The sequence below is a fragment of the Amphiura filiformis genome, chromosome 15 (genome assembly GCF_039555335.1).
Source record: "Amphiura filiformis chromosome 15, Afil_fr2py, whole genome shotgun sequence".
Lineage (NCBI taxonomy): Eukaryota > Metazoa > Echinodermata > Ophiuroidea > Amphilepidida > Amphiuridae > Amphiura > Amphiura filiformis.
The window spans coordinates 10138116-10282294 of NC_092642.1; the positions used below are offsets into that span (position 1 = coordinate 10138116).

The following is a 144179-nucleotide window of genomic DNA, read 5'->3' on the forward strand; positions in this document are numbered from 1 at the left end:
GAAATTACATGACTAAGAAGACGAAAAACCCCTGTTCTACGGGCGAACGGACCTTTCAAGTAGGGTCGGTCGGAAGTGACCCCTTAATGACCTTTAACCCAAATAAAAAAATACCACATATGCATTGGATAGCCACAATTCATTCACTCTCCTATGTTTTTCTTAGCTATAAAAATTCGTGAAGGTATTTGATTTTACACCGGAAGTAATCCCTTAATGACCTTTGACCCCATATCTGTGTATGATTTACAGACACATGGTAATAACAACGCATGACTGTGTGCAAGTGGTGTTACTGCCCTACGAAATTTGTGGGAGAAGTAGCATTTTGAGTTGAAATGACGTTTTTGACCCCTATGTCCCCTACGTAACCTTTGACCACACGAGTTTCATGTGACATTTGTGGGCATGGCCATTGATGGTTGTGACCAAGTTAGGTCAAAATCGATGTAAGCATGTGAGGGCTACAGCAAATGTAAAGGTCGACAGAAGTAAATAAATCCTCCAAAACGCAAATCATTCTGGGGCGCCGGTCCCCGCGGTAGGGCTTGTAGAACAGGGGTTTTCGTCGCCTATAATGGTGAAGTTATGACTTTGTGATTTAATCAGTCATTTACATGCATTACTAATTGATTACAATTGAATGACTAATTATTAATCGAAAATCAAGATTGCTTGTTTTGGAAAATGTGGTTATCTCATTTTTATATCGTTGTGATCCAATTACAGGACGTCCCAAAAGTCTCGATACCGTTTTGAACAGTCATATCTTTCATAAGGATTAGCTGAGGGGAAATCAAAATACATATGTGGAAAGGATAAATTCATACAATTATTTCGATACCAAACATAATGTTTTCCTTCCCTATTGCAACCTACAAAGTCAATCAAAAGTACAACTCAAGTGCAACATCAATACTATATTATGTCCAAAATATGTCGTAAAAAGATGATGCTAGGATCACTAAATAATCATTTAATTGACATTAGTAAATAAATAATGATATTTATTTCAAAATCATAAATTAACCTACCACTTGAATGCCCAATTGTTTTAAAATTTATACCCATCTTAAGAGCACCGACCATGGTTCATGATTCAACTCAATTCTGTCACTTTTGCTACACACAGACTCGAAAGTGGCCCAAGCTCTTCAGGACTACTTTACACCGTCAATTGGCCATATCTTCGCTTGTAGACCACCTATTTTTATTGAAACAAAGCTTATGTAGTAGCTCAAGAAATTACTTCGACGACCAAAACAATCAGCAAGTTATGTCTTTGCCTAATATTATTTTCTAAGTAATTGTATAATTTTTTTTGTTACAACCTGTACACTCTCATTTTGCTATGCATTGAACGGGTTATATAGGGACTGTTTATAGATAAATTAATCGTTACCTGGAAATCATTGTGACTTGACTTCAAGAAATGATGGCCGGCTCTTTGACGGGTCCGATCATATTATGTAAATTGAGTAAAAACCCTAGAAAAGTTCAGGGTTTATGGTAAACCTTTATATTTGATGCGCTGTGGAAAATACATGTCACATGAATATTCAATATTCCATTACACAACAAGAAAATTAAGTCTTTTGTATTTTTATTATTTTTCACTGTGTATATGTATTATGTACAATTGGTTAGAATATGTACAATTATAGCTACATTCTACAGATATCGACTCTTGAGTATACTTTATTTTCCCAAAATGATATTGTAAGCTGTATGTATAGCTAACTATAGAATTACGCGGTTCGTAATTAAGGTGGCCCCACCACACACAGAAATGTAAATAATGAAGGTTTGTTAATATAAATGATATGCAAGATGCAAATAAGCTCATTAATAATTCATTAATATGCAAATACCATGACACAAAACTATACAGCACATCAGGCCATCACAATACCAACTGTGAAGTTGATTGGTTATTGTGTTTAAGCTGCAGAGTATATTAATGAAAATGTAAGCAAAATATGTATATAAGCTCATTAAGCTCATTAACATTCATAATTATGCAAATAACATGACCCAAAAACTATACAGCACATCAGGCCACCATATACTATCACCATACCAAATTTGATATAATATTGGATGGCTGAGCATGATACCATAACATATCGGATGAGTCATAAAAATATCGGACGAGCCAACGGCGAGTTCGATATTTGTATGACGAATCCGATATGTTATGGTATCATGCGAAATAAGCCATCCAATATTATCATTATTAGGTTTTCTTAACTCCTAATAACCCTGAAAACATAATAATGAAGTTGATCGGTTATTTGCTTCTGCCTGGACAAACCGGACAGCCAAACAACCAGACAGCTAAACAACCAACCAAACTAAGAACCATCTGGGTGATATAACATAAGCCCCACACATGTGTGGGGGCCAAAATGCCTGCATACTGCATGAGCCAACTTGCTACCCTGGCCCTATTGTTTTTATTCTCCAGGAAGCAACTGTGTTCCATATCTATGGAATAATCTGTGTTCCAATTCTATTTGCTTGTTTTACGTGTCTTGTCACTCTTGTCTTGTAAAATGAAAAAGGTGTGTACGGAATAGTACAATACAAATCATTAGTACACCTTACAAAAGACTTCAGAGTGTTAGTTTTCACACAATTTCCTCATGTGCATGCTAGACACATGTCTCAATTCTCTTAAAGCCACACTATTTTAGCGAAATACACATTGAAAATCTTATTTGTAGTTCTTGTACCGTCAGCAGGGCTGGATTTATAATTACCATTGGGCCAGATGGGCCTAGGCCCAGGGCCTCCAAAATTGCTGTGTGGATCTTACTTTTTACCCTGAAAAACACCATGTTTTGGGCAATTATAAAATTGGGTAATATTGCAAAAAGTGATCCATCACTCTTTCAGAAGCAACAACAAACGAATGTAAATTAATCTTAATTGCAAGCTCCTATCTTAGTATTCAGCACTGCCCTCTCCCTGATTAACTTGTGAAAAGAATTCGGTCATGCTTGGGTCATACAATGCTACACAGCTCGTTCAGTGAATGAGGTGCCAATGTGATGATGATGTGGTGCAATTAGCCAATCAAAATCCCACTTATTACAGCACCTAATCTTCAGACTCCTAAAGGACCTTGCTGAATACTAAAGCAAATTAAATTGTTAAGTTAATCACTAATTATTATTGGACATTGACTTTGTTAATCCTCATTCAGTGCTGTGAATAAATTTGGAAAACCCCCGTAACTAATTGTACCATATTTTCAAAAATATACATGGTATGATCACTGTGATGGTACCAAAAGAAATTTAGTGTCAGTTTTAAAGCTTATTTTGTACACAGCTATATCAAAATGGGCCATTCCAGTTGATATCCATACACCCCCTATGGAAGACATGATGTCAAATGGAGTCGCTAATTCAAGTAACCACAATTGAAAATCACACTCACTCCTGTATTGTATTAAGGTCATGTCCTCCATAAGGGGTGTATGGATTTCAACTGGAATAGCCCAATGCATGCTTCATGAATTTACATGTCACAAACTTGCTAAATTGGTGACACCTGGTACCACCAGTGTTCCAAAAAAGCCAAAACCTTCAAAAGCAATGGGTTTGATATCTACAGGCCCTTGTCAATCTCACATGACCCAAACTCAAATTATACCCTTCTAATGTTACATTGGTCCACAATTTGTGACATTAATACACTTCAGACTCGCAAATCAACAATCATTCTCGCTGACTTTGATGACGAAATTCCACGAGCTCACAGGATAGCGTATGTTTTGAGGTATTTTCACACCGTTTTTCATGATTTTCTATTACTATCAGAATATTTCACAAGCTCTGAATCACACCCCTGGACTATAATGAATGCATTAAATTACAGCAATGGGCAAATGTTGCTGATAGCAGCAGTAAACATGACAATTTGACTATAATTATATAATGTGATAATTATATTACACGTTACCTTTTCATGAGATACAAGCCAACATGTTTAATCAAGTTGCTACTACATGATGCAAATATATATTCCTATTTCAATTTCAGTTTTTAGATACCACAGCATAAGTAATACAGTTCTGGCTTTGCCAAAGACATTTAATTTATGAGTATTTACATATATACACATTTACAAAGCTGCTCTTTGGGTTGTTATTCATATCGTGTTCCTGTACGCCTTTAGCTACATCTCTATAGAGATGATAAATCTTCCTGTACGACTTTAGCTACATCTCTATAGAGATGATAAATCTGTTCAATTAGAACAATGAAAGCATACTCTCAGGACTGCTGAGAAATATATACCTGTGCACACTGCATTGGTCTTTAGATTATTAGCTGCTCTGCCATAACTCACATGATATCTATTTGAACTCTTTGTTCACTAGGAAGCACTTAAAGCCATATAACATTTCCATAAGAAAAGGAATTGTAATTTGTTTGGTATAAAATGTTAGTTTTCAGGTATGTTAGTTTACTAAAGTACATAACAATCATGTAAAAAACAGAATTTTGGAAAATATTGCGGTGTCATCCTCAGCAAATGTTATAATATGGCTTTAACTACCTCACTTTTGGTTTACTGTATATATAGGAATATTTTAGCAGTATTAATTATTTTGCAATTTTAACTTGCAGATCAGCTGTTACTTTTATTTGCAGTTTCAAACAGCCACACATTAAAGCCTATGGGTTAGAAATATTTCCATCGACTTTAATAAAATACCTCGCAAACATTCCCTGCTACACAGTCATTTATTTTTGAAAAGCGATGCTATTGTTATCACATAAGACAACAAATTGTCCTTGATATCAGAACTGGGTTTATTTCTGGTTAATAACCTGAAGCAAAACTACTATATCGATTCAATTTTCAACTCATAACTTGTCTTGAATTACTCCTCTTGTCAAACAAAATAGGAAAATAATTTGTTTGAGAAATGAATAACCTCAGAATGGATGAAATCATGGGTCAAAGGTTATTCATGTACATATTTCTATGAACTTTGGCAGCATTAACTCTGAAGGGGGACATGACAATTATTGCACCAAAATTGTGAAATTAAGTATGTTTGAGATTTCTTATGGTAAAGATCAATTTCGATAAAATCTGACCATTTTAATAATTTGACCTGTGTGCGAAATATTTAACATATGACTTTTTCGAAGTTAGATCCCTTTAACCAAGCACCGTAGAACAATATGACAAATGACCTACTAGTATTTTATTCCTAGCAATGAGAAACAATTTGCGACACATTACAACATGATAGGACCATTTTTGAGATTTAGCGTCCATTATGACCTTCAACCCCTTGTAGAAATCATAGGGGGCATATAGAAAAATTCAACTAATTCTAGTTTTATTATTTAAGGAAAAAGCAAAAAGATTATCTTCATTACTGTAGAAAAATAATATCCCAAACACAGTGTATCATATAGTGAATACTGAATAATTTAATATAAAAAATCTCTACCTTTTAAACGAGTCAACAAAGTGTGCCTCTTTTTTCACCCCTTTTATACAATTTAGAGCTGAACAAACTTATTTATCCACAAAAAGCATCTGATTGATGATGTGCTCTAATATCAGCAACACCCCCATCACAGGAGGTAATCTAGTATTTGCAACATAACCCATACCCCTTCAACTCGGCCACCGAGGGATACATCTCACCACAAAGAAGAACCTGCCCTCGTACCCTTAGCACAAACTATGTGAATATCACTGTGTACAATAAAAACAATATATCACAGCAACAGATTATTTAAAATACACTATGTACATGTCTATTTTCACAATTGAAATTAAAGGTCCATCAAGATGCAAGCCACAAAAAAAGAATTGTTTGTAACAGCACACTAAATGTTGGGGTTTTCTCCTTCTTAACTGCCTAGTTCCAAAAAGCACTAATCAGTGAAACAGTTGTACTGGACATTTCTCTGAAGAAAATGACCAGAATTATACAAAATATGAATAATAATAATTGAAATTTACCAAAGATTGACAAATTAGAATCAGTAATTTTAGGTCAACAGATTTTTAGGGTCGGTTGAGTTACAGTAGACAAACACATTTTGTTGAACCTAGGCGTACACATTAAATTATAAACAAAATGTTCTCTTGAGTTGTATGGCTTATTTACATCTTTATGCTCTTTCATTAAATGTATTTCTGTGTGAGCTAATTAGCTTGTTAATGTACACATAATACAACTTGGAACATGCTTTTAAGACCATCACCAACCAAATTAACCATTCCTTCCGAGTGAGAAAAAAAACGCACTAGTTTCCAAATCCCTTAACGCCTGCCCTGTAGTATATCACTAGCTATATTTGAATAACACTAGTCAGTGGCACAGCCAGCTTTCTTGATGGGGGCCCAAAATAAAACAATCAGGGCCAAAGATACAAACAAATTTGCCAGTTGCATCATATTGAACCTTGATTGGGGTGAATTTTGGTGGAAAACAGGCTCCTTGTCCCACTTCTATTCATTTGCCTTCCCTATTTTCCCTTTTTTTTTGTCAGGGGCACTTTAATCTTTCATTTTTTGTCAGAGGGCACTCTGCGCCCACCCCACCTTTTTTTTTTTTTTTTTGCTGGCTATGCTACTGTAGTACTGACGACAGTGTACATCTGCAACAGTGTGATCAATTCTCACACAGCTAATTTTCATATTCATATAGCCTTCTACAATATTCAATCATGGTCCTGACAAGGCACTCATCTTAGAAGCTTTACCTAGCTGTAATCCAGAAACTGGCTACTGGGGCTCAGATGCACCCAGGGGCTAAGTGGCTGAAATTCTAAAAATAAGCTGATTTTGCATGATGGCCTATGTGCCACTGGTAGTCTTAATTTCCCTGGTAGATCTTCAATCAATCTCTACCAATCTGTTAGTTAGACCCATATCTTGCATGGACTCTTCTAATGTTCCAAAAGCTGAATCCCATCTTGTGTCTTGCTTACCTGCTGAGAAAGAAAACAAGAAAATTTGAGTTTTTAGTTGGCCATGACTTAAAGGAGAATCATGTGATCCCAGCATCCTCTTTTTATGACATTTGTCAGTGGACATCCAAGAAAAAAATTGTTCTCAAAATTTCAGTTGATCTCAAAGTATACATATTTAGAATGGTAAAGACTTAACAAATCCATCTGCATGGTCAATTTGGGCAAAAATGCCATTTTTTTTTTTTTTTAATTTTGTTGAAATCTGTTTTGATCAAATTTATGGGTCTTTTGGAGCTGCACAGTCCTAAAACAGGGTTCTTTTGCCGTTGTGGAAACATACCTGTATGGTAATTTGTGTTAAAGCCATATTATAACATTTCTGTAAAAATAGGTTAGTATTTATTTTCCATAAAATACTAATAGCTTTTACTGTTAGATATGTCCCCTTTTAATTTTGAGCCGAACAAGTGAGGTAAAGCAAATAAAATTGGAATTTACTACTAGCACCAATGCATGTTACTCCAGCAGTTGTAATACGGATACGACCCTCTGATATGTGTGCACATACGCCCTATACGTACTGTGTTATGCGTGTTATGAACATCGCATACGTGTGCGACTAATATTTCCATCCTAATAATAAAACAACGGTTCCTGCATTTTATTCAAAAATATTTCAAAACTACAGCACCTAAAGTCTTCATTTTTGCAGATCATCTTTGTTTACTAAAGTACATTACAATCGTGTAAAAACCAGAATTCAAAAAATTTGAGGGCATTCTCCTCAGCAAATGTTATAATATGGCTTTTAAGTGGCCCCAGGTCTGCATGGTGGTGTACCAACCCAATAGTGTGTATTGCATTTATATTCCAAGAGCATATTGCTTCTAATATTAAAATCATGGAAGATATATTCATGTTCATTTACCATAAATTTGATACCAAAAATTTGACTTCTAGTCAAATCTGGTATCCTGGGGATGAGGTTATTAGCAATCGGACCATGGACTTCAAAGCAAATGCATTACCTTCAACTGGTGCAATATGAACTGTTACCAAATAATAAATAATGAAAAGCGACCTTGTCCTTTTTTCTAGGTGTCCAATTGGAAATTAATAATCTAATTCCATTAGTTATAATTACTGTTAATTAATGCAGTGATGCCAATGCAAATGGGCTATTCCAGCTGAAATCCATACACCCCCTAATAAAGACATGACCTTATTTTTCCACACAAAGAGTGTGCATTTCAAATGAGGTTACCTTACCTAAATGAGTGACTCCATTTGAAATCTACACCACCTGTGTGGAAGATTAAGGTTGTGTATTTCTTTGCTTTCATTGAGTTAAGACACAGCTTATTTTGCTCTGTTGTCTTGTTTGCTACTATTTTACTATTTTAACTTGCCTTCAGTTTTTGACTTGAATTTATTTTGAAACTACAGCATGATTGTTTTTATATTTTGTTGTGTCCCTGAAGAAGAGCAGTATCACAGTAATTTTCATCACTTCCAGTACTGTTTTCCTGACACTTCTGCGGGCTTGGCAATTTTTGGCCATCAAACTGTGCCTGTTTTTGTGCCTACATTGGTTGTTTGGTTTATCATGTCTGTTTATATGCAGTGATTTTCATCACTTGTTCTAGTGTACTTTTATATCCCTATTGATCCATGTTGTTTTTGCAGGTTTACACTTCTGTTGGGCCCCAGAACTGGGATTTTTTGGCTATCAAACTTTACCTACTTCTAATGCCTACATTTGCTGTTTTTGCCCCCCTCCCTGCATACTGTCTAGTCTGTATTTTACTTGTTTTCCCACATCAAGTTGGTGTACCTTGCCCTTTTTCTTTCCCCTTGTGTCTTTCATTGTATAGATTTCAACTGGAATAGCACAAAGACAATTATTGCTCCTAATGAAGCCCAAAGACAATAATTGCTCCTAACAGTAACACTGATTTACTCAAATTGGGGCTATTATTATTAATAGCTTTAAAAAATGTGTATGTGACCCATCACATCGAAACACGGCAGTTGTCGGAAACCCACATTTAAAAGATACTGAAGAAAATGTATCCCCAAAAATGAAGAAAATAATAAGGATTTTGAATTCTATTTGTCAGATAAAATCACCATTCTACATACGACATCAATGGAAGATGTGTCATTTTAAAGCTTAAAGGCAGTCCTTTAGTCTGGTAAAGAAACCTACAAGTTAATTTTTGACGACAACTGCCATGCTTCTGTAAGATGGGTCACATATTCCGCATAATGTAATTACTAATGAAGTAATTTCCAAAACTAATTAGTCCACATGCTGACAGCTTTTGGGCTATTTCATTAAAGCTATTCATCACAATTTAATAAGGCAGTACTGAATGACAACCGGCACGAAAATATCACTAATATGATGATTATCATGTAATTTGCCAGTAATAAATACAGGGGGCCGGCCAAGATTGACTGAATTTTGACGTCGTCATTGGTTTTACACGTTAACACAAAAATGTCTCAAAAGTGTATGCATGATATCAAGCACTATATTTTATCAGTCTAAATCCGTTGAGGTTCGACAGTGAACCTCATTGTAAGAACTTTATTTTTGAATTTTTTGCATGAATAACGCACGATATGTTATGATATATACTGAAAATTTTCCCCCACGTGTACCAATGTATACGTGGTGTAACGGTTAGTAACTGAATTCGCCTGCCACGCAAAGGGTCCCGAGTTCAATTCCCACTCCCGACTATAATAATTTTTTTCTTCATTCATTTTGATTCCAAAATTATTTATTTTCAATCATGTGAAAATGTATACATTGCACTGGGAAATATATTTTGTGCATTTTTTTTTTTCTGTAACGGGCCAATAGTGCTAAAAACGCACCTCGGCACGGGGCGTCCAACGTCCAGGCAGTGTTGCCGTCATATTGTCTGTTTTGTTTACGCTATTGGCTGTTGCCGCATTAAATGACTGTCGGCCACCATCGTCTGAATAAATATGAATTAAACTGTCATAATGATACTTCCCATAGGCAGCATCAATCAGTGCCAGTCTGCGTTAATTTCATGTTAGTCATGCCTAAACAATGGATGTTTAATTACAATTACAGGGTTGGTCTATTACACATGCCCACACGCCAATGACATGTACTTTTGCTGTTGGGCTTGTAACTTTTTTTTGCCATGGGCGGGTTAACTCTGAATTGACACTTAATTTAGGTGTACTTTGTCTTGGGTCCAATCTCTACCATGAAAAGTTTGCTATATCTTTATAAATATAATGATTATTTGTTCTAGATTTGGGTATTAGCATTTCATATTTGAAAGAACTAATGTTTAAAAACATTAGTTCTTTCAAATATGAAATGCTAATACCCAAATCTAAAATTGCAATATTTCGAAACCAAACCCAAACTGGGTGCTATGATTGGGCTACGAGTATATGGTCGAATCCAACGAAAAGTGTACACGGCATGTTCAGGGCCATAACTTAAAAGTATTAATCAATTGGCATTCATTTTTGTATTGTGTTTATTCGCCTTGATCATACGCTTCATCCATATATAATAAGACCCCTTCTGTGAAAAACTTAGACACAGAGACCCCAAAACATGCTATTTTTACCCATTTTTCAAAATATTTCTTAAAGTATTTTTAAAAAACGTCTAAATCAGTTATGAAAAGAAGTCATTGGATTGAATCTAAATTGATTTCCTGAAAGGCGTGTATTCAAAGATTGCCTGTTCAATTTTTCACATATTTGTACATAATTATGAATTTTTTGTGATCATTTTTTGAGTGGTATTTTTTACATTACCTACTGAATACAATTTTTCATAGCACTAGATATATCTTTAAAAATGGAAATCACTAATAAATGCATAATTGATACAAGCTTTGATATGTCCAATACTGAAATGCATTGCATTCAGGCATCTTTATTATTGTGTTTAGCTGCCAGAAATTCTAAATGGCACAAAGGTAGGTTTGGTAAAAAATATGCATTACCTCAGAATACATGTTAAAAGCTGTGTCATTTCCACAAAGTGAGAGAATAATAGTAAACAATAGTTAAGCAATAGGTGCAGGGTAATACACTCTTTATTTCTACCAAGTTTCAATAGCCTGCGTTTAAATATTTCTGAGATGTCAACAATAAAAGCAAGTATTCAGAGGTAAATTTCGGTAACCGAATGTTACCTCTGAATACAATTTGACATCATGACAGTATTGTGAAACACCGCCATTCATGCCAATGCCCATATTGGTACATAACGAAGGCCTGTATGTTTGCTTTCAAATCATATGTCAATGAAAGTTGCGAATTCACATACATGCCCACCATGCAAAATTGAATACGGCTTAATTGTTGAAAAATATGTACTGAAACAGACGACGGTCTGCTCATTTGAAAGAAAAATCAGATTCAAAGAAGATTAGAAGGGATAAATACTTGGATTTGTCAACTGTCATGTGTGCTTCATTTTAAATGTTTACCGACCTTCTGGTGTCGAGTAATTTGTGTCTAAATTGATTTATTCGAAGGTAACTTTTGACGTTTTCGCTAAGGTTACCTACGAATACCATGGAAAAAACTACTGTTCTCATTGTCTCATGATCTAGACAACATAATGATGGACCCTGGTATAAAGCTAATTGTAGTTGCCCTCAAACGAAAGGCCACAAGACGTAACTGACTCCAAGATGGACTTCACAAGTCTGCAATAACGGTTTTAAGCGAGTTGTGTGCAATTAAGCAAATTAAAGTCACTTTAGTGCCTTTGTTTCTTACTTCAATACTCTTTCAACCGCTGTGAACCGACATTATTAATACATGATAGGGTCTAAAGTATCAATAAACGCACATAAAGAAAAAATGATACATTCAAAGTGCTTTATAAAATGAAGTTTTGATTGGGATATCCAACAAAAGTCTAATTCTTACCTACAAATACTGAAATGTTACTTACGAATACAGCATAATACATGACATGTGTAATGAAGTGTCGCTACCAATGGAAATTAAATGTCAAAAACTTTAAGCGGTACCCCAGGACACTATTATTACCCATATACGGATTCATTCAACAATTATTTATTATGTAAAATTGCTGATTAACTACTTGTATATTAAAATGAAGTGGTCAAAATCTTGCTAAAAGCATCAAAAAAGTTTTGATCTAAGGTAATAGCATTTATTCATTTGGACGTACCAGCTGAAATAGATCTAAAAACTACCAATGTATTAATTCATTACCATAATAGCAAACTTTAAACCTCTAAACTCAATATAGATATTGTTAAATCGCTCGTGTTACCTACTTAATACCGGGTTTGTTCACCTTTTCATTGTATAAAGCGTTAGGTGTATGCTTATAATTCCTAATATTCTTGAAAACATATATCCTACTCGTTTTATACAATGTGTAAATTGATTCATACTCATTTGATAAATAAAATACAGAAACTGACCTAAACTTCATTTTCAAAAATAAACTAGCATAAATTGACTAAGATCATATTGATCGCGTTATAAAAATAAAAACAAATATTTTCTGGTTGAGCTAGCATTTTCCTGACACCCTGTGGTCTACATTACACGAAAAAAAGCGTTAATGGGAATATTCCATTTGTTTTAGGTTGATTAGTATTGCGATAGTGAAAGCATCCTAGTGGTATTCGTAGGTAACATTGGGTTTTAATATCACATTTACTATCACACGTCCTGGATTTATTTTTCAAGATTAGTAATGGCACTTTTGGTTCCTATAAGGCCAATATGTCATCAATCAATGGGAAAAAGGAAAAAATTGTGGAGACATTTTTATTTCGGACTTTTATTTTTGGCCCGTGGACACTTTTGGTTGGATTCGACCATATGCATGTAACAGTGCAGAATGTTGATGCGGGAGTCTTACTTTTTTGTAAGACATTCTTGTTGGGAAATTCACGATTTAGGATTCCGATTCCTTTCACACACGGCTATTGCCGAATCATTCCAATCGATTATGATCGACAAAGGATATTTGTTTATGAATAGGGGAATCAGTAATATAAGCTGTAGCGTGCTGGGCCTCGTTAGATGCATTTTATGAAACATGAACTTCATCCATGGCATTGTCCTTTTTAAAGACATTTATTGTTAGAAGTACACGCACAACTGGTGTGTGGCATTATGACGCTCACAGGACACTCTATTTGGCAGTTTCAGCCTCAAAAATACCAATTTTTAACCTCTTCGCATGAATTTGTTCTACTTTTGCACCACAGGGCGGATTAGGTCCCCTTCTTAATTTTAGCTTCAATATGGCAAAAATGTTTGTGATCTTTGTGCGGATTTGTAACTTATTCTGTCGGCAAAAGGTGCTGGATTCACTATACTTCAAAATTGTTTCCAACCCCACCCCCATGGCAATGTCATAAAGAATCTATGACACTGTTAATAAAAAGAAGTCACAAGCAGGGCTCACACTTGTATAATTATAGACTATATCGTCTATCATCTTCTTTTTCGCATTTATTGTATCATTATTTTCGGGGAAAAATTTGGGCTTGTTAAATTTCTGTCTGGCGTCTTAGTGCCAAATAAAGGTAAGATCTTTGCCAAAGTTAAGCTTATTATTTAGATATTCACAGTCAGAAGCATATCTAGTGTTATAATTATGATTTTTTGCATTATTTGTAAACATTATTAAATGCTGATAGCAACAAGTTATTGCAATATTTATACACAAGTGTCTCAGTATTTAGTTTACATAAAGTCAAGAACATTGAGTTGATTATATTTGATAAACAGTGGATTTGAATGACTTCTGTACTCACTATTACTGACTGCCAAATAGCATGCTTTTGTAATATGTGAGGCTTATTTTTACTGGCTATGTGCAGAGCCATAGCCAGGGACGGACCCCCATGCCAATCCCAATAAAAAGATCCGCTTTTTTAGGTAAAAATTGAAATCAGCCCTGAAAATAAATAAAAAAAGGTCCACTTTTACATCCTGGTAATTAGTTTGATCATGTGCATAACATCAATTAATTAAACATCCATTCATAACTTGGGGTTGTATATTTATTTTGTTTGTCCTTAGGTTAACACAACCTAATACAGCTTTTTCAAATTTAGTTAGCTTTTAGAATTAAGAAGTAAGTTGTACAAAATGATAATACTTTAAAAGCCTGGGGTTTCTTCAAAACTTTTTGTATGGTGATGTCCATGCAGACTTTCAGATGCTGACTTTCTCTATATACATACTTTTTGTTGTTTTTGCCCCCCACACCAATTTTTCACAAAAAAACACCCAAAAACCACCCAAATTAGGCGCTTTTGGTCAAAAGCAATGCTCCCAATTGCATCCACTGGTCTCCATTGAAAACCCACCCATCAATATTCTGAAATCGCTGAAAAGGTACGCCAAAACTGTAGCACATCCCCGTATACCTTCAACCATGAAGAACCCCACCCCACTGCTTTAAATCACATGATATGATGTTTATTATACAAAAATACAATATACTCAAAGTATTTGCTAGAGTGCTATGCAAGGAGCAACAAATTTGTAAAAGGGCACCGCCTCTTTGAAAAGAAGAGAGAGCGAGAGAGAATGAAACAGAAAATATATACAACAACAAACTTGATGTAAAAGAAAAGGTGAGAAGTATAGCTTTTCATAGTCTGAAATTTCCTGTAAATATACCAAAATCACTTAATTTTTCGTGAAAATTGGAAGAAAAAAATTTAATTAATTATACAAAGTATTGCTAGTGCTATTATATGTATGGGGTTCACAAATTATTTCTAAACAGGCAGAGAGAAACAAAATTGACAAAGACACAGGAAATATATACAATAACCAACTTGATATTGATGAATGTTCTAAAAAAAGGTGAGAAGTAGTTTTTCATTTTCTGACAGATTTCCTGTAAACATGTCAAAATCACTCAATTTTTCATAGAAATTGAAAGAATAACACAGGATGTACGTACATTGACATGTGATATTTGATGCTCACATCGCCCGCAAGATGGATACAATTTCTGTACATAAATCTTTAAAAATGGATAGTACTCGAAGAAACAGGCATGTTTCAGGTACAATACAATTAAAGTTCTGTGCGTCATTATAGTGATATATTTCTCAGAACAACTTAAATTGAGTAAGGCATTAAAATATCAACAACTAATGCACACTTCATAGTTTTATACATAGTGGAACCTTGTTAACGCAAAATTTTCAGGGCCTCCGTTTTTAGTTTTTGTTAACAGGATGTTATCATGCCTTAATAATTTATATAATATTTGTTTGGGGCTTTAAATTTTATCAGGTCTACATGTAGGAGGGAGAGATGGCTGAGCAGTTAAAGCACTGCCCTAATCAGCCTGGAGAATACAATCAGTGAGGGTTCAAGCCTGGCTGCATATAGGTGAGAATTCTCTTCCTCTCCCAAAATATTCCTATAAGGTCGGAATCCTACAACTGTGTTCAGTTACTTTACAGAATAAAATGGCAGAACTTCTTCTCACCCCCATACACTGCTTAGCACATGCAGATATTTTATAGGTGGTGTGTGGGGGTGTACGACATCTTGTGGTTTGGAAGTTGCAAGTTTGGAAGAGTCAAACCCTGTGCAGGTTACTTGTCACAGCTATTTGAAAAGAGGGGGGCCATTCCCGCTTCTGATATCTGCAATCAATCCTAGGTTCCAGGATCATGCACATATAAACTGTGCATGTAAATTAAAGCCTGTGCGTTGATACTGATACTCAAACAGTTGAGGTAAGCACGTATATAGGAAGGAAGGAAGGAAGCTTAGGTCTTTATAATGTGCTTGGGACTTGAAAATCACTTTGAATTATCAGGTCTTTAACATGTAATGTATACAGCATGCACTTTGAAAAGCATTTTGTGTGCTCAGATATATATGTGCTTGGGATTTGAAAAGTGTTTTATGTTATCAGGTCTTTAGCATGTATAAAATATATGCAAGGGACCTGAAAAGCATTTTGTGTTATCAGGTCTTTATAATGTGTGAAATATATGTTTGGGACTTGTATAGCATTTTAGAATTTTGAATGTATAACACATATGTTTGGGAATTTTTTGTTATCAGGTCTTTAGAATGTATAGATTACATGTTAACAAATTTACGTTTTGCATTTCTTTGTTATTCCTTCTACCTAATTTTAACTGTTACAATATTGTGAGTGCACACCTGTAAAAAGGAATCTCCTGATACCTTCCAGGCAAAAAAATCAGGGTCATAGGAAATTAGGCCCTGATAAGGCTTGGCTAGTTTATTTGGTATAAAAATACAAGCAGGATCTGACTTTTATGAAGATAGCTGTTGACCCGCCCTTTACTAATCATTTTGGGTCACTGTATAAAAGCATGATATTTATGGTGGCAAGAACCCAATGTCTTCTCATCTTATGTCCACCCGGTTACACCTCTGGACTTACCAGATTTGACTGGTGGTGCACAATAGTGTAAGAGCTGCACGGCATCTTGACGTTTTAATTCCTTCAAAACTGACAGTAATTCTTCCACTGTACCATCCATTTCCTGCAAATTGAATATATGATGATCAATCATTAGTATAGCACGACAAATACCCTTAAATATTCATTAGGTAAAAAAAAAGTGTTTTGTTTGCCCATAAGAAACAACTTTTTTCCCATGGGCATTTCCACCTATTTGCACATAATATGGAAAGTGAAACCACATAACTATTGAGCACCTGATGTGGTGTTTTGATTGTATTTTTATTTGATTGTACACTCAAAATAAAGATTACAATGACCCAAACCTAAAGTCACTTTTCAGGGTGTATCAGAAGATATAACAGGATGTAACAATGAACTTTTTAATAAACATGTGGTATAGTTTTAGTAGGGTCAATCATTTCTAAACAGACCTCCAGTTGTACTTTGAAATGTAACCATCATCCTTCCCTAAACAGCAATTTTTGATGGATTCCATTAAAGGTACTTTGTCATCAACAAATCCAAGATGGCCGCCTTTCAAAGGGCTGTATTTAAACAAATAAAATGTATTACTTAATTCATATGTCCCTCACCAAAGTGTGGGCATTAAAATCAAAATGGCTGGGAACTTTTTGAAAAAATAACAAAATCCGTCTTTTTGGTATGGCAATTGTACAAAAGTTCAAAATATTTTTGAAAATTTTTGAGAAAAAAAAGAGTTCAATTAAGAATAAATCTGTAGCCCATTATGAAGATTTGAAGTCATTAAAGTGTGTTTTTTACACTTTTTAAATGGTAATTTAATCCATTAAAGCTTGCATTCCAGGTTTTACAAAAATGCTCAGATTCCATATTTCAACTACGGAAATCCAATCAGTGCCTGAAGTTTTGATTTATATTTCATCCACTTAGGTTATACAGTACTTAACCCACTAAAAGGTAAAACTTTAAGGCTGATCATTTTAATTATAAATGTAGTGTGTGTAAAAGTATATTTCTCAAAAGGAGGAGAATAAAAATAATCTATTTTTAGTATCAAAATTCACTGAAAACGTTAATGCATACATTAAAAAATAAAAAAACACACTTTTGGCCAGAATCTTCATAAAATAACTAAAAAAATCAAGATTTTTCTGACTTAAGTGTGCATTTATTAGAAATTCTAGTATTCATTTGGTAAAAACTAATTTTGGGACAATTGTCATCATGCTCAAAGGATACAAAATTGTTTACAATTTCAAAAGTTTCAAAATTGCTCACTTCGGCAGCTACATTTTTTGGATGACCTTAACATGGTAGCAGACGTCTTATTTGTGGATAAATATTGCAAGAATTGAATAGCTTTTGAATTAATAGTGAAAACAGTGAATAACATGGTTTTATCGGTTTCATTTAAATAAATGCATACTGCAAAATTCAGTGGATTTCTAGTAGTGCAGCCGATGGCGGCCATCTTAGATTTAATGATGAAGATGGCCAGAAAACCTAACAATAGTACCTGGAATGGATTTTTTATCACTAAATTAGTCAGAAACAACCCCTTATGGTTCAAAAAATCGGCTAATGACTTTTAAAATATAAAAAATATACATTTTCTAAATTTTACGAGGTATAGCAGACAATCTCATTAATTAATTTTACAGCGCTGACTATTTGAATTTTGGTTGCTATGGTCACCTTTATTCCACATACCATTTTGAATATTTTGGATATGTTTGGCCTTCTTTGATCAAATTGTTATCTTCATTCCATCAATGTGCTTTCATGTATTAGGAAAGACACATTTGATACTCAACCAGGTCAAAAAGTACATGATTTATAGTAATTTTACTGTGTTACTATGTGAATTTGGTTGCTATGGCCGCCTTTAGTCAGCCATTTTGGATATTTTATCAGTAGTTTGACCACCTTTGACCAAATTGTTATCTTCATTCCATCAATAGGATATGATTTACTTAAAAAAAGACACATTGAATACTCAACCTGGTCAAAAAGTGCATGATTTATAGACATTTTATTGCTAATTGTTAGGTAAAATGTGGTTGCTATGGTCTCCTTTGGTCGGCCATTTTGAACATTTTGGACTTGTTTCCTTTGATCAAACTGGTATCTTCATTTAATTAATAGGCCTCGATTTGCTAGGATAAGACTAATTACATACACATTAAGGTCAAAAATCACTTATTTTATAGTAGTTTTACTGCATTACTGTGATGTTTTTCATCCAAAATGGTTGCTAAGGGCAGCCATTTTGAACTTTTTGTTTACCTCTACCCACTATGACCACTCTTTCACTTTCTTACAATCAGTCAACCTTGATATACTAAGAATAGGTATAATAATTCCACATACATGTCAAAAAACATTGATTTTTTTGTTATTTTAATGCGTTGCTTATGAGGATTTTGGTTGCTATGGGCGCCATTTTGGATTGTTTTCAGTAGCAGACGATCTCATTTGTGAATAAATGTTACAAACATTGAATCGGTGTTCAATTTATAATACAAACGATGAATTAAGTGCACTTGTAATACATTTATGAGTTGTTTCTCAATGTACTGTATAATTTAATGTATTTCTAGTACAGCTTTAAGGCGGCCATCTTGGATTTGATGACAAAGATGGCCAAAAATGGGTAAAATAATGCCTTTAATGGATTTCTCACCACAAAATTAGTCAAAATGACACCTTAATGACTTCAAACGTTACCAAAGCGTTCAGAAGATACCGAAAATTCACTTTTTCAAAATGGATTTACAAGCGGCCATTTTGGATTTTGGCTTCTCCCAGCTAATGCCCACACTTTGGTGAGGGACATAGGAGCTTATTTTGTTTAAAATACCCCAAAGTACAAGAATCCATCAAAAAATTGCTGTTTAGAAATGATGGTCACTGGAGGTCCAAAATTGACCCTACTATTTGGGAGTGCCTATTTCTTTTCAGGAGTATTTTTTCGTAGGATTGATTCATTTTTCGGGCGGGTTGATGCATTTATATTTGCTTCTATTTTCCAACATTTTTAGTGATAATACGTTATAAAAACAGAAAAAATAATGTTTGTTTTTCTTCTACTCGTGTATGAAATAGGTTAATAAACGGGTATTACTTGTTGGGAGAGAATTAGACAAAATAATGCACTTGCGCTGATGTTGATGCGTCTAATGCACTCCCCCCTTTGGGGCTCATGCATTAGACGCATCAACATCAGCGCGCGTGCATTATTTTGTCTAATTTCTCTTCCAACAAGTAATACGCGTTCATTAACCTATAAATATGATGTTTCCATGATGCTTTACAAAGTGATGCAATTCAACAATCAATCAATGATTACTGAACACAAACCTGGTAACATTTGGCCATAAGTTATAGCTGCTTACATTATGTCGATATGAAAGAAGATTTGTTTCAAAGTTATAGCAGACAAAATTATTGACTGCTCAGTTCCAGAAGTGGGGAAGTGCAATAGCTGCCCTGAGAACTTTTGGCAATTTACACACAGTATATTGTACTCATCTACACATGGCAGCTATTGCACTTACCCACTTCTGGCAATGAGCAGTCGAAATACAAAATAACAAAACTGATTACAAGCCAAGCCATTGACTTACCTCGTAGTATTTGAGCAATTCTAACGTTGGATTGCTCATCAGTCGTAGGTTGTTGACCATGTTACCAAGTCCAACCTTCTCAGCTACCCCTGTCCAGTCTAGTCCATATGGTGAGTAGCCATCCAGGAGACCAGCAAGCTTCTGTCTGGTAACAACATCGACTCTGTGAAGGTCACCTGCAAATGGCAAAATTACAATAATTTGTGACCCATCCTATCAAAACTTGGCAGGTGATGGAAACTCACATTTTAAAGCATTTCATTTCAATCAGCACTAGGTCATGTATAAGATTTGTAACCAGATTAACTAACCATAGAAGGAGTAAGTGAATCCTTTGATATACTTCAGCACTAGGTGTGTGAGACTTGTAGCAAGACTAACTTACAATAGAAGGAGTAAGGCCAAAAAAAATAAAGCAATTTGAAAAAAAAAGAAAAAAAAATTCCGTAAAAATTGCATTTCACACTTGTTTTCAAACCCCTTGTGACTCCTTTGATAGACTGTGTGTAGCCTTCTTCAGCACTAGGTGTGTGAGGCTTGTAACCACAATAACTTACCATAGAAGGGGTGACTCCTTTGATAGACTGTGTGTAGCCTTCTTCAGCACTTGGTGTGTGAGATTTGTAGCCAGACTAACTTACCATTGAAAGAGTAAATGACTCCTTTGACTGTGTGTAGCCTTCTTCAGCATTATGTGTGTGAGACTTGTAGCAAGACTAACTTACCATAGAAGGAGTAAGTGACTCCTTTGATAGACTGTGTGTAGCCTTCTTCAGCACTAGGTGTGTGAGACTTGTAACCAGACTCCAAGAATTCCAAGTTCCTCTTGCCTTTCAATGGTTCTACCTCTACACCCATTCCTTCAGCAGGACTGTATGGAGTACCTTCCAGGACACTTTTCATCTGTGTGAGAAAATGTGTTGTGTAATTTCAATTAAATACCATCAAAAAAACTACACACCTAAAACCAATGATACTGATCTTTGCCAGCACCTATAGCAGGCAGCCCCAGACCACTTCCTGTGCTTTTCATTACATTGGGCTAGTCCAATTTTAGATGATTTTAAGGATTTTCACTTCTGCGTGCATTTGGGTGTTGTTAAGTAGCTTTCTCCAACCGAACATTGCTTGGTATTTTTAGAGCTATAGTCTCTCCCCGGGGGCCACTCAAATATCACAGTGTATGCATGCGTGACCAAATTTTTTTTCCAAAAATGCAACAAATGTACCCTTTTTGGACTCTTAATTTACCAAAAATTTGAAAAGGTACCCTAAACAAGCTGTTCAGATTCAGAAAACTACCCTTATTCTTGAAAATCAGTGTTTTTTAGACCCTAAATGCGTCACAAACGTAACTTGCCTTGCCTAAGAAAAACACCCCTTTTTACTTGGTCACACATGCATACAGACCATTTATATGAGTGGCCCCCTGGGAGTATCTCTTTTACTTTTTATACCCGCATGCGAAGCATGAACGGGTATATTGTTATCCTTATATATGCCTGTGCAACAGGGCATATATATTCTCCTTATGCTCTTTATATATGCCTGTGTAACAGGGCATATATATTCTCCTTATGCTCTTTATCTATGCCTGTGCAACAGGGCATAGATATTCTGCTTATGCTCTTTAGTCTTCTCCTTTTTATCTATGCCTGTGCAACAGGGCATAGATATTCTGCTTATGCTCTTTAGTCTTCTCCTTTTCCTTCTTCTTCTTCTTCTCCTTCTCCTTCTTACGCTTCATATTAACAGGGCTATCTCCAAAACTACAAGGGCCCCAGGGCTCATATTTGGCACACTTAATGGCCCTACCCCATAGATGTGCCTTTTGCCCATTTTGGGCCCATAGGTCAAAGGTCACGGGCCCCAGGGGCCCAAATGTAAAAATACAAAGCATGCCGTTTCTCATCAAATAAAGCAGCCTCGGTGCCCTGAGTTGGTGCACTGATAGCCCCAGGGGTACTCTATATTTACAGATATACATGAGCCCCGTATGTCATATATTATGGGCCCCAGGGCCCCAAATGTTAAAAGAAGGGGCAACAGATTGACGAGGTTAGCTGTGAAACTACAAGGGCACTAGGGTTCATACGTGGCACACGTATGGGCCTGAACTTGTAGATATGCATTTTACCAATTATGGCCCCAGATTTTTAAGGCTAGGGGCCCAGAGGCCCAAATGTTAAAACAAAGGGCCGGCCGTTTCTCAGCAAATAAAGTAGCTACAGGGCTCAGATTTGGTACACAGATATGTTTTCAGTATAGGGTGATGGAACAGCCATTAAAGGGACACTCCGTTTTGGGATTAAAGGGATATTCAGATTTTTGGATTTTTTTTTTGGATTTTTTTTTGTATGGAACATGTTTGTTGCATTATTTAAGGAGGAGCACCCTCAAGCGTTTACACAGCAAATGCAATTAAAGGGGTATTATTTGATTTTTAATTAATTAATTTAATTTAATTTTTTTCGTTGGTATACTGATAGCCCTTTTAGAATATGGGGTGTCATGATAGATTAAGAGTGTCATGGTGGGTTAAGGGGGTTAGGGTGGGAAACACAGGCATAGATATTCGTGTTTGGTCAAACACAACTGTGCCATCTAGTCCTTCTCCTCCTTCTTCTCACGCTTCATATTAACAGGACTATCTCCAAAACTACAAGGGCCCCATGGCTCATATTTGGCACACTTAATGGCCCTACCCCATAGATGTGCCTTTTGCCCATTTTGGCCCCATAGGTCAAAGGTCACAGGCCCCAGGGGCCCAAATGTAAAAATACAAAGCATGCCGTTTCTCATCAAATAAAGCAGCCTCAGGGCCCTGAGTTGGTGCACTGATAGCCCCAGGAGTACTCTATATTTACATGTATACATGAGCCCCATATGTCATATATTATGGGCCCCAGGGCCCCAAATGTTAAAAAAAGGGGCAACAGTTTGACAAGGTTAGCTGTGAAACTACAAGGGCACTAGGGCTCATATGTGGCACACGTATGGGCCCGAACTTGTAGATATGCATTTTACCAATTATGGCCCCAGATTTTTAAGGCTAGGGGCCCAGAGGCCCAAATGTTAAAACAAAGGGCCGGCCGTTTCTCAGCAAATAAAGTAGCTACAGGGCTCAGATTTGGTACACAGATAGGTTTTCAGTGTAGGGTGATGGAACAGCCATTAAAGGGACACTCCGTTTTGGGATTAAAGGGTATTCAGATTTTTGATTTTTTTTTTTTTTGATTTTTTTTGTATGGAACATGTTTGTTGCATTATTTAAGGAGGAGCGCCCTCAAGCGTTTACACAGCAAATGCAATTAAAGGGCTATTATTTGATTTTTAATTAATTAATTAATTTTTATTTTTATTTTTGGTATACTGATAGCCCTTTTAGAATATGGGGTGTCAGTGGGTGTTAGGGTGATGGAACAGCCATTAAAGGGACACTCCGTTTTGGGATTAAAGGGGTATTCAGATTTTTTTGATATTTTTTTTTTGATTTTTTTTTTTGTATGGAACATGTTTGTTGCATTATTTAAGGAGGAGCGCCTTCAAGCGTTTACACAGCAAATGCAATTAAAGGGGTATTATTTGATTTTTAATTTATTAATTTATTTCAATTTTTTTCGTTGGTATACTGATAGCCCTTTTAGAACATGGGGTGTCATGATGGATTAAGAGTGTCATGGTGGGTTAAGGGGGTTAGGGTGGGAAACACAGGCATAGATATTTGTGTTTGGTCAAACACAACTGTGCCATCTAGTTATCTATGCCTGGGCACACTTAATGGCCCTACCCCATAGATGTGCCTTTTGCCCATTTTGGCCCCATAGGTCAAAGGTCACGGGCCCCAGGGGCCCAAATGTAAAAATACAAAGCATGCCGTTTCTCATCAAATAAAGCAGCCTCAGGGCCCTGAGTTGGTGCACTGATAGCCCCAGGAGTACTCTATATTTACATGTATACATGAGCCCCATATGTCATATATTATGGGCCCCAGGGCCCCAAATGTTAAAAAAAAAGGGGCAACAGTTTGACAAGGTTAGCTGTGAAACTACAAGGGCACTAGGGCTCATATGTGGCACACGTATGGGCCCGAACTTGTAGATATGCATTTTACCAATTATGGCCCCAGATTTTTTAAGGCTAGGGGCCCAGAGGCCCAAATGTTAAAACAAAGGGCCGGCCGTTTCTCAACAAATAAAAGTAGCTACAGGGCTCAGATTTGGTACACAGATAGGTTTTCAGTGTAGGGTGATGGAACAGCCATTAAAGGACACTCCGTTTTGGGATTAAAGGGTATTCAGATTTTTTGATTTTTTTTTTTTTGATTTTTTTTTTGTATGGAACATGTTTGTTGCATTATTTAAGGAGGAGCGCCCTCAAGCGTTTACACAGCAAATGCAATTAAAGGGCTATTATTTGATTTTTAATTAATTAATTAATTTTTATTTTTATTTTGGTATACTGATAGCCCTTTTAGAATATGGGGTGTCAGTGGGTGTTAGGGTGATGGAACAGCCATTAAAGGACACTCCGTTTTGGGATTAAAGGGGTATTCAGATTTTTTTTTTTTTTTTGATTTTTTTTTGTATGGAACATGTTTGTTGCATTATTTAAGGAGGAGCGCCCACAAGCGTTTACACAGCAAATGCAATTAAAGGGGTATTATTTGATTTTTAATTTATTAATTTATTTCAATTTTTTTTGGTGGTATACTGATAGCCCTTTTAGAACATGGGGTGTCATGATGGATTAAGAGTGTCATGGTGGGTTAAGGGGGTTAGGGTGGGAAACACAGGCATAGATATTTGTGTTTGGTCAAACACAACTGTGCCATCTAGTTATCTATGCCTGTGCAACAGGGCATAGATATTCTGCTTATGCTCTTTAGTCTTCTCCTTTTCCTTATCTATGCCTGTGCAACAGGGCATAGATATTCTGCTTATGCTCTTTAGTCTTCTCCTTTTCCTTCTTCTTCTTCTTCTCCTTCTCCTTCTTACGCTTCATATTAACAGGGCTATCTCCAAAACTACAAGGGCCCCAGGGCTCATATTTGGCACATTAATGGCCCTACCCATAGATGTGCCTTTTGCCCATTTTGGGCCCATAGGTAACAGGTCACGGGCCCCAGGGGCCCAAATGTAAAAATACAAAGCATGCCGTTTCTCATCAAATAAAGCAGCCTCGGTGCCCTGAGTTGGTGCACTGATAGCCCCAGGGGTACTCTATATTTACAGATATACATGAGCCCAGTATGTCATATATTATGGGCCCCAGGGCCCCAATGTTAAAAGAAGGGGCAAAAGATTGACAAGGTTAGCTGTGAAACTACAAGGGCACTAGGGCTCATACGTGGCACACGTATGGGCCTGAACTTGTAGATATGCATTTTACCAATTATGGCCCCAGATTTTTTTTAAGGCTAGGGGCCCAGAGGCCCAAATGTTAAAACAAAGGGCCGGCCGTTTCTCAGCAAATAAAGTAGCTACAGGGCTCAGATTTGGTACACAGATAGGTTTTCAGTATAGGGTGATGGAACAGCCATTAAAGGGACACTCCGTTTTGGGATTAAAGGGATATTCAGATTTTTGGATTTTTTTTTGGATTTTTTTTGTATGGAACATGTTTGTTGCATTATTTAAGGAGGAGCGCCCTCAAGCGTTTACACAGCAAATGCAATTAAAGGGGTATTATTTGATTTTAATTAATTAATTTAATTTAATTTTTTTTCGTTGGTATACTGATAGCCCTTTTAGAATATGGGGTGTCATGATGGATTAAGAGTGTCATGGTGGGTTAAGGGGATTAGGGTGGGAAACACAGGCATAGATATTCGTGTTTGGTCAAACACAACTGTGCCATCTAGTTCTCCTTCTCCTTCTTCTCACGCTTCATATTAACAGGACTATCTCCAAAACTACAAGGGCCCCATGGCTCATATTTGGCACACTTTAATGGCCCTACCCATAGATGTGCCTTTTGCCCATTTTGGCCCCATAGGTCAAAGGTCACAGGCCCCAGGGGCCCAAATGTAAAAATACAAAGCATGCCGTTTCTCATCAAATAAAGCAGCCTCAGGGCCCTGAGTTGGTGCACTGGTAGCCCCAGGAGTACTCTATATTTACATGTATACATGAGCCCCATATGTCATATATTATGGGCCCCAGGGCCCCAAATGTTTAAAAAAGGGGCAACAGTTTGACAAGGTTAGCTGTGAAACTACAAGGGCACTAGGGCTCATATGCGTATGGGCCCAAACTTGTAGATATGCATTTTACCAATTATGGCCCCAGATTTTTAAGGCTAGGGGCCCAGAGGCCCAAATGTTAAAACAAAGGGCCGGCCGTTTCTCAGCAAATAAAGTAGCTACAGGGCTCAGATTTGGTACACAGATAGGTTTTCAGTATAGGGTGATGGAACAGCCATTAAAGGACACTCCGTTTTGGGATTAAAGGGGTATTCAGATTTTTTGATTTTTTTTTTTTTTTTTTGATTTTTTTGTATGGAACATGTTTGTTGCATTATTTAAGGAGGAGCGCCCTCAAGCGTTTACACCACAAATGCAATTAAAGGGCTATTATTTGATTTTTAATTAATTAATTAATTTTAATTTTTTTTGTTGGTATACTGATAGCCCTTTTAGAATATGGGGTGTCAGTGGGTGTTAGGGTGATGGAACAGCCATTAAAGGGACACTCCGTTTTGGGATTAAAGGGGTATTCAGATTTTTTGATTTTTTTTTTTTTTTTTTTTTTTTTTTTTTAAATTTTTTTTGTATGGAGCGTGTTTGTTGCATTATTTAAGGAGGCGCCCTCAAGCGTTTACACAGCAAATGCAATTAAAGGGCTATTATTTGATTTTTAATTAATTAATTAATTTTTATTTTTTTTGTTGGTATACTGATAGCCCTTTTAGAATATGGGGTGTCAGTGGGTGTTAGGGTGATGGAACAGCCATTAAAGGGACACTCCGTTTTGGGATTAAAGGGGTATTCAGATTTTTTGATTTTTTTTTTTTTTTTTTTTTTTGTATGGTACATGTTTGTTGCATTATTTTTGTATGTTCTCTCTGAAGCGTTTACACAAAATTCAATTAAAGGGCTATTATTTGATTTTAATTAATTAATTAATTTTTATTTTTTTTGTTGGTATACTGATAGCCCTTTTAGAATATGGGGTGTCAGTGGGTGTTAGGGTGATGGAACAGCCATTAAAGGGACACTCCGTTTTGGGATTAAAGGGGTATTCAGATTTTTTATTTTTTTATTTTTTTTTTTTTTTGTATGGAACATGTTTGTTGCATTATTTAAGGAGGAGCGCCCTCAAGCGTTTACACAGCAAATGCAATTAAAGGGCTATTATTTGATTTTTAATTAATTAATTAATTTTTTTTTTTTTTTGTTGGTATACTGATAGCCCTTTTAGAATATGGGGTGTCAGTGGGTGTTAGGGTGATGGAACAGCCATTAAAGGACACTCCGTTTTGGGATTAAAGGGTATTCAGATTTTTTATTTTTTTATTTTTATTTTTTTTATATGGAACATGTTTGTTGCATTATTTAAGGAGGAGCGCCCTCAAGCGTTTACACAGCAAATGCAATTAAAGGGGTATTATTTGATTTTTAATTTATTTATTTCAATTTTCGTTGGTATACTGATAGCCCTTTTAGAATATGCAGTGTCATGATGGATTAAGAGTGTCATGGTGGGTTTAGGGGGTTAGGGTGGGAAACACAGGCATAGATATTCGTGTTTGGTCAAACACAACTGTGCCATCTAGTTCTGCTTATGCTCTTTATCTATGCCTGTGGAACAGGGCATAGATATTCTCCTTATGCTCTTTAGTCTTCTCCTTCTTCTCCTTCTCCTTCTTCTTCTCCTTCTCCTGACCCTTCATATTGACAGGGCTATCTCCAAAATTACAAGGCTCCTAGGGCTCATATTTGGCGCATGTAACGGCCATACCCTGTAGACTTGCCTTTTGCCCATCTTGGCCCCAGAGGTCAAAGGTCACGGGCCCCAGGGGCTCAAATGTAAAAATACTAATCATGTTGTTTCTCATCAAATAAAACAGCCTCAGGGCCCTGAGTTTGCACACTGATAGCCCAAGGGGTACTCTATATTTGCAGGTATAAATGAGCCCCATGTATCTTATATTATGAGCCCCAGGGCCCCAAATGTTAAAATAAAGGCCAATGAGATTGGTATGGCTAGCTCAAAAATTACAGAGGCACTAGGGCTCATATGTAGAACACGTATGGGCCTTAACTTGCAGTGACTTTTTTGCCCATTTTAGCTCCAGATGATCAAGGCTAGGGGCCCCAGAGGCCCGACTGTTAAAACAAAGGGCCGGCTGTTTCTCAGCAAATACAGTACCGGTAGCTTATAAAAGGTTCAGATTTGAAACAGTAATAGGTCGTTAGCATTATATTGTTATATGCATAGGCCTATAAGAGCCCCATATGTCACATTTTTTGGGGGGGGCAAGTGATTTTTGGCGGGCCGTTCGAAATTTTACCCCTCGGGGGCTCATAGTGTTGCACAGCTCCTTAGCCCCCTAGTTGGTGGGGGGTAGGCGGATTATCTCCAAAAGGGGGACAAATTTTTGGCGGGCCGAGAGGGGGGGCAAGCGATTTTTGGCGGGCCGTTCGAAATTTTAACCCCCTGGGGGGTTCATAATTATTGCCTTAGCATCTGATTTTCTTTACATGAGGTACATGAGCACTAGGCCCATGTATCTTATATTATGAGCCCCAGGGCCCCAAATGTTAAAATAAAGGCCAATGAGATTGGTATGGCTAGCTCAAAAATTACAGAGGCACTAGGGCTCATATGTAGAACACGTATGGGCCTTAACTTGCAGTGACTTTTTTGCCCATTTTAGCTCCAGATGATCAAGGCTAGGGGCCCCAGAGGCCCGACTGTTAAAACAAAGGGCCGGCTGTTTCTCAGCAAATACAGTACCGGTAGCTTATAAAAGGTTCAGATTTGAAACAGTAATAGGTCGTTAGCATTATATTGTTATATGCATAGGCCTATAAGAGCCCCATATGTCACATTTTTTGCGGGGGGCAAGTGATTTTGGCGGGCCGTTCGAAATTTTACCCCCTCGGGGCTCATAGTGTTGCACAGCTCCTTAGCCCCCTAGTTGGTGGGGGGGGTAGGCGGATTATCTCCAAAAGGGGGGACAAATTTTTTTGGCGGGCGAGAGGGGGCAAGCGATTTTTGGCGGGCCGTTCGAAATTTTAACCCCTGGGGGGTTCATAATTATTGCCTTAGCATCTGATTTTCTTTACATGAGGTACATGAGCACTAGGCCCTATAATTGTGGGCTCCATGAAACAAAGGGCCGGCCGTTTTTCAGTAGGCCTAAATAAAACCAGTATGCCTACTGGTGGTGGGGGGTCTTGAAACAGTTTTGTACGTGGATGTGCCACACAGACTTTCGGATGCTGACTTCTCTAGCTTTTTCTGTAGGCTACGGTATTCTGTTGATTTTGCTACCCGGCCATCTATAGGCCCTACCAATTTTCAACACAAAAAGAGCTAAAATAAACACCCAAAAATCACCCAACCTTGGGTTTGCCTATAAAAGCAAATTGCATTCGCGTTGATACTTGAGGGAGTCGACCATTGCATTAATAACATCAAATTCAGTATCGTAAAAATGTACATGTGTATACATGCATTTCGTACCGTGGGAAATTCATCGTTGTGTTGCATCCTAAGGAACAAACCACAAGTCCGATGGCGTCCCCGGTGACGTACTAAACGATAGTGCTTTTCGCAGTAGGGGGCTGAACACAGTGGCGGCACTACGGTCAGGGGGCGTTCCCCCAAATATTTTTCTTCCCCCTCCTCCCACTTTCAAGGTAAACCCCAAAAATTACAAAAATTTCCACTTTTTGGGGCAATTTTGGCCAACATTAGTTGACCCCCCGTCCCCTCAAATGCACTTTGAATTCCTGGTAGCAGCAGAGCTCAGCAGGTAGGGCCTATCGCAACTGGTTGAGCCGGCTGACCACAGTCACCACACCCTTTCTTTCCCTGAAACAGGTGTGAAATGTTGAAACTTGATCCCGATCCGAATATCAACTTGAAACATATTGCGGCTCTTGCATCGCACTGGGACATCATCCCCGATCGAAAAGTAACCCGGCCCGTAGGGCCTAACCCGGTAAACCCAGCTCAGATCCAGCTCAAAGAAGGTGTTTCGTGGGACGGCACGTCATCAATCTTTTGGTTTGTACCCTAAAAGGGCGTTACTAATAATAATTATGCATATGACCGCAAATTCTTCAACCCATATTTGGAATACTAAATATTCATAGTACTACGAAATCAGCTCGCTTCTGACTGACGCGACCTTTATTTGGGCATCACTAATTATGCAGATCCATATTTGGAACAGAAATCCACATATTTGGCACCATGCGAGCCGGGGTGATATGATCATACGAGCTGTATATGCAGCTACATTGAATTCATCTGTCGCCATAGCAGGTAAGTTATTTTTTCGTTGGCTTTTAATATTTGCAATGTCACTAGAAATCCTCGTAGATGCATTTTTTAAACAATATTACTCGGGGATAAGTTGTAGCATATGTTAGGGTAATTGTGAGCACTCGCACTTTGATATTTTATTTAATATGGTGAGAGAGAAGAGTCAAAATTTAAGACGATTATGTATTCCAAGTGCTGAGGGCTGCAATTGCCATTGTCTGGTAGCCTCACGTATACGTGGTATCTATAGCAGGGATATGCGAGAGTAAATCTTCCATGAATCTTTTTTTTATATATTATTTTTATGATTTCTGTGATTTTAGTTTTAGCATCAAATTGGGTTGAGTTGATCCGTGTATTCCCGGATTTTAGAGGCTGTGCAATAATTATTGGGGGGTGATCCGTGTATTCCCAGAATCAGATTTTAGGGCTGTGCAATAATTATTGGGGTGTTGATCCATGTATTCCCGGAGTTTAGGGGCTGTGCAATAATTATGAGGCGGGGGGTGTTGATCCGTGTATTCCCGGATTTTAGGGGCTGTGCAATAATTATTGGGGGTGTTGACTTGATCCGTGTATTTCCAGATTTTAGGGGCTGTGCAATAATTATTGGGGTGTTGATTCATGTATTTCCGGATTTTAGGGCTGTGCAATAATTATTGGGGGTGACTGTTGATCTGTGTATTCCCGGATTTTAGGGGCTGTGCAATAATTATTGGGGGTGTTGATCCGTGTATTCCCAGATTTTAGGGGCTGTGCAATAATTATTGGGGTGTTGATCCGTGTGTTCCCGGATTTTAGGGGCTGTGCAATAATTATTGGGGGTGGGTGTTGATCCGTGTATTCTTGGATTAGGGGCTGTGCAATAATTATGAGGCACGCGAAGGGGGTGTTGATCCGTGTATTCACTATTCCCGGATAAGGGGCTGTGCAATAATTATGAGGCATGGGGGGAATACAAGGAACTTATATGTTGTCCTCATAAATCTGGTAGTATCTGTCCAACGTAATTTTGAGCCATGTTTACATGGGTGAGCTATGCCAGCAGGGGGAGGGTTGCCTGGGGGGGGGGGGTACTCAGTACAAATGACCATACGGGGACGTGCCGCAAACATGGGTAGCATTTTCGGCCTTCTGGTATATCAATGACCCCTTTTTAAAGCCTATTTTGGTATATGAATGGGTCCTTTTTTCAAAATTTTCTCTATTTTTTCGGAAAACAGCCCAATTTGTCCTTAATGTACCGTAGCCAAAATTTTGGGAAAATTTGTAAAAACTAAGACAATTTTGGTTAAATTCGGCCGAAAATATTGACTTTTGGTATATCAATGGGTACAAATAAATTTCTTGAAAACTTGGTATATTTATGGGTCCACTTCCAAAATCTCAGTGGCACGTCCCTACCAAAACCAAATTTCAGTACCCCCCCCCCCCCCCGGAGGGTTGCCGAGAGGATTGTACAAATAATTTTGGCAGGCCAAGGGCCGGGCCAGGGGGAGCAATTTTGACATGCCAAGAGGAAGGGGGAAAGAAATTTTTAGCACACATTTACAGGGCATCTTTTGCATATCACGCTCTAAAAAGGCTTTAGAAAAACACTCAAAATATTCAAAGCAAAATTTTGTGCTCACTACGCTCGCATGTACCATGTATTATAGGGCTTAGAGGCCCAAAATTGGGAACAAAACATTGTTGGCATGTTCAAAGGGGAGGTACTAAGATTTTTTGGCAGCCTGAGGTGGGGGAGGGCAAGTGGTTTATGGCAGGCCGGGGGGCGGGGGGGAGCAATTTTTGGCATGCCATATGAAAATTTTAACCCCCAGGGGGGCTCATAATTATTGCACAGCCCTTTCATGCATTGTAATCAAATACTAATCATGCATGCCTGACCACTTTGTAGTTAACATGGTTAACATGTAATACTACACAACGCGGCAAACGCTGGATCGGGTGATGAGAAGGAGGTCATGGTTAGGATTAGAGGAGGTCATGGTTAGGGTTTTATTATTGCACTAGGCGGTCACCCGTATTTGGCTGTTCTCAACGGTCGCAATTACCTGGCTGATGGTGACTATCCCCACCAAGTTTCATGCCCATACAACAGTTTTTACTAATTGACCGTCCCGAAATTTTGAACAGCCCAATTTTTCCTTAATGTACCGTAGCCAAAATTTTGGGAAAATTTGTAAAAACTAAGACAATTTTGGTTAAATTCGGCCGAAAATATTGACTTTTGGTATATCAATGGGTACAAATAAATTTCTTGAAAACTTGGTATATTTATGGGTCCACTTCCAAAATCTCAGTGGCACGTCCCTACCAAAACCAAATTTCAGTACCCCCCCCCCCCCCCCCGGAGGGTTGCCGAGAGGATTGTACAAATAATTTTGGCAGGCCAAGGGCCGGGCCAGGGGGGAGCAATTTTGACATGCCAAGAGGAAGGGGGAAAGACATTTTTAGCACACATTTACAGGGCATCTTTTGCATATCACGCTCTAAAAAGGCTTTAGAAAAACACTCAAAATATTCAAAGCAAAATTTTGTGCTCACTACACTCGCATGTACCATGTATTATAGGGCTTAGAGGCCCAAAATTGGGAACAAAACATTGTTGGCATGTTCAAAGGGGAGGTACTAAGATTTTTTGGCAGCCTGAGGTGGGGAGGGCAAGTGGTTTATGGCAGGGCGGGGGGGGGGGGAGCAATTTTTGGCATGCCATATGAAAATTTTAACCCCAGAGGGGGCTCATAATTATTGCACAGCCCTTTCATGCATTGTAATCAAATACTAATCATGCATGCCTGACCACTTTGTAGTTAACATGTAATACTACACAACGCGGCAAACGCTGGATCGGGTGATGAAAAGGAGGTCATGGTTAGGATTAGAGGAGGTCATGGTTAGGGTTTTATTATTGCACTAGGCGGTCACCCGTATTTGGCTGTTCTCAACGGTCGCAATTACCTGGCTGATGGTGACTATCCCCACCAAGTTTCATTCCCATACAACAGTTTTTACTAATTGACCGTCCCGAAATTTTGGCTCTAAATGGTGACTGCATCCACCAAGTTTCATGCCCATCCAACAGTTTTTACTAATTTGACCTCAGATGACCCCTGGTGACCCCAAAATGACCTTTCAAAAATTTGGCTTTAAATGTTGACTGTACAAAATGTAGCCACCAAGTTTCATGCCCAAACGACAGTTTTAACTAATTTGACCTCGGATGACACCGAAATGACCTTCCAAAAATTAGGCTCTAAATGTTGACTGTACCCACCAAGTTTCATGCTTGTACGACAGTTTTTACTAATTTGACCTCAGATGACCCCTGCGTGACCTGGACCCACTAACCAATACAACCTCGTTCTGTCTCGGGTCAAGATGCACCCACCCACCCACCAATTTTGAGGAATGTGCGACCCCAAATCTCTGAAAAAATAGGCGGACAGACACACAGACAGATATATAGACACATAGACAATGCCTATTATTAATCAGGGTCATCCAGGGGTCTTCTGAGGTCAAATTACTAAAAACTGTTGTATGGGCATGAAACTTGGTGGGTATGTACATTCAACATTTAGAGCCAAATTTTTGGAAGGTCATTTCAGGGTCATTCAGGGGTCATCAGATCAAATTGGTAAAAAGTGTTGTATAAGCATGAAACTTGGTCAGTAGGCCTACAGTCAACATGTAGAGACAAATTTTTGGAAGATCATTTCGGGGTCATCCAGGGGTCATCTGAGGATAAATTAGTAAAAATGCACCCGAGGTCATCTGAGCAAAAACTGTCGTATGGGCAATGGGCATGAAACTTGGTGGGTAGGCCTACAGTCAACATTTAGATCCAAATTTTTTGAAGGTCATCAAGGGGTCATCTGAGGTCAAATGAGTAAAAACTGTTTTATGGGCATGAAACTTGGTGGGTACAGTCAACATTTAGAGCCACATATTTGGAAGGTCATTTCGGGGTCATCCGAGGTCAAATAAGTAAAAACTGTCTTATGGGCATGAAACTTGGTGGGTACAGTCAACATTTAGAGCCAAATTTTTGGAAGGTCATTTCGGGGTCATCCGAGGTCAAATTAGTAAAAACTCTTATGAAACTTGGTGGGTAGTCATTATTTCGAGTCAAATTTTTGGAAGGTCATTTTGGGGTCACCAGGGTCATCCGAGGTCAAATTAGTCAAAACTGTCTGATGGGCATGAAACTTGGTGGGTACAGTCACCATCAGCCAGGTAATCGCGCTCAGCCGAGAACCGCCAAATACAGTAACCGCCTTGTATACATAATTAGTATAATCTGGACTAGTAAAAAATAATATTGGTATGTGTTCATATCATTATTTTGTGCTAAAAATGAATTACAAGTGTGTAATTTCCAATCATTTGTAGAGCCAAGATCACTTGTACTCTAGGTATTGAAACTCTACTCTCTGAGACCAAGGAAGGTCAGTGACCAGGCACGCCAGTCGCACAGGATCTCCCTAGTCTCGAGAGTAACACCCTGACTCACTGTCAATGCGGGAGACATCCCCGAACCACTGAATAACTTTACGAAGGGTCCTTGTTCAGTAGTGTAGGCAGACCTATCAATTGTAAATCATTTCACTTTATTAAATGTATGTGACAATGCATTGAAAGTTACGATGGATTTCTTAGACTTAGGAAGTTACGAAGAGCTACGAAACGTAAATGTTGGGAATGGTGAATGAACCCATTGAGTAGATGTAAATGACATTCTAGTAGACAAGTTTGATAAATGTGACGGAAATTTCTGTAATTCTGGAAATGGGGCACAATTTCACACAATAAAATCCAGAAACGTAGGCCTATTTTTATTTTTTTTTCACTGGGGCACAATTTCACAAAATAAAATCCGGAAACGTAGGCCTATTTTTTTAATTTTTTTTTTCTCTATTTTTTTTTCACTGGCTGTACGGTACTTGATTTTGACTCAAACAAAGAAAATTAAAAAATTGATGTAAGATTCTGAAAACAATGATAAAATTTGATGTTTTTTTTTCACCCACTATTACAAATTTATTGGCCTCGCTATGAGTTTAAAAATATTGAACTCTACTACGGCTCGTCAATATTTTAAAACTCTTAGCTCGACCAGTACATTTGACGTGCACGGTAGTGGGTTCAAACCATCCAATTTTATATCATACTTGAGTCATAGTGCAGGGTCACATAGTGAGGTCAATGGTCATTTGAGGTCAACTTGTAAAATTTAAAAAATGGTTACACTTGGAATCACAACCAAACTTTAAAAAACTAGAGCAATTACCGCACCATAGCTGAACCATGGGGCTTCTGCAGTATATTGTGGTATACCATTGTCACCCAGTGGTTCAAAGTACTTCAAACCTTCTTGGCATATATGACCAGGACCCAAAATAGGAACATTGACCCAAGTCTTATAAGGAGTGTCACCCCCTGTGGGGATTTTCTATATTTTTGAGTCCAGTTGCCAGGTAATTTTCTCATTATATGCATGAATTATGCAAAGTAAAGTTTTCAGATAAAATTAAAAGCTATGGTACTGAGGCATGGTACATGGATAGTACACACAAGGTGCAACAAAATTGCGGTTGCATTTGGCAAAATTTCAAGTTGCATAATTAATTAGGCCACTAATTAGAAAAGTTGATTAGGGCCCTAATTAATTATGGAAATTTGCCAAACGCATCCGTAGGTTTGATGCATTTCATGTGTACTACCCATGTACCAAGTTTCAGTACTGGTACCATACCTCTTCTAATTTTATCTGAAAACTAATTACTTTCTGTTATTTATACTGTATCAATAATTTCTGAAGTTTTCAGTATGCCTTCAAAAGATAGAAAGAGAAGAGAGGAAAGAAGAAGGAAGAGAGAAGCCAAGAAACGTGAGGTTAGTATATGTAACTGTTTTACTCTTGTAATCTATTTTTTTTTTTTTTTTTTGGTTTTTGCATTGCTTGATTGAAGTTGAACTACAGTGTATGTTCAGAGGGAGACTTACAGGTCACTATGTGACTCGGCTGTTTGCATGTCCATTGGTGTGGACGTGTATGTTATAAGTCCGGGTTAAAAGCTTATTATTATGAGCAAGTTATGTTGAGAACCGATGCTGACGGAACTTGGTTGGGAGAGCATGACCAGAGGGTATCATCTTAAATATTATTTTCAGTTCATATTATGGAAATCAAGTAGCTAATTTTAAAAGTCATCTACATGCAGTGTAGGGGGCACTTTTAAGTTGTAGAATAAGGTTGTGTTCTCACTACAAACATATGGTCTCGTACCTAGGTCCGAGTCCACATACAAGTGGACTCAGTCCACATTGATTTCGCGTTCTCACTAACACCAAAATGCTGATGTAGGATCAACTCCACTTACCCGGATGTTATAATATCAATTGATGCATGACGTCACGAATTCTGTTGCCATGCATGTTTTGAACAGAACTCACAGCACAAATCAACCTTGACTTGACTATCAATTTTGAAAGATCATTTTTTATTTCCAGGCCCCCTGATATATTTCTGCAATCTATGGATATGTTATTTTATGATAATTATTATGTATAATTTGGACAGATCTGAAATAAAACGCTCTAAAAACTATTCTGAAACTGGATAAAATCTGTATCTTGCCGCGATGCCGTTGTTTTCACACTGCACGAAAACCATGCTGCCCATCAAACTACTGCAAGCATCTCAAACGAAAATTTCCGTGTATAGCCACTTTCCCGAGCTTTTTCCACATAAAAAATAAATGTTGTAAATTACTACATGAAATAAAGCCTGTAGAAATTTGTTCTATAATACCAGCTATGAATTTTTTAAGAAAATGCATATGTTTAAATTTTATAATGGAAATTATATAATGTAGACTGTATATTGTATAGGCCTGCCTATAGTACAATGACGACCATCAAGGTCGTGCATAGAGCATTTCCGGTATAAGTGGATCTGTAAACGCGTTCTCACTATACTGTTTGATACCACGTCCTAGGTACGAGACTACCTCAATGAGGTGGTCTCGATGCTACATCCTCGATGTAGGATCGAGACCACTTATTTCGCGTTCTCACTATGCAGATGCTTGGAAGTGGACTCGATGTAGGATCGAGTCCACGTCCTGGTATCAAACAGGCATAGTGAGAACGCGCCCTAAGTTTCCATGGGTGCTTTTCTCAAACCCCTGCATACGGCAAGGCTCTGCCCAATTCCCCTCCCCCATTTGTTTTTTGAATCTCACACCATTATGCTTTCACATGCCACAACTCTTGTGATGATTGACTTAATGGAAACAGAGTTAACAGAGGAAACCTGGAGCCTGCTTAAAATATTTCCACAACCTTCTGTGCATGGTCACATTTCCTACCAAAAACTATGTTCTTTTATACTCTTGCCTATTTTCTGATCATGTAATTTGTTACATATTTAACGCACAGGATAATGTACTAATCTACTTGTTTATTTTGGTGGTTTTTTTTCATGTCAATTTGATGTTTTATATGCGACCAACCCTGGTTTCTGGTTATCATTCTTCATCACTACCTTACCTACCAAATAATATCTGACGTATCCGTAATTGTTGATGAAATTGGGACATTATGCATTATACAAATGCACTATGGTTTTTGTAAACCAATAAATGGTATGTATACCTACAAAATCAACCCATCCAACACTATCTTACCACCTTATTCCATTTTACCCCCTGGTTAACCTTCTTACTCCCTCTATCCCTTACACCACTTGTAATCCGTTAAATTCATTCGTCTATCCACATGTGCTCAAACATTTGTCAATGTCAATTAAACATTTCACACTGCCTTGATGATGCACCTGGTAACTAACCAATCCGTAACTCATTTCACATCCAACCACCCATGTACTTGATTTTGTTCTCATTGTCCTATCTGGGGTTGAATCCCATTTATGACTCACTCGCTTATTTGTCATATTAATAACCTACCATCCCTGACTTCAATGCCCTTCCTCCCCATACATAATTCATTAATTGATCCACTATTAAAATAACTATCTATTGTCTGTGTTTCCTACAATATATCTGTCTACTCACCAACTGGCAACTACACTATGAACTATTTATATACCTATCTGGTGTTCTTTCACAACTGTCTAATTTTCTTAACCTACATGGTGTTATTTCACCACTTTATTTTAACTTGCCTGGTTGTCTTTCATCACTTTATTTCCATAATTTTCCTGGTGTTGTTTCACCACTCTTTTCATAACTTACCTAATGTTCTTTCACCACTTTCTTTTCCTAACTTATCTGGTGTTATTTCACCACTTTCTATTCCTATCTTGCCTGGTTTTCTTTTACCACTTTCTATTCATAACTTACCTGGTGTTCTTTCACCACATTTCTTTTCCAACTTGCTTGGTGTTCTTCACCACTTTCCTCTATAACCTCCTGTAACCTCGGTTCAGGAGGATGATACAGAATTGCATACAGAATCTCAAGCAAAGAATGAATATGAAGTGATACCTCCGGTACCTTCGGGTCATGTGCATGGTTCAGAAATTCCTAGAGAATGTCTTACAGAATGTCAAGCAAAGAATGAATGTGAAGTGATTCTTCCTGTCACCTTGGGTCAGGAGAGTGATACAGAATGTCAATCAAATAATGAATGCAATGAATCTGCAAATCAAACATCAATGAATGTTCTTTCTGTAATTGAATCGACAGATCTGCCATCTACACCTGCTATCAGAGATGCAAACAGAGATGAGACAACCTCATTACATGCTATATCAATTGGTTCAGTTGAAAGGTCAGTACCAAGTGTAATTTCTAATATATGCCTTCATTTGACTCAAAATGCTACAGATCCTTCATGTTCAGATTCAAACCCATGTACAGATCATAACCCATGTACAGATCATGACAATTCTGGTCAAAGTGTAGAAATTACGAGTTCTACTGCAGGTCTGCAATGCAAGTCCACAAATGAGTTAAATAATTCCAGTGATAATGATCAGCCAGGTTGTTCTTTTTGGACAGAAAATGATACTAAGAAAGCAAAACGTCAAGCCAAGAGTAAAAGTTACTATGCCAAACACAGAGAGAGAATACTAGAAAAGAAAAGAGCACACTACATGGCAAACAGATCATCCATATTGAAGAATTCAAAAGACAGCTATAAAACAAACAAGTCATTGATACTGAACAGCAAGAAAGACTACTACAAATCCAACAAACCATCTGTACTGAAAAATAGAAAAGACAGCTACAAATCAAACAGACCATCTGTACTGAAAAATAGAAAAGACCGCTACAGCTCAAACAGACCATCTGTACTAAAAAATAGGAAAGACAGCTACAAAACGAAAAAGTCATTGATACTGAACAGCAAGAAAGACTACTACAAATCAAACAGAAGATCTGTATTGAAAAATAGAAAAGACCACTACAGCTTAAACAGACCATCTGTACTAAAAAATAAAAAAGACCACTACAGCTCAAACAGACCGTCATTACTGAAAAATAGAAAAGACCACTACAAATCAAACAGGTCATCCATACTGAAAATCAGAAAAGAGAACTATACAAAAAACAATGATACAATACTGCAAAAGAAAAGGATTAATTACATCAGAAACAAAGCTTTGATGTTGATTAAAAGGAGCATATACTACTTGAGAAATAGAGATGCAATTTTGAACCTAAAGAGAGAAGCCTATCAAGATCCTGAAAGAAGAGCTAAACAGATCCAACAGACTAAAACCTCTCATGAATCTTCTAGAAGTGACATTGCAAAAGTTGTTATGAAATTTAAGACAGAAATCCAGAGAGAGAAGCCAATCTTTACCTGCCTTGTTTGCAATCGCTCATTATTCAGAAATCAAGTTGTACCATTCAACAAAGTGAAGTACAGTAAATCTAGCTTGTTATCAGCAATGCCAACCAATATCAATTATGAAACACTCCCAACTGATGCATGGATTTGTAAAACATGTCACAATAACATCAAACAGAATATAGTGCCACGATTGTCACAAGCCAATAGCCTAGAACTGTGTCCGCAGCCTGCAGAACTGTCAGAACTTAACATCCTTGAAAGGCACTTGATTGCACCAGTAATTCCTTTTATGAAATTAGTTCCTCTATACAAAGGTTGTCAGAAAGGTATTCATGGTCAAGTTGTTTGTGTGAAATCTGATGTAGATAGTACAGCAAAAGCATTGCCACGTCTTCCCAATGATGACAGTATTGTTCGAGTCAAACTGAAACGTAAATTGCAATACAAAGGCCATGTTATGTACAAGCAAGTTTCTCCCAGTAAGATCAGAACAGCTCTCAATGTACTGAAGCAAATAAATCCAGTGTTTGAAGACATTGATATAGATGCTAATCAATTGGATTCAATTGACGATGATCCAATCATAGCTACTGAAAACTTGGAATCAGAAAATGACAATATTATTAACTTGGAACCAGATCAGATTGCAGACCTAACAAATCAGCAAGAACCGTCAGAAATAGCAATAGAAAACATCCATGATGAGATCAATGATACTATTAGTACGACTGCATCAACCATAACAAATGAACTTGAAGAACCTGTTGATATGGAAATCAGTGACTCAGAAATTGAAGAACCTTTTGATATGGATATAAGTGACTCTGAACTTGAAGATGACATTGCTGAATCAGTGCATAATAGAAATGATGATAACAAAGATGAAGATTCACCAGAAACTGCATCCACAGAAACGCATGAACCAGAGATTGATAATACAAGATATCAAAATCAGCCTGAAAATGCAAATGAGGAAGTCTGTGGAACTAATCAGAATAACAGTGAAAATGATCATGAAGATGTCGATGAGGAAAAGTGCTAAACAAATCATGCCAGTGATAATGATAATGTTAATGGAGAAATCTCTGAAACAAATGAGAATGACAGTGAAAATGATCACAATGAAGATGTCAATAAGAAAAACTGTGAAACAAATCATAATGATAGTGAAAATGATGATCACAATGATGACGATGTCCATGAGGAAAACTGTGAAACAGATCATAATGACAGTGAAAATGATGATGCCAATGTCAATAGGGAAAACAGTGAAACAAATCAGAATGACGGTGACAATGATGATGATATCACTCACACATCGGTTCCACTCATATCATGTTTGCAGCCAGTTGACTTTACACAATATGTTGCAGATCACCTTGATGATTCCATACTTAGTCTTGCACCTGCAGAAGGCAACAGACCTATCAGTGTTCTCAATGTAGAAGCAGAAGCATTCCCAGTTCAATTTCCTGATGGCAAGAATACGTACAAAGAACAAAGAAATCCAAAGGTTTCTCCAAGCAGATATTTCAATGCACATCTATTTTCGTCAGATACTCGCTTTGCTAGTGATCCACAGTATATTTTCTTTGCTCAATATGCCACTGAATTGAACATGATAACATCTCAGATTTCAATTGCTATGAGACAAGGCCATACCAAAACTCCTGATGGAAAAGCGATCACACCTGACATGCTTGCAGACAAAGATCAAGTCAAACAAATGATTGAAAGAGACTCAGCATTTCGATATTTGAGACAAATAAGAGGAACACCATCTTATTGGGACGCAACTCTCAAAGATTTATTTGCAATGATTCGTCAAATTGGCATTCCCACATGGTTTCTAACCTTTAGTGCTGCTGACCGTAGATGGATTGAAATTGACAATGCAATTCTTGAACAGCAAGGCAAAGAACCTCTTACACCAGAAGAGCACAAAGATATGGATTGGAACACACATTGTGAACACATATATTCAAACACAGTAACCCCAGCTAGAATGTTTGAGCACAGAGTGAAGAAGTACATCAAAGATATTCTTAAATCGCCTGCTGAACCTATTGGCAAAGTTGTTGACTATTTTTATCGTACAGAATTTCAGCAGAGAGGTTGGCCACACATTCATATGCTAGTTTGGGTAGAAGATGCTCCTGATGTATATGATGTATCAGATTGTGACATTGTTGAATTTGTTGATAAATATGTATCATGTGAACTACCATCTGAAGATGCTGATCCAGAACTCCATGAAATTGTGAAATCATGCCAAATGCATAGCAAGAATCATACCAAGTCTTGTCGCAAAACAGGTAAAACATGTCGCTTCAACTTTCCAAAACCACCTTCAGAACAAACTTTCATTGCAAGAAACCTAGATACATATGATGATGATTCAGATGATGATGAAGATGAAATTCATGATGACATTCCTGATGAATTACATGTACATGTACTTGATGATCAAGGAGAGGCTGATGCACAAATTGAAGCTAAAGAATTGATCCAGAAAATACATGATACTCTGACTGACCCAGAAACAGAAATCACAGAAAAGACACGTGTTACAGAAATCTTTGATGCTGCAAATGTTTCTCAAGCAGAACTTGAAATGGCACTTGAAACACTCGCATCACGATCTACCATCTATCTGAAAAGAAAACCTGCAGAAGTTTTGATCAATAACTACAATCCTCACCTGATACGTGCTTGGAATGGCAATATGGACATTCAACTTGTACTTGATGCTTACAGTTGTATCAAATATATTATGTCGTATTTAACCAAATCTGAACGTCAAGTAGGTGATCTGTTGAAAAATGCACAGAAAGAAGCCAGACAAGACAATAGTGATGCTATTACTGAGCTGAGAAAAATTGGAAATGTATATCTACACAGTCGAGAGTTAAGTGTTATGGAAAGTATATACAGAGTATGTAGCATGCACTTGAAAGATTGTACTAGAGAAGTCATTTTTGTACAGACAGATCCAGATGGTCAAAGAATATCACTGCCACTATCTCTGATGCAAAATAAAGACCCCACAGAACCAGTATGGATGACAAATTTGCTTGAAAAGTATTACGGCAGACCTGACATGCCCAATTTCAATGACATGTGCTTGGCAACATTTGCATCCAAGTTTCGCTTTGCATCATCAAAAACTGGAAACAGAGCTAGTAATGATGAATCAGATGAAGAGGAAGATAGTTCAAGAAATACAAGCAGAAAGTATGATCTTGAGTATTTAGGCAGAGATCTTGGACTTGCAATAGAACGTGTAGGCAAACCTGCAATTGTACGCTATCCAAAGATAAAGCTTGAAAAAGATCCTGAAAAGTACTATATGAACATCATACGCATGTACTTGCCACATCGTAACATTGAGCTCAAGCCAGAAGATTTTGAAAGCTTTGCATTGTACTATCATACTGGTTGTGTCAGAACACCTGAAGGTGTGAAATCTGTGAAAGAAGTAATCAAAGACAACATGAAGAAGTATGAACCTATCAATGACAAAATAGATACTGCATGGAATGAATTGCAAAATGCAAATGCAAATCTTGAAGATGCATGGGCTGCATTAGCACCACAAGCTGAACAGCAACGTCTTGATGATCTTGAAGACAAAATCATGTTAAACAATGAATCTGATGATGATTTCAATGACATTGAAATTCCTGAATTGCAAGCAAATCCATCCAACAAATGCAATGATAACCTATATCGATCACCAGTTGAAACAATAAGATCAGTTCCTCAGATGACCAAGTTGCATCAATGATCAGAGCTCTCAATGATAAACAGTTACAGCTTTTCAAGTATATCCACCAATGGTGTATGAAAAAATGAATGGTGAAAACCCAGAACCTTTCAGAATATTTCTCACTGGTGGAGCTGGCACAGGCAAATCTCATGTAACAAGATGTATCAGATATCATGCAGAGAAAATCTTTGACACCTTACGTGAAACACAACAAGAAAAGACAGTACTGGTTGTTGCACACCTTGGCACAGCTGCTTTCAATGTTGAAGGAGAAACAATTTGTTCTGCTCTGAATATCAGTATACATGCGACTAAAGATTACAAACCACTTAGAGAAGAGTCACTCAATACTATGCGTACAAAGTTGCAACATTTACAGTTACTGATCATAGATGAGATCTCAATGGTTAGCAAGAAACAGTTACAATACATTCACGGTAGACTACAGCAAATTAAGCGAGCTTCAGATCGTGCATTCTTTGGCAATATTCCAGTACTAGCTGTTGGAGATTTCTATCAAATACCACCCATCAATTCTACTTCATTATGTGTACCTGATGATAATCCATTGAATGACATGTGGACTGACAATTTCCAAGTCTGTGAACTCACACAAATCATGCGTCAACAAGATGATCTTGAATTTGCACAACTACTTAATCGCTTACGTGTAAGAAAAAAAAGGTGATCCTATAAATCCAGATGATCATAGAAAGCTTCTGTCACGAACACTTGGATCTGAAACAAATTTGACTCCACCAAAGGAAGCACTTCATATCTATGCATACAATAAAGATGTTGACAAACATAACCAAACAATGCTAGAATCTCTTCCAAGTCAAAAAACCACCATCCTTGCTCTTGATATCAAAGAACGTGCAGGACAAAGTCAAACCAGAAAAGTACCATACAAGTCTGAAGAAATTGGCAAAACAGTGCTACAATCTCAACTATGCTTAGCAGTGGAAGCTAGAGTAATGCTTACAACAAATCTAGATGTACCTGACGGTCTTTGCAATGGAGTCACTGGCACAGTCAAATCTATCCTACCTGATGATACAAACAATCAACCAAGTGCTGTCTATGTACAATTTGATAATGCAAAGTGTGGTGCAAATGCAAGGCAAAAAAGCCCTCTACCGAATGAATATGCCAGCTGTGTTGTCATAAAACCGCATAAAGAAAGCATTGAAATACATGATGAATATGGCCATCAAACTAGAATACGTAAACAATATCCACTGAAACTAGCCTGGGCAATCACTATGCACAAGGTACAAGGACAGTCAACTGATCAAGCAGTTATCTCGTTGAAAGGAATAAGAGCATGCATGGCCTATGTAGCAATTAGTCGTGTCACACGCCTCACTGGTCTCTATCTCTCAGACTATGATCCAAAGAGAATTTTCTGTAATGAAACACTTCAGCAGCACTTATCAAATATGTTACCATGTGACCTTTCAGTTGCTAACCCGATTCTGCACACTAATCACAGAGAACATTTTATAATAGTTCATCACAATGTACAAAGTCTTCCCAAACACATTGATGATATCAAATGTGACTTTGAAATCAGGAAAGCTCATGTCATAGCCCTATCAGAAACATGGTTGAGTACTGATCATAACATAAGTAACTATGAAATACCTGGATATCAACTTGTTGCCATGAGAAAACAACCTGAACAAGCAAGAGGCAGAGGTACTGCAATGTATATTCATGAGAGTGTTCCATTTACTGCATTATCACTTGAAGTAGATGAATGTGATATTCTTGCTATAAGAACCAATGCCAAACCATCTATTGTTATCATGACAGTCTACAAGCCAGTCAGTACCAGCATTACAATTCTTTCCGATGTGCTAAACAACTTGTGCACCCAGATAGAGATGTTAGATGTTGATAATGTTGTTATTTTGGGCGATTTCAATCATGATCTACTGAAGAAACCACCAATTAATGCATTACAGACATATCACCAACTGATAACCTCTCCTACCACTGCTAAAGGAACTCTGCTGGATCATGTGTACATTAAGCCAATGCCTATAGAATATAACGCATCAGTATTAGCATCACATTTCAGCTACCATGAACCAGTTGCTCTTTGTATGAAATCATAGAAACCACTTCCACAATCAGTGTAACAAACAAGTGTTCATAGCAAACATACCTAACACACAGTCTTCTGAGTTGTATGTCATCTTCAGTTCTGACCAGAAATTACAAGCTGATTTTAATTACAGTTAGTAACATCATGGTAAATCACATGCCCAATCACTTTCATATAGAAAGACGATGTGTTTAAGAGAATGTCTAGCACAATACCAAGCCCAGTTTCATGCAGAATGTTGATATGCGAAAAGGGTATTAACAGAATCTCAATTTTTGTACACAGAATGTCAGGATTTTTCTATGCAAAATGTGACCACAATGTTGACAAAATACCAGACCTATTTCTATGTTTATTTTCTTTAGAATGTTAACGGAAAACAGAATGTGAACACAAGTTTTTTTTAAATGTCAAGCCTATTTGTATGTATGACTATAATGGCTATTTATGTACAGAATGTGAACAGAATATGAGCATACTCTAATCTCAAACTTATTTTGTAAATTGTAAACAAAATGCCAAGCAGTTTACTATGCAGAATACAAACATAATATCTAACATACATGTTATTTATATAATTATTATAATTATACAGAATGCCAACTCTGTTTCTATGATGTCAACAGAATGTTAAGCCTAATTTTCTGTAAAATGTTAACAGAATGTAAACCCCATTTATATGCCGATTGTTAAACATATTTCTAGAATGTTAACAGAATGTCAAACATATTTCTATGCATAATCTCGGAATGCCAATTCTTATTCTGTGCATGTCAAACCTATCTGTACAGAATGTGGACGATTATTACATTACAGAATGTCAAGCATTTTTTATCCAAACTATTAACATATTGTAATTGCCTTTATATCTACAGAATGTCAAACCTGTTGATGCATAATGTGAATAGAATTTTAACAGAATGTCAAGCTTATTTACAGAACATCAACACAATGATAGCAGAATGTTGAGCATATTTCTCCATATAATGTCGAATGTTGACAAGATCAAACTTCATTTCTTTACAGAATGTGAACAGATGACAGAATGTGAACAGATGACAGAATGTGAACAGATGACAGAATGTGAACAGATGACAGAATGTGAACAGATGACAGAATGTGAACAGATGACAGAATGTGAACAGATGACAGAATGTGAACAGATGACAGAATGTGAACAGATGACAGAATGTGAACAGAATGTGAACAGATGACAGAATGTGAACAGATGACAGAATGTGAACAGATGACAGAATGTGAACAGAATGTGAACAGATGACAGAATGTGAACAGAATGTGAACAGATGACAGAATGTGAACAGATGACAGAATGTGAACAGATGACAGAATGTGAACAGATGACAGAATGCAAACAGATGACAGAATGTGAACAGATGACAGAATGAACAGATGACAGAATGTGAACAGATGACAGAATGCAAACAGATGACAGAATGCAAACAGATGACAGAATGTGAACAGATGACAGAATGTGAACAGATGACAGAATGCAAACAGATGACAGAATGTGAACAGATGACAGAATGTGAACAGATGACCGAATGTGAACAGATGACAGAATGTGAACAGAATGTGAACAGATGACCGAATGTGAACAGATGACAGAATGTGAACAGATGACAGAATGTTAACAGATGACTGAATGTGAACAGATGACAGAATGCAAACAGATGACAGAATGTGAACAGCTGACAGAATGTGAACAGATGACAGAATCTGAACAGATGGCAGAATCTGAACATGTGAATGTCTTTTTTAAACAAAATCCCGACTAATGTTGCACAACACAACGTCACCATGAGCAGTCAAAAGATCCAAATTCAATGCACAATGTCACAGCATTGATTCCAAGTTGTCAATGTCACTATACATTAAGATGAACTACAGCATTGCAGGTGCACTGCATGTTCTTGCAATACCAACTTCATGCCAACCCAGTTACATCTGACCAGTATCAACTACATCTCTACAAATCTGACTGACCAAATTCAACTTTGGAGTACCAACTTCACAACTTTTCAACCAGTTTCAAATCTATTGATCTTGTTCACAAGGTAAGTAAGCATCTGGTTACCATATTTATATGCCTTTCGTTTCAGCTTAAGGCATGTTGACACACAGGAATGATATTAGTTCTATAAAAGAAATCCCAAGGCTTAATATGCTTGCCCCATGTACATGATTTTTGTTAATAATTAGAGCTGGACTCTATGCCAAGTTGTATGCTGATAGCGGGCCTCAATTTTGTATCCATTGAAAAAGAAAGGTAATTATAGTATTGTCTTTTCAAAACGTTTTTAACTTCATGTATACCATTTGTATTTTACATGTATATCCCCCCATTGGATGTTGTTTCACATTTTTACTTTGTCCATTGCTAATGTGACAGAGTTGTATCCTCTTGGGTTCATCCTCATAAAGGACTTTTCCCTGTTTTTATATTTATAATGGTGAGACAAAATTACATTGGATTTGCTCGCCAAGACTATTTCAGTCCCGTTTTATGTAGGACTAAATTTCTAATGTCTCCATTTTCCTATTTCCATATTTTTTACAGGTACAATGTAGTCTTGCAAGGGAAATCATCTTCAGTTTTCACTACAAACTTAAAAGCTAACTCTATTATTGAATACAATTTATGAAGTATCACCTTAAGCAATCAAAAATTTCCAAACTCAATTCATGACATCACAGCTGTCATTAGTATGCTAAAGAAAGCATCAATCCCAACTCATCAATGTCAGTATATATACCGAGGTGGACAAGAGCATTGCAGATGCACTACTTGCACCATGCCTACCCAATTACATCTGTAGCCAGTATCAACTACATCTCTACCAACCTAAGACAGACAAAGAGTACCAGCAATACCAACTTCATGCCAACCCAATTACATCTGACCAGTATCACCTATACATCTCTACAAATCACAGACTGACCAAATTCAACTTTGGAGCACCAACTTCACAACTTTTTCACCAGTTTTAAACCTACTATTCGTCTTCACAAGGTTAGTAAATATCTGGTTACAATATTTGTATCCCTTTCACTTCAGCCTTAAGGCCCATACATATTTACTAGTGCACAGCCTTCTTCAGCCTAGCTGCAGCTTCCTGCAGCCAAAATTAATTGAATGAGGGATTTCCCAGCAAAGCTGGGGAAAGCTGCCCACTGGTAATTGTGACTGGACCCCCCCCCCCCCCACAAAACGCTAGTAAAGTCGGTCCCCAGTCAATTTTGTTTCATTTTGTGTTATGAAAATATATATATATCATAAGCTATAAAAAATAATATTATATCATTTCACTTCAAACGGTATTTAGAAGTGGAGTTATTTTTTGTTTAACTTTGCTCCTTCAGCAAAAGGGTACCATATGTTGGTACTGCATGTCTCTTTTTACAAATTGCTGGTGATAAAGATCCAACGGTCATAATTGGTAATCACTTCAAATCATCCTCAAGTCAACGAGGTTCAGGAATGTCCTCTCATTATTAATTGTTGGTTAACTCACCACTTGCCAAAGCAAACGAAGACTAGAACTATTTAAGAATTCTATAGACATAGGAGCTTGTTATCCTCTTAAACAATAGGATTAATCATTGGTTTAAAAGGTGTTTTTGAATACAACCTTTATGCAAATCTTGCACTGTAACTCCGAATACAATTTGCCAACCTCACAAGCAATTTCTGGTGGATAGTCACATTATTAGGTATGTACCCTGCTCGCCAACATTAACGGTTATTATGTAAACCATAGTCATTCAGTATACTTATCCTATATCTGTGTGTAGTGTACCTAAGTATGTTGTAGCATGTTGTTCGTATATTTTCACGACTCTGCAAACTAAACGACACATTCAACTGGCACATGATTTTCACTTCGTCTTCAGTCTCAATCCGAAAATCACAGCAAGCAGTATACTTCCTTAAAAATGTTTAGGATGTTATTATTGCTCCTGATAATATTGCATAATTAATCGTTTTATTCCAATTTCCAGGTGTAACAGTACTACAGAGGATACTGGCTTTATGGATGATGATTTGGAAGTCAACAGCTGGCATCTGTTATCTGTCGCATGCAACAATTTTGAAGAAAAATCTTTATGTGGACAATGAACATTTTATGACAACTAGTAATTTATGTGGTGCATAAACTAACCAACTGCATGGATGATAAACTAGTAAATGTTTGCGCCAATTATAAATACAATAAGGACCTCAACAAGTGACACTAACATTTGATGCCTACAAGTGCAATGCATTATACCTTGCAGACTATAAAAGTAGAATTATTGGAAATGTTCAATGTGCAAGCACTATTCTGTGGTTCACATCAAGTTAGGTAGTGATGTCAATGTCTTTTGGTGATTGTGCCACGCTAACTACTACTTCACGCACACGACTCAATACTGCGCCCACCAAAGTACGCACTACATCACTACCAAACTGACCAATCAATGTATAGTCAAGGTTACTAATCCAACATATAGGTTGCAGGTCCGCAAAAATAATAAAATGGTTCATTAGTCGAAAAACAAATTAGGTTCACCAGACCTTAGGTATGGAAAGCCTTATTCCAGTTTCAGACTAGTTAGTGAACCCTATTTTTTATTCGGACTACCAACCCTTGGGACTAACGGCCCATACTAGTTTTTCCTCAGACTAGTGATACTTATGACTACCACATCCACACCTTAGGATTAGCAGCTGCACGATGTCGAGTAATTGTAGACCAAATTGTTTACCGGCTGATCCATAGTGTCAGGGGCACAAAGAGAGTCGATGTGTAAGGTGACTACCTGCATGCCAATAATTAAAAAGCGCACACCGTAAAATGATGAGTTTTCACTTCAAGGGGTTTAGAACCAGAATGCAATAACTGCCCCAAAGACATCTTGATAATTTCGGCATTATCTAGTGCACATATGTGATGCGATCAAGCAAAATCAGTCGGAACTCGGACAAATTTAATTTTCAGTTTTTTATAGGATAGAAAAAAGCATTCACAAAGCTGCTTTTTGCAGAAAGCCCCATTGAAATTGAACAACCAGGACCAAAGATATGAGCAATTAAAGAGTTTCCAAAACAACAAGAAACAAAAGGAAATATTTCCTTTGTTTGGCTATATCTCAAAATCAATATTTGCGAGTTCCGACTGATTTTGCTTGATCGCATCACATATCTTATATATGACCCCTGGCAACTATTGCAGATAGGGCTTTCTGGTCCTAAATCCTCGACTTGCAAATGCAGAAGTGTTTGGTTAATATTGGCAGCAGACAACACTTTCTTTTATGAAGGCTGTGGCTGTGCATCATGCATTCATGGCCAAAGCCTTTAGGAAAAACTAGCATTGGCAGGTGTAAGGCAATGCTAGTCTTTTGTCAAGGCACCATATTACCACACAACACAAAGTCTTCCCAAAAGACAGGTGACTGCTAATAAACTGTTAATAACTAGTCTTTGTGCACTCATGCTTCATTGCTAACTGTATTTTCTCTGGTACATATTACAAAGACAAGCGTTTATGACATAAATAAACATGGTGAATATGGCATGACTTTCATCATTGTTTTATTTTCAGCTCTGTAAGGAAGTGTCAAAATAAAACAAATATAAACATGAAGAAGGAAGTCCAATTTTGCTTGTGTTTCACATAAAGAAACAAACCAAAACAGTTGAACACACCAGATCCCCAAGTCGGTATACTGATAGCTCTTTTAGCATTAAACATATTACGGGGTGGCAGGATGGGTTTAGGGTGTCGGGGTGGGTGGACGGTTAGGGTTGCAATCACAGGCATAGATATTCGTGTTTGATCAAACACAACCGTGCCATCTAGTACTCCTTATGCTCTTTAGTCTTCTCCTTTTCCTTCTTCTTATACCCGCATGCGAAGCATGGACGGGTATATTGCCATTCTATGGTTTCTTCTCCTCCTCCTCCTCCTCCTTCTCCCATCAAACACAACATTCTGTCAAGGCTAGCGCTAAAACTACAAGGGCCTCAGGTCCCATATGTGGTACACTAATGGGCCCTACCCGTAGAAGTGCCTTTTGCCCATCTTGGCCCCAGAGGTCAAAGGTCACGGGCCCCAGGGGCCCAAATGTGAAAATACAAAGCACGCCATTTCTCATCAAATGAAGCAGCCTCAGGGCCCTGAGTTGGTACACTGATAGCCCTAGGGATACTCTATATTTACAAATATACAACAGCCCCATATGTTATATATTATGGGCCCCAGGGGCCCAAATGTTAAAATATGGTGCAACAGATTGACAAGCCTAGCTCTATAAGTATAAGATGACTAGGGCTCATATGTGGCATATGTATGGGCCCTAAGTTGTAGATGTGCCTTTTGCCCATTTTGGCCCCATATGTACAAGGCCAGGGGCCCCAGGGGCCTAAATGTTAAAACAAAGGGCTGGCCGTTTCTCAGCAAATAAAGTAGCTACAGGGTTCAGATTTGGCACACAGATAGGTCTTTAGTATTATATTGTCATATGTATATATAACCCCCATATGTCACATAATATGGGCCCCAGGGCCCCAAAACCTAAAACATAGGGCCGGCCGTTACTCAGTAAATAAAGCAGCTACAATGCCCAGCTTGAGTTTTCTGATAGTACTTGAGAAGTATACTTCAACATATATACATGAGCCCCATAAGTCAAATATTATGGGCCCCAGGGCCCCAAATGTTAAAACAAAGGGCCGGCCGTTTCTCATCAAATAAAGCAGCTTCAGGGCTCAGAGTTTGTACACAGATTGCAACTGAGAATTATATAGTTATATGTACATATGAGCCCCATATGTCACATAATATGGGCCCAGGGCCCCAAACGCTAAAACATAGGGCCGGCCGTTACTCAGTAAATAAAGCAGCTACAGTGCCCATCTTGAGTCTACTGACAGCACTTGAGAATTATACTTCAATATAATTATGTACATGGGCCTCATAAGTCAAATATTATGGCCCCAGGGCCCCAAATGTTAAAACAAAGGGCGTGCCGTTTCTCATCAAAGAAAGCAGCTTCCGGGCTCAGAATTTGTACACAGATAGCACCTGAGAATTATATTGTTACTAACACCCACACACCCATCCACCCCACACACATAGGACTAAACAGACAGATCGTATTATATCATAATTGGAAATAACAGCGTGAAGCGTTAAGGCTGTTCCAGTTAAATTACATACCCATTGGCTGTTCCATTTAATTTACATACTCCCTCTGAAATATCCCACAAAAGGCTGTTCCGTTTAATTTACATACTCCCTCTGAAATGGCTGTTCCATTTAATTTACATACTCCCTCTGGAATAGTTTCCCCTGAATCAAATTGCATAGCCTCACTGTGAGTAAGAGAGACTGACAACAGCAACCTATGGAGAGTACGAGAGCGACTCCCCTGGGAGGGACTTTTTACAATTTCTTTATTTTAAGTGCTACGACAGTGCAACCTACATTCAATTAAAGCTTGTGACTTGGACTTTCACTTTTTACACATACAATTTCTTTGTTTTAAGTTCTCAGCAAATAAGGACTGTAAGTTTGGGTACACCGATAACATGCGGGTATAGCCGTATTTGTGTACAAATATATAGCCTTCTAGTTATCTATGCCTGTGGAACAGGGCATAGATATTCTGCTTATGCTCTTTAGTCTTCTCCTTTTCCTTCTTCTCCTTCTCCTTCTCCTCCTTCTCACCCTTCATATTAACAGGGCTATCTCCAAAACTACAAGGGCCCCAGGGCTCATATTTGGCACACTTAATGGCCCTACCCGTAGATGTGCCTTTTGCCCATTTCATTTATAGGTCAAAGGTCACAGGCCCCAGGGGCCCAAATGTAAAAATACAAAGCATGCCGTTTCTCATCAAATAAAGCAGTCTCAGGGCCCTGAGTTGGTGCACTGATAGCCCCAGGAGTACTCTATATTTACATGTATACATGAGCCCCATATGTCATATATTATGGGCCCCAGGGCCCCAAATGTTAAAAAAAGGGGCAACAGTTTGACAAGGTTAACTGTGAAACTACAAGGGCACTAGGGCTCATATGTGGCACACGTATGGGCCCGAACTTGTAGATATGCATTTTACCAATTATGGCCCCAGATTTTTAAGGCTAGGGGCCCAGAGGCCCAAATGTTAAAACAAAGGGCCGGCCGTTTCTCAGCAAATAAAGTAGCTACAGGGCTCAGACTTGGTACACAGATAGGTTTTCAGTATAGGGTGATGGAACAGCCATTAAAGGGACACTCCGTTTTGGGATTAAAGGGGTATTCAGATTTTTTTTTTTTTTTTTTTGTATGGAACGTGTTTGTTGCATTATTTAAGGAGGAGCGCCCTCAAGCGTTTACACAGCAAATGCAATTTAAGGGCTATTATTTGATTTTTAATTAATTAATTTTTTTTTTTTTTTTTTTTGGTATACTGATAGCCCTTTTAGAATATGGGGTGTCAGTGGGTGTTAGGGTGATGGAACAGCCATTAAAGGGACACTCCGTTTTGGGATTAAAGGGGTATTCAGATTTTTTTTTTTTTTTTTTTTTGATTTTTTTTTGTATGGGACATGTTTGTTGCATTATTTAAAGAGGAGCGCCCTCAAGCGTTTACACAGCAAATGCAATTAAAGGGGTATTATTTGATTTTTAATTAATTTATTTATTTCAATTTTTTTCGTTGGTATACTGATAGCCCTTTTAGAACATGGGGTGTCATAATGGATTAAGAGTGTCATGGTGGGTTAAGGGGGTTAGGGTGGGAAACACAGGCATAGACTATTCGTGTTTGGTCAAACACAACTGTGCCATCTAGTTCTTCTCCTTCTCCTTCTGACCCTTCACATTAACAGGGCTATCTCCAAAACTACAAGGACCCCAGGGCTCATATTTGGCACACATAGTGGCCCTACCCGTAGATGTGCCTTTTGCCCATTTCGCCCCATAGGTCAAAGGTCACGGGCCCCAGGGGCCCAAATGTAAAAATACAAAGCATGCCGTTTCTCATCAAATGAAGCAGCCTCAGGGCCCTGAGTTGGTGCACTGATAGCCCCAGGAGTACTCTATATTTACATGTATACATGAGCCCCATATGTCATATATTATGGGCCCCAGGGCCCCAAATGTTAAAAAAAGGGGCAACAGTTTGACAAGGTTAGCTGTGAAACAAGGGCACTAGGGCTCATATGTGGCTGCGTATGGGCCCGAACTTGTAGATATGCATTTTACCAATTATGGCCCCAGATTTTTAAGGCTAGGGGCCCAGAGGCCCAAATGTTAAAACAAAGGGCCGGCCGTTTCTCAGCAAATAAAGTAGCTACAGGGCTCAGATTTGGTACACAGATAGGTTTTCAGTATAGGGTGATGGAACAGCCATTAAAGGGACACTCCGTTTTGGGATTAAAGGAGTATTCAGATTTTTTGATTTTTTTTTGATTTTTTTTGTATGGAACATGTTTGTTGCATTATTTAAGGAGGAGCGCCCTCAAGCGTTTACACAGCAAATGCAATTAAAGGAGTATTATTTGATTTTTAATTAATTAATTAATTTTAATTTTTTTTTTGTTGGTATACTGATAGCCCTTTTAGAATATGGGGTGTCAGTGGGTGTTAGGGTGATGGAACAGCCATTAAAGGGACACTCCATTTTGGGATTAAAGGGGTATTCAAATTTTTGATTTTTTTTTTTTTTTTTTTTTTTTTGATTTTTTTGTATGGAACATGTTTGTTGCATTATTTAAGGAGGAGCGCCCTCAAGCGTTTACACAGCAAATGCAATTAAAGGGCTATTATTTGATTTTTAATTAATTAATTTTAATTTTTTTCGTTGGTATACTGATAGCCCTTTTAGAATATGGGGTGTCAGGGGGTGTTAGGTGACGGAACAGCCATTAAAGGGACACTCCGTTTTGGGATTAAAGGGATATTCAGATTTTTGGATTTTTTTTTTGGATTTTTTTTTGTATGGAACATGTTTGTTGCATTATTTAAGGAGGAGCGCCCTCAAGCGTTTACACAGCAAATGCAATTAAAGGGGTATTATTTGATTTTTAATTAATTAATTTAATTTTTTTCGTTGGTATACTGATAGCCCTTTTAGAATATGGGGTGTCATGATGGATTAAGAGTGTCATGGTGGGTTAAGGGGGTTAGGGTGGGAAACACAGGCATAGATATTCGTGTTTGGTCAAACACAACTGTGCCATCTAGTTAGTCATCTCCTTCTTCTCCTTTTCCAGACCCTTTATATTGACAAGCATATCTGAAAAACTACAAGGGCCCAAGGGCTTATATTTGGTACACTTAATGGCCCCACCTCGTAGATGTGCCTTTTGCCCATCTTGACCCCAGAGGTCAAAGGGCACGGGCCCCAGGGGCCCAAATGTAAAAATACCAATCATGCCGTTTCTCATCAAATAAAGCAGCCTCTTGGCACTGAGTTGGTAGACTGATAGCCCTAGGGGTACTCTAAATTTACAAGTGTTCATGGTCCCATATGTCTTATATTACGGGCCCCAGGGCCCCAAATGTTAAAATAAGGGGCAACAGATTGACAAGGCTAGCTCTAAAACTACAAGGGCACTAGGACTCATATGTGGCACAAGTGTGGGCCCTAATTTGTAGATTGGCCTTTGCTTATTTTGGCCCCAGATATTTAAGGCTAGGGGCCCCAGAGGCCCAAATGTTAAAACAAAGGGCCGGTCGTTTCTTAGCAAATAAAGTAGCTACAAGGCTCAGATTTGAAACGCTAATAGGTCTTTAGCATTATATTATTATATGAATATAAAAGCCCCATATATCATATAATATGGGCCCCAGGGCCCCAGGGCCCCAAACGGTAAAACAAAGGGCCGGTCGTTACTCGGTAAATAAAGCAGCTACAATGCCCTGCGTTGGTATACTGATAGGTCTTTTAGTATTAAACATATTACGGGGTGTCAGGATGGGTAAAGGGTGCCATGATGTGTTAAGGGGGGGGGGGGGTAGGGGAAATCACAGACATAGATATTCGTGTTTGCTCAAACACAACAGTGTCATCTAGTTAGTCTTCTCCTTCTTCTTCTCCTTCTTCTTCTTCTCCTTCTCACACTTCATAATGACAGGGCTATCTCCAAAACTATAAGGGCCCTGGGGTTCATACTTGGCACACTTAATGGCCCCACCCCAAAGATGTGCCTTTTAGGGGTCAAGGTCATGTCAAGGTCATCTAAGTATATATTGTTGGATTGTCATCATATTTGGTGGATGTGATCACAATCGAATGCCGAAAAGGGTCAAGGTCATGTCAAGGTCATCCGAGTATAGTTTATTGGATTATCATCAAACTTGGTGGATGAGATCACCATCGAGTGCCAATTATGTTCAAGGTCATGTCAAGGTCATCAGGGCAAAAATTGTTGGATTGTCATCAAACTTGGTTGATGAGATCACCATCGAGTGCGAAAATGGTCAAGGTCATATCAAGGTCATCCGAGTATAGATTATTGGATTGCCACCAAACTTGGTGCATGGGATCACCATTGAATGCCAAAAATGGTCAAGGTCATATCAAGGTCATCAGAGTAAAGATTATTGGATTGCCACCAAACTTGGTACATGGGATCATAATCGAATCTGAAAAATGGTCAAGGTCATGTCAAGGTCATCAAAGTAAAGATTGTTAGATTGTATCCAAACCTGGTGAAGGTGATCACAATCGAGTGCCGATAATGGTCAAGGTCGTGTCAAGGTCATCTGAGCATAGATTGTTGAATTGCCACCAAACTTGGTGGATGATATCACCATCGAGTGCCAATAATGGTCAAGGTGATGTCAAGGTCATTGGAGGTTAGGGTGGGAATCACAGGCATATATATTCGTGTTTGCTCAAACACAACAGTGCCATCTAGTTAGTCTTCTCCTTCTTCTCCTTCTTCTCCTTTTCCTCCTCACCCTTCACATTAACAGGGCTAGCTCCAAAACTACAAGGGCCCCAGGGCTCATACTTGGTACACTTAATGCCCCCACCCCAAAGATGTGCCTTTTAGGGGTCAAGGTCATGTCAAGGTCATCTAAGTAGATATTGTTGGATTGTCATCATATTTGGTGGATGTGATCACAATCGAATGCCGAAAAGGGTCAAGGTCATGTCAAGGTCATCCGAGTATAGTTGCTTGGATTATCATCAAACTTGGTGGATGAGATCACCATCGAGTGCCGAAAATGGTCAAGGTCATATCAAGGTCATTCGAGTATAGATTATTGGATTGGCACCAAACTTGGTGCATGGGATCACCATCGAATGCCAAAATGGTCAAGGTCATATCAAGGTCATCAGAGTAAAGATTATTGGATTGCTACCAAACTTGGTGCATGGGATCATAATCGAATGCCAAAAATGGTCAAGGTCATGTCAAGGTCATCAGGGTAAAGATTGTTAGATTGTAACCAAACTTGGTGAATGAGATCACCGTCAAGCGCCAATATTTGTCAAGGTCATGTCAAGGTCATCCGAGTATAGATTGCTGGATTATCACCAAACTTGGTGAATGAGATCACCATCGGCGCCAATATTGGTCAAGGTCATGCCAAGGTCATCAGAGTAAAGATTGTTAGATTGTAACCAAACTTGGTGAATGAGATCATCGTCAAGTGCCAATATTTGTCAAGGTCATGTCAAGGTCATCCGAGTATAGATTGTTGGATTGTCACCAAACTTGGTGCATGGGATCAACATCGTATGCCTAAACATGTCAAGGTCAACAGAGTAAAGATTGTTGGATTGTAACCAAACTTGGTGGATGATATCACCATCGAGTGCCAATAATGGTCAAGGTCATGTCAAGGTCATTGGGGGTTAGGGTGGGAATCACAGGCATATATATTCGTGTTTGCTCAAACACAACAGTGCCATCTAGTTTGGTTTCTTCTCCTTCTTCTTCTCCTCCTCCTTCTCCTTCTCCATCAAACACATCATTCTGTCAAGGCTAGCGCTAAAACTACAAAGGCCCTGGGGCCCATATGTGGTACACTTATGGGCCCTACCCAGAAAGTGCCTTTTGCCCATCTTGGCCCCAGGGGTCAAGGTCACGAGCCCCAGGGGCCCAAATGTGAAAATACAAAGCACACCGTTTCTCATCAAATGAAGCAGCCTCAGGGCCCTCAGTTGGTACACTGATAGCCCTAGGGGCACTCTATATTACAAATATACAAGAGCCCCATATGTTATATATTATGGGCCCCAGGGGCCCAAATGTTACAATATGGTGCAACAGATTGACAAGCCTAGCTCTAAAAGTACAAGATCACTAGGGCTCATACATGGCATATGTATGGGCCCTAAGTTGTAGATGTGCCTTTTGCCCGTTTTGGCCCCAGATTTACAAGGCTAGGGGCCCCAGGGGCCAAAAATGTTAAAACAAAGGGCCGGCCGTTTCTCAGCAAATAAAGTAGCTACAGGGTTCAGATTTGGTACACAGGTAGGTCTTTAGTATTATATTGTCAAATGTATGTATAACCCCCATACGTCACATAATATGGGCCCCAAGGCCCCAAACGCTCAAACATAGGGCCGGCCGTTACTCAGTAAATAAAGCAGCTACAATGCTCAGCTTGAGTTTACTGATAGCACTTGAGAATTATACTTCAACATTATGTACATGAGCCTCATAAGTAAAAAAATATGGGCCCCAGGGCCCCACATGTTAAAACAAAGGGCCGGCCGTTTCTCATCAATTAAAGCAGCTTTAGGGCTCAGAGTTTGTACACAGATTGCACCTGAGAATTACATTGTTATATGTACATATGAGCCCCATATACCACATAATATGGGCCCCAGGGCCCCAAATGCTAAAACATAGGGCCAGCCATTACTCAGTAAATAAAGCAGCTACATGGTTCAGATTTGGTACACAGATAGGTCTTTAGTATTATAACGTTATATGTACATATAATCCCCATATGTCACATAATATGGGCCCCAGGGCCCCAAACGCTAAAACATAGGGCCGGCCGTTACTCAGTAAATAAAGCAGCTACAATGCCCAGCTTGAGTCTACTGATAGCACTTGAGAATCATACTTTAACATATGTACATGAGCCCCATAAGTCATATATATTGGGCCCCAGGGCCCCAAATGTTAAAACAAAGGGGCCGGCCGTTTCTCATCAAAGAAAGCAGCTTCCGTGCTCAGAATATGTACACAGATAGCACCTGAGAAGTATATTGTTACTAACACCCACACACCCATCCACCCCACACACGTAGGACTAAACAGACAGATCGTATTATCATAATTGGAAATACCAGCGTGAAGCGTTAAGGCTGTTCCAGTTAAATTACATACCCATTGGCTGTTCCATTTAATTTACATACTCCCTCTGAAATGGCCTCCAAAAGGCTGTTCCGTATAATTTACATACTCCCTCTGAAATGGCTGTTCCATTTAATTTACATACTCCCTCTGGAATAGTTTCCCTGAATCATATTGCATAGCCTCACTGTGAGTAAGAGAGACTATTGTTCCATTTAATTTACATACTCCCTCTGAAATGTCCCCAAATAAGGCTGTTCCGTTTAATTTACATACTCCCTCTGAAATGGCTGTTCCATCTAATTTACATACTCCCTCTGGAAAAGGGGACTTTTTACAATTTCTTTATTTTAAGTGCTACGATAGTGCAACCTACATTCAATTAAAGCTTGTGACTTGGACTTTCACTTTTTACACATTTTCTGCCCAATTGGGCTTAACTTTTTACAATTTCTTTATTTTAAGTCCTCAGCAAATAAGGACTGTAAGTTTGGGTACACCGATAACATGCGGGTATAGCCCGTATTTGTGTACAAATATATAGCCTTCTAGTTATTGTTGGTCCCTCATTCAGGTTTACAAATAGTTGTGCGATTGCACAATCCACAAGGAAATATTTACATATCCAGGCTGGCTGGATGGGCCAGTTATGAACCACAGGAAGTGGTCCAATCTTGGCCATTGGGCCAGTTGATAAAAGATAATTATAAGCCAGGTGATCTGGAGTCCAGACCAAGGGGTTCTGGTATACAAACTGCTGTACACACTAGTATAATGATGACCTTTTCTTTGTGTGAAAATTGGAAGAGATAGATGGGTCACTTTTTTCAAAAGATAATCAAATTTGTCTTGAAATTTATCCAATTATGTGAATTTTGACCTGAAATTTCCTGTAACATACAAAAATTGTGAGAACAATTGTCATATTTGTGTTAAGTGCACATGGTCCATGTCTGGGCCTCAAGTATAAAAATGGGTCCCATTTATGGGGAAATGGGTATAGATTTATTTGTAGAATCTTCTTGACAAGTCCTTCCTCAAATTCAATATTATTTCCCCCCAAAAGTATCTTACCCTATCACTCTTAGCAAGATCCAATGGTGTTTTGCCTGAAAGATCTTCCTCCTCCTCATCTTTCTCCTGTTTCATCTCTTCATCCGCGTTGTCCTCCTGCTTTTCTCCTTCCTCACTCTTTTCTCCTTCTTCCTCTTCAGAGGTCACATCACCAAAGTCATAATTCTCACAGTGAATGTCAGCTCCAGCAGCTATGAGTAATGATGCTACAGCTACATAGTCCAAACTGCTTGCAATGTGTAATGGGGTGTCACCAGCAAAGTTGATAGCATGAATGTCAGCTTCAGCATCAGTTATGAGGTAACCAAGGATGGAGAAGTTGGACCTCTGTACAGCATGGTGGAGGCAGGTGCGACCACTGTTACCATCCTGAAAATGAATAATGAATGGATCAATCAACCTATCAATCAAGTGGAAGACAAAATTTACCATGAGTATAAATGTACAATGATTCAATTAATCACTGCATGATCTGAACCCAGCAACTGTAAATCAACTGATGAAAAATTCTATTGAATTCCAGACTGACACACACTTTATAGTCATGAATCCGATGCTACCTACCGGGACATTGACATCTGCACCAAACTTGACCAACATCTTCAGATTTTTCAAGTCATCTTTCTTGATTGACAGGTGTGCTGCTGTAAATCCTGCAAATGGAAACAACATAATAAAAAATCATATGAAATTTATCATTTTTGGTTAAAAAATAAGCTACTCAGCAGACAGCATATTATTCTATCTTCTTCTCTCTTTAGCTCTCTATAATACTTCACATACAAACACATCATACACATACATGCACACCCCCACACTCTCTTACATTAGCATTACACTACTTCCAAAGACTCCAACAGTACAATACACCAACACAAGGAGGACCTTCTTGTGCACAACAAGCACTACCCATGCATTCTCGAAACACAAGTCCTCAGAAAACAGAAAAAATAATCTATACCCTTCTTCATCCTCTATTCGCCCTTTGCACGGATCCGCCATCTTGCTACCAAAACGAGGTCCTCCCTGCAAATGCATGCGGAAAAAAGTGTATTTTTGTTTCTCGCGCTTTTCTAGCAACACGCCGGAAGCTTTTTGCGAAGTGTGCGGGACAATCAAAGCACGTGTTTGACAGGTGTCGGCTGTACGCACATGCACTTTGCGGGTAGAATCTCATTTTGAGATGACCGTGCCATCACAGTGAATACCTAACATCCTATGTGTTAACATTGTGCAGACTTGTTCAGGACTAATTTTTTGAGGACTTGAAATGAAAATACACTGATAGACAGATGACTTAAGGTCCACAGGAATATGTCTAATGCATCCCTACACATGCAACCCACATACACACACTCCTCTACATAGTGAACGCATTTTCTTTACCATCCAAGTTTCTGGCATTCAGATCGGCTTTGATGATATCACATGCTGCTTTAGCAATGGGTCCACGACACAACACTTGAGTTATCTCTGTTAAGCTTTCCTCTGCTGCGATATGTAACGGCATATTGCCATTGCCATCAATCATATTTGGGTCTGCACCACATCGCAGTAACAGGTCTACCATTCTGGATTGGTCTGTGATCACTGCAAGGTGCAATGGAGTCTATGGGAAGAAGTGATTTCAAAAATAGAAGGGAAAATGTCATATGAACACAAGTATTATTAATTCACTTATATTTGAGTCATGTTATTGTTCATTGCATTCAAGACTACATGCCAATAATGTACCCCTCTATATATTCTTTTTCCATCCTTAAGATCCACTCGGAAAATAGGCATTTGTTTCAAACATAACAGGAACTTGTCCAAAATTGAAACTTGTACAACTAATACTGTATTCTGACATGTATTGGCTTAGCATGGTTTCTTGCGTGTACATATGCGGCATGTTGATTGCGCGCGTGAAAGTATGTAAACGCACCAAGTAACGCTAAGCTAGTGCCGGTGACTCGAGGTAGATATATAGACTATAGACCATAACATGCTATCAATATTGCATTCATGAAAAGGACACCTGAATGTACACCATTCAGTTGATAATTTTGAAAACACTAAATTCACAACAAAAACATTGATTCTTTTCGCTTACCTGTTTTATTTTGTTGTACTGGTTGACAATCTTCTGTTTTGGAATGCTGATAATGACACTAAGTAAGGCAAATGCTACATCATACTTTTTGTGGATGATGGCAAGGTGTAAAGCTCTGTGACAGGAAGAAATAAAATCAAACACATTTATTTGACCAAGTCTCACAGTTACTTTTAGTCTGTATTGAACCATATGGACTCTCTTGATCATGAGGTTTCAGACACAAGTGTTCTGACACTCTGTCACTGAAACTATTACAACTAATTAAAGAGATCGGGATATTACAGTTGGAATTCCATACACTCCTATGGAAGCCATGGTCTTAATTAGACACACAGGGGGTGTAGATTTCAAATGAAGTCAGCCATTCAGGTAATCCCATTTGAAATTCACACTCCCTGTGTAGAAGATTAAGGTCATCTTCCATATGGAGTGTATAGATTTCAACTAGATTAGCCCACCCAAAGAGCTTCCTATTCATATGTTTGCATGTCGTGCATGAAGGTCAAAATAGTAATTTTGCCAGGCTCCTTGTAAACTCTGATTTAAAGTGTGTGCTTGTTTGCAATCTGTGTGTAATGCATTGTGCCTATAGCACAGGAAAAGTGTTATATGCAAACCTTTGTAATGCACAAGCTTAAAGAGGCCAATTGATTTTTGATTTTGGGTTTTGCTGAAAAAGATACACTAATAGACCTGAGCACAAGAAGACCGTAAGTCCACTTGGCCCCTCAACATGTATATACTAATTAAAGTTACGTGTAGTTTCTAAGGGTTTTATGTTTAATACATGTTCCAGGGTGAAAATATCATGAAAGGTGCATGTGAAAGATTTCTTTTGGCCCCTGAACATGTATAAAACATTACCAAACTATACAAAACTATACGCAACTTGAGCGTATACATGTTGAGGGGCCAAGTGGACTTACGGTCTTCTTGCGCTCATTTGCTCTCCATGCATGACAACCCAATATGGCTGATTTACCATAGCATTATGCATACGGCTCTTGGGGTATAATCTCTTTGATCACACCACATCGGACACATTAAACAGACTTAAAACTGGTAAGATCACAAGTAATTACCATTATATTCAATAAAAAGTTATCAAATGCTAAACTATTATGCCCCTTTCAAACAGCCAATCAAAACCTATAACTTTTCGTGTTTTTCAAACATTTTTAATTAAGTGCATCACATGGACTTGATGTATTTTGCACTTTATCAAAGTACTTTCCACTGCAATCATCCATATACTCTATTTGCAACAGAAAATAAAACCGGATTCAAATGTAGTAAAAGCAACAAATACTCCAACTTACGTATCTCCACTATCATCTTCGACAGCAGTGAGATGGCGCTGTACAGCAAGTAACATCTTGATATCACCTGTTTTAGCATAGTCTCTCATTGCATTAGATGTTCTTTCAGCCAGTCGCCATGCCAACGAGTCATACTCCAGATCAAACGCATCTATGTTAAATATAGTAATTTTGATAATGCTGATAATTATGAAATATATCACAGATAACAAGCTTGAAAATCTGAAAAATTATGAAAAATTTCATAAATATTTCTGCTTTTTCCAACAAATTTCAGTCAAAATCCATCTTTATCCCCAAAACACATGCTTGTAACTTGCATACTGCTAAAAATCCCAAACACACAATCTGGGATGGTCACGCCTTTAGAAAAGTTTTTTTGTCTTGAAACAAGTCAAAATTGATTTATTTGACCTATATATACAAGCTTACCTGTTTGATTTCCAGAATCCTGCAGCTCTATCTTTGGCAAATCTTTCTTGAACTCTTCCTCACCTATGTTGGTCACTGTTTCTTGTCCTATGAACTTAGCCCAGTGCCTCTTTTTCTCTCTTTCTTTATATTCTTCAGAATCTGAATCTGTTAAGAAATATCATTACCTTTGGTTTAATCTTTTGTATACAGACACATGGATTACCACCAGGGATAGAATACATTTTTAGTGATCTGATCTCGTAAAATCTGATCTGATCTCGCAACTGCGCATATGTAGACATCGATATCTGGTATATCAAAATGGGATAGCAATTCAGTCTCCTAATCTGTCTCGCCTCAAGTTGAGAGTAACGCCATGTTGGATTTCCCTGTGGCAGATTTGAATCGCACACGCTAACCTAATCCTGTGGGCTGTATGCACACACGTGCTGGTGATGCGACTGCATAAACACACTAATTTGAATCTGCCACTGCGAAATCCAACATGGTGTTACTCTCAGCTTGAGACGAGACACACTTCTGTATGAGCACTCATCCATTGTGGATCTAATAAAGTATTACTTGACTTGACTTGACTTGACTTGACTTGAATTGACTTGACTTGACTTGAATTGACTTGACTTGACTTGACTTGAATTGACTTGACTTGACTTGAATTGACTTGAATTGACTTGACTTGACTTGAATTGACTTGAATTGACTTGACTTGACTTGAATTGACTTGACTTGACTTGACTTGAATTGAATTGACTTGACTTGACTTGACTTGAATTGAATTGACTTGACTTGACTTGACTTGACTTGACTTGACTTGACTTGACTTGACTTGACTTGACTTGACTTGACTTGACTTGAATTGAATTGACTTGACTTGACTTGACTTGACTTGACTTGAATTGAATTGACTTGAATTGACTTGACTTGACTTGACTTGACTTGACTTGACTTGACTTGAATTGACTTGACTTGAATTGACTTGACTTGACTTGACTTGACTTGACTTGACTTGACTTGAATTGACTTGACTTGAATTGACTTGAATTGACTTGACTTGACTTAAAGGGTGACAATGTAATGCATCTTCATCAAATACCTCAGTAAATATTTCAAGACAATTGTCTGAAGTACTATAAAGACTTTCTTAATTATATGCATAACTAAGCACAAGTCAACTGTTTACTCAATAAATAACAAATACGCAGATAGACAATCAACCACAAACAGAACTCAACTCACCAATTGGAGCTGAATCTATTTCCAAACTTCCTTGTTGAACAACAGCTGCAGAGTCGGTTTCCAAATCATCTTCCTCCTCCTCTACCGGTGCTGAATCCACCTGTAATTCTCCCTCCTCCTTCACACCTACTACCTTGGTAACCTGTGGCACCACCCTATCCTCTTTACTACCAGCATCTGTTGCACTTGGCATCATTCCTCCAATACCACGAGGCTGCAGGTTCGGGCCAGGTCTTGGCTGGTAGAGACTACTGGCACTTAGTTGTTGCTGTTGCTGTTGTTGCTGCTGCTGTAGTTGTTGTTGTTGTTGCTGCTGCTGTAGCTGTTGAGGTGCTTGTTGCCGCTGTTGGAGTTGGTGACGAATCTGTTGTTGTTGAAGTTGAATTTGTTGCTGCATTTGCTGGCTTTGACCTGTATAACAGCAAGTAACGAAACTAGTTAGAATTTGGTCATTCGCCAACATATTATACAGGCTACATCAAACTCACTGTTACCCATCAGTTTCTAGTGATTAGGCAAAAAAAAAAAAAAGGGTTTGTCTCAAAGCTCACGAGAAATTTAAAAAAAATGCGAAATGAGATTTTTTTTTTTTTTTTTTTTTTATTCCCGACTTTTTTCATGGTATTTTGAGAAAAAAGTCTGATTTTCGCCGATTTTTTTGGAAAAAACTAAAAAAAAAAAATTGAAATAAAAAAAATGTCCGCATTTCTTTTTTGTCAAATCGGGTGATTTTACAAATGCGCGCGCAAGCTTTGAGACAAACCTTTTTTTTTTGGCCTTATGGACAAGACTGCCACATCCAATTACAACATAAGATCCACCTTATCACTTAACTTGTAGCTTAATGCAAAGGCAGATCCAGAAGGGTTGCATGGGAGCACTGCTTGTTGGTAGTTCTTTAATAACAAGTATGAAATCTGCATCAACAGCTAATTCAAACAAAAATTTGCTTGTGGTGCCTCATGAGTCCCTACGAGCTGATCATAGTATAGTTGTAGTTAGCCCATACTTACTTAAAGCATTTGTTTGCACTTGGACCTGGGGTTGAATTCCTTGTGGTTGAATTCCTTGTGGGTGAATTCCTGGCACGTTTCCAGCAGTGACTGGTAAGGATTGGAAGCTGGTTGCTGCTTGTTGGAAGTTAAAACTTCCTGGCACCGAGGTACTGGGGAAGCTGAATGCTGTATAGGTGGAAGATTCAAAGAATTGTTGGTTTGCAATGGAATTCAACATTTTATGCATGGGAGTATGAGTCATGGTTACAAGCATCCCTTTGGTTGTCATGTCTACCCTGCCATATTCTTTGGGAGGGTTGGAACTGCTGCTGTGGGGTGACAATTTCTCCCTTGGACCTGCATCCCTTCAATCTTCAACTCACCCTGCATGGTATAATGATGTAGCATATGTGTACATCCATTTCAAAAGGACGCACTTGTCGGCTGCTACGTATTATGTGTCTCTTTTTACATGATAGCTAGGAATAAATTACAGACTTGTGGAGGTCACTTCAAATCATAACTATGTGGCTTAGGAATGTTCTCTATATTCCTAAACCATATGTGACTTGGGGATCATTTGAAATGACCTCAAATTTTCCGTACTTGAGATGAGTCTAGTATTTATAACTATGTAGCAGCCATCAAGTGAATTCTTTTAATATGGATGTACACATATATAGCCACCTGTTACTCGCAATAGACAATACTCTTTCTTACCCTTAGTAGGGGGGTGATCTCGAACCAAAGTTTTAAAATACTTGTGAAAATCATTGTAGTGACTTGGTGTGAGTAGGAAAATGGCCTTTATTTCGTTCAATTCGGGCATTTTACCCCCTGGACATGGCTTCTTAAGTTTTCCCGTTTTTGCCCATTTTAGTGCATTGTAATATATAGGCTTAGTATTGTTAGGCTTACATGTTAGCTAATAAAAGTTTATGGGTGGCTTCAAAACTCAACCGCTGGTTGACCGGCAGTTAGTAGCAGTTGAACCGCATTCCATATTGTTTAGAACAATACAAACCGGATCTAACCGGATATAGAACCGGGCTGGACTGGCGAGTAGCCGGCGGATGTGTTTTGAAGCTCTCCCTATAAAGTATGTGATTTAACTTGTAATAATAATTAATATTTAATAATTAATATAATATCAATAATGATAATTGTTTTCAGTGCTCTCATACTAATAAATAGCAAGAATCACTGATGTTATTGATGGAATATTCAGAGATATTTTTTTATGGTAGGGGTTGGTTGCATAATAAGCACAATAAGTTTAGCCAAAATGCGGCGGGAAAACATTTTGACTCCCTAATCCAACTCCTTACACGAGAGTATTATTTAACATTTCCTAATTGAAGAAAATCAGTGTAGGGAATCATTGATAGTCGGCAAATATGTCCTGATTTTGCCTCCCCCCCCCCCCAAATAAAAAGATTAGAAATAAAACAAAAAATGTCCAGCGGGGCTGGGGTGGATGCAAGCAGAATAAACAACCCCATCTCTTTTTTCTGAAAATAGCCACATCTCTTAAAGGCCATCACAAGAAAGTCATGAATATGCAATTAAAGCAGATCCCTATTGCCAACTTAGGAACTTGTATATTTGTAGCCCAATGTCACAGTATAGCACCCAGTTTTAGTTAATGGGCTCGAAATATTGCAATTAAGATTGTTTGTTTCAAATGTGGAACATAAAATACCCAATCCTAATATTTATGGTGGAGACTTGATCCAAGATGCCGAAAATGTTCCTTATCAGGGATGGTGCAATCATGTGTACCCCTGGGTGGTCAATTCCCAGAATGGTCTGCCAAAAATCACTTGCCTACCCCCCTTTTTGCCAAAAAATATTTGCTCCCCCCTTAGATGTGACAAAAATCCTTCCCCCACTTGACTTGCCCAAAACAAAAAAATCTTTGCCCCCCCCCCCCTTCTACACATGCATGATTTTGGGGAACCCAAGTTTAAAACCTTAGATTGTATTGAGCAGGAAATTTTTGCATATTTGAACATTTTTCCTACACCTTTTAGAACCATGAGAACATAATATAGAAACGGTGCCCAAATTATCTGTACCAAAATCGGTTGCCGCTCCAACCTCTTTCTTAGACCTGCCAAAATTGCTTGTCCCCCATTCAACCTGCCAAAAATGTTCCCTTTTGTTTTGGCCTGCCAAAAAATTCATTGCCCCCCCCCCACACACACCCCAACCCACACAATTGACCCTGGGGTACACATAAATATTGCACCACCCTTTTTTCCGTGTGGTGCAAAAAAAGCATTGCAAACCACTTTCCATGCGTTTATGCGTATTGGTGCAACCCACAAATATAACATCTATATTATGACGTCATTGTGATGTCAAGTGGGAACGTTGGATCTTTCTGTTTTTGATATCAAAAGAATGAAAATACTTTCCGATATACATTGATACCATTTTGTAAAAAATTTAATGACAAGTAATGTTACAAAAATAACAATGAAATAATATGGTTTACCTTGTTGTAATTGGCCATATATGGCCTATGCTGAAACATGCAAAAAAGCTCGATATCTTCAGACCCCATGTCCAGGGGGTAAAATAACCGAATCGGATTAATCAAAAGGCATTTTCCCGCTAACACAATGCCACTACAACTATTTCCACAAGTTTTGAAAAAATACCTCACAAAGTGGTTCAGAGATCACCCCCCTACCCTTAGGCACCCTTAGCAAAAAAAAAAATAGGCACCCTTAGCAAAAAAAAATCCCAGATGGGATGTAGACTGTCGTACATTCCCAACTACTTGGTGTTGCTGGTTTGTTTGGAAAGACAACACTTTTAATATCTAGGGGAGGAAACATTTTTGAGACAAGAAATTGACTGATCTTCTCCAAATGGGAAATACGTCCAGCCATTACACTAATTCTTCTAAACATAACAAGCCTACTTTGTACTTCATGGCATGCATATCGCTGATCTGATATTCTGCTATTTTTGAAATTCAAAGAAAAAACCTACAATTTCCCCATTTGTGCACATATAAATTTTGTTTGTCTTGAATCTGATTCTGCCACATTGCATGCACTAAATTAGTCTATATTCTCTTGCTACATTTATTGATCCTAGTGTTATAAATACATACTAGACTCTGAGCAAACACACATTCTGATTGGAAACAAGTACTTTCAATGTTTACTCGAGCGCTTTTAAAATATTTTAAAGTGAGATAAAAAAAAAGCCAATTTCTGAAATAATATTTGAATACAATTCACTATTTTATGATGAAATATGCACATCCTATTCAATTCTATGAAACAAGGAAATGTAAGCCGTACGTTGACTACCACTAGTGTTGCCACGGAAACCACTACTACTTCCCGCTCCACTGTTAGTGCCAAAACCACGTCCACTACCAAAATGATCTTGGAAGTGTGGCAATGGCTTCTTTCTCTTTCTTTGGATGAACTCACGATCTGTAAAAAAATAAATTAATGTTATCTATAATTCAAAGCCTCCGAGGATGAGAATAATATTCTTTAAAAGTTCAATTCAAGGTATTTGTGATACCATGCAAAAAAGCTGTGCATTATCTTATAACTGGCATGTCATTTCTCTACTCTTTATCTCAAAGCACTATTTGGTTTAATTGTAACAAAACTATAAATAAACAATTCCTGGAGTAAGGTTTCATGACGTATTCTAGCACCGGTTCATTCATCTTTGAATATGTTTATGTTTACGTGCATAGATGGGCCATGAATGCTACAGTGTCGACACTCGACAGCCTCTAAATAATTCTTTTTTCCCTGAAATGAATCACGTCCTAATACTCTGCTGGTGAGCGACAGGCGATTGGTATTTCACCAATAAGATAACTCACCTTTCCGAACGCAAGAAAAGGAGTCCTATCTGATTGAGTAAATCACATTATTATCGTACAATTTAAAAACATTTCGGTGAAAATGCAGTTAAATATATGTATTTAAAGAAAACAGCAATCACAGCTGAGTGTATTGAATTTCCAGTTAGTGTATTGATAACAAAACCTGCATTTTACCTGACAACAAATCAAATTTTCTTGTAATGGCAATTAACGCCATATGGGGTACTGAGCATGCGCAGATCGTATAAACGTGTATGAATGGAAACGCTGCAGTATCTCATATCGTGTAAGTGATATGCTTAGCCTGAGTCGCTCGGCCTATCTCGAACAAAATCGCCATGCGTAGCTTTTAAAGAACGAGTGGATTCACAGCAATTTTTGGCACAAAGATATAGGGATGATGACGCTTTGTGCTATGCAAAACTTGGGCTGTGCAAAATGAATATTGTATAGCAGTTTTTGCTACACAAAAAATGTTGCGAGTCGAGCACTGCTATACATCAAGCTAGAAAAATACCTTTCTTGTCTTTTGGTACACAAACAATTATATTAGGCAAACAAATCCAAATCTTACCATGTTCCTTGGGGTAATATGTGAATGGTTTGGGGTCACTGGTATCACCATCTGTCCGCCTCTTCAGCTGAACCTGGACATACTTCTGCTTGTCAATATTGGGATTATGATATGGTGGTGTTTTGAACACAATGGCATACTGAAATATAAAATAGAAGAGGTACATATTGTGCAATATAGTTTTAAAAAGAAATATGTTATTATGTTGATTTGGTTATAATTCAAGCAAATTCGGTGAATTTTTGCCTTAATGCTAGAGCGAGGATTTCCACAAAGCTGAGATCGAGACAAGTGTATTTGTGCATGTTGTGAACTAAAGTGAATTCAGACCATAGTTTGCACTACATGGTTAGTTTTCCATCAGGCCAGCCCTGGGCAAGGAGTGGGCATGATACATAATACAAAATTACATTGCATTGCAATGCGATTAATATATATATGATGCGATCAAGCAAAATCAGTCGGAACTTGGAAATATTAAATTTTCAGTTTCTTATAGGATACTAAAAAGCATTTACAAATCTGGATTTTGCAGAAAACCCCATTAAAATTGAACAAACAGTTCCAAAGATATGAGCAATCAAAGAGTTTCCAAAACAAAAGGAAATATTTCCTTTGTATGGCTATATCTCAAAATCAATATTTAAGAGTTCTGACTGATTGTGCTTGATCGCATCACATATATCCCCATTTAAGCTTGTCCTCCCGAGGGAATTCCCCATAATCATAATACAATAAGCACATATTATATATTAAAATACTCCAGTTTCTGTTCGAAAAGGGAAATAAAATTATCCCCTGCTGATCTCCTATTGATATAGTTGTAAACCAGGGTGTGATAAGTGTGACACAGGTTCCATAATAATATCATAAAATAACATTTTGATATAAGTTGCATTTAATACCCAATGTGATTTATCATTAGGGGTGGGTCTGGCCAGCTGGGGAGTGAAAAAAAATTGGGCAATTAAAATGTTTTGCAAAATCCTCTTGCAGTACAAGTGCGATGTGAAGCGTATGCAGGGTTTTATGTCCTTTTTCATAGACAAATCCAACCATGCATTAGGTATGAATGGTTGTAAAGACTGCACAAAAAGTAACGCAGCTGTTATAAATACGCCTATAGCGTCACAATTAATCATTGTGTTCACAATATTTCAACATAAGGATGATTTATTCATGCACATTTTGATACCCCATTTGTCCAATTTTGTTCAATATTAACAACACAGCAGTATTTGTAAAGCGAAATACCTGAATTTAAAAGTTGCAGCTATTTGTAATGATTTAAATTTCAGCGCGAAGATAATGGAGGGTTTTACGTGCCACAATACTTGCATAATAACCATTTATCGTTGTAAACTGCAACTTTTAAATTCGGGTAATTTTCTTCAAAGGCACATTGTTAATATTGAACAACATTTGACAAATGGGGTATCAAAATGCCCGTAAATAAATCATCCTTCTTTCTATGCAGAAATATTGTGGAAACATTTATTAGTTCTGAAGCTATACACATGTAGGTGTATTTATAACAGCTGTGTTACTTTTTGTGCAGATTTTAGAATTGATCTACATATACTTCTCCCTTTGACATCTTAAAACTAATCAAGAGTGTCCTCCAACATAGGCCTCACCCATTGACTAAATTTATTATTGCAGTCAGTATCTTCCCTCAAATATACACTCATCCTTACCTGTCTGTGTACATCAGTGGGGCCAAAATCAGCATACGCCTCCCAGGTGAGATTGCCTTCACTATTCATCTCAAAGAACCGCACCTGTATGTCTTCTTTCTGCACTTTGTCACATAAAAGGTAGACTTCATCACCTCCTGATGCACAGCCAGAACTTTTGTCCATCCTGCAGATCTTCAGAGTGGCTGCATTTGGTGCTTCTGTATTGGTATAATTTGATAAACAAAATGGATCGCTAAAACATCTGTGCCCAAATACCAATTACATGTGATTTTCAGAGTAATGATCTTAATACTGTTGATGTGATCTCTCTTAAGCATACATGTATCTGGGTAAGAGAGAGCATGTTCACACTCTGTATCATTCTCTAGACCAAACTTGGATTAGAGAGATCCCAAAACTAGGAAGTACATGTAAGACTGCAACTTTTCGCAATGGAAATGGAATGAACACATATATGCGACATGATCAAGGGGAATGAGTCACATGTCGGCCCGGGTCGAAAATGAGTTTTACACATGTTTCTAAAGAGGACATTTAGAGCTTTCAGAACCTGAAAACCCCATGTTGATATGACTTTTCTTTGTAAAGTTACGTTAATTTATCAATCGCTGAAAACAATATAAAACAAAAGAATTTTAACACTTTCTTTGCCAATATCTCAAAATCAATAATAGCGACATCCGACTCATTTCCCTTGATCGTGTCACATATAGGCAGCTCCATTTGAATTTCATACATCCTCTGAGAAAGATTCAACCTGAATCAAATCCACACAGAGGGAAGGCGAGTTTCAAATAGAGTTGGCTAATGTGCTAATTCCATTTGAAATTCATAGTCCCCAAAATCTTACACAGGGATGGACTTTAAATGGATTGGAAGATATCTATGAATTCTCAATTATTTCTGTAAAGTTAAACCACATTTTAATTACATCATTGCAATATGGCCGTGTGTCTTAAGTTGGGAACCTTTTGCGTGACACCAACAAAATTCAAGAAATTTACGCCTTTTTTGATTCAAACGTTTGCTTCGCAAGAACTAAACATCTCACCCTATTAAAAGTATACATATTTTTGAAGCTTTTGCTCCAAGGAATTCAAAAATGACATTATTTTCTTGATAGGGGCAAGGGTTAAGAAGTTACAAGTACAAATATTGGTGATTTTTCCATAAAAAGTGTATGACTCAAAAAATTTGGTCCACTGATGAGATACATCCTAGAGTAAAATCTATGCCAGAATTGGATTATTCAAGGTAAGAGCATTCTAAATATGTATAGTTTTACAGGTATCCCTATAAAGGTAATCGTGATACATGAGGATGAAAATTACCTTCATAAAATTTGCTGTAAAAATCGTCACATTGTTATTTCAGCATAACGTGTTTAGGAAAATCATGTCCAGAGTGCTTTCTGGTTATACACACATGCTCTCTAAACATCAAAAATACAAGGCATAACTATGAGCCTGTCTAACATGCTTTAATCCTCAGTTTTTACCCATCTTGTTTTAATATCCTAGCTGAATCAAAGCGCAGTCACGATAATGAACACAAAATGTCTTCATGGTCTGCATTTTGAAGAACACAATAATTTGCTTTTTTCTTGCTCTGTGAAAGGTCAATACCAACACAATATTGTACAATATTTTGCTTTGGTATATGGCTGGTCTTTCATCTACTTTCAAACACCCTTCTCTTGTAGTCACTTGATAAATGAGTGAAATTCCATAGCTGTGGAGTTGCTGCTTCCTGGCTTGATGTGCAATTGACATTTTTAATGTATGATTATAGTCAGAATGAACAAAAGCTACCTCATTGACTGTAATAATGCCTTCTGATGCAACTTTTAAACAAGTGGTAATCATATGAATCACTTGATGGTTCAATGGCAATTACTGATCCTTGGCAATAATGTTTGCCATTTCTTCAGTTTCAATGACACTTTTTTGTTGGTGCTTTTAGATGTAGAAGACTTTTGATCTTTGCTGGTGTCTGATTCTGCTGAACCTTACAAGCATGAAAATCAGTTTATAAACATGCCATACAATAACATGACAGCTCTCTGACATTCAGTTATCCATCACATTTAACAAATGCTACAGAGCGGAGCTTCCGAGTGTTTGGAACTGTTTGGCCCTTCACAATTAATTCTTAGTTTCCTGTTTCATGGTTGAAAATCAGGGATGAGGTGACTTTAATTATTAATTATTAATTATCTTTTATTTTCTTTATTTTAAAATAAGTGGTCGCAACCTACATCAAGCCATTTTGACAAGGAGCATGCATTTAATTATTTTACTACTATGTTTGATTTTATACATAAGTAATGGTACAATTAGGTTCTATGTTTATTCATCATTATAGATGATATGATCACAGTCAGAAAGTAGCAAATGGTAGTCATTAAAAGTTATTTTTAAAGAGAAAATCCAAAATATAAATAAAATAATTAAATATTTTGCAATTCTCTACTTTGGACGCGGGCGGGAAACAGGAAACTAAGAATCAATTGTAATTGGAATATGGGCCATTACCTTTAGTTCTTGACACTGTGTCAACTCTGTTCCTGGACTTTGATTATGATAATTAAATTATCAGTTACATTTTAAACAATGTTGCATTTTATTTTTAATATTATTAATTGCTTAAGGGATCTAAAATGAGCGTTTATTGCGTTTCGACAGTATTTTTTGTAGAACATGAGAGCACCTCAGACCTATCGAATTGCATTCTGAATACGAAGCATGTCTTTCTGATATCAAATAATTTTCATTTTTTGAAAATCAAAATATAATACAAATTTTATGACAAAATATAAAAATTTTATATTTTTCGAATTTTTGATATATAACAGTCCTCGAGTAAATTATATAAATCTAATGATATATTCTTAAAGTGTATGTAGCAGGGAGGAAAAGCCGACGATCAATTGAAAATTTTGACCTTTCATATTGAAGATATGGATTTTTTTCCCAAAAGACCTATTTTTTTTTGGTGTTTTGGGAAAAAATCCATATCTTCAATAATGAAGGTCAAAATTTTCAATTGATCGTCGGGCTTTTCATCCCACCTACATACACTTTAAGTATAAATCATCAGATTTATAAAGTTTACTTCAAGTACTGTTAAATATCAAAAATATCAATTTTAATGATTTGCCATAAAATGTGTATTAAATTGCGAATTTCAAAAATCAAAATTATTTGATATCAGAATGACATTCTTCGTATTCAGAATGCAATTCGATATGTCTGATGTGCTCTGATGTCCCAAAATAAATACTGTCCAAACGCTCATACCCCAGCCCTTAACAATAATAGCATAAATGAGATGGAGTATTAATGTTTGACCTGTAGGACAATGTAGTTTTTTCAAAGTACCGTAGTTCATACAATTTCTAATGATCAGACTCGTTTTTGATGGCAAAATTATTTTAGCCTTTGCTAATTAACAACTCGTTAAGTGTCATTAATCTAATAATTTAGAACATTACAGGCCAACAATTTGTTTAATTCTTTATTAATTACTTGCTTCTAAAATACAGCATTAATGAGGGGTGGATATTTGACTTCTATCACAGTGGTTCAAACTCCCAACACAATTTCTGAATGTCAGAGCTTTTGTCGCATCATCGTTTTACTCTTAATTAGCAGCTCGTTAAGTGTCATTAATCTGTATAATTAAAGTAAAATTCATAAAATATTACAGCAGAACTATTAATAAGTCCATTCAAATACATCTATTAACCACACAATATTAAATTACTAAAAATTTCAAGTGGATCATAGTGTGTACCTATAAAAATTCATTTTTCCCATAGAGATTACATTGTACCGTGTCCGAAGATCCGTGTCTGTGATCCTCCCACTTTGCACTTCGTTAACTTATTGGTCCGTAAAATTAATTAGCAATGTCAGATTACTTATCTTTTGGTATCATGTTCAAGCAGAATAAATTAGCTTTCAAATGAATGTAAACTTGAAGGATTATGATGCTGTCTTCATAGTTTAATTAAAGAGAAAAGTTGAAATTTTCAGTCAAAGTGTCACACCTCCCACTTTTCCAGGGTCCCAAGTCAAGACACACGGCCATATACAAACTAAACTTTTATAACTTAACTACAGTCTGTCCACATAGAAATACAAAGTAAATAGACCTCGGAAACTGGAGGTTTGAGAATAATTATTTCAGTGCAATGCTTCTTTGGCACATGAACTGCTGCGCGATTTGTACTTGCCGAGCACACCACACTCTTTACGTGTCGTGTCGCATTCGCGTGTGATGCAAAGCATCGACCCCCAATGCCACATATTTGGTTTGTACTTCTATGTGGACAGACTGTACAGCCTTCATTATATAGATGAGGTGAACGGTGACGTCACATGTTTACATTCAGAACGCCCTCTATTGATTCCCAAAGGGCAAAATAATAAACATTATATCTATGGCAAAACACATAAAATCTTTTCAAAACCCAACTTTCAAAACATTTGTTGTTTTAATTTAGTGATATTATGTAGCTTGTGGCACCTGTAATCATGTTTGACAACAATTTTGGTATTATTTGCTTTGAAACCAAAAGTTAATGAAAAACAAACTTTCTCCAAACTATAGATACAGTCCTTTGCCTGGCTGTTGTCCATCTCAGACCAACAGAGAGCGCACCAAATGTACACAAATGTCACCTCATCTTATGTATACCTTTTTTCGAATCAGTAATTTTGATCTCTAATGTAAAGATGAGAATTTCAGAAAGGAAATAATGCAAGTAAAGGAATCCAACTAGCATCCCTGCCAAAATTAACGGTTTTTGACAAAATCTCAAAATTTGATTATACTTTACTGATTCAATGAAGGTATACAGACTATATAAGCTTATCATATGAACTTACTGCAATCATATACAGGTACCGATATGACAGGCATCAAAGTCCTGGTGTAGTTGCCCCCTTCATCTGGCAAGTATGCAGTGAAACACAATCTTACTACCGACAGGTCCATGTTCTTAGCTGACTCTGCTACGGCCTTATCTACTTCCTTTTCAGTATCTTTGCCCCCTGAATTGCCTCCCATCATTGTGTTGTAGACATTACGATGTTCTAGCATGCGTGTTTTGAGAACTTTTTTGACGTCTTTTCGTGTCACATGAAGAATACCAAGGTTTGGAAAGCTGCATTTGGTAAGATAAAATATTTACTGCGAATATTAGTTGAATTCATTTATGTGGTCATTGTTGCATAAAATATGATTCAACCCTTTTCCTTTGTTGGTCCCAAAGTAGACGCTCCTCATCTCATTGAACGATTACATTGGCTACCTTCAAAAATGAATTCTTTTCAAAGTTTTACTATATGTGTATAAGGCTTTACATGATGAAGCCCCTGAATATATTTCTAATTTGCTTGAATACTATGTTCAACACCATAATCTCTGCTAATCAAACTAGTGACTCTCCCCTCTCCCCGACTCGTCATTCCAAGAGCCATTTCAGTCACTGGTGACAGCTATTTTAATGCTTTTTTGCCTAACATTCCTAGAACTGTTTACACACTTCAAAAATATTTTGAAGTGCTCATTTGTTCAACTAAGTTTATTTATTTATTTATTTATTTATTTGTAACATTTGGTCGAAGCCAGGCTAAGCCCAATTGTGCTCAGAGGCTACTAAATTCAAGGGTTGCCATCCGGATATGACGGGACAGGGATATGAGAAAAGGTCAGATTTTAGATGCAGGAGGAAAACTTGAGCACCCAGAGAAAAACCTGTGAGAAGGGGCATGGATCGGAAACCAAACTCACATGTGGCACCTCAGGGAATTGAACCCCGCCCACAGTGATGAGAAGCGAGTGAGAAGACCACTGTACTAACCCGCCCTCCCTCCGAGTTAATATGCATTTTGTTCTTTAATTATACAGCCATGAGCTCTATAATACTTTGCATTAGTTTTACGCTATGGTACTTACATTGAATAGCATCCTCAAATGACTAATTTATTTATTTATTCTGTCATTATTTATTTGGTACAATTACCAAACTGGGTAAACCATGCATGCTTATATAGAGCTGTATATGGTACAACTTGCTAGACTTGAGTCCAATCTTTGTTTACAGAATTTAGGGTTAGAGTTTATGGTTTGGGTAGGGCAGTCTTGTAATTAATGAGACTAGTAAGTTGCACCCTATTCAGTAATTTATTCAGCTCAATTTATTTAACTTATTTAATATTCAAATTACAAATTCATGGCCTGAATTAATTATAACATGCTTTTCATGGATTATTAGTATCATTATATCAGCACCAGCAGCATAGTCAGCTCTTAATTGTGAAAATGAGGGACAAAAATAACAAATGACTCAAAACACCAAGTTATTTGAAGAGTGAACATGAGCAAAAATGCTGTGTTTAGATGCTACTAAATTGCATTTGTGTTTGTGAAAGTGGGTCATATCATGTGATAAACATTTCTGTGAATGCCTGAATGAACTTATTTTTTTTAAATAACTTCCTTGTTTTGAGCACGCAGTATGGTTACTGCTTACATTTATCTCCCAAGAGCCATGTGTGTGCAAGACTGCAAGGAAATACTATTCAGTATGCAGCCCAAAAAATTATCCAGTCCTTCTTGAAAAGAGCTAATATATATATATTTGTATAAATGCCTATTTTGAAATGCAACAGTTACAGAGGTGTACCCTAGCTTGACATAATATATGACCTTTTTCCTGCCATACTGAAGTCTTATGAAGCAGGCTTCACCCCATGAGAACTACCTGCTGATTGGCCAATATGAATATGGTGTCCAATTTTGAACCAATCAAGGAGGGTATTAATAAGATCATCTAATCTGCAAATGCAAGTTTGAAAATAAATAATTTAAAGCCTAGTCATAATTGGCAATTGAAATGAGCATTTCAAATTATCAACCAATCAGAAATGCTGTTAGATGACCAGTAGTGTCCAGGGGTTAATTAAAGGCAAATTCATAGATTTCCTAGGGTGGTCGATTGAATTTTGACAATGTCCTTATTATAATTCATGATGTGCTACATTCATAATCTACAGGAAATAAAAATCGAAAGTTGCAACAACATGTTGACAAAATAGCCTGCTTTGTGAAATTGTTTACTTGCTTAAAATTCTCCTCACTCTAAACTTTAGAATACATTGACTGACATTAAACTTGAAACAAAGCTTTCTTGTCACTGCATATAAAAACATCTTATAAATGCATTTTGGACCTTTTCTTTACTGAAAATTGGTCAAATATTAAAATTTGACTTACAGTTCAAACTAAAGGATTAAGATTGAGCTATGTTTTAGATGGCAAACCAAGATAACATTTTTGCATTTTTCTAGAATCAAGAGTACATCCATATGCCTACATATAGAGGCCGTCAGCCTTTTCCGCGGGATCCGCCATCTTGTGGATACTGCTGTTCTGTGTTAGACATTACGCCCCCGATTATGCGGAAGTCGCAGCGTGTGACGCACCTCTTCAGTCAAGCGTCAACATGGTGATCTTAGCAATAAGGCACTCTGTACCCACAAGATGGCGGCGTTGATGTCACATTAATGACTACCTCTATTGTGTATGTTATATTACTTACGTTGCTGTCATGTCAGTGGGTCCAACCTGTACAGTACACAGTCCACCTGAACAGTTCTTCCCCACCAGGCTGTGGGCGTGTGGCTTTGGTACATCCTCATTGGTTACTAATGACACTACAAGTCTGGCAGGTCCTTTGTAGTTCTGAATCTGTTGGTAGATATGGTATATTGATATCAGTGCTTTATTATTTATTTATTTTACAATCAAGAAAAGAATGGTTGGCATATTTTGGAGTTCTTACTAAAGTGACTCTCTGATTACAAACTGATGATCTTTAAATCCCTTTACGCAATTTCAGAACAGAGTGCATTGTGGGTAATATCCATGAAAATAATTGGAGATAAACACAGCCACTTGTGCAGTATATTTCAATGGGAGTGAACTTCACACTTTTAAAAAAATGGTACCTACTTGTGTTTTTCACATTCTTTGGTCCAGATGTCTTCTCAATACTTGCATATATACTAGCAAAGTATTGATTGTGATTGTTTCAAATGACTAATCTTTTAAACATGAAAAATCATTGGCGATTCTCTTTGAGTAGCAGTTCATTGACACTGCCGTCAATGGGGGAGATTGGTTCTGTTTATCTCTTGTCGAAGAACTGTCACGTGACTGTGTGACGATGTCTGAGCATGTGCAGTTGCAATTTTCTGAGATCGTTAAAGGGCTTATACAACATTGCCACCCAGGCATTGCCACAACCTCAATGGAGTTGCTGCTTATGTAAAGTCTTATCAATAGCAACCCCAAGTTACCCTACCCCCTCCCCCCTGATAGTTTTAGAATGTGCTTCCAATGAATTGCAGTAGCAGTGAGAATTTCCGACATATAAAAAGTTAAAAAACAAGCTATTGAAAACTGCGTATCCACAAAAATAGCCTGTTTAGTAAAGTTTTTACGGGCCTGAGCTTTGGATCCTGGCAGGATCTTTATCAAAGGCAAAACTAACTTATGTCTGACAACTGATATTTTGTTCTCTTGATTGTTGGAAGTATACATTTCATTAGTATCAAGTTCTACAAAAAAATTCTACATACAGATATGCAAAATAAAAACATCTAAATTGTTTAAGATTAAAGATATGAACAAATATGAAATAGAAAAGCAAAAAGAATGAATGAAAGAGTAACAGAAAGAATTAAGCAACAAAAGAAAGGCATAATAATAAAGAAAAAGAAAGAAAAAAGCAGATACAAATTGACAAAGAACTACATGGATAGAAGACAGAATGAAGAGAGAGAGAGAGGGAGATGCATTGAAAAACGGAGGACACAGGGAAGGATATTAAGAGACTGTTCAATATTCATGTCATACAGCTTCAAAGAGGAATCCAAAAACTTTTGGCGTCTTGAGGGGGAAATCTGAATTTTTCATTTGAACCATGACAGGAGAATGTTAGTTTTAAATGGAGAAAATTGGGAAAACAATGGGAGAATCCAAAAAATTTGAGCAGGCGCCAGGAACATAAAAATTTGTTGATTTTATTTTTCATTCCCCTACCCGCCAGCATTAAGGCTTATATTAAGCAGGCACCCAGGCTTTTTTTACCCCATGGTTGCCCAGTTTTGGCTCCTGGTGTGTCCAATATTTTACACTACAAACTATAGGACCAGAAGCAATCTTTGGGACCATGCAGGGTCCAGGCATACAAGGCCTGAATTCATATTGAACAGTCCCTAATGGAACCAATGTATGAATGACAGTGTAATGAAAAGTCTTGTGGGTTTGTTTTTAATGTACTACATGATATGAATCTCCATTTGAAGGCCTAAGGGATAAGTATAAATATGGATTAAGACTGATCACCAAGGTGGGTTTTTGGCCTTATTTGGAAGTTATTGGCACTTGTAAATATTTGTAAATATCAGAAAATGGAAATAAAATTGCAACTCACTATGCTACGTTGTATGTGGAAACACCAGACTCTTCAAGCATGGTGACATAAAAGATGATGGGAAGACCTTTTAGTACAGGTTTCCATGCACATGAAAGCTGAAAGCAGAGGCCCCCTTTCTTGTTAATGGCAGGCTGGTTCACTTGTTCCCATTATGGCTTCTCTAACACCTCTCTCAAACCACCTCTCCTCCTTATCAAGGACAAGTACTTCCTTCTTTGGTCAAGAAGTGATCAGTGACAGTGTTCTTGCAATGTTGGTAAACAGCGCTTCGTCTATTATGCTACCTTTAATACGCAGGCTTTGCCGTTTGAGGAGAGCTAGAGCGATTGCTCCCCATCACTCCCCTCAAATAAAGCTGAGGAGAGCTTTTTATTGCTCACCTACCTTTGGTGTAGCATTAATAACCACATAATACAGTACAGCAAAATGCTCTCCTAGTCCTCTCCTGTAGCACTCAAGGAGAGCTATTAAAAGCTCCCCTGCACATTTCAAATGGCAAAGCCTGAATATGCGTCAAGAAGTCCTGTGTTTCCTAACGCATAGCGTAATGCTAGTAAATTGCAATTTTATTTCCAGTTTTAGATTTATTTATAAATTGATATTTGATCTTCTGGATGAATAATCTACACCAAGATATTGACCCAAGTGTTATTAATCTTTTATATTAATCATTTTAATAACCTTACAAACACATAAATAATCAAATTGATTTATTTAAGGCCAAATTGTCCCCCAAACTGATAAGCTAGCCAGTTATCCAGTATTATTAATTGCCCGTATCAATTAATAATGACTAAATATTATCCTTCATTGCTACTCAATTAAAAGGGCACTTTGTTTCTTTCTCAATTGTTTCTCTCGAAATGTGCCAGAACTTGTTAATCCATGTTAATATAAACCACCAAAATTTTTCTTGAAAATGATTAAAAACTGACCTCAATAGAAGGAAACTCTTTTCTTTGCTCCTCTTTGGCTGTTAGCCCCTGGCAAGCCACCATGTGACCCCTTCTCGCAATCATAACGGAACCTAAAGCCACGCTGCATGTGAGGACAAAACGAAAAATCATTTAAATATTGATCAATTGTGTCCTTAAACTGACCTCAATGGATGGGTATGTCCGTTTTCTTGATCCCTTTTGACTGTTAACGCCGGGTAATCCTCCGTGTGAAGGTCCTTCACAACCATACCGGAACCTGAATCCACGCTGCATGTTGTGGAAATAATTAATGCAAAATGGATTGGGATGAACGATATGTTGAGTATTTATACACCAACATGTAAGAGAGATGAAATCATGCAAAATACTGAGGCAATGCAAACATATTATTTTAACTGGATTTTGTTCATTTTGAACAATTTCAAAGAAAAAAAATGAAGACACTACACTATAGTTAAAATAATAATTTCTCGATCATGAGAGTATGAATGCACTGCGTGCACTGCGTAATGTCGCAAGTTTAGTGGAATGACACAATAGCGCGATCGATTGTGCACGCACAGGAAATGCAGCGCTACCTAAAGCGTGTGTGGTAGGCGTTGTACGCCGACGCAATTGTCATTGCGTGCCTATTGAGCTCTCACGATCGAGAAACTATTATTTTAGCTATAGTGGTTTCATCAGACTGGCAACCTATCAAATCTGACTTCCTACAGGCAACAGGAACCGCCGTAGAGGGTGTGATGAGTTGGTGAAAAGATGTTGTTGAGTGTGCGCCTCCTCATCCTACACACTCAATATCTTTTGACCAACTCATTAACGCCCCCTCATGCTGGTTCCTGTTGCCTATATAAGAATAAAAGAAAGTCAGATGCAATGAATTGCCAGTTTGATGAAACCACTGTTGTAATTGCAATTTGGAGCTAAATTGAAAGGTAAATATATCAAATTACTGCCACGGCCTGACATTGGCAAAAGTAGCCCAATTTAAGGCAAGTAGCGGCAAGTAGCCATTCACGAGGTACTTTTGCATTGAACCATAGTCCATAGATGTCAAAGAACAGCAATAAAGACCTGGATCGTAATTCTATAGAATCGTTGAAAAGAACGGTATTGTTATATTCAATCTCTGATTGCAGACATACACAGGTGATGAGTGCAACCTGCTTTTAGAGCAGGGCAATATAATACAAACATTGTTTCAAACATATTGCTGTTGTAGTTAATCCAGACTGTTTCATCATCACTTCTACGGCGAGTCAAAAATTGTTATCTTAAAAACAAACAATTTTCGATTTTTGGCATGCAAAAAGACAAACTTATAACACTATACATGTATATGCACAAACCAAACCTACCGATTTAGGTTGTTCCAAAATATTCAGCTTAGGTGTGTTCAGATCATTCAAGGTTTGTGGTGTAAATCCTGGGATCCCATCAATAGTGGTCAAATCACCTGTTGAGATGTCCATCTGACCGCTACCATTGGTCAACATAATGACATTTAACATTTCACTGGGAAGTTCTATAGATTGGAGGGAATCTGATCGTTCTTCCTCAGCCATATCACAGTGGTGAATGGTGTGATACAATTAAGTTGTATCTCTTGAAGACTGGTCACTGTATTCAATATGAAAAAAGGAAAATTAAAGTATTAAATGAAAATAATATTGTAAGACTATTGTACAGGTCAAATAAAAACAAGTCCGCCTCCCTCCTCACTTTCTAGGATCAGTCCATATTTTTTTCAGTTAATTATCATAAATTTTTAAAAGTGTATAATTAATACTTTTAAAAGGAGGATTTCGTGATCCTAGCATTCCCTTTTTATGACATTTTCAGTAGATATCCACAAAAAAGCTTATTCCCAAAATTTCAGTTGGTTCTGATTTTGTGTTTACGAGTTATGCATGATTTAGTGTATTACACTGCTCCATAGGCCACTGTTGTAATTTTGTTCTGGTATACCAGAACGAAATTCAAATTTGGCGATATTTTTGGTAAACGATTTAATCTGTAAGAAATTTTTGGTACATAAAGAATATAAAGATTATGTAGCCAGAGGTATCCAGTGGTATAAAAATCTCAACTTTCTTGAGAAAAGTGGGGGATGTGGCTGTAGATCACGAAATGCCCTTTTAAGTAAAGTTAATGCTAATAAACAAACAATTAATGTTGTCACACATTTCTTAGGCACCTATTAATTAACTAAAACGCTCTTAAAAAACAAACAGTATACCTACTGCCTATGCACAAAATGTTTACATAATGGAAAGTGTCCTGGAACTCCTGCTCGCCACACAATATATAAACCATTTAAGATTTGCAAATTGGGATCCAAAAAATTTGACATGTGCAAAAGGAGGGGGGTATGTTCCCGCAATTCTGAGGTGGTGGGTCTTTGGGAGCTGACGGCGTCCGTAAAAGGGGGCCTTTTGGAGCTGCAGACCGGACTGCGAACAAGTAAAATGGGGGCTTTTGGAGCTGTGAACAGTCAAAATCAAGGGTCTTTCTTGGCTTTTTGATTGAAAATCACCTGAAAAAACCAGAAATACAAGGAATGAGCAATTTTGGGGTCTTTTAGAGATGAAATTATCAAAATCAAGGATCTTTCGGAGCTCTATTTTGGTCAAATATAGGGGTTTTTTTTCGGAGCTGCGAAAACCAAAAAGGGGGGTCTTTCCGGGGGAACATACCCGTATGGTCATTTGTGTTAAGTGCCCCCCCAGAGCATAGCATTTTTGTGATTTAACTTGCCGATATCTGATCACTTCAGAGTTTTGAATAGCATGCTGCAACTGCTAAGTATGATATATAATGATATTGCCCAATTGCTGAGCACTGGCATCAAATCGCAACCAGTTGCCTTAAAGATAAATAAACTTTTTTTTTTTTTTTAGTAAGATAAATAAACTTCGCTACATCACTGCTCCACGACTGGACGCTTTGAGTGACTATTAGCGATTTGTAGAGCTGCGCCTGCGCCCAATGAGATGCGCACTAGTACTGACGTCACTGCCAAATCTGGGTGGAAAATATGGTATAATTTATAAATAGCGATTTTTAACTTGCATGCTGCTCATGTGCTACTCAAGAACCCAGGGGGTCTCTCTCCAAATGACTGGCTACGCGCCCAGGTACACAAAAAAACATTGAAAAGGGTAGGCTAGTTTTCTTGATGACGTCATTGACGTCTTTTGCAAAAAGGGTATATTTTCGAATCTTTGAAAAATCACAGGATATATCTATAGCTGTTCGACTTTTGGGGTTCCTGACGGAATAAAAAGCGTCATTCAAAATGTACAGTGATCTAAATTTTGCCACAGACTTGATGAGCATTCGGGGCAGATTCTTGGAAAGAAGAACAGAGCCACTATACAGTCAGTCTACTCTGAAGTACAAAGTACAGACGCGGACGCCAGAGTCTTAGCTAGAAATTGAGGTTTGCCCGTCATTTGAATAAAATTGCCTGTCCCAATTTGACCTTTAAAACATTTACCAGACATCTATAGCCCATTGGGGGTTCAAAGAGTTCAAATATGTGCTGATATGGCCTTGTTCTACAAATTGTTTACTAAAAGGGGCAATTAGCTTCTCAAAACATACAATTTATAATAGCATCTGTCAAAGGCATAATTTTGCCCGTCCCAGGAGCAAACTGGCCGTCTAAAATGACGGCCAGACGGGTGGCTAGCTAAGACCCTGGCGGACGCACACATTGTGCCGACTTTGAAGGCACGCATACCTGCAGCAGAGACGCAGCACTATGCACTGTTAACGCGCTGTATACAAACGCGTTGTCACTTTGTACTTCAGAGTGGACCCCTCCCCCGGGGTTCGAGCTTGGCCAAGAATTACTTAATTTACCTGTACATTGTAGGGTATCAGATTTGGCACCATGATTTACACAAATACGTCTTTAACTTAAGGGTAGGTTTCTTGTGAATGACGCCATTTCGGGGCGCAACATTTGATGGTGTGCGTTACGCCATTAATAAGGTTCTAATTTGGAGGTGTGTACGCTGGTGGGCAGAGAGACCTTAGACGAATAGGTATATTCATCTCAGAGAGAGACCCCTAGCCCCCTGGCTCCTATATCAGTGAGTATTGTGAGTACCGTATATAATATACAACAGTCAAGTTAGCTCTTGAAATCGATAAGGCGTTCGACTATGGTGCGAGAGGTTGCGGGTTCGAACCCTGGTGGTGCCTAGTTTGTTCTCGTGGAAAAATTGAGTTAGCTTGAAATTCCCCTGGGCAAGGAACTAACTGCTAATCTGTCTCGTTGTAACCCGTATGAAACTCGGGGAGCTGATCCTGGTTGCGATGGTTATTTGTGGAATGTCTAGGGTGTGCGCTCTTGAAGCAGCAAAGTCCCTGATTTGTCGCTTTAATGGTTTATGGAATGATGTGGGGCCGTAGTGGTCAGCGACAACCTGTAAAGTGTTCCGAGGCTTGTGGATCAACGCTCTAGGCGTTGTGCCTGTGCGTAGCGCACTATAAATCACTGCACTTTTTTTTTTTTTTTTTTTAAATATATTTTGTTATTATGGGATTCGGACTTGTGGATCAACGTCTAGGCATTGTGCCTGTCGTAGCGCACTATAAATCACTGCGCTTTTTTTTTTTTTAAATATATTTTGTTATTATGGGATTCGGACTACTAAAGTTGTTTTCTTTAAACTTCCGTGGTCCGGGTACACGCTGGTGAATTGCGACGCGTAGAAGTGACAAGGTCGCCTACTACGCGCCGCGCCGAAGACCAATGGGTCAGCCGGCTTGTTGTCAAGTGCATTGAGCAGCCAATCTGCGTGATTGTTTATTGCTTTTGTGTTTACGTTCGTGTACGCGATACGCACAGGCACGACCACGGAAGTTTAAAGAAAACAACTTTACTTAAAAATGTATACGTTGATTTTTTATGGGTGGAAATTTAGGATTTGTCAAATAGAGAAAAAAATTCTAAACATAGTCATGGTAGTGCTATAATACACACTACACAGGGCTTCAACCCAACTCTCGCAAAAATATAGGGATAATATAGGACCATTTTGGGAAAAAATATAGGGATAATATAGGAATATTTTAGGAAAAATATAGTTAAAATATAGGGCAAATGATGGATATTTAAATAGAATAGAGAGGATTTTTATCAACATATACGCTGGCAAAGTTATGTAATAATCAGATTAACTACCATAGCAATAGGTGAAAACAGTTCTTGAATATACCGCGCTGCACTGGTACGCTCACACAGTACCGCATTGAACCATATAATGCTGATCACTCGCACCTGTAAGATTAGTATCTTTGAAAAGACCAGTATTGTATTCAATCTATGATTGCAGACATACACAGGTGATGAGTTAAGTGCAACCTGCTTGTAGTGCACATAATATATTCAAAATTGTTTTCACCTACTGCTATGGTAGTTAATCCAATTAATTACATGGGGGGATGGGGTTGGAAAAACTTCTTGAAGTATAGTGAATCCAGTACCTTTTGGCAACCAAATAAGTTTATGGTACAAATTGGGCGCCCAAAAAAATTTGCAATATTGAAGCTAAAATGATGAAATATGGTGCAAAAGTGGAATATTCGTATGGCGCACACAAAATTGGCACGCTTGGGGCTAAAATGGCCAAATATGAGGTTAATTTGGTCAGAAACCCAGATACAGTATGCGTCAACATTGGGGGATGATTGAATGGACCATCCTCACCCCGTAAAATATTGGAAGATTTACCCCCCCTGGGATCTATGCCTATGGTATCTTCAAATCATACCTTAATGTATAATGGAAGTGCAGTGTACTATTTGGTTTTATCACAGCTGTCTTTAAATGATATGCCTGGCAATCTTCAAAATGATATGCCTGGCAATCTTCAATAGAGAGTGAGAGATCATTATTTTGCCAATGACTGCATTGTGTATCAAGAAATCAAATCTGGGAAGATTTCAGGATTCTTCAAAATGAAATAAACCATATCAGTGTGCAACTGGGAAACCAATTGGAAAATGGGTTTCAATCACTCCAAATGCTTTTTTTAAGAGAGTCAATCATAAAAACAAGCAAGTTGTTAACCAGAGCAACAAGTATAATATGGTCTGCTTCACGATTATTACCCTTACCTGGGAGTAGAACTCTCATCAAACCTTACCTGGAACAGACACATAAATCAGATCACCATAAAAGCAAACAGAACTTTGGGACTTCTTCAAAGAAACGTATCCTCTTATGACAAGTCAACAAAGGAGATGGGGTAAAAAGCACTTGTCTGTCAATTGTTGGAATATTGTCAGACAATAATGGGATCCTCACCAGAAAAACAATATTGATACCCATGACAATTAAATTCAGAGGTGTGCAGCCCAGTTTGTCCATAATGACTATTCCTGACACAACCAGATGCTCACCAACACGATCACCTTTTAAGTCACAGATGGACAATGTGGACATGAACTAACTCACCAAATCTGCCTACATCTAAGCTGCTGAAACATGTTCTTATAGTTCGCACACTTACAATATGCGAACACATTATCATGCAATCATTGAAGATCTACAAGCATGCCTCCATTGTGTGGCGGTGTGCGCATTGTGTGTCGTGTCATACCCGGTGGGTTCAGTCTTCACTGATGATGTGTACGCATGATGGTTCCAATTAGGGGTACTTTTCAAGAAATGTCCGCGGAATTTTCGAGGACAAAATTGTTCGCGATTGTCCAAATTAAGGGTGTTTTGGAGCAAAATTGTTCTTGAAATGAAAAATAGGGTGTATTTCTAGGACTTTCCTCCTCGTTTTACCGCTACAGTTTTCGGTTTTTTTTGTATTTTTTCTATCAGTTTTTTAGGATATTTTTTCCGAAAAAATTGTCCTCATTTCCCTGTAAAATAGGGGAAAAATTCAAAAGCGTCCTTAAAGTGGTAAAAATAGGGGTATCTATTTCGGAAAAATGTCCTTGATTTCTCGTGATAAGGGGTGAAATAAAATGCGTCCTCAAAATGATAAAAATAGGGGAGGTATTTGGGGCAAATTGTCCTTGATTTCGCGCAAAATAGGGGTAAAATTGCTGCAAATGTCCTTGATTCCCCGTGAAATAGGGGGTCATTTTCAAATCCTGGAACGCTCATACGTCCTACCTTCAAATACAAACTGAACCCACCGGGGTGTCATAATGAATAGCTGAAACCAATCAAATTGTGTGTATTCTTGACAAGACACACAAACTGAATAAGGATTTGATGGGAAGTCAATTAAAATCATAGTGATTTTTTAAATAAAATATCAGTAAATTATATTTCTCCATCTATATACCAAGTTATGGTGTTTCAAAGCTTCATATCAATTAAATATTTCATAAATAGCCAAAGTACAAAAGAGCACATACTGTAGTTCCTCAGTTGTCTTCATTGGGACACAATATTATAAAGCAGAAAGAATGATTTGGTCAAATCAGTGCATGTTAAAACATATAAGTACATTTTGATCAAATAAATATAGGAATTATAGGGCATTTTGCAACTATATAGGGAAATATAGGAAAAGTTCAAAAATATAGGAAATATAGGGCCAGTTGAAGCCCTGCTACAGTCACAGTTACAAAACACGACTGAGCTTTGCTGTTGTACACATATGACATGTGCTTCATGAACACCGTATTATCGTATAAAACACAACATGACATTTTCACATTATTTTAAACTTGAATTCATATTCATGATCTTGTCATGTATGTTACTTTAAAAATACAAACCTTCCCTCCGAAAAACGTTGATCTGATCTTCAAGTTCAGCTGCGTGACAACGTACAACTGCGTTTCAGGAATCAACTCGATCAAACTCGAGCTTGGTCTGTTGTTGGCCGATGTACCGTAAAATTCGTCTCTATAATTCCACCATCTTGTATTTTTTAATGTTGCAAAATCATACAAAACAATAGAGAATAAAACGTTCTTTTCTTTATTGCGTTAATGGGATTGGAGAGCATTACGTACATGGGAAATTCCAAATCTAAATTCAGACCTGGTACATCCGCGAAAATTGGCGTGCCCCCCGTATCCGTAAATAGAAATTTGTGTTCTAAAAATAGATTTGGGAAAAACCCAGGAGCTCGCTTACACTAGCGTGCTCTTACGACCCCTCTATGCCGATACATACGCACGCTAAAATAAGGAAGCGTTACTAGAGTGTTGGTTCAGAGATGGTATGATTTATAAACTGAGCGTATTGGGTATTTAGATTATAAATAAATAACTAGAGGCAAATGGTGGTCATAGACCACAAACCTAGCTGGGGCATGTTAGTATTTTGGAGGTATCTGACCCCTGAAAGATGTTCCAAAAATGTTCCCCTGGTCATGAGGTTTGTTGTCACGAGTTTGAGTCTTGTACTCCTTACAAATGTCCAGAAAATATAATTCTAAGATTTGACCCCAGATAACCTTTTGACCTGATCCCTGCACAGTGTTCCAAAGTGTTCCCCTGGTCAGTAAGTTTGTTGTCACATAGTTTGAGCCCCGTACCCCTTACAGATGTCAAGAAAATGCATTTCAAAAATAAATTTGACCTCTGCATGACCTTTGACCTGACCATTGCAAAATGTTCCCCATGGTCATGAGATTTGTTGTCACTGAGTTTGAGCCCTGTACCCTTTACAGATATCCAGAAAATGAAATTATAAGATTTGACCCCAGTTAACCTTTGACCTGACCCCTGCAAAGTGTTTCAAATGTTCCTTTGATCATTAAGTTTGTTGTCACCAAGTTTGAGCCCGTACCCCCTTAAAGTTGTCCAGGAAAAGCATTTCTAAAATTTGACCTCTGTATGACCTCTGACCTGACCCTGAATTTGAATAACTTATCCTTCCCTTTTAAGCAATTTATGAACAATTTTAAATTTTTTCACTTTCGCTGGGATCCATGAATGGGTCTTTAATGACTTTTGACCCCAATTCCGTGTGCAAGTTATGGACACTGGGTAAAGCCGATGCACATGTGTAAGTGACGTCATTGTGCTATGTAATATGTCACAGAAGGAGCATTTCGAAGGTATTTGGTTATATACCGGAAATGCCCCTTAATGACCTTTTGACCCCAATTCTGTTTGCACCTTATGGGCACTGGATATAGCTGATACATATGTGCAAGATACGTAATTGTAGGGTGTAACCTGAAGCATTTTGAAATTTCCTAGTTTTTGTTGCCAGAAGAAGAAAGCAGAATCGGATAGCATTAGAATACCCCAGCTAGGTAAGGGGTGGTGCAATAATTGTGTGTACCCTGGGGGCTGAATTATAGGGGGGGCAAAGATTTTTGGCAGGCCAAAAGGGGGGGCAAGCATTTTTGGCAGGTCGAAAGGGGGGTCAAGCGATTTTTGGCAGGTCGAAAGGGGGGGGGCAAGCAATTTTTGGCACAGATATTTTGGGCACCGTTTCTAACGTTACGAACACGTTCAAATACGCTCGCATTAGATGTTAAGACAATTTAAGGTTTTAAATTCGGGTTCCCCAAAATCTTGCATGTGTAAGGGGGGGGGGGGCAAAGATTTTTTGGCACATCAAAAGGGGGGCAAAGGTTTTTTGGCACGTCAAAAGGGGGGGCAAAGATTTTTTGGCACGGCCAAAGGGGGGGCAGGCAGCGATTTTTGGCAGACCATTTTGAGAATTCACCCCCCCGGGTACACATAATTATTGCACCACCCCTAAAGAAAGAAAGAAAGAAAGAAAGGATCGGATAGAAAAACAGGACCTAGCTTGGGGGTTGTAAACCCCCAGCTAGGTAAAAACCTAAATGTACAGAGCAATGTTGAAATAATTACAGTACAATACATAATATGAAATGGAGCTGCATTAATTAAAACATTTTTATATCTAAACCACAAAATGTAAAAAGATGCACACATTATGATGGTTGGACTTACAGCACTCATTTTAAATTGTTGAATTGACATATTTATGAATATCGACACGTATTGATCTAATCTAAATTTAAGTCATCCACCCAATATTAGAATTACAAAATTAATACAATGAAATCGATATAATTTTCTTACCTTGTTTGTTGCTCATTCAAGATGACAAAACACAGAAAATACAAATAAGTTTACATCAACTAAATATGTAAACAGTTATAATAGAAAATGCTCAAAGTTCGTGAACCCCTTACTCAAAACATTTCAGATTTGGGATTACATCTATACTGATACTTGAACAGAATACAGCAGAACTAAAACTGGTTACAAAAATTTCACAAAGTAATGTCCTTGTGCAGATGGTATGGTACTGAAACGAGAGTGTTGGTGTAGTTGAAAATGGATATGTGATCCCAATAATCTCACTCTCTTATATGATTCAAAATCTGGTTTCTATTTCAAAACCAATTTCACTGTTGACCCCGTTCTTATCACAAGAGTTTATAAAATGTGGTGTTTTTCTTTCAATCATAAAAAGGATAATTGACCAGACAATTCTTGGGGACCATAAATTTGGTCAGAAATGTTCCTTTTTTTTTTTTTGTCTTCGCTCAGAGCAGTAGTGACCCACTAAAAGGCATAATGGGTCGATGAACTGGTATATGCCCCTACGAGTGTACTATATCTGGTATAATTTATTATAATAATGGTTGTAAACTGACATATTTTCTGTACAGAGATGTAAAATAGGGCACTCTGGTAGCTTTGCTTTCACCTGCCATTATTTTAACTATTGCTTACTATACACTCTAAATTACAGGGATTTGAATTCAAATCCAAAAGACTTACTTACAAAACTTTCAAAGACTGTAGTTAGGACCAATCAATATAGGATTAAAATAAGTCTTTACAAAGTTTTATCAATTTCAGTCCCACAGGGATTTAAAAATAAAACTTTCAGATTAAAAGTTTAAATTTACAAAGAGCAAATGTTAATACTTCAAAGACTTATTTTCAAGTTTAAAGATTTAATTTTTAAATCCAAGGCGGACTGTAATCAGTGACAAAACCTTTGGATTAAAAAATAAGACTATCCTTAGACTTAAAATGTCAAATCCTTGAAAGATTAAAAATGCAAGTGACAGCAAGTCCATTGGATTTAATATTCAAGTCCTTTAAGATTTACTTTTAAGCATATCTGGGATTTATTTCAAAATAATATAAATCTTTATGGGGATATAAATATCGATATTAATTACAAGTCTGTGTGAATTCTTATCAAGTAATACGTCTATTCACAGAAGTAATACCAAGTCAGGACTACTTCTTTCATAAAGTTCAAGCAATAGTCTGCAGTGCCATGATAATTCCAGTGTCACTGCAGTGGCCGAGTGTGATCCTTCATGGAAATAAGCTTACTCTCTAAATTCCTAAGATTTAAAAATAAGTCTAAGAGACTTGTTAGAATGACAAAACCTTTCAGAGACTTAAAATTCAAATCTTTATTAGAGTAAAATTTAAATCCATTAGATTTGAATTTTAAGTCTTTTCAAGGTTTTGTCCTTCTAATAAGTCCCTGGAATTTAGAGAGTACCCATTTATAAATTATATATGTGTATAGGTAAGCTTATACAGCAGAAGCACAGACTACTACCTTGGCGATTGAAGATAATGTTCACATTGGCCCTTCGTGCACAACAATGTAAGCTTTTTCATGGAAGATATAGTCACTGACATTGGCAATTACAGCATTTGGGATGCCATTCTGCAAAACAAATTCGCCCATATCACTTCATTCATTCGCTCGCCACCACACAAAATCGCAAAAGAAAGATGGCGGCTGAGCAGTCCAGGAAAACGTTTCGATTTGATCACGTGCACGCACCATCGCGTTGTGATGGGTTTAATGTTTAAGTCTTTCGAAAGATTTAAAAATAGATTTTCATTTCCCGATCCCAAAAGTAAAATTTAAATCCAACCCCGCGTAAAATAAATCTTAACTAGAGATAATTTGCGCCACAGAGCGCAGACAATCGCCAGGCATGTAACCCTTTAATGACCTTTTGATCTGACCTTTAACCTTAATGTTTAACAGGTCACGAGGTTTGTTGTCATCAAAATTGAGCCTCGTACCCATTGCAGATGTCCAAAAAATGCATTTCTAAAATTTGACCTCTGCATGACCTTTGACCTGACCCCTGCAAAATGTTCCCCTGGTCATGAGATCTGTTTTCACTGAGTTTGAGCCCCATACCCCTTACAGATGTCCAGAAAAAGAAATTATAAGATTTGACCCCAGATAACCTTTAACCTGACCCCTGCAAAGTGTTCCAATATATTCCCCTGGTCATCAAGTTTGTTGTCACAGAGTGTGAGTCCCGTACCCCTTACAGATGTACAGAAAATGCATTTCTAAAATATGACCTCTGCTGACCTTTGACCTGACCCCTGTAAAATGTTCCCTGGTCATGATATTTGTTGTTAACGAGTTTGAGCCCCATATCCCTTATGGATGTCGAGATAATGCAATTGTAAGATTTTACCCCCTTAATGACCTTTGACCCCAATTCTTTGTACAACTTTTAGACACTGGCTAAAGGCGATGCAGGTATGCAAGTGACGTCATTGTATTATGTAATTTGTGGAAGAAGCATTTTTAGTGAAAATCACATTTTGGCCATAATGACCTTTGGATGACCTTTGACCTCGAGTTGGTCATGTAACATTTGTGCCCCTACCCAATGGTCCTTGTGACCAAATATGGTTACATTGGCCTAAAGCATATGGCTACAATGGCTCGTTAAAAGTTTGACAGAAGAAAGAAAGCAAGAAAGAACGACAGAAAGAAAGAAAGAAAGAAAGAAAGAAGAACTGACTAAAAATAGAACACTCGCAAATTGAAATTTGCGATTGTAAAGACTTAAAATTTACATGTCTCAACTAATATTTCAAGTCTTTCTAATTTAGAGTGTACACCAATCACTGTCACTATTATTCAAGTTTTTTGCAATAACCTTTCAATTCCCACTGAGCCCTTCCAAAATCATATTAGCCATCAATCCTCTCATACACACATTCCCTGGGCTTGGATGACGAACAGATGTTAATTGCGGGCAAAACAGACACATCATTTATCGGTATGCCCTATATCTATCTACCTATTGTGCAGAGCTACTACGGTATGGGTTCCTCGTACTAACTTTGTTGCCAGCGGAAGAAAACGGGAAGATTACAGTGGTTTGTTTCCAGCGGAAGAACCAAACGATTACAATACCTAGCTGGGGGGTGTAAACCCCCCAGCTAGGTAAATATTCACCAAACATTGGTATACTATACTAATAAAATAATACAAGGCCCATTCCATTTCAACTCATGTGCACCGCAACCTCTTCAATTTTTTCTTTTTCTGTGTGGTGGTAGATATTGATGAGAAAGTAAAATCCCGAAAATTTGAGCTTCATACTCCATTTCGTTTTTCCCGTGGCATCAATTTGAAATTTAGAGGGGTCAGCGTAAAAAATGTGTACAACGCAAGACTGATGTTGGAGAGTTGTACATGAATGTCATTATAATGCGAAATCAAAATTGTACAACTCTATGGAGAATGCAAACTTACTGATGTGTTGAAGCTTATCGAGTCCCAAAGCCAATATCTCGCAGAAATGTTGTCTCATTTATATCTTCAACATACCTGAAGTTGATGGTGAGGCAAAATGTCTGACATTGGTTTTCAGGGGGGTCAAAACTTAAAGTAAAAATAATTTTTTCGTTCATTTTTTTGCTAGTCAGAGCCATTTGGTAGGACATTACTCTTAACCAATATTGAGCCTATTAGAATATTTTTAGCTGAGATATTACCCATGCAAAAATATTCTAATATGCTCAATATTGGATGAGAGTAATGTCCTACCAAAGGGCTCTGACTGGCAAAAAAATGGACAATAAAATTATTTTTACTTTTGGAGTTTTGACCCCCAAAGTTGGTCCTGGATGGACGAAGTTGCATTTTGAGGGCCCTATATCTTTTAAAGTAAAGGAGTTACAAGTTTTCTGATGCCAGATTTGAATTCTACACAAATAAGTACCCCAGGATACATACTTTTCAAAGTTGTAAATGGTTCCTTTATACATTTATGGACCTCCAAACGTTGTCTTTCGCGTTATGTAGCACATTTTTACGCTGACCCCTAAATTTCAAATTGATGCCACGGGAAAACGAAATGGAGTATGAAGCTCAAATTTTCGGAATTTTACTTTCTCATCAATATCTACCACCACACAGAAAAAGAAAAAAATTGAAGAGGTGCTGCGGTGCACATCCCTGGAGTTGACATGGAATGGGTCACAAACACTTTTACAGTCAGTACAACTACACAGCTACTAACTCTACTAAACTGAGAATTAAATATAATATAAAGAAAGATATCCTAGAATAGTAGGCCATTACATGTAAAGTATGATCGTAACTTATTTATTTAAGGCCGTATAAAATTAATGTTTTGGTTCTCGTCCAGAGGATTTTCATGATTTGATGAGGGAGGGAGGTTTTTTTTTTTTTTTTTTTTTTCAATGTAAAATTAGCATTGTCAGTAGTTTTCGGTCTTCTCCAACGGTGCTCGAGGAAACGATGAGGCCCTTTTTTTTTTTTTCAAATGTGAGATTCTGAGGGATAAACCCCTAGAGTACAACAAAAAGACTTGGAAGTGATGCTTGTTCTCTAATAAACTTATTTATATGTATGAAGATTTCATAAATCATTCCAAAGTCTAAAAAATTGAAAAATCTAAAAAAAAAAAAAAAAATCTGACTGACAAATCCCAGAAATTGAGGAGGAGGGACGAGAACCAAAATATTAATTTTATACGGCCTAACATGGATAGGCATTGAATAATTCATTCATTCATTCATTCATATTTATTCGGCAAAATCGACAAGAACAATAAATATAATCAATCACAAATTATCACAAATTTAGCATATATGAAATACATGGATACAAGCAAAGACACCAAAAAGCCGAAATGCCAGGATAACCCATAAAGTCTAGCTGCAAATGTGTAAACTTATTTCCAATGGGGTCCAACATAAAGACAAGACGGTGCCTGGGACGTACGGAGGACAAAACAAGCAAAAGGACAGAAAGGAACAGGTTACACAAATGCAGCTGACTCTTGGGTTAACGCACTTCTGGCAAGGTGTTTTTTATGGCATATTTAAAAGTATTTTTGTCAATAATAGCTTTGATTTGGGATGGTAAATTATTAATAGCTATTTTTTTATACCATGAACAGTCCTGATGAATATCTTCAAGAATGTGAACATAAAATAGGCCAAAAAAAAAACGGTTTACAAAAATTAACCAATAATTGCATATTATATTAGTACATGTACGGCAGCTTTTTCTGAAACCAATTTGATTCGGCGGAAAAATATTATTTTTATCAGTAAATTTACTAAGACGGTTAATATTTAAAACTGAACAAAATAATTTACACAAAGAAACTGCAATGACTCTATAATTTTTTGGCAGATTTATATCACCTTTTTTGTAAATAACATTAACAGTGAGGGTACTAACCCAGCAAACACAAAACGTTTTTAGAACGTTTTGTACATGTTATATTTTGGGGTTTTGGTTTTGGTAAAGACGTTTTAATAACATTAAATATCGGATTATATAAAGGTCATGAAAACGTTTTAAAACGATTTGAGAAATATTTGTGAAATATTTTAAAAATGTTATTGTAAAATATTTTTTGTAAACATTTTTTGCCAAATATTTTGTCAACACTTAAATAACATTATGTTAGAATATTTGCAATAAGTTACCATAAAATGTTTTTGAATATGAAAACGTTTTATACCCTTTATATAACCCGACATTTAAACGTTTTCTGGCAACATTTTCTAACCTTTTGCGAATGATGTCGAAAACGTTTTGTGTTTGCTTGGAAGGTTCCAAGCAATTGGAAATTGGAAAAGTACCTTGAGTAAGAATTTTATTGAAAATACACACAAACAATGGAGCAAAACAGAAATGACAGTTTTAACATCAAGACCTGGGGCTTTTCCTTTCTTCAGTCATGTCAGTGAAAACGGAATCAAGTTGATTTATCTGTACCTCTTTAAGGGATGGGGTATGAGCGTTTCGACAGTATTTATTGTGGGACATTAGAGCACATCAGACATATCGAATTGCATTCTGAATACGAAGAATGTCCTTCTGATATCAAATAATTTTGATTTTAGAAATTTGCAATGTAATACACATTTTATGGCAAATCATTAAAAATTGATATTTTTGATATTTAACAGTATTCAAAGTAAACTTTATAAATCTGATGATTTATACTTAAAGTGTATGTAGGTGGGATGAAAAGCCATCAATTGAAAATTTTGACCTTTCGTATTGAAGATATGGATTTTTTTCCCCAAAACACCAAAAAAAAATTAGGTCTTTTTGGGGAAAAAATCCATATCTTCAATATGAAAGGTCAAAATTTTCAATTGATCGTCGGCTTTTCCTCCCAGCTACATACACAGAATATGTCATTAGATTTATAAAATTTACTTCGAGGACTGTTACCGTATATATCAAAAATGTGAAAAATATCAAATTTTAATAATTTGTCATAAAATTTGTATTACATCGTGAATTTCAAAAAATGAAAATTATTTGATATCAGAAAGACATTCTTCGTATTCAGAATGCAATTCGATAATGTCTGATGTGCTCTCATATCCCACAAAAATACTGTCGAAACGCTCAAAAACGCTCATTCCAGATCCCTTAAAATTATCAACAACATTGTTAACTGAACATTCAAAGGCTTTATCACTATGTGGAAGATTCCTATTCATAAGAATTTGAATATGATCCAACCATTGTTTAGGGGAAATTGGGGTTTGAAGAAGAGGTGTAAAGAGCGAACCGTGGTTTGGATTCCAGAGGGAGGGTGTCTGTAAGAGGCACAGCCATCAGAAAATGAATAACTGAGATCGCGCGCCAAATAAACTTACTGCAGTAATTTTCCAAGTCTTTAAAAAAATTGGACATAGGTGGGAATCGAACCCGGCACCTTTCGGTTCTGAATCAACGGATAGTACCACTAAGCCAACTTCCTATCTGCACTGCACTGAAACCTGTGATATTAATTCTTGACAATGCTTCAACGGAAAAAATCAATACATTGTCATTCAAAATCAAATAGAAGTCCCACAACTATAAAAGTAGCAATCGATAAATCTGCTCACCAATCATCAAATAATCAATCGAAAAATAAATAAATAGATAGGTAAATAAATAAATAAATAAATAAATAAATAAATAAATAAATAAATAAATAAATAAACAAATAAATAAATAAATAAATAAATAAATAAATAAATAAATACGAGTAGAACTTGTGGAACGAAGTTGTAACTCTGAGTTTCACGCTAATGCGATCATCAGACAACTGAATCCAACAACGCAACGTATTATATACTGCGCCAATAAAGTATCCTTACACTTGGAAAAATAATCACAATTTCAAAACTGAACAATATTTGGGTACATTTGTTTTTTTAATATATGCACTATCTAATCCTGCACATTATGACACCACATTGAATCCAATGTGACCTCAAGAAGTAAAGTTACAAGCAATTGAACAGACGAATGTCCAGTTTTAAAAGTGACAAACTGGCCTATACAAGGCGCAAAAACATTCCAACAAGCGCAACAAAGAGACAACACAGTTTATTCAATGAAGCGTTATTCAAAGCAGTTTTTATTTCAGTTTTTACTTCTCTGTACTTTCATAACTTTCATTTTATTTGTCAGTTCTTTTGTTTCAGTTTTCTTTTGTTCCTTTTGTTTTAAATTAAGCCAAACGCATAAATTAACCATTCACCACTCTCAAACCAGATTTGTGGCCTGTGGAGTTTTGAATAGGCCAGTTTGTCACTTTTGAAACTGGACCTTCGTCTAATCAAATGCTTGTAACTTTACTTCTTGAAGTCACATTGGATTCAATGTGGTGTCATAATGTGCAGGATTAGATAGTGCATCTATTGAAAAAACAAATTTACTCCAATATTGTTCAGTTTGTAAATTGTGATTATTTTTCTAAATGTAAGGATACTTTATTGGCGCAGTATATACTCTGCCCGAAGATAGTCACCTTTCTCCAAGTAAATAAATAAATAAATGTGTCCGTTCTCTCGAGCCCCAAAACGTCATTAAATAAATAAATAAATAAATAAATAAATAAATAAATAAATAAATAAATAAATAAATAAATAAATAAATAAATAAATAAATAAATAAATAAATAAATAAATAAATAATACAAAAAGAAATTATAAATTAGTTTTTCTAGGCAAAACGCTGGAAAAATAAAGCAGCATAAGAAAAGTAACAGAAGCACGGTTTCGAACAAGCGACGCTCAGAGATGCCTGGGGGGGTTCTTCCTGGTTGAAGGTATACGGGGATGTGCCAGGGTTTTGAGGTACCTTTTCAGCGATTTTGGTATATCGATGGGTGGGTTTTCAGTGGATACCAATGCGCCCAATTGGGCACATTTGGGCAAAAATGCCATTAAAGCGCCCAATTATGGCAAATTTGGGTGGTTTTTGGGTGCTTTTTCTTGAAAATTGGTATACTGATGGGTAGCAAAAACAGCAAAAAGTAGGTATAGAGAAAGTCAGCATCCGAAAGTCTGCGTGGCACACCCCCGTACAAAAATTTTCGAAGAACCCCCCGGGCAGAGATGCACCTAAGAAATGACAACGCCTTAGACCGCTCGGCCACAGAATCACACAGTCGTACTCAATGTCAAAGAAAATATTAACCTTTAACGTTACGCAATAGTTGGCACATGACACGGGCACATGTCTGCGGGTAAAGATTCTGCATACTAGTAATAGAAAGGCGCACAAAGGTCCAGTCCTCGAATACTCACCCACGGCCGCTCCACTGTGCTGTATTCGAATAAGGCAACGTGAAGGATTGTGGGTAAAAAAAGGCGCCGCTATTAGAGGCCAGAAGGATTCAGACTAGCACAAAGGGTCTATCCCTGAAGTCATACTCAGAGTCATACTATACTGATTCGCCAGTAGGTCTACAGGTCTCTACTTGGCAGATGGTCAGCATGGAGTTTTCCTCTGTTCTAGAACAGATGGCAAATTGTTCATTCTGACTCGTCTCCGTGCCAAGACCCGATGTAAAGAAATATGTGTACAAGAGCTCCTATATGAGCTTATATGCTGATGATACCGCCCTGGTGGCTCAATCCATTGCCCCCAGCAGAACATATTTGACTGTTTTGTGACTACATCAGTAGCATATGGCCTTACATTCAACATCAGTAATTTAACAGGTCATTTACCAACCTGCTCCTGGCACTCAACACCAAGATCCTGATCTCTACATACATGGAGAACCCGGCTGTGAAATCTGTCACCAATTTACACCTACCTGGGGAGTGTGATATCCATGGACAATTCCATCGATTTGGAGATCACAAGACGCATTCAGAGTGCCACCAGTGCCTTTGGATCTCTGAGAAAAAGAGTATGGTCCCAGCTTGGTATAACTATAAGACTTGCGACAAAATGTAAGCTGTATCGCGTGTTCGTCCTAACCTGTCTCCTGTATTCTAGACTTACACACTCTATCGGAGGCATATCAAGAAGTTAACCTCCATCCAACTTCGTCATCTTAGATGTATCATGGGTATATCAAGGCAGGACCGAGCTTCTAAAGGCCCATTCAGTGATTTGCTCATCCGGACAATCGTAAAAATCATCAAAATTCAGATTTTGGTACCTTTGTCATTGTCATAGATATGTTATTGTTAACATAGCCTGCTAGTGGTTCAGCCAAAACCTGTGTATTTAAGGGAAGGGGTATGAACGTTCGGACAGTATTTATTGTGGGACATTAGAGCACATCAGACATATCGAATTGCATTCTGAATACGAAGAATGCCCTTCTGATATCAAATAATTTTGATTTTTTGAAATTCGCAATGTAATACACATTTTATGGCAAATCATTAAAAATTTATATTTTTGATATTTAACAGTACTTGAAGTAAACTTGATAAATCTGATGATTTATATTTAAAGTATATGTTGGTGTGTTGAAAAGCAAAAAAAAAAAAAAAAATTTTGACCTTTCGTATTGAAGATATGGATTTTTTCCCCAAAACGATGTGCATTGAGGTTGCTCTCAATATTGCTCAATATCAGTGCAGTATCTGTAATGTTCTATCCAAGTTTCCTTAGCCTAATTCTTGAGTGACTTGTGTACTCTTTTTCTCCTTTTCTATTGTCATGTCTGACTGGTTTTAGTTCTCTACGTCTGTCACAAAGGTCTAGAATGTCGTTGTTGACCCATGATGCTTGGTTTTCCTCGGTTTTTCTTAGACTTCACTTCAGTTGCTGCTCCTGTCATCTGTTGGGTGCAGTGTTCTGTCGAATCATCGACGTCATCCAACTGTAATAGTGCAGCACGTTTTCCACCTATGTTCGCCTGGAATTGTTCTTTTACGGTTGGATATCTTCAGTTTCAACAACATGGTCACCATGACCAAGTCGTAGTCACTTTCAACATCAGCTCCTGGAATGGCCGCGTTTTATGGGTTGATACTCGACTGGAAGGGTGTCGTGCGAAGATGTAGTCAAGTTGGATTCTATATTTGCCGTTCACGGTGCATGCAAATAGCTCTCCTTTATGGCTTGTGCCCGGTGTTGGCAAAGACTAGCTTATTTATGCTTGCTAATGCCAGCAGACGTAAGCCTCTTTCGTTGGTTTTCCCCTAAACTAAAGTTTCCAAAGGTACCTCTCCAATCCTTTTTAAAGATACGTGATCCGATCGACAGCATCATCCCCCATTTTGATTCATCTAAACTGAGATTTTGGTATCAAAATGGTATTGTTAAGCTTCTTAAAGGTATTAATAAGAAAGCCACTGGTCTTGACAATATCAGTCCTAAATATAGGCACCTAACCAACATCAATATGAATCTTAGTCTCTCCACCACAGTGTCGTACCGTCTGTGTGGAAGAACGGTCGATTTTCTCCGATAATTACATAGGGTGCCATAATGGTGTGACACTAGCAATTACAGGCTAATATCAGGCATCCCTGCCTGTATGAAGGTCTTTGAAAAGTTGGTCAGCTTTACAGCTACATCACAGATTACACTATTTTGTCTCCAAACCAGTCGGGCTTCAGGGAGCTAAGGCTATGCACTACACTCAAATATGCCTTTTTAAGACCTGAAGAAGGCGTTTGACACAGTGCACCACAACGTCCTGATTTATAACAAACTTCATAGCATTGGTGTTCATGGCGCTGGACTTGACTGGTTTGGATCCTACTTTGGAGATCGCCACCTAGACATTGGTGACAGTGTCTCCAGTCCTCCTACACTAGGGCGTTTCAAATCAATGTGCAAGTGACTTTTTATTATAATCTCTTAAAGTACAATATTTTACATTTATGTGTGTCTAATTTATCATGTTTTTTAATTTATGTTTTAATCTGCTCACTCTAGCTGGTCTATAGTCTGCAATCCTCCCGCCTGGGTAATCCTATTGTTCTGTTCATTAATTCGTCAGGATGTTGGTCGGCTGCAGTGCTAAATTTATCTCCCGTGTGTTACTGGGTGCGGTACACGGCAGTTCCCGACCCGGTGAGCTTGATGTGATGGAGGGCTTCTTTTAGCACTTGCATGCTTGTTTTTGTTTGTTTGCCCACTTCCATCCACGGCTCTGAGTCGGTGTCCTGCTCCTCAGACTCTACATGTGGACCTTGCAGCCCGCAGGTACAGCCGCACTGTAGCCGGCCATCAGAGGTGTGTTATTTTGGTTTGATGGTGTTATTTTATGCAATTGTTATGCAACGTATCTCTAATGTATTTTGTTTAACCCCTGGGCCAAAATGAAAAAATAAAATATACTTGACAAATTGTTGCTGCTTTTATCAAAAATTTTAAAATGTTCAAATTTGTTCTGAAAATATTAAAATGGGGAACGCTTGTTTTAAAATACTGCACCGCTTTAACAACATGAAATCAACAAGGTTTTGTTTAACTCTGAAAAGAAGAAGAAAATCTTTAATGTACTCGTATATTATAATTGTAATTAGCCACATAAAAATGTACGGCTAATTTAATTGCAATTAGCCGCATAACCATTAATTAATTTACGAAACAGTCACCTTTCCCGTGATTGCATTTCCTATACTTTTATCTTTACGTCTTCTACATTGAAAAGGTAAGGTGTGATGGATAAGAAATTTAACGAATAGTGCCTACACATTGGAATGCAGCCACTACATCCATTAGTGTATACAACGAGACGCACTGGGATGCACTTATATGCATTCAAGATCAAGTCATTTAGAGTTACATAATCGGGTGAATAACAATGATAAGATTATAAAACACGAAGAATTATTTTTCTTTGTAACACTTACACCAGGAGCTCAAGAGGGGACTGTACTTTGACGCACAACATAATCTTAATCAATTCCAAAGAAACCAATCTTTGTCATAATGGTAGAAAAGTCAAGTTAGCTCAACGATTTGGCGTGAGAGGTTGTGGGTTCGAACCTTGGCGGTAGTTCAGCTCTCGTGGAAAAATTGAGTTAGCTTGATATTCCATGGACAAGTATTCTTTCTGCTTATTGTCTTGAAACCAGGACAAAACTCGGTGTGCTGATTCTGGTTGTGAAGGTCAATTGAATGTCTAGGGTGTGCGCTCTTGAAGCTGCAAAGTCACTGGGTTGCTAAATGATTTATGAAATGATATGGGGCCGTAGTAGTCAGCGACAACTTGCAAAGTGTCTTGATGATTATGGACCAATGTCTGAGGCGTTGTGCCTGCCCGTTGGGCACTATGAGTCACTGCGTTTTTGTTTGGGTTTTAAAGTATATTGTACAATAGCGTTCAAATCTTGTGTCATGTACGTGTCTTGTCTTTAGACCCGGGCTTAACGACATCCACAATTATGTACAAACATGTCGAAAACCTGTTTAATATAATTATGATACACTTGATAAAAGGAGGAAGGTGACTCTCATTTTTATCCCAATATTTCATGGAGGTGTCTCATGCATATCTCGATTTTGTACGTTTTTATCAAAATATTTTGTGTTTGTATGTTATTACATTTACATTGGATCGTTTTACAATGTGTGAAATGAGAAGCTACTATCACTACTGATGTTTCAATTCTTGTATTGTAATACCACCTCGACATATGTATCACAAGGGCTTCAACCCATCTGATAGTCTTTTAAAGTCTTATTCTTGTTTAAGGCCAGTAGTATAGTAAACTGATTGATCGAATCGTGGTGGATATGACCTCTGGCGAAAATAAACTCCTCAACAAAAGTTTGGAAAGTTTTTTCAAGCATCTGTATCTCAAATTATTTGTGCCATATTCATATCGTGTTGCATATCAATGGATAGCTACAATACTCCCCTTTACAATGACACCCCATTTGAAACAATAACATTCTTCACGACTAAGTACACGCCAGGTGAATGTAGTGGGGTCTCAAAAAGAATTTGCCAAATTGACCATTATTCTGTGCAGCAAGCTGCAATCCCATATCTTCACTCTGGGACCTAATGCAATCCCCCAAGATGACACCGCTCGCCTCACATAGCCACAGTAGTCAACGACTACCTACAGAATATGGGAGTAGAGACAAAATGGTCTGCCATCAGGCCAGACCCGGGGGCCAGACCTCAACCCGAACACTTGTGGGACCAGCTTGATCGTGTTGTGCGTGCCAGAGAAGCCCGTATGCAACCACATTGAATGACCTGCGACGAATCCTTTTTGAAGAATGGAATGCCATCCCACAGTAACGTGTAACCAGGTCGGTGAGCAGCATGAGGTGACTATTGTGGATGACTGTGGTTTTTCCACCCGCTATTGAGGTTAGTGGCTAGTGTTGTTTGAGCACAGAATAATGGTCAATTTGGCAAATTCTGTTTGAGCCCCATTGTTTCATTGTTTCATTTTGAGTTATTGTTTCAAATGGGGTGTCATTGTAATGGGGAGTATTGTAGCTATCCATTGATGTGCAACACGATATAAATATGTCACAAATAATTGGAGATAAAGATGCTTGAAAAAACTTTCCAAACTTTTGTTGAGGAGTTTAGTTAAACAAATTATTTTGAAGCATATTGAACGAAGAATTCAAATATTACAGTTACACATGTATGTGTAGTTCTTGTGGTTTTTGAGTTATAAACATGATAAAGACTGTCGAAACGGAACATCTTCATAGAACAACACAAATTCGCAGAACCACAATACATTAAGCAATTTGTGAAATTGCATGTTTTGCATTCCGTGTCCATTCAAATCTTCAGGGGTAACTTTTCATTAATCCCCATAATCTATAAAAATGACAATTGTTTTTATTTTAGTTGAACGACCATGACTACTCCGACATAAATTAACAGGTTATTGTTTGAGTCTGATATTCTGGGCAGCGAAGGAATCGAGTTTACTCGTATAGCTCTGACCTGTCGCTTTAATCATAATGCTTAATTCGTTACTTTAAGTTACCAAGTCTACCTGCTACCTTTTACGGATAATTATTTCCACAGTTATAAAGCTACCTACGGCATTTTACAAGAAGATGTCGGTCCTTAGCACCTTCAATAATGTTAGCTTCATGGACACATTTAACGTAAAAGTCCTGTTTGAAGCTAGAATAGCTGGGACTCTAAAGACGATCAGTCATTTAAGAACCAAAGTGAAAGATATCATTATTCTTAGTATTATTTTAGCTAATATCCTTTTCATCGTGTATCTTAGTATCTGTAACATAATGTAGTATTGAATTTTTCATGATAGTTTCTTGCATATTCCTCCCCACTACTGATAAAACTGTATTTTGGTGGGTTTTTTTGTTTTGTTTTGGGTTTGTTTTGTTTTGTTGTTTGTTTTGTTTTGTTTTGTTTTGTTTGTTTGTTGCGTTAACAGTGTTGTATATATGAGGGGGGGTGCTGTTGACACGAGGATCGGTCAGTATGTAATTAAAGTTGACTCCATATATTGAACATTTTGATGGAATTTCTTTATGATCACATAAAGACTGCACCTTTGTCTTTCAAACCACACATGTATAAAATCATACCACATACTTGATTACGTAACCTCATTTGCATAAAATCAATAGACAATGGACACTGCCAAATCACGCAAAAAGGTGGGCCTTTTAAATTGTAGTGAAGGCGCGTGTATAAAACGTCAGAGAAAATACATGGTGAATATGTTTTGGGCAAGAATGAACATTAGGTCTTGGGTTTGTCTTTGGTAAAATTTAAAACTGCCATCAAACTTAATCAAAATGTCGAAAATGAAAAAGCAGTTATGTAAATGACACTAATTATCTCCAAAATGAAACGGTGGAAAATATAATAAACGAACTGGCATTTTGCTTGATAAAACCAAGTGAAATTATAACTCACTACAATATTTCGCCCTATACGCATCGGAGGACTTCATCAGGTATGACTGATCTGGTCATCTGATAAATGAATGAATGAATGAATGAATGAATGAATGAATGAATGAAATAATGAATGAATTAATTAATTAATTAATTAATTAATTGCATCATTTTCCTCTAAAATAAATCTATACTGAATTAACCAAAATATCTTGGCCTTATATTTGAAGTAATTAGATATTAAAGAGCTTAATCAATAACCAAACACGTAAATATTGCTGAGTGATATTTTACTTGTGTTCTACAAAATACTACTTAATATTTGCTGGCACATTTGAATTACAATGACCCCCGAGCAATGACCTCAAACAACCCAGACATGGTACAGAAAATTGGTTGAGCTAAAATTGAATTACTGACATATGAACATCGACAGAGTAAGAAGTAGTTGTTGCTGAAAATATACGCAGACAAGAAAACCACAACTTTTCAAACTATCAAAATAAATCAATCTTAATATAATGACACCTACTCTAATGGCAACCACACGTTTCATATAGGAACTTGCAATCTGTCACTGAAATCCACCAAGGTTCCAAGTACAGTTGTGAAATTGAAGTATAATTTCTTAGAAGGAAGGGACATCGGTATTGGGAAAACAAAATACTCTGGTCGGTATAATTATTATAGACATGCACAATTAGAGCGTTGACCAACAGGTTATTAACGTTAACATTCATATCACACTTAAATGCATTATAAGAAACAACACAAGAGGTAGTTTGGAAGCAATGAACTGATAAAGAACATCTATTCCGGTGAAAATGTATAGAAAACACGAAACAGCAATAATTGAGGAACATGACGTAGTTGCCCATATCTAATACTCATTAATTGTCCGGCTCTTTACAGAACACGGACTTGTGTAGTTACTCTCCCATGCTTGAAAATGTTTAGTCGAATTTTACTAGATTCCTATTTAAATAAGTTCTCACCAGATTCTAATCAAATTTGATCAGAAATCATGTCAAATGTTACTAAACCCGTGTCAAATATGACGCTATTCAGGTCAAATTTGACATTTTTTGTGGCCAAGTGTTTTGGTTAAACATTTTCAGAGTACAGAACCTAATGGGAGAATAGTCCAAACTTACAATAACGAAATTGACAATAACGACACAATGTCTACACAATGATGGTATCAATGTAGGTTTTCCAGTTCCCGGTTCACCGTTGACTGCACCATGTAGAGTATTATGGCAACTTGCTTGGCAAAATAGCACACATAGAAGCTTTCTATCTCTATGAATCCAGCATGGACAGGACAAAGACATAATCAGCGTCCAATGGTTAATTTTATATCATATTATCACAAGCCCCAACCGTATTATTTCATACATCAAACTGGATTGACTATAATCAACTAAAAACAGTGGTTGACGCCTTGTATGTTGATATCCAATATTAATACGTATCACATATATCACTTCATATCACTTCCGCAGAATTATTTTCCCATCTGTTTATGATATGAAATACAATATATATAAATTGACAGATGACAGGATTTTAGATATACAAATATCCATTAGCCTCCTAAATGACAAGGGTCTAGTAGTAAATAAGCGTAAATGAGACAATTTTGACGTGATGGTTTTACGCGGAAATTTATTATCGTCCAAACAAAATGCATTATTATTGGTGGATTTGCAGATTAGCCCCCGACATATAATGACAAAATGACAGGAAATGACGATGATTAATATTAGTTGCTGGTAATCATCAGATCATGAAGATTACAGTATTCGTTGTGAAAACCGAGTTGAGAAGTAGTTACCATATAAATACCAGTATGCCCAGTTGGGTTTATTAAACTATTTAGGCAACTGGCCCAATTCAGCAGTACATAACATAATGTTTTTTTTTTTTTTAATGTAAATTAAAATTCACAAGACTAAAAGAGAATAATTAATATATAACAGGCTGTGAATGATGAATGCATAACCTTGAAGACAGATTCTAAGAGAAGTCTAAAAGGAAATCGAAAAATGGCATTTTAGTGAGTAATAAGTCAACCAAATCAAGTATTATACAGTTTCTGCATGTGCAAAGGCTCAATCATCATCATCTTATCGAGCTCGAAAATGCAGTCTGCCAAAAATCGCTTACTCACACTTTCGACGTCCTCGATCTTTCCCTTTTTAAACGTGTAGATTTTTGGAGATCACATTTAAAGCCTTAAATTATCTGATCATGTGATGCAAGTGTAGCAAGGAGGACTATTTTAAGGGACTTTTAATATCTCTATCAAAATTAGGAACACTTATCAATCTTTACAAACATGTAATCAACAAGCATTTGTGGTTGAAAAGAAGAAGATAATCTTTACTAATTATAATTGCAATTAGCAAAATAAAAATGTACGGCTAGTTTAATTGCAATTAGCCGCATAACCATTAATTAATTTACGAAACAGTCACTTTTACCGTGATTGCATTTCCTATACTTTAATCTTTACGTCTTCTACATTGAAAAGGTAAGGTGTGATGGATAAGACATTTAACGAATAGTGCCTACCCAATGGAATGCAGCCACTACATCCATTAGTGTATACAACGAGACGCACTGGGATGCACTTATATGCATTCAAGGTAAAGTTAGACAGAGTCCACAATCAAGTGAATATCAATGATAAGATTATAAAACGCGAAGAATTTTTCTTTGTAACACTGACACCATGAGCTCTTGAGGGGACTGTACTTCTGAACTTTGACGCAGAGAATAATCTTAATCAATTCCAAAGAAACCAATCTTTGTGGTGTAAAAGTCAAGTTAGCTCAATGATTTGGCGTTCGACTATGGTGCGAGAGGTTGCGGGTTCGAACCTTGGCGGTAGTTCAGCTCTCGTGGAAAAATTGAGTTAGCTTGATATTCCAAGTACAAGTATCTTACTGTTAATTGTCTCATTGCGATGGTCAATTGTGGAATGTCTAGGGTATGCGCTCTTGAAGCTGCAAAGTCCCTATGGACATAAATCCATTCAATGATGGTTTTATGGAATGATATGGGGCCGTAATGGTCAGCGACAACTTGCAAAGTGTGTTGAAGCTTGTGGATCAATGGCTAGGCGCTGTGCCTCTCCGTTGCGCACTATAAATCACTGCGTTTTTGTTTGTGTTTTAAAGTATATTGTACAATAGCGTTCAAATCTTGTGTCATGTCTTTAAGGGGGTACTACACCCATGTGGTAAATTTGTGACTATTTTTGCATTTTTCTCAAAAAATAATTACACTCTGGTAAAAAGGTTATGTAAATTATTGGGGCAAGGAATCCAATTACTACACTGAAATTTCAGTGACTCAAGACAAGCGGTTCAGTATATATGATAGGAAACGAGGTACATCCTAGCCGTACCTTATTTCTGATCATTAATAACAAACCGCTTGTCTTAGGTCGCTGAAATTCAAATGAAGTAATTGGATTCTTTGCCCCTATAATAAACATAACCTTTTTACCACTGTGTTATTAGTTTTTGAGAAAATGCAAAAATAGACACAAATTAATCGAGGGTGTAGTACCCCTTAAAACTCATATAAAGGTCTTGTCTTCTCTTTAGTCCAAAATTTCATGGAGGTGTCTCACACATACCTCGATTTTGTACATTTTATCAACATTTTTGTGTTTTTATGTTATTACATTTATATTGGCTCCTTTTGCAGGGTGAAATGAGAAGATCCTATCACTCCTGATATTTCAAATCTTGTTATGTAATACCACCTCATACGTGTATCACAACGGCTTCAACCCATCTAATAGTCTTCTGATGTCTTATTCTTAATTAATGCCAGTGAAGAGTATTGATTGATCTAATCCTGGTATCCTGTGAATAGTAATGACCTCTGGCGAAAAATAGTTAAACAAATTATTTTGAAGCATATTTAATGAAGAATTGAAATACTACAGTTACACGTATGTAGTTCTTGTGGTTGTTGAGTTATAAAGAGTGTCGAAATGAAACATCTTCATAAAACAACACATATCGCAGAACCACAATAAATTTGTGAAATAGCACGTTATGCATTCCGTGTCTATTCAAATCTTCAGGGTAACTTTTCATTAATCCCTAGTCTATACAATGACAATTGATTTTTTAAGTTGACCATGACTGCTCCGACCATGATTTAACATGTTGTTGTTTTACTGAGTCTGATATTCTGGGCTGCGAAGGAATCGAGTTTACTCGCATAGCTCTGACCTGTCGCTTTAATCATAATGCTTAATTCGTTACTTTAAGTTACCAAGTTTACCTGCTACCTTTTACGGATAATTATTTCCACAGTTATAAAGCTACCTACGGCATTTTACAAGAAGATGTCGGTCCTTAGCACCTTCAATAATGTTAGCTTCATGGACACATTTAACGTAAAAGTCCTTTTGAGGCTAGAATAGCTGGGACTCTAAAGACGATCAGTCATTTAAGAACCAAAATGAAAGATATCATTATTCTTAGTATTATTTTAGCTAATATTCGTTTCATCGTGTATCTTAGTGTCTGTAACATAATGTAGTATTGAATTTTTCATGATAGTTTCTTGCATATCCCTCCCCCACTACTGATAAAACTGTATTTTGGTGGATTGTTTTTGTTTTTGTTTTGTTTTGGGTTTGTTTTGTTTTGTTGTTTGTTTTGTTTTGTTTTGTTTGTTTTTAACGTTAACAGTGTTGTATATATATATATGAGGGGGTGCTGTTGACACGAGGATCGGTCAGTATGTAATTAAAGTTGACTCCATATATTGAACATTTTGATGGAATTTCTTTATGATCACATAAAGACTTTATCTTTATCTTTCACACCACACATGTATACAATCATACCACATACTTGATTACGTAACATCATTAGCATAAAATCAATAGACAATGGACACTGTCAAATCACGCAAAAAGGTGGGCCTTTTAAATTGTAGTGAAGGCGCGTGTATAAAACGTCAGAGAAAATACATGGTGAATATGTTTTGGGCAAGAATGAACATTAGGTCTTGGGTTTGTCTTTGGTAAAATTTAAAACCATCAAACTTAATCAAAAATGTCGAAAATGAAAAAGCAGTTATGTAAATGACACTAATTATCTCCAACAATGAAACGGTGGAAAATATAATAAACGAACTGGCATTTTTGCTTGATAAAACCAAGTGAAATTATAACTCACTACAATATTTCGCCCTACGCATCGGAGGACTTCATCAGGTATGACTGATCTGGTCATCTGATAACTGAATGAATGAATGAATGAATGAATGAATGAATGAATGAATGAATGAATGAATGAATGAATGAATGAATGAATGAATGAATGAATGAATGAATGAATCATTTTCCTCTAAAATAAATCTATGCTGAATTAACCAAAATATCTTGGCCTTATATTTGAAGTAATTAGATATTAAAGAGCTTAATCAATAACCAAACACGTAAATATTGCTGAGTGATATTTTACTTGTGTTCTCCAAAAATACTACTTAATATTTGCTGGCACATTTGAATTACAATGACCCCCGGCAATGACCTCAAACAACCCAGACATGGTACAGAAAATTGGTTGAGCTAAAATTGAATTACTGACACATGAACATCGACAGAGTAAGAAGTAGTTGTTGCTGAAAATATACGCAGACAAGAAAACCACAACTTTTCAAACTATCAAAATAAATCAATCTTAATATAATGACACCTACTCTAATGGCAACCACACGTTTCATATAGGAACTTGCAATCTGTCACTGAAATCCACCAAGGTTCCAAGTACAGTTGTGAAATTGAAGTATAATTCCTTAGAAGGAAGGGACATCGTATTTGGAAAACAAAATACACTGGTCGGTATAATTATTATAGGCATGCACAATTAGAGCGTTGACCAACAGGTTATTAACGTTAACATTCATATCACACTTAAATGCATTATAAGAAACAAAACAAGAGATAGTTTGGAAGCAATGAACTGATAAAGAACATCTATTCCGGTGAAAATGTATAGAAAACACGAAACAGCAATAATTGAGGAACATGACGTAGTTGCCCATATCTAATACTCATTAATTGGTCGGCTCTTTACAGAACATGGACGTGCGTAACTACTCTTCCATGCTTAAAGGTTTAGTCGAATTTCCTAGTAAAAATAAGTTCTCACCCGATTCTAGTAAATTTAATCAGAAATGATGTCAAATGTTACTAAACCCGTGTCAAATATGACGCTATTGAGGTCAAAGTTGACATGATTTGTGCTCAAGTGTTTTGGGTCAAACCTTTTGAGAGTACGAATAGTCCAAACTTATAATAACGTAATTGACAATAATGATACAATGTCTACACAATTATGGTATCAATGTAGGTTTTCCAGTTCCCGGTTCACCGTTGACTGCAGAGTCCTGATTTTCGTTGGAGGTTATCTGTGAAGCACCATGTAGAGTATTATGGCAACTTGCTAGGCAAAATAGCAAAGACATAATCAGCGTCCAATGGTTAATTTTGTAACATATTATCGCAAGCCCCAACCGTATTGTTTCATACATCAAACCGGGTTGACTATAATCAACTGCAAACAGTGGTTGACGCCTTTTGTATGTTGATATCCAATATTAATACGTATCACATATATCACTTCATATCACATCCACAGAATTGTTTTCCCATCTGTTTATGATATGAAATACAATATATATAAATTGACAGATGACAAGATTTCAGATATACAAATATCCATTAGCCTCCTAAATGACATGGGTCGGGTAGTAAAGAAGCGTAAATGAGACAATTTTGACGTGATGGTTTCACGCGGAAATTTATTATCGTCCAAACAAAATGCATTATTATTGGTGGCTTTGCAGATAAGCCCCGACATATAATGACAAAATGACAGGAAATGACGATGATTAATATTACAGTTGCTCGTAATCATCAGATCATGAAGATTAAAGTGTTAGTTGTGAAAAACGGAGTTGAGAATTAAATTAAAAGTGTACCAATTCCGGAGCAGAACATGCCCAGTTGGGTTTATTAAACTATTTAGGCAACTGGCCCATTTGCCAGTACATAACATAATGTTTGTTTTTTTTAATGTAAATTAAAATTCACAAGACTAAAAGAAAATAATTAATATTTTACAACAGGCTGTGAATGATGTATGCATAACCTTGAAGACAGATTCTGATCACATTCTAAGAAAAGTCTAAAAGGAAATCGAAAAATTGCATTTTAGTGAGTGATAGAGTGATAAGTCAACCAAATCAAGTATTATACAATTCCTACATGTGCAAAGGGTCAATCATCATCTTATCGAGCTCGAAAATGCAGTCTGCCAAAATCGCTTACTCACACTTTCGACGCCCTCCCCAGCAAACACAAAACGTTTTGACATCATTCGCAAAAGGTTATAAAAGGTTGTCAGAAAACGTTTAAATGTCGGGTTGTATAAAGGGTACATTAATGGTATAAAACGTTTTTATATTAAACATTAAAAACATTTGTTGGTAATTTACTGCACAGCAAACACAAATGTTTTACAGGAAACATTTAAATGCCGGGTTATATAAAGGGTATCAAACGTTTTAATAACATTCCAAAAACATTTGTGAAAGCATGGTACAAATCATTCTAAACAGAATGTTATTTTGGGGTTGAAAAAATATTTTGCAAAAAATGTTTGCCCAAAATATTTACAATAACGTTTTTAAAATGTTTTCACGACCTTTATATAACCCAACATTTAAATGTTATTAAAACGTTTTGTAAAAAACATTTTAAGAACATTTCTTTGTTTACTGGGTGCAAATATTTTAACATAATGTTATTTAAAAGTTGACCAAATATTTGGCTAAATATGTTTCCAAAAAATAGTTTACAATGACCTTAATCGAAAACATTTTAAAAATATTCTTGTAGTGTTTTCATACAAAAACGTTTTAAAACGATTTCATGACCTTTATATAACCCGACATTTTAATGTTATTAAAATGTTTTTACCTAAACCAAAACCCAAAATATAACATATTAAAACGCTTTAAAAACGTTTTTGTGTTTGCTGGGTCTCTTTCTCCTTTTTAAACGTGTAGATTTTTGGAGATCACATTTAAAGCCTTAAATTATCTCATCATGTGATGCAAGTGCAGCAAGGATGACATTTTAAGGGACTTTTAATATCTCTATCAAAATTAGGAACGCTTATAAAACATGTAATCAACAAGCTTTTGTGGTTGAAAAGAAGAAGATAATCTTTACTAATTATAATTGCAATTCGCAACATAAAAATGTACGGCTAGTTTAATTGCAATTAGCCGCATAACCATTATTTAATATACGAAACAGTCACTTTTACCGTGATTGCATTTCCTATACTTTTATCTTTACGTCTTCTACATTGAAAAGGTAAGGTGTGATGGATAAGACATTTAACGAATAGTGCCTACCCATTGGAATGCAGCCACTACATCCATTAGTGTATACAACGAGATGCACTGGGATGCACTTATATGCATTCAAGGTAAAGTTAGACAGAGTCCACAATGAGGTGAATATCAATGATAAGATTATAAAACACGAAGAATTATTTTTCTTTGTAACACTTACACCAGGAGCTCAAGAGGGGACTGTACTTTGACGCACAACATAATCTTAATCAATTCCAAAGAAACCAATCTTTGTCATAATGGTAGAAAAGTCAAGTTAGCTCAACGATTTGGCGTTCGACTATGGTGAGAGAGGTTGTGGGTTCGAACCTTGGCGGCAGTTCAGCTCTCGTGGAAAAATTGAGTTAGCTTGATATTCCATGGACAAGTAACTTACTGCTAATTGTCTTGTAACCAGGACAAAACTCGGTGTGTTGATTCTGGTTGTGAAGGTCAATTGAATGTCTAGGGTGTGCGCTCTTGAAGCTGCAAAGTCACTGGGTTGCTAAATGATTTATGGAATGATATGGGGCCGTAGTAGTCAGCGACAACTTGCAAAGTGTCTTGAAGATTATGGACCAATGTCTAGACTATGAGTCACTGCGTTTTTGTTTGGGTTTAAAAGTATATTGTACAATAGCGTTCAAATCTTGTGTCATGTCTTTAAAACTCATATAAAGGTCTTGTCTTCTCTTTAGTCCAAAATTTCATGGAGGTGTCTCACACATACCTCGATTTTGTACATTTTATCAACATTTTGTGTTTGTATGTTATTACATTTACATTGGATCGTTTTGCAGTGTGTGAAATGAGAAGATCCTATCACTCCTGATATTTCAAATCTTGTATTGTAATACCACCTCATACGTGTATCATAACGGCTTCAACCCATCTGACAGTCTTTTAATGTCTTATTCTTGTTTAAAGCCAGCCAATAGTATAGTTAGCTGATTGATCGAATCGTGGTATCCTGTGAATAGTAATGACCTCTGGCGAAAATAGTGAAGGGTATACCAGGTATTGTTTTTTCATTATCTGAATCAATATATTATTGAAAAATAACACTTTGGTGTTTTGCAAAAGTTCATTCTACAAATCATATACTTTGAAAACTTGCTTAATTTATTGTTGTTAATGAGTTATGTACGTTTTACAAAAGTGTTGTTGTTTCAGCCCTCTTTACAACATAACTCAAGAACCACAGGACCTACAAAAGTATAGCTGTGATATTTGAATTCTTCTACACGCTCGCTATGAATTGAGCAATGCAATTTTGCTAAAGCTCACTACCATTCGCAAGATGCTGTGAACTACTTTTTTCTGCTGCTTCGACCAACAATACATCGTATAACCAAATTATTTTGAAGCATATTTAACGAAGAATTCAAATATTACAGTTAAATTTATGTAGTTCTTGGGGTTTTAAGTTATAAAGAGTGTCAAACGAAACATCTTCATAAAACAACACATATCGCAAAACCATAATACATTAAGCAATTTGTGAAGTTGCTCCTTTTGCATTCCGTGTACATTCAAAACTTCAGGGGTAACTTTTCATTAATCCCCATAATCTATAAAATGACAATTGTTTTTATTTTAGTTGAACGACCATGACTACTCCGACATAAATTAACAGGTTATTGTTTTACTGAGTCTGATATTCTGGGCTGCGAAGGAATCGAGTTTACTCGTATAGCTCTGACCTGTCGCTTTAATCATAATGCTTAATTCGTTACTTTAAGTTACCAAGTCTACCTGCTACCTTTTACGGATAATTATTTCCACAGTTACAAAGCTAGCTACGGCATTTTACAAGAAGATGTCGGTCCTTAGCACCTTCAATAATGTTAGCTTCATGGACACATTTAACGTAAAAGTCCTTTTTGAGGCTAGAATAGCTGGGACTCTAAAGACGATCAGTCATTTAAGAACCAAAGTGAAAGATATCATTATTCTTAGTATTATTTTGGCTAATATCTTTTTCATCGTGTATCGTAGTGTCTGTAACATAATGTAGTATTGAATTTTTCATGATAGTTTCTTGCATATTCCTCCCCACTACTGATAAAACTGTATTTTGGTGGTTTTTTGTTGTTTTTGTTTTGTTTTGTTGTTTGTTTTGTTTTGTTTTGTTTGTTTTTTGCGTTAACAGTGTTGTATATATGAGGGGGTGCTGTTGACACGAGGATCGGTCAGTATGTAATTAAAGTTGACTCCATATATTGAACATTTTGATGGAATTTCTTTATGATCACATAAAGACTGTACCTTTGTCTTTCAAACCATACATGTATAAAATCATACCACATACTTGATTACGTAACATCATTAGCATAAAATCAATAGACAATGGACACTGCCAAAGCACGCAAAAAGGTGGGCCTTTAATTGTAGTGAAGGCGCGTGTATAAAACGTCAGAGAAAATACATGGTGAATATGTTTTGGGCAAGAATGAACATTAGGTCTTGGGTTTGTCTTTGGTAAAATTTATTTATAAAACTTGCCATCAAACTTAATCAAAAATGTCGAAAATGAAAAAGCAGTTATGTAAATGACACTAATTATCTCCAAAATGAAACGGTGGAAAATATAATAAACGAACTGGCATTTTGCTTGATAAAACCAAGTGAAATTCACTACAATATTTCGCCCTACGCATCGGAGGACTTCATCAGGTATGACTGATCTGGTCATCTGATAACTTATATGCATTCAAGGTAAAGTTAGACAGAGTCCACAATGAGGTGAATATCAATGATAAGATTATAAAACACGAATGAATTATTTTCTTTGTAATGAATTACACCAGGAGCTGAATGAGGGACTGTATTTGACGCACAACATAATCTTAATCAATTCCAAAGAAAAATCTTTGTCATAATGGTAGAAAAGCAAGTTAGCTCAACGATTTGGCGTTCGACTATGGTGAGAGAGGTTGTGGGTTCGAAGGTTGGCGTGCAGTTCAGCTCTCGTGGAAAAATTGAGTTAGTTGATTTCCATGGACAAGTAACTTCTTAATTGTCTTGAACCCTGTATGGACAAAACTCGCCTGTTGATGGTGGATGGGGTCAGTGTGGGGTGATTAAAGTCACTGGGTTGCTAACTATGTGCGCTCTTGAAGCTATGGAAATGATAATGATAGTAGTCAGCGACAACTTGCAATGTGTCTTATGATTATGGACCAATGCCCTATGAGTCACTGCGTTTTTGTTTGGGTTTAAAAAGGTATAGCGTTCAAATCTTGATGTCGAGTCTTCAAAACTCATATAAGGTCTTGTCTTCTCTTAGTCCAAAATTTCAACCCGAGGTGTGTTGGAACATACCTCGATTTTGTACATTTTCTATCAATGTTTTTGTGTTTGTATGTTATTACATTTACATACGATCGTTTTGTCAGTGTGTGAAATGAGAAGATCCTATCACTCCTGATATTTCAAATCTTGTATTGTAATACCACCTCATACGTGTATCATAAAGGCTTCAACCCATCTGACAGTCTTTTAATGTCTTATTCTTGTTTAAAGCCAGCCAATAGTATAGTGCTGATTGATCGAATCAGTGGTATCCTGTGAATAGTAATGACCTCAGAAAATAACCCTGTGAAGGTATCCAGGTATTGTTTTTCACCTGAATCAATATATTATTGAATAATTTGACTCTTTGCAAATGTTCACTATACAAACAATACTTTCTTGCTTAATAACAGTTTTAATGTAATTTGACCTCAAAGTGCCCTGTTGTGACCTCGGATGACATTATCTGAATCAATATAGTATTGAGAAATGACCTTCCAAAACCACAGGACCTACAAAAGTATAGCTGTGATATTTGAATTCTTCTACCCGCTATGTTTGAGCAATGCAATTTTTAAAGTCATTTGACCATTCAAGATGCTGTGAACCCTGGGTTCCTTGGATGACCCCAAAATCGTATAACCAAATTATTTTGTAAGAACATTTAACGAAGAATTCAAATATTACAGTTAAATTTATGTAGTTCTTGGGTTTTTAAGATAAAGAGTTGTCAAAACGAAACATCTTCATAAAACAACACATATCGCAAACCATAATACATTAAGCATTTGTGAAGTTGTCCTTTGCATTCCGTGTACATTCAAAACTTCAGGGGTAACTTCATTAATCCCCAAAATCTAAAAATGACAATTGTTTTTATTTTAGTTGAACGAATGACTACTGTCGACATAAATTAACAGGTTATTGTTTTACTGAGTCTGATATTCTGGGCTGTCTGAAGGAATCGAGTTTACTGTATAGGTGAAAAGTGCTTTAATCATAATGCTTAATTCGTTACTTTAAGAAAAAACAAAGGGAACCTGCTAGAAACTTTTACGGATAATTATTTCACAGTTACAAAGCTATGGCATTTTAGAAGATTTCCTTTCACCAGGCTGCGAAGGAATCGAGGGATTTACTCGTACCTCCATGCTCAAAACGGCATTAAATGTCGGTCCTTAGCACCTTCAATAATGTTAGCTTCATGGACACATTTAACGTAAAAGTCCTTTTGAGTGATTAGCTGTACTCTAAAGACGATCAGTCATTTACAGAACCAAAGTGAAAGATATCATTATTCTTAGTATTATTTGCCTAATATCTTTTTAATCGTGTATCGTAGTGTCTGTAACATAATGTAGTATTGAATTTTTCATGATAGTTTCTTGCATATTCCTCCCCACTACTGATAAAACTGTATTTTGGTGGTTTTTTGTTGTTTTTTGTTTTGTTTTGTTGTTTGTTTTGTTTTGTTTTGTTTGTTTTTGCGTTAACAGTGAATATATATGAGGGGGTGCTGTTGACACGAGGATCGGTCAGTATGTAATGAACATTTTGATGAATTTCTTTATGATCACATAAAGACTGTACCTTTTGTCTTTCAAAAATATAGCATGTATAAAATCATACCACATACTTGATTACGTAAACAATTAAGTTTCATAAAATCAATAGACAATGTTCTTTCAGGGACACGCAAAAAGGTATATAGTATGTTTGTACTACAATATCGATTTATTGAAGGTCACTGTAAACAAACATTGATAGTCTTTGACCTGGTGAATATGTTTTGGGCAAGAATGAACATTAGGTCTGGGTTTGTCTTTGGTAAAATTTATTTATAAAACTTGCCATCAAACTTAATCAAAAATGTCGAAAATGAAAAAAGCAGTTTGTAAATGACACTAATTATCTCCGAAAATGAAACGGTGGAAATATAATAAACGAACTGGCATTTTTGCTTGATAAAACCAAGTGAAATTCACTACAATATTTCGCCCTACGCATCGGAGGATTTATCATGGGAACACGGTGGCCGAGCGGAACGGGCTAGGACTCATAATCGCAAGGTTGCGGGTTCGAGCCCTGGCGACGCCATCGTGTTGTGCCCTTGAGTAAGGCACTTTATCTCGAACTCCTCTCCACCCAGGTGTGAAATGGGGAGCTGTTATGAATACTGTCCATTGAGCGCCGCCCAAAGGTATGAGCCTATGCCTTGGGCATTGTATGGCAGCTGACATATTCTAAAGACGGCGGAATAAATGTAAAGCGCTTTGGTACATGTTCACATGTGAAAGGCGCTGTATAAATACCAACATTTATTTTTATTTATCAGGTATGACTGATCTGGTCATCTGATAACTGAATGAATGAATGAATGAATGAATGAATGAATGAATGAATGAATGAATGAATGAATGAATGAATGGATGAATTGCATCATTTTCCTCTAACATAAATCTATACTGAATTAACCAAAATATCTTGGCCTTATATTTGAAGTAATTAGATATTAAAGAGCTTAATCAATAACCAAACACGTAAATATTGCTGAGTGATATTGTACTTGTGTTCTACAAAAATACTTCTTAATATTTGCTGGCACATTTGAATTACAATGACCCCCAGCAATGACCTCAAACAACCCAGACATGGTACAGAAAATTGGTTGAGCTAAAATTGAATTACTGACACATGAACAGCGACAGAGTAAGAAGTAGTTGTTGCTGAAAATATACGCAGACAAGAAAACCACAACTTTTCAAACTATCAAAATAAATAAATCTTAATATAATGACACCTACTCTAATGGCAACCACACGTTCATATAGGAACTTATAATCTGTCATTGAAATCCATCCAAGGTTCCAAGTACAGTTGTGAAATTGAAGTATAATTTCTTAGAAGGAAGGGACATCGGTATTGGGAAAACAAAATACTCTGGTCGGTATAATTATTATAGACATGCACAATTAGAGCGTTGACCAACAGGTTATTAACGTTAACATTCATATCACACTTAAATGCATTATAAGAAACAAAACAAGAGATAGTTTGGAAGCAATGAACTGATAAAGAACATCTATTCCGGTGAAAATGTATAGAAAACACGAAACAGCAATAATTGAGGAACATGACGTAGTTGCCCATATCTAATACTCATTAATTGGTCGGCTCTTTACAGAACACGGACGTGCGTAACTACTCTTCCATGCTTAAAAAGGTTTAGTCGAATTTTACTAGATTCCTAGTAAGTTCTCACCAGATTCTAGTCAAATTTGACCAGAATTCGTGTCAAATGTTACTAGACCCGTGTCAAATATGACGCTATTCAGGTCAATTTTCACATTTTTTGTGCTCAAGTGTTTTGGTCAAACCTTTTGAGAGTACGAATAGCGGGACGAATAGTCCAAACTTATAATAACGAAATTGACAATAATGATACAATGTCTACACAATTATGGTATCAATGTAGGTTTTCCAGTTCCCGGTTCACCGTTGACTACAGAGTCCGGGTGTTTGTTGGATCTTATCTGTGAAGCATGATAGAGTATTATGGCAACTAGCGAGGCAAAATAGCAAAGACATAATCAGCGTCCAATGGTTAATTTTGTAACATATTATCACAAGCCCCAACCGTATTATTTCATACATCAAACCGGGTTGACTATAATCAACTAAAAACAGTGGTTGACGCCTTTTGTATGTTGATATCCAATATTAATACGTATCACATACCGTATATCACTTCATATCACATCCAGAGAATTGTTTTCCCATCTGTTTATGATATGAAATACAATATATATAAATTGACAGATGACAAGATTTCAGATATACAAATATCCATTAGCCTCCTAAATGACATGGATCGGGTAGTAAATGAGACAATTTTGACGTGATGGTTTTACGCGGAAATGTATTATCGCCCAAACAAAATGCATTATTATTGGTGGATTTGCAGATTAGCCCCCGACATATAATGACAAAATGACAGGAAACGACGATGATTGATATTACAGTAATCACCAGATTATGAAGATTAAAGTGTTCGTTGTGAAAACCGAGTTGAGAAGTAGTTTTAACTTTAAAAAGTGTACCAGTTACAATTCCGGAGCAGAACATGCCCAGTTGGGTTTATTAAACTATTTAGGCAACTGGCCCATTTAAGCAGTACATAACATAATGTTTATTTTTAAAAATGTACATTAAAATTCACAAGACTAAAAGAGAACAATTAATATTTTATAACAGGCTGTGAATGATGAATGCATAACCTTGAAGACAGATTCTGATCACATTCTAAGAAAAGTCTAAAAGGAAATCTAAAAATGGCATTTTAGTGAGTAATAAGTCAACCAAATCAAGTATTATACAGTTCCTGCATGTGCAAAGGCTCAATCACCATCTTATCGAGCTCGAAAATGCAGTCTGCCAAAAATCGCTTACTCACACTTTCGACGTCCTCCCTTTCCCCTTTTTAAACGTGTGAATTTTTGGGAGATCACATTTAAAGCCTTAAATTATCTGATCATGTGATGCAAGTGTGGCAAGGAGGACATTTTTAAGGGACTTTTAATATCTCTATCAAAATTAGGAACGCTTATAAATCTTTAAAACATGAAATCAACAAGCTTTTGTGGTTGAAAAGAAGAAGATAATCTTTACTAATTATAATTGCAATTAGCAACATAAAATGTACGGCTAGTTTAATTGCAATTAGCCGCATAACCATTAATTAATTTACGAAACAGTCACTTTTACCGTGATTGCATTTCCTATACTTTAATCTTTACGTGTTCTACATTGAAAAGGTAAGGTGTGATGGATAAGACATTTAACGAATAGTGCCTACCCATTGGAATGAAGCCACTACATCCATTAGTGTATACATCAAGACGCACTGGGATGCACTTATATGCGTTCAAGGTAAAGTTAGACAGAGTCCACAATGAGGTGAATATCAATGATAAGATTATAAAACGCGAAGAAATTTTCTTTATAACGCTAACACTAGGAGGTTAAGAGAGGACCGTACTTCTGAACTTTGACGCACAGAAAAGCCCTAGTTAATCCTTTTAAATTAAATTCCAAATAAACTCATGTCTTACCTATCATCATGGTAATTTTGTTAGAGCGTTCAAATTGTGGATATTCTGGGTTCAATCTTCACTGATCTTGTATGATGTGCTTTAAACTTGTACAAAGGTCTTATGACCCGTGTTTAACAACACCAATAATTACGGTACAATCTTTGTCTAAAACCTGTCTAATACCCGTACGATGCACTTGGTACCAGAAAGAACGTGACTTTTATTTTGGCGTGTCTCGATCATATAATATATGATGTATATTATACTTTTTGCACATATTTATCATGTTTATCAAAGTATTTTGTGTTTGTAATATTTACATATTATCCTATTGCAATTGAGGTGTGGCAGGGGAATCTCCCACAGTTCCGGTCTTTCCAATCTTGTGCTGTATAACGGCCTCAACCTGGTGGTATCTTATTCCTGTTTAACAGGTTATTATATTTCCGAGTCTAATATTCTGGGCTGCGAAGGAATCGAGTTTACCTGTCACTTTGATCATAAAGCTTAATTCGTTACTCTACAGCCTGTCTCTTGCAATACTTGCAAAGTATGCTGAAGCTTGTGGACCGAGTTGTGGACCAATGTCTAGGCGTGGTGCCTGCCCGTTGCGCACTATGAGTCACTGCGTTTTTGTTTGGGGTTTAAAGTATATTGTACAATAGCGTTCAAATCTTGTGTTATGTGTTTAAAACTCATATAAAGGTCTTGTCTTTAGACCCGGGCTTAACGACATCCACAATTATGTACAAACATGTCGAAAACCTGTTTAGTATAATTATGATACACTTGATAAAAGGAGGAAGGTGACTTTCATTTTTATCCCAAAATTTCATGGAGGTGTCTCACACATAGCTCGATTTTGTACATTTTTATCAACATTTGTGTGTTTGTATGTTATTACATTTATATTGGCTCCTTTTGCAATGTGTGAAATGAGAAGATCCTATCACTCCTGATATTTCAAATCTTGTTATGTAATACCACCTCATACGTGTATCACAACGGCTTCAACCCATCTAATAGTCTTCTGATGTCTTATTCTTAATTAAGGCCAGGAGTATAGTTAGCTGATTAATCGAATCGTGGTATCCTGTGAATAGTAATGACCTCTGGCGAAAATACACTAGGCACAAAAAGAAACTCGTCAGTTATATTCATTCTTGCTGTTCAATAATTTGATAATTTTGGATTATTCTGAAATATACATTTTGTTAATTGGACTTTGCTGTCTCATTGCTGGCTTTTTAAATGGAATAGTCCATTGGGTGGCCACACTTTTCAGTGAGCCCTGGGGTGCCCTTCTTTCTTTCAGTAGGGTTTGGGCCAGAATCGTCTCCTTTGGGTAGGTCGCTATAATAATCGCACAACTGTAAAAACACTTAAAATAGCCACAATAGCAAATTGGAATTGTGTATTAATTCAAAACTTAGAACAAACTAAAGATAAGTCTTCACTCCCCCTATTTTTAGAGTTTCATAAAAATTTTACCATTTCTTATGTATTTCTTTATTTTTTGAAAATTACCTAAATTTTTTCACATTATAATTTTTTTTTGCCTACATGGAGTGTGCTATGGTTTTCAAACTTTCAGGGATGGTGTATAAGCTTAATATCTAAATTCTCTCGCCAGCTTTTTTGGATAAAGTGTTTAATTTTTAGAAAATAATTTTTAAATTGTTGATTTTAGGGAAATTTAGAAACACCTATAACTTCAAATAGAAACACTTAATTAAAAAAAGCTGGCGAGAGAATTTTTTAAATTTGATTACCTTTCATATGACACCTTGTTTGCTGAAATTGGACCTATAGTTAGCTCAAAAAAAAATTCTAGAATTTAGGTAATTTAGTGTTTCTAGAAAAGTCAAGAAAATTGAAAAAGTACTAACATTACCATTTTATATCTCCTTTGTTAAGGCTAATACCTTGGAAAAAATGCTGTCCTTTACTAAGTAGCATTTTTGCAATAAAATAAATTAAAAACCAGATTTATGCAGTGGGTATAAAGGAGAGAAATCACATTTAAACAAATTACTTGTTTTCAAAATTAAGCTGATTTGAAGAACTTGGCAACATGCCAAAAACATGCCGTGTGCAAAGTCTATGGGGTTTTCAATCACAAAAATTACACAAGTCAAAAACGCTCTTTTGGAAAAAATTAAGAATTGGCAGGTGAGTTTTTCTCACCTATCTCCACATTCTGTATCATTTTCAAGCAAATCTGAGCGTGACACCGTTACAATGACCCCCGGCAATGACCTCAAACAACCCAGACATGGTACAGAAAATTCGTTGAGTTAAAATTGAATTACTGACACATGAATAGCGACAGAGTAAGAAGTAGTTGTTCCTGCAAATATACGCAGACAAGAAAACCACAACTTTTCCAACTATCAAAATAAATAAATCTTAATATAATGACACCTACTCTAATGGCAACCACACGTTTCATATAGGAACTTGCAATCTGTCACTGAAATCCACCAAGGTTCCAAGTATACATGTAGTTGTGAAATTGAAGTATAATTTCTTAGAAGGAAAGAACATCGTATTGGGAAAACAAAATACTCTGGTCGGTATAATTATTATAGGCATGCACAATTAGAGCGTTGACCAACAGGTTATTAACGTTAACTTTCATATCACACTTAAATGCATTATAAGAAACAACACAAGAGGTAGTTTGGAAGCAATGAACTGATAAAGAACATCTATTCCGGTGAAAATGTATAGAAAACACGAAACAGCAATAATTGAGGAACATGACGTAGTTGCCCATATCTAATACTCATTAATTGGTCGGCTCTTTACAGAACATGGACGTGCGTAACTACTCTTCCATGCTTAAAGGTTTAGTCGAATTTTACTAGATTCCTAGTAAAAATAAGTTCTCACCCGATTCTAGTAAATTTAATCAGAAATGATGTCAGATGTTACTAAACCCGTGTCAAATATGACGCTATTGAGGTCAAATTTGACATTTTTTGTGCTCAAGTGTTTTGGTCAAACCTTCTGAGAGTACGAATAGTCCAAACTTATAATAACGAAATTGACAATAATGATACAATGTCTACACAATTATGGTATCAATGTAGGTTTTCCAGTTCCCGGTTCACCGTTGACTACAGAGTCCTGGTTTTGTTGGATCTTATCTGTGAAGCATGATAGAGTATTATGGCAACTAGCGAGGCAAAATAGCAAAGACATAATCAGCGTCCAATGGTTAATTTTGTAACATATTATCACAAGCCCCAACCGTATTATTTCATACATCAAACTGGGTTGACTATAATCAACTAAAAACAGTGGTTGACGCCTTTTGTATGTTGATATCCAATATTAATACGTATCCCATATACCGTATATCACTTCATATCACATCCACAGAATTGTTTTCCCATCTGTTTATGATATGAAATACAATATATATAAATTGACAGATGACAAGATTTCAGATATACAAATATCCATTAGCCTCCTAAATGACATGGATCGGGTAGTAAATGAGACAATTTTGACGTGATGGTTTTACGCGGAAATTTATTATCATCCAAACAAAATGCATTATTATTGGTGGATTTGCAGATTAGCCCCGACATATAATGACAAAATGACAGGAAATTACGATGATTAATATTACAGTTGCTCGTAATCACCAGTTCATGGAGATTAAAGTGTTCGTTGTGAAAACCGAGTTGAGAAGTATTTTTACTTTAAAAAGTGTACCAGTTACAATTCCGGAGCAGAACATGCCCAGTTGGGTTTATTAAACTATTTAGGCAACTGGCCCATTTAAGCAGTACATAACATAATTTTTTTTTAAATGTACATTAAAATTCACAAGACTAAAAGAGAACAATTAATAATTTATAACAGGCTGTGAATGATGAATGCATAACCATGATAACCTTGAAGACAGATTCTGATCACATTCTAAGAAAAATCTAAAAGGAAATCTAAAAATGGCATTTTAGTGAGTAATAAGTCAACCAAATCAAGTATTATACAGTTCCTGCATGTGCAAAGGCTCAATCACCAACTTATCGAGCTCGAAAATGCAGTCTGCCAAAAATCGCTTACTCACACTTTCGACGTCCACCCTTTCCCCTTTTTAAACGTGTGGATATTTGGGAGATCACATTTAAAGCCTTAAATTATCTGATCATGTGATGCAAATGTGGCAAGGAGGACATTTTAAAGGGACTTTTAATATCTCTATCAAAATTAGGAACGCTTATAAATCTTTAAAAACATGAAATCAACAAGCTTTTGTGGTTGAAAAGAAGAAGATAATCTTTACTAATTATAATTGCAATTAGCAACATAAAAATGTACGGCTAATTTAATTGCAATTAGCCGCATAACCATCAATTAATTTACGAAACAGTCACTTTTCCCGTGATTGCATTTCCTATACTTTAATCTTTACGTCTTCTACATTGAAAAGGTAAGGTGTGATGGATAAGACATTTAACGAATAGTGCCTACCCATTGGAATGCAGCCACTACATCCATTAGTGTATACAACAAGACGCACTGGGATGCACTTATATGCGTTCAAGGTAAAGTTAGACAGAGTCCACAATGAGGTGAATATCAATGATAAGATTATAAAACGCGAAGAAATTTTCTTTATAACGCTAACACTAGGAGGTTAAGAGAGGACCATACTTCTGAACTTTGACGCACAGAAAAGCCCTAGTTAATCCTTTTAAATTAAATTCCAAATAAACTCATGTCTTACCTATCATCATGGTAATATTTAAGAGCGTTCAAATTGTGGATATTCTGGGTTCAATCTTCACTGATCTTGTATGATGTGCTTTAAACTTGTACAAAGGTCTTATGACCCGTGTTTAAAAACATCTATAATTACGGTACAAACTTTTTCTAAAACCTGTCTAATACGATGCACTTGGTACCAGAAAGAACGCGACTTTTATTTTGACGTGTCTCGATCATATATACTTTTTGCAGATATCTATCATGTTTATCAGTATTTTGTGTTTGTAATGTTATTACATTTACATTTTATCATATTGCAATTGAGGTGTGGCAGGGGAATCTCCCACAATTCCGGTCTTTCAAATCTTGTGCTGTGAACGGCCTCAACCTAGTGGTATCTTATTCCTGTTTAACAGGTTATTATATTTCCGAGGTTTATATTCTGGGCTGCGAAGGAATCAAGTTTACCTGTCATTGATCATAATGCTTAATCTAAGTTACCAAATCTACCTACTACCTCTTTACGGATAATTATGTCCACAGTTGTAAATCTATAGCTACGGCATATTACAAGAAAATGTCGGTGCATGTAACTTATTAGCACTTTCAACAATGTAAGCTTCATGCGCATATTTAAAGGAAGGTGACCTGATATAAATTTGGAAAATCGAATTCTTTAAAACTTACCTATAACATAAAATGTCGTCCCTTTCAAACATTCATGCATAAATAACATGTAAATGTTCCTTGTAAATGTGACTAATTCCTTATGGAATTACTGACATTTTATACAACGTGATGTTGGTAGTCTACAGTGTTTTTACGAATCATAGTGATAATCATTATGATCATGTAATAAATTGATATCAAATGAGAGATCCTATTTTTCTCATTAACATATTGAAATTAGGAGTTCCAAATCGGTGTATTTCCGAAGATATGATCAAAAAACTGTTGAAATGGTATACCACATTTGAGACTAAACGCCTAATTTCCGCATGTTAATGAGAAAAATATGAACTTTCCCCTGATACCAAATTCAGCATTTTGATGGGGTAAAGTGAGGGGATGAGGCTGTCAATCAGGTTACCCACCTTTAACGTCCTTATTTAGGCTAGAATGTAATCAATAATTATGATTGGCGTGTGCAGAGGTTTCTTTACATAATTTTTGCACTGGAGATCAATTATTCTAATTTAAGAATCATGACATTCTCTGACATAATTAAAATAATGAAAATTTTTGACCATAACCAGGTTTAAAAAAGCAAAAGACGTAAATATTGCGACTTACATATTTGCCTTGTATTCTACAACATACATATACTACACTCAATATTTACTGGCACATTTTTAAACAATGACCTCAAACAACCCAGACATTGTACAGAAAGTCGTTGAGCTAAATTGAATTAATGATACTTAAGCGGCGACAGAGAAAGACGGAGTAAAGTTGTTGCTGCAAAAATACGCAGATAAAAAAACCCACTAACTTTTCAAACTATCAAAATAAATCAATCTTAATATACTCACACCTACTCTAATGGCAACCACACGTTTCATATAGGAACTTATAATCTGTCACTGAAATACTAAGATTCCTAGTACAGTTGTGAAATTGAAAGTAGAAATTTCTTAGAAAGGAGCATCGTATTGGAAAACAAACAGGAAAACTCACACGTCGACATAATTATTATAGACATTCACAATTAGAGCATTGACCAACAGTTTATTAACCCCGTTATTAACGTTAACAGTCGTACCATCCAAGTGCACATACATCCTGACGCAACAAAAATAATTGTGCAAGCAAAAAATTACTGATTTGATTTTTAAAAGATTTAGTTTGATGCAATTGGTATTAATACCAAGATATCTTTCCGTAATACCAAGATATCTTTCCGATATTTAGCTTACCAATACTTTTTGTTTTATCCAATTTGATTGGTGAGATATGATGTTGTATATGCGCTTATCCAGAATCCAGCTTGTGCCACTTTCTTTATAGTGTTCGTCTAGACAATGCATTGGCATGCATGGTAATAATCTGAAAATATTCTGAGCTACTTTCAAATATGTACTAAAAGCTTTTATTTATTAATTTTAAACAATGTCACTAATAGTGCCTACACATTGGAATGCAGCCTCTACATACATAAGTGTATACAACAAGATGCACTAGGATGCACTTATATATATTTAAGCTAAGTCAGATAGAGTCACACAATGAGGTGAATATAAGATTATAAAACGCGAAGTATATAATTGTCTTTATTTCACTGACACCAGGAACACAAGAGAGGACCATACTTCTGAACTTTGGCGCACAGATAAGGTAAAAAATGTTACTTAAACAGCCGACAGAGAAAGACGGAGTATAGTTGTTGCTGCAAAAATACGCAGATAAAAAACCACTAACTTTTCTAAACTATCAAAATAAATAAATCTTAATATAATGACACCTACTCTAATGGCAACCACACGTTTCATACAGGACCTTATAATATGTCACTGAAATCCTAAGATTCCTAGTACAGTTGTGAAATTGAAAGTAGAAATTTCTTAGAAAGGAGCATCGTATTGAAAAACAACCAGGAAAAACTCATAATGTCGACATAATTATTATAGGCATCCACAATTAGAGCGTTGACCACCAGGTTATTAACGTTAACAGTCGTACCATCCAAGTCCACATACAACCTGACGCAACAAAAATAATTGAGCAAGCAAGGACTGATTAGATTTCAAAAAGAGTTTGTTTGATGCAATTGGTATTACCCCAAGATATTTCTCTACTTTTTGTTTTATCCAATTTGGCGGTTTTTTTGGTGAGATATGACATTGTATGTGCGCTTGTCCAGAATCCAGTTTGTGTCACTTTCTATAGTGTTCGTCTGGATAATGCATTGGCATGACAATAATTAATCACAAAATATTGTGAGAAGCTCCTTTCAAATGAGTACCAAAGGAATAATTTTTAAACGATGTCACTTCAATAAAAAATGCTATCTAAAATATCCTCATTAAAACATTGTATAGACGCAGACGCTGAGGAATTTAATAAGAAATATCGGAACCCTCAGCCAGGTACGACTGGACAGGGAAACATGCAAAAATTGTATTTTACAACATTCTCTTATATTTTCAGTTTTTCAGACGAAAAGTTTATGTCATTTTGGGGAAATTGTTTTTAAAAATGGTCTACGGTCGCGTCGGGATTGCCAAGACGATCGGTTGGACGAGGACAAGCAAAAAAAATTGGCCTTAAGCCTTAGTTAATCCTTTTAAGTTAAATTCCAAATAAACTCATGTTTTACCTATGAACATTGTAAAATTTAAGAGTGTTCATTGTGGATATTCTGGACTCAATCTTGTGCCATGTGTTTAACAACATCTATGATTACGAGATAAACTTTATCTAAAACATGTTTGCACTTGGTACAGAAAGAACGTGACTTTCATTTTATCCAAAAGTTTTAATGTGTCTCCATCATGTATATGTGACGTGTCATGTCAAAAGGAGACACTTTTGGGCAGGTTATCAATTTTAAGGTTTTTACATATCTTACATAAAGAGATATTTTGCTCCACAACACCGTTTTCCCCAATGAAATCGATCATTCCTAAGCGACGATATTGAGTTCGTAAGTTATGGTATTATAAAATTGGAAATTGAGATATCAGCCTTTAAAAATATTATTGACAATGTTGAGAGTAGGAATTCTGTTCAAAATGTCTCAAAAAAATACAAGATGCCAGTTATATTCCGGTCTGAAACTATCAGACAATATTTTTAACATTAATAACATCACAAATTTGCAGCAAACCCAAATTGTGAAAAAAATCACCCCGTGCAAATCTTTGGCTATTTCTCCATTTACGATGCTGCCCAAAAGTGTCTCCTTTTGACATGACACGTCACATATTTTTTGAACATATTTATCAAAGTATTTTGTGTGTGTAATGTTATTACATTTACATTTAATCCTGTTGCCGGGTGTGGCAGGGAATCTAGCCACAGTTCCGGTCTTTCAAATCTTGTACTGTAATATAACACATCATACGTGAATATAACGGCATCAATCTAGTGGTATCTTATTCCTGTTAACAGGTTATTATATTTCCGTGTCTAATATTCTGGGCTGCGAAGGAATCGAGTTTACTCGTATAGCTCTGACCTGCCACTTTGTTCATAATACTTAATTCGTTACTCTAAGTTACCAAGTCTACCTACTACCTTTTACGGATAATTATTTCCACAGTTGTAAATCTATAGCTACGGCATGTTACAAGAAAATGCCGGTACATGTAACTTATTAGCACTTTCAACAATGTAAGCTTCATGCGCATATTTAACGTCCTTATTTAGGCTAGAATGTAATAAATTTGATTGGCGTGTGCAGAAGTTTCTTTACATATTTTTGCACTGAAGATTAATTATTCTAAATTAAGAAATCATGGCATTCTATGAAATAATTTATATAATTACAAATTTTGACCATAAACAGTTTTTAAAAAGCAAAAGACGTAAATATTGTGACTTGCATATTTGCCTTGTATTCTACAACATACATAATATTATACTATACTCAATATTTACTGGCACATTTTTAAAACAATGACCTCAAACAACCCAGACATTGTACAGAGAGTCGTTGAGCTAAATTGAATTAATGATACTTAAGCGGCGACAGAGAACGACGGAGTATAGTTGTTGCTGCAAAAATACGCAGATAAAAAAGCCACTAACTTTTCAAACTATCAAAATAAATAAATCTTAATATAATGACACCTACTCTAATGGCAACCACACGTTTCATACAGGAACTTATAATCTGTCACTAAATCCTAAGATTCCTAGTACAGTTGTGAAATTGAAAGTAGACATTTCTTAGAAATGAGCATCGTATTGGAAAACAAACAGGAAAAACTCATATGTCGACATAATTAGTATAGGCATCCACAATTAGAGCGTTGACCAATAGGTTATTAACGTCCAGATTAACGTTAACAGTCCCAAGTGCTCTACAACCTGTCGCAACAAAAATAATTGTGCAAGCAAAAATTACTGATTTGATATGAACCCTAGTCATGAGATGGAATCATTGCAGAAATTATTGGCGATGATCATTAGATCAAAGGTATAGACCTTTTTCTGATGACGTCACCTAATCGATATTGGGGTCTGAGATGTAAACAAACAACACGTGCGTTTCTCACGTGTCGACGGTGTAAAAACACCAAATACTGCGTATTTTCTCCTCTGTTTTGTCACATTTCACTTTAGCTTCCATAAAATAATTGTTTAAATGGGAACTGTATACTAGTTACCTTTGTTCCAGTTTGTTTTGATGCCATAAAATACAAAAGATACGGAAAAACCGCGTTGCTATTTAAAATTCAATCTTTGTTTTGTTTCACAATTTTGTTTCCTTTTTACACCGTGAAGAACTAAACGCGTACTGCGAGCTGGCAATTCCGCGCAGGACGCCTAGCGTGGCGCAAAGTTGATCGCGCGCGCCGGCGCGGTATTTGCGTTTGGGTGCTGATGACTCGAATGCTGGACCCCAATATCGATTGATTGGTGACGTCTGAGAAAAAGGTCTATATCTGTCTCTATTGTGATTACAATAGGACTTACGTAAAATTTTTTTTTTAAACTTCCGTGGTCGGGGTACGCGCTGGTGAATTGCGATTGCGTAAAAGTGACAAGGTCGCCTAATACCCGCCGAACAGACAACCAATGGGTCAACCGACTTGTTGTCAAGTGCGTTGATCAGCCAATCAGCGTGATTGCTTATCTTTTCTGTGTGTACGCTCGTGTACGCGATACGCACAGGCACGGCCACGGAAGTTCTAAAAAAACAACTTTAATGAGCTTAACGCGAGCTGACTCCTCTGCTACCTTCATGTTCAGATGAATGACTTAAGTATCAGTGTAGCACTTAATTGCATTGGAATTGTTCAACCATGTCCTCATTTGGGGCATTCTACTTTTAATGTTTTCTTTGGCAAGGCCAACATGTAATAACAAAAGTAGTTTTTTGGTTTTGGTGTCCCTCCCGGCACCTTCGTAGGACCAGGGTTAAGTGATTAAGGAAAGAAATGCAGGGATAAATCTGTCGTAATCACGTTTTCTTTGAAATGTTATTCAGTCGGATATCCGCATATTAAAAGAGATTGCTCTTTTAATGCGGGTTTGAAATTAATATGTGTATTTATTCATATTTGTCTACAATATGTCATCGTATTTTGATGACTAAAATGTATTTTATTATTTATTAGCCAACTTAATAGCCCCTACTGTATGCAAATGGATCTCATATTAGAGGAAATAATTCATTATTATCCGTGAGGTCAAAAACCGGAAGATTTTGTTGCAGTAAAGCAAATAAAATAATAAAGCTTAAACGTGAACGGAATTAAGTGTGTGTAAATATTTTCTATCTAAACTGATTCTCACTATATTAAGGCTATTACAACGATCCAGATTGGAACCCGCAATAATCCAGATCAAGTGTGTATGGTGACACGTGACACGCGCAGTTTATGCCAAACTTAATGCGTATCTGATCATCACATACATGGGCAATAATTGTTCAGATTCAGATCAGTCCCAAAGTCACCACTACGGTCGTTGAAAATAAATCATGTCTACATCAATGTATATTTATTCTGAATCTAACAGCCACGTATGGAAACGTCATCTAGACAAAGCACCAACTGCTTCCATATTCCACTACTTAATCAAATCGTGTTTGTTTGAACCAAAGGATATCTCCTGAATGCGGCCATCATATTGCCAAGTGTGTGGGTAGAAGGTAACACATTGAGTAAATATGATATGGGTTGACTTTAGATTCCACACCTCTGGACTATGTCAATTCGATGTAGGAATATTGCAACACGTTGAATAGAAATAAGTCCATTGTCGCGGAAAATCAACTTTAAATTTGTGCTTTATGTGTCAAATTTCAGCAAATTATGAATTATAATTAATTTACTAGTTGCTGCAAAAAATAATGCAATACAAAATCATTTTATCTTGTCGATTTTAGCGACAATCCACTCACATTATATTGAAATTGAAATCCAAGAGTCTTTGCTTATTATCTAATCTAGTCTCGGAATTGTTGAGGAAACTAACAAGATGCTTTGATGCTTTTGAATCTATCTTGTTAATTTAGTTAGTACGGTTTTTATAGCTGGCAAAAGTAAAGAAAAGCAAACAGAATGATTATTAATTGAAACATATTTCTTCAACAGGTAAAAACAAATTGGTCATCTTTCACCTAAGACTCTCAAAGTTAGCATTAAATGAATACCCGAAGCCAACACGTAACGCATTCCTTTGCGAAATGCACATTGGTCTCATTTGCACCCAAACATTATGTTGAACTAATGTCAAAGACATCCGGTTCAAATCCATATACCCTTTGGAAGACACGACCTTCATAGTGAGTGTATATTCCAAATGGGATTACCTGAATGGGTAACTCTATTTGGAATACAATGACAATAACGATAACAATAACAATAATGAGGAGGAGGAGGAGAAGAAGAGGACAAAACTAATTAAGTTGATAGTAATAACACCGAAAATGTGTATACAATGACGGTATCAATGTAGGTTTACCAATGCCCGGTTTACCGTTGACTTTGATTTAAAAGGGAAATTGCTTACGAAAACCTGACCCAAATATTTTTTTTTAAACCATTGTTACGTATCATTCTCATTCGAAACTATATCTAACATATCTTTATGTACCAAGTTTATGTTATAAATTAAAGCAAACAGACTTGGTACAATCTTTCCAATTCCATTACGGTTGCCATTATAATTAGCATGTATACTGGGTAAGAAAGGTTTGATTAAAACTCCAACGTTGAACTCGACAATGACTCCTTTAACTTCCTTTTATTTGCGAGACATATGCCTTTTGACTTTCACGGCATAGACCCATCTGGAATTTTTGAATAATCTGTCAAAGCTATATTACTTAATGGATATCTTCATTCAAAGGTTTTCTTCATATGGAAAGTCTGCATTACATGCATTTCAATACCATATTATGTCATATTCTACAGCAAAAGTTTGCCGTAATCTACGACAACTTTCAGAATAACAAATTTAACACCAAAATAAAAATGTCATGAAGCCAGCGTGTCCCAGTGATTAAGGTATTTCACTCTGGTTCAATTCTCGGTAGATCCCGGGGTGTATCCCCCGCCATATTTTATGGTCCATACAATCATCCCCGCGTCTGTGTATTTTGGACAACATTAGCATAAAAGTTGACTGTTTCAGTTAAAAATTGCAAAATATTCACAAACCTCATCCCCCATGTTAAAAAGAAATCTACGCCACTTGCATCAACTGACTATAGACTTGAAAGTTAAATGTAATCTTTTGTTCAAGGTGTGCCCTCTTAATTCTCCTCTTCAACTTCATTACCATCATCGTCGACGTCATCAACGACGTCCTTATAAATATCAAAGGCCAACCCTTTAAAACATTTATGCAAGTTTGTCAGATAAAATATACTTTGTCTCCTTTATCAAATTTAAACCAAAAGATATTATGAACGTTTGCCGTGGTGTTTGTATTAATCATCATTTAGAAACAAAACCCCATCCATATATCAATTACCGGTCGTCATTGACTTTAATACCATTGACCCATCCTCGCCTAATACCACACTGAGATGCCATCACGGCTCTCATTAGTTCAAAAAGCACAGTGATATATCGGTACTTAGACCTCTTTATTTTCTGAACAACTCGGTGACACCTGAATACATTAATTTTAAAGTAGTTTGCGGTGGTAATTTAAAAAGCGTCAAGTTGTGATGCCTTTCATTTTAGTCAGTCAAACGATGGTGATCTAGAAACGCGGTTTAATATCTTCACGGCGATTGCCACTCATATATAAATACACCTATGCACAATCGTGATAGTTCAGGAAGTGCGATTGACTTATAGGAGTAAAACTTATAAAGTATATATCCAACAAAATTGTGAATATGGCAACTGTACATTTAATAACAGTACTGGTTCTCTCTGGACTATGCATTGTGTCGTCATCAGATTTCGTTGATTTGGTTAAATTGTATATGGATAATAATGCTGCAAAACGAGCCGCTTTGATGGAATACTATGCAGAAAGTGATCCAGCACAGGTAAGAACTAATATTAATGATAGTTGCAGTACTAAATTCAACCAATCAAGTTTTGTTCCAGAATTGTGTCCAGAATTTGTGGATATCTATATTATCCTCTATAGCTTATTTGCTTCGTGTTCAACTTTTTTTAATCAAATTGTACATCGCTGTAAGTCGTTGACATAGATCCACAATCAAAAATAACTTTCGAATAACTATCAAGTCTACTGTATATACGCCTTTCGGCTTAGCAACTTAGGGGTGAAATAAAAACGCGACCGGTAGTTGACCGGTTCCGTCCGGCTTGGTTTAGAACAATAGAAACCGGACGGAACCAGATGAAACTGGCGGTCAACCGCCGGTCGAGTTTGGATTTCATCCCTTAAGCAAAGTTGTGACTTTGCCACAAAGTTGTCACAAAGTTGTCACTTCTAAAGGAAAGAAAATATTCCACCCTTTGTGGATCAGTACAATTAAAAGCTGTTAATACTCGTGAAACCATGTTATCATCTTAGAATGATCTATTTCACTAAACCTTACGAAGCTACGTCTGACGTAAGTCTCGAAATCGTTTATAACTTACGACGAGTTGTTAGTTCCATTTCACTAAACTTACTTACGAACGGTACCCTTCGTAAGTAATAGGTATTTACTACAGGGACCCTTCATACAGTTAAGACTGGTATTGGGTATTCGTAACTTTACGAACAGTTACTTGAGTTACGAAGGGTTAAAAGTTTAGTGAAAAGGGGCACTAAAGTGTCGTATGATATTCACCTATATTAATTGACACGATTTGCTACTAATCTTTTCCACACGGCACGAGCTTTTTAGGACACGCATTATTCATAAGAAATGAAGAATCTTTCTGAATATAATACGCGCTTAATTATTTGTTATTTGTTTATTTTCTTAAGCCATAATTCGTATGTGCTATACTTGAGATTGTCAAGTGGTTTAATTATTCGTGGCTTGAAGCCAATTGCTATTTGAATCTATCTATGATGCCTAGACAGATCTAAATAAATATTGTTTTCTTACGAACTGATGTCGTAGAATGATTATACACGGCAAATAGATGATCGATGAGAATTGTTTTGTTTTTGATAAAAAGCAAAGAACACTATTGGCGGTGAATTGCAAATTCAACTCATTGTGGTTACATGCAAAGAACACAATTGGCGGTGAATTGCAAATTCAACTCATTCTAAGTAATAACATAACAGGCGAGATTTATGGGACGAAACCATCATTGTCACGATTTCCGTAAACTAAATTCCATAAACCCGGGTTTATAGTTTTAACAACATCAACAACTATTAAATGTGTCAATGATCAGGTGTGTCAAAACTGTCTTATAAATGTGTCAATTTCCTTCAAGGTATCAATCCCGCGAAAACTGTCAAATATCGTATAGTTGATTTAATGTTGACAACTCAATAACATGAAGTCATGTCTGTAATTTAGATTGTTAAAGACCCATTCAGTGATCCCAGCGCAAGTGTAAGAAAATTAAAATTCAAATACATGTAGCTAATTTAGATACTGTCAGTATCTAAATTACAGATTCGTGTAAAATGTCTTATTTTGTCTTAAACCACTTGCAGGCTATGTTAGCACATCTATGACAATGACAAAGGTACCAAAATCTGAATTTTGATGATCTTTACGATCGTCCGGATGATCAAATCACTGAATGGGCCTTTAAGTATATCCTTACATAGTCACATTCTGTTACAGTCACGTCTGTATTTGATTGTATTTAGATATATATATAAAAAAAGACAACAGAGTCAATATTTCATATATACATTGCAATAAGTCAAGTATAGGCTACCAGATATTTATGCTGGTTTCTTTTATTGCTCGAGTTCAAAGAATATGCCTCATTACCTAGATTGTGTAGAAAAAGCCAAAGACACAAAACTACCCGAATTGGCTTTATGACTAGTTAACGTAATTGATCGTATCTTTGAGTGAACGTTATTCGTCATCAAGTAGATGTAAACAGAGTTTTGGAAATAAATGTAACACTGGAACTTACATTTTTGCAACATTGCCACGTTGCGCCTGCAACCGATAGACTTCATCAGGCACAAGTAACAAAGTTTCAAAAAATTACGTTCCTGTATTAGATATATTTTTCAAAACTCTTATCGTATCTTAACTTGTAGACCGTCAATTTCATTGTAACAAAGCTTGTTTAGTAGCTTATGAAAGTGCCTCTACCAGTAGCAATCTGTACAACACACAAATGGCATTCTATTTTTTATTTATGTTCAAAATTTTACAATGGTGTTAGTTACAGTCTGAAGTCTCTCAATGACCTTCATCCTGTTGAGGTCACATCTGCATCTCAATGACTCGTCACTCTGTATTTAGATGGTTAATGTCCTTCAATATAGCCCAATGAATGATATTAGTTGTAGGTAGATTATGAATATCCTATCAAGACCTTAATGACCTTGACTAAAGTAATTGCGAGTACAGGACTTCAGTGACCTTGGCTCAAGTCATGACCTAGATTGTATCTTAACAAATCTTAATGACATTGATCGACTGAAGTCTGAAGTCATGTTTGTTCCGAGACTGTTCGTGTCGAAAATTCTTTAGATTTCAGTGACCTTGGCTAATTTTGAATAGCATAACAAGATCTTAAGGGCTCTGTAACCACATTTGCACAGTAGGTTTTGTATAAACTAATATCAGAAGGTCATTTCTCGTATTCAGAATGCAATTTGGTGTGTCTGATGTGCTCTCAGGTCACACAAAAATACTGTGCAAAGGTGGGTGACAGAGCCCTTAATGAGAAGTGATGATATAGTTCAATAATTGTCATATTGTGAATATCCTTAAAATACCTCGATGACCTTGGCTGAATATTTAGAGGTTATAATAAGAGTAGAGATGACCTATGGAATATTATGATTAAATGAGATCAAACTTTCTTCTACGAAAATTCGGGTAAATATCGAAAAACGTTAGTACCCTATTTACTAAACATCTTACATCTCGACTTAAATGCCCATTCAGTGATTTGCTCATCAGGACGATAGTAAAAATCATCAAATTCAGCATGCTAGTGGTTTAGCCAAAAGCCGTGTATAAGACAAGATAAGGCATTTACACGAATCTGTAATTAGCTACATGTATTTGAATGAGGCTTCAACTTCGTCAATACTGATGTTTTCTTCATTTTGTGACAAATTTTGCATTTCAAAAATACCAAGTGACAATTTTGAATCACTTATCCTTCACTTTTAAGCAATTTATAAACAATTTTAATTTTTTTACACTTACGCTGGGATCACTTAAAGCCATATTATAACATTTTCAAACAAAATAGATTAGCATTTCTTTGCCATAAAATGTTAGCTTTTACTGTCAGTTATATCCCCTTTTATTTTTTATCCGAACAACTACGGCAAAGCAAAGAAAATTGGAATTTACTACCAGCGCACATGTCGCCAATACGTACCACTCCTTCTGTCATGTTGTGGTACGACCTTTCGTTGTGTATATCACCGTCCCGCACGCCGTGTACGTACTGTGTGTTATGAACATCGTGTATGCGTTTGACTAATAATTCCATCGTAATAATAAAGCGCCGCTTCCGGCGTTTTATTCAAAATCTCTGATTTTGACAAAACTACAGCACCTAGAGTCTTGATTTTTGCAGGGTATATTGGTTTAATAAAGTACAATTTAATCGTGTGAAAAAAGGAATTTTAAAAATTCAGTGAGGGC

General features: G+C 36.8%; 3 protein-coding genes across 6 annotated transcripts in view; 2 read left to right on the forward strand and 1 right to left on the reverse strand.

Moving 5' to 3' along the window:
* Positions 1–6690: 6690 nt before the first annotated feature.
* On the reverse strand, positions 6691–92391 carry LOC140171229 (nuclear factor NF-kappa-B p105 subunit-like). Of its 2 annotated transcripts, none has more exons than XM_072194449.1 (20): positions 92087–92391; positions 85687–85948; positions 84491–84595; positions 81489–81637; positions 78772–79049; positions 73877–74076; positions 72180–72318; positions 71058–71195; positions 67756–67923; positions 66743–67153; positions 65504–65650; positions 65072–65222; positions 63750–63864; positions 63041–63263; positions 62219–62307; positions 61655–62023; positions 20774–20951; positions 20049–20224; positions 16417–16519; positions 6691–6974 (listed from the first exon to the last, which is right to left on the reverse strand). In XM_072194449.1, the coding sequence occupies exons 2-20, from the start codon at positions 85891–85893 to the stop codon at positions 6880–6882; spliced, it is 3441 nt and encodes a 1146-aa protein (XP_072050550.1). In that variant the 5' UTR covers positions 85894–85948; positions 92087–92391; the 3' UTR covers positions 6691–6879. The 2 variants fall into 2 exon arrangements, with proteins under 2 accessions (XP_072050550.1, XP_072050549.1); XM_072194448.1 differs by having other exon boundaries at positions 6691–6977.
* LOC140171230 (uncharacterized) lies at positions 30464–51982 on the forward strand. 3 transcript variants are annotated; one of them, XM_072194451.1, is made up of 6 exons: positions 30464–30547; positions 36375–36448; positions 39265–39349; positions 47287–48335; positions 48839–49291; positions 50281–51982. In XM_072194451.1, the coding sequence occupies exons 1-4, from the start codon at positions 30493–30495 to the stop codon at positions 47472–47474; spliced, it is 402 nt and encodes a 133-aa protein (XP_072050552.1). In that variant the 5' UTR covers positions 30464–30492; the 3' UTR covers positions 47475–48335; positions 48839–49291; positions 50281–51982. The 3 variants fall into 3 exon arrangements, 2 of the variants coding, with proteins under 2 accessions (XP_072050552.1, XP_072050551.1); XM_072194450.1 differs by having other exon boundaries at positions 47287–48339; positions 48850–49291; positions 50281–51980; XR_011861578.1 differs by having other exon boundaries at positions 30500–30547; positions 39290–39349; positions 47287–48339; positions 48850–49291; positions 50281–51979.
* A 47733-nt stretch (positions 92392–140124) lies between the features above and the next one.
* Positions 140125–144179, forward strand: part of LOC140171232 (chymotrypsinogen A-like) — a 20055-nt gene continuing 16000 nt past the window's right edge. Inside the window, exon 1 of the mRNA XM_072194452.1 lies at positions 140125–140450. Within this exon, the coding sequence (XP_072050553.1) occupies positions 140295–140450 (156 nt within the window). The 5' untranslated portion in view covers positions 140125–140294. The remainder of the gene's footprint in view (positions 140451–144179) is intronic.

Coding starts and splice junctions, on each gene's coding strand:
- LOC140171230 (XM_072194451.1), top strand. CDS start 30,493: ATGATCATACGAGCTGTATATGCAGCTACATTGAATTCATCTGTCGCC. Junction 30,548..36,374: donor TTCATCTGTCGCCATAGCAG/GTAAGTTATTTT, acceptor TAATTTCTGAAG/TTTTCAGTATGCCTTCAAAA. Junction 39,350..47,286: donor TCAATTGGTTCAGTTGAAAG/GTCAGTACCAAG, acceptor ATTTCTTTACAG/AATGTGAACAGATGACAGAA.
- LOC140171229 (XM_072194448.1), bottom strand. CDS start 85,893: ATGGCTGAGGAAGAACGATCAGATTCCCTCCAATCTATAGAACTTCCC. Junction 20,225..20,773: donor AGTCACTTACTCCTTCTATG/GTAAGTTAGTCT, acceptor TGCCATTTGCAG/GTGACCTTCACAGAGTCGAT. Junction 16,520..20,048: donor AATTGCTCAAATACTACGAG/GTAAGTCAATGG, acceptor TTCAATTTGCAG/GAAATGGATGGTACAGTGGA.